Source organism: Rattus norvegicus, chromosome 7 (assembly GCF_021556685.1).
Source record: "Rattus norvegicus strain SHRSP/BbbUtx chromosome 7, alternate assembly SHRSP_T2T, whole genome shotgun sequence".
Taxonomy (NCBI): Eukaryota; Metazoa; Chordata; class Mammalia; order Rodentia; family Muridae; genus Rattus; species Rattus norvegicus.
Window position 1 is genome coordinate 56,028,028 of NC_141540.1, and position 144,179 is coordinate 56,172,206.

Genomic DNA, 144,179 nt, shown 5'->3' on the forward strand with positions numbered 1-144,179 from the left:
TTATAAATAAGGCTGCAATGAACATAGTGGAGCACGTGTCTTTTTTATATGTTGGGGCATCTTGTGGGTATATGCCCAAGAGAGGTATAGCTGGATCCTCAGGTAGTTCAATGTCCAATTTTCTGAGGAACCTCCAGACTGATTTCCAGAATGGTTGTACCAGTCTGCAATCCCACCAACAATGGAGGAGTGTTCCTCTTTCTCCGCATCCTTGCCAGCATCTGCTGTCACCTGAGTTTTTGATCTTAGCCATTCTCACTGGTGTGAGGTGAAGTCTCAGAGTTGTTTTGATTTGCATTTCCCTTATGACTAAAGATGTTGAACATTTCTTTAGGTGTTTCTCAGCCATTCGGCATTCCTCAGCTGTGAACTCTTTGTTTAGTTCTGAACCCCATTTTTTAATAGGGTTATTTGTCTCCCTGCGGTCTAACTTCTTGAGTTCTTTGTGTATTTTGGATATAAGGCCTCTATCTGTTGTAGGATTGGTAAAGATCTTTTCCCAATCTGTTGGTTGCCGTTTTGTCCTAACCACAGTGCCCTTTGCCTTACAGAAGCTTTGCAGTTTTATGAGATCCCATTTGTCGATTCTTGATCTTAGAGCACAAGCCATTGGTGTTTTGTTCAGGAAATTTTTTCCAGTGCCCATGTGTTCAAGATGCTAGCTGGTGCTTTCATGTTAAGAAGGTTGTCATATTTCAGATAACTGTGGACTGTCTGGGTACCCTGTTTGTGAAGTACACATCTCATCCTGTCCACTTAGTCTTATCAGTAAGGAGGAGGAAGAAGAAGGGAAGGAAGAGGAGGCAGAGAAAAAAAGATAAAAGGGGCCAGATTAAAATTCAGAGGAGTTGTTTACTAAGCTCAGAACACCAGGAATTAACTAAGCACATCCTCCAACAGCACCGTGCTTTAACTGATAAACTCAACCTATGAAGTATGAGCTATCTGTGCAGGGCACTGCTCAATACTGTGAACTTAGCCAATCATTTTGAAAAGAAAGGACCACAGGATGAGACATAGAAGAAATTACAAAATTACAAATTGGCAAAGGTGAGCCGTTTTTGTTCCCTGTTTGCTTTCCCACCCCCACCTCCCAGCCCCCAGGCTTTGCTTTTGACTGAGCTGCCTCCCACTCCCACCCCTGCTCTCTACCTGCCCAGGCTTTGCTTTGTTTTGGCCGAGCTGCTTAGAGAAGAGGGATGCTCTGCCTACTATCAGGAACCCATTCCTCAGGCTGTAAAATCCCACGGTATTTATTCTCCAGATACTGGAAATGTACAGGCTACATTATAATAGGTTGAACACTCACCTTTAAAAAAGAAATCTCTAATGATTTATATTATCAACTTGACACACTCTGGAATCAATTTGAGGTAAGCCTCTTGGCATTGCGCACATTAGGTTAACTGGGGTGAGAGGACCTACCCTAAATGGCAGTACCACTCTATAGGGGCTGGAGACCTAGGCTCTATAAAAAGGAGGAGAAGATGAGCTAAACGCCAGCATCCATGACTTCTTCCTGACTTAGTGTTTCCATTGCTGTCAAGAGACGCGATGACCAAGGCTTACAGTTTCAGAGGTTCAGTCCATTATCATCATGGTGGAAAACATGGCAGTGTCCAGGCAGATGGGGAACCGGAGGAGCTGGGAGGTCTACCTCTTGATCCGAAGGCAGCCAGAAGACACTGACTCTTCCACAATGGGCGGAGCCTGAGCTAACCTCAGTGACACACTTCCTCCAACAAGGCCACACCTCCTAACAGTACCACTCCCTATGGGCCAAGCATATTCAAACCACCACATTGATTGTGAACACAATGTGACCGACCAATCCTCTCAAGCTCTGACAGCCATGACTTTCCTACCATAATGGACTGTATTCTCAAACTGCGAGTCTTCAGGCTAGGAAAACGGCAGCCTTCCAGGATCATACACGCTTAGGAATCCATTCCTGAGATATCATCTGCTTTTTCCCTAGGTCTTTTAGGGATATTTTCTTCTCAGAGAAATCCAGAGACTTGGAGAAGGCACAGCCTGATGCCTTTATTTAACAGATTAGGATGCATTTAATGAAATGTATAAGTGGTGGGGGATATAGTAGAGAACACAAAAAGGTACACTTCTTGTCCTCATGACATATGACTAATTATTGTGAGGACATGTCATTATCATAGGTGACAGAAATGTAAGGCAAATGTCATTAGACTGGCTCAAATCCCCCTCACACTGCTCACACTTACTGTTGGGGGGTGGGGGATGGTGGCAGTTGACTCATCTAGTTTAAAAGCCAAGGATCAGCAGCAGCCTAAGGCGGTATAGTATCAAGTCATGAGAGACCTGGCTTCTCAGAATTTTTCCCTGCTTACCTTCCTTTGTGTTTATTATCATGGACAGATTCTAAAATCAGAATTACTTCCTCAACTGCTTTGAATATACCTCATTAGTTCAAAATCTCTCTCTCTCTCTCTCTCTCCCTGCATACACACACACACACACACACACACACACACACACACACACACACACACACACAAACACACACTTCTCAGCTACTCCAAGCCAGCAGAATGTGGTTCTCTGACTGGACAGGCCTAAGTCATATGCTCCTCACTGGTTCTGGGTTAGAGCCAATGTCAGAAAAAGCCATGGCAAGTTGGGTCTGTCTCTAGAAGAGATGGAGATGTTTTATAAAGAGAACAGAAATGGATATCGGCCACCAAACACATTAGTAGTTGTCTGGGCAAAGTACAACCAAAATTCTACTGAGGTCATTTCTGTCCTTCCTGGTGCTTCTCAAAAGACTATCAAAGGGGATTCAGTGGCCTAGAGACACATCCCCTGTCCACATCCCTTTTCCCTTGCTCTAAACATCCTACACATTCTGTAGTTTTCTTACTCCAAGTTGCGTGCACATCCCAACCCTGGCTCTCCTCCCTGCAGTCTCTGCCCCCTACTTATGGTGCCTCAGCTCCCATTGGTTCCATTTCTCTCTCAGCCTTGAACTTTGCTCTCTGGTTTCTAAGCTTTCCTGTATCTCAAGTTTCCCTTCATTGGTTTACCCAATCTACATAATGAAGTCCACCAATTTTGCCCTAGGAGCAACTTGGAGGCAGAAGACTGTTTTAATCCGTGTGGGCAGTAAACACTCAGAAATGTCTTTGCCTTGACCTCTGCCATCCAATCATGTTACACACTCTGGTAGTTTCAGAGTGTGATAAAAATCTGGGATCACCATGAAGCTATGCGCTGGACAGTGGCAGGATTTGAATTACAAGGCTGTCGAGGGGGCTGGGATCCAGCCTGTTAGTGGTCGAGCCTGCCTAGCCTGTGCAGTGCAAGGCCTTATTTGACCTCTTGACATCACAAAGGCGATGCAAAGAGCAAACAGGAATGGAGTAAATGAGAAAGATAGGGAAAGATAAAACTTGCGTGAAGCAGACGGCACATTAGATAAGACCCTGCGACTGAAGGAAGCCAAGAACTAAAGAGAAATGGATGGATTCAGAATCCCACGTGGCGCTGCACAGTGAAGGCTCCTTAGGGATAATCCCCAAGTGGTAGACTGCCAAAGAGCAGGCATTACCGTACAGAGCAACGAGGAGGCCAGAAGGTCTACAGAGTCTCGGAACCTCAAGAGGACAGAGGGAAAGTCTTTCCCTTTTGAAGCCCGCCTGGGTGGCTATGCTATAGCAACCAGAATTAAGTACAAGCTCTGTGCGCATGTCTCTTGGCTGAACCTGCTTAGCATCTCTCCGTGAAATGCTTACATCAGAAAAGGAGTCATTGCCAGGGGCGGTTTGCTGTTGCAACCATGGTTAATGCAAGTTTCTAATCCTCTGCTCTTCATCTTTGGGAGAGAAATTTGATGCAGAGGGGAGATCAAAGCCAACTTGTTGACTTTCGTAAGAGTTCAGGCTGCTGCCCAAGCGACCCGATTTACACAACCTCATCTCCCCTATCTGTTTTTGGTGTGACTCATCTCTTCTTTGATCCCTTTCCCTTATTTTCTGCCTTCTTAGGGGTTACATGGGTATTTCTATGATTCTCTTTACTCCTTTTGATGGCCTATTAGCTAAGACTGTTTGTATTGTTTGGCGTTGGTGATTGCTTTTGGGTTTTATCCTAAACTTACTACAATCTACCTTAAATGACAATGTATCACTCTATAAGTAGCCCAACAGTCTTCTAACAGACCCTTTCTTCTCCCACTTTGGGGCTTTTCTGAATTGATTGTCATACTCTCACTTTATATTTACATTTTACATTATATTATAAATGCTCTAGACAATACATTACATACATTTTCAGAGCTGTCTTGTGAAACTACCTAAATACCTTTGAAACCATTTATTTTATTTTACTTTATTTTATTTGTATTAATCATTTTAGTCATTTACGTTTCAAATTATATCTCCCTTCCAGATTACCCTCCCACAATCCCCCCATCCCATCCTCCCTCTCCCTCCTCCCCTTTGCCTCTATGAGGTTTCTCCCCCACCCACTCACCCATTCCCTCCTCACCACTCCAGCATCCCCCTATGCTGGGGCATCAAACCTCCAGAGGATCAAGGGCCATCTTCTGCTACACGTGTATCTGGATAGTTTACACAAGAAACCAATCTTTTTACATTTATCTGCCTTTTCCCCCTATAAACAAGACCCGACTCCTTTTGTTAGCACAGGTTTCTCCTGGATCATTTTCATCTGGTGAGAAGGAATTGTTTCTGTGCATTGCTTGTACTTCAGGTCTTCTGTGAAGGATTTTTTTTTTCCCCAGCTTTCATGTAAGTGAGACTTCACCTTCAATTTAGAAGTCGTTTCTGCTGGGTTTTGAAATCTATGTTGACACTTTTTTTCTTTTAGTAATTATGAACTATTATGAACTTTATTAAATTGTTTCATCTTTTGTTTCTTTCTCTGTTTCTCTCTCTCTCTCTCTCTCTCTCTCTCTCTCTCTCTCTCTCTCTCTCTCTCTCTCTTTTTGGTTTGGTTCTTTTCAATATAGGATTTCTCTGTGTAGACCAGACTGACCTCCAACTCAGAGATCCATATGCCTCGACCTGCTGAGAGCTGGGAATGAAGGCCTGCGCCACCACTGCCCAGCAGCCTGTTTCTAACAAGATGTTTGACACCATTCTTACCCTTTACTGCTCTGTGCGTACTCCAGTGATTTGCTGTTCAACTGCTTTTTCAAAGGATTTATTTATTTTTATGTATGTGTGAGTGATTTTTATGTATGTGTACCATGCGTGTGCCTCCTGCCCAGAGGTCAGAAAGAGCCATCCCATCCCCTGGCACTGGAGTTACGGATGGGTGTAAGCTGTGATGTGGGTGCTAGGAACAAATCCTGGGTCTTCTGCAAGAGCAACAAGTGCTCTAAAGCTCTGAGCCACTGCCCCAGCCCCTCTTCAGCTGCTTCTTAATAATTTTCATTGTTAATAATTCATATTCCCTCGTGTCCTTCCATGGGTTGTGTTCTTAGAACTTGGCGATTTAGTTTTCACGCCTTTTGGGAATTTCCTTCCCGTTGTCTATTAATCCTCTTGCTGACCCTCTTTGCCAGGGACTCTGCATGCACACATTAGGTCATGAAAACTGTCCTGCAGATCGCCAAAGCTCTACCCATCTTTCCTAGCCTTTTCCCATGCATTTTATTTGGATGGTTTCTGCTGCTACATCTTTATTTAATCTTTCATCCTGCAGAACCAAGTAGATTATATTTCATCTCAGACATTAGATTTTTCAACTCTACAAGTTTCCTTCGAGTTACCTCGTATTTCCCATGCATGCTAAAGCCTTCTTCTACCTTTTCTGTCACGTGAGCAAGTGGGAAGTGGCTATTACCGCTAACACCCTTGTTACTGGTTTCTCTTATCTGTCGACCTGTTTCTATTTATTTACTTTTATCTTCTTATCGTTATGGGTTTTACTTTCCTAGTAAATTTTTATTTGATCCCGGTCACTATGAATTTTCTCTCAGTATTCCTGAGCTTTGTCCTGAGATGTGAGCATGCTATTTGGAAATTATTTAATCCTTTCAAGACTGGCTCATTTTAAGTTTATTTGGGGTTAGCAAAGACTTTGAGAGCTAATTTTGTCCCGTTACTAAAGCATTACCTCTGACTATTCCGCTATTGCTCCGTGGATCAGAACAGAGCTCCATCCAGGTATTAGAATTGCGGGTCATAATCCCATGTGAGGTCACATGACTGAACGAGGGCGCTATGAAAAATTGGGTGAGAATAAAGACAGGTCTCAACTCTAAAAACTATGGAATAAGCCCCTAATGATATCAACTATTCATCCCAGATTTAGTTCTTTATACAAAAACAAACAAGCATGTCGTCCATTGCGTTGGTGTGCAAACTTGCTTTCAACATCTTGGTAATAAAATGGTAATAAAAAGTATATGTATACTAAAGAATTGTTTTTAAATAATAGTTTTTTTGTTAATAATAAGTGTTAGGCTTATTTTATGTACCTGTCTGCTTGCGGTTGTGTAAAAATTGACAAAATGTGGTCTCAAGCAGAAAAAGTTTGAGGCCTTCAGTAAAGAGGATGCATCATGCTTGACTGGTGGGGAATGAAACTATTCCCCACCCTCACCCCTCTATCCCTCCCCCCTCTTCCCCCACTTCTCACCCCTCCCCCCCCTCCACCCTCCATAGAAGCTTTATTTGCTCCATTGGAATGCGTCCTTTCCCAGGCTCACCCATTTCCCCTGCACACCGAGACCTTCTGTAGCTCTCTGGATTTTCAGTACAGGCAGCATTTTCAAGTCTAGTATTATGTCCCACTAATGTTGGCCACGTTCATCTTCTTAAATTCTCAATATACCTCTATAGTTCATTGTTGGCCTGGGTCTGTATGGTTTGAATAGGAATAGCTCCCTCTGATTCACATGTTTGAATGCTTAGCCTGTAGGGAGTGCCACTGTTAGGAGGTGTGGCCTTGTGTATTGGAGTAGGTGTGATCTTGTTGAAGGAAATAAGTCCTAGGGGGTGGGCTTTGGTGCCCAGGCTCCATAACTCACTGCTACCTGTGAATCCAGATGTAGAATTCCCAGCTCCTTCCCCAACAACATGTCTGCTTGTACCCACCATGCTTCCTGCCATGATAATAATGGACTAAACCTCTGAAACTGTAAGCCAGCCCCTCTTATGAAGTTTTCCTTCATAAGAGTTGCCTTGGTCATGGGGTCTCTTCACAATAATAGAAAGCCTAACTAAGATAGTCTACCAGTTTCTTCTTCTTGTCTTCTGCTCTCCCAGCAAGTTGGAGTGCCCACAGGGGTGGTTTCTGCTTACCGTTCCCCTGTAGTAACCATTCATGCTGCCTCAAGGCCAGCCTCTAAGAAACTTTGATTCAGATATTTGCTCCAGTGTTTCCCTTGTACCTGCCAAGAGTCACTGACTGGTATTTCTGAACCAGAAAGCCAAAGTCTTGACTTAACATTAGGTAAGGCTCTAGGTTCAATGCCCAGAATTACAAAGCAAACCAACCAAACAAACAAAACAGCAAGCAATGTTACCTTCCAGTTCTACTCAAGCAAGTATGGGGCCCAAGGATTGAAGTTTCTTGGGTGACTTAGAAACTGCATGGCTCAGGGCCATATTTTGAGAATTACTATGTTAAACCACTCATCTAAGAAATACCAATGTTCGTCCGTGAATTAGCAGTAGAGGGTGAGCCACACCAAGAATCAAATTAAGAGAAAGCCTGTCAGACTGGAGACATAGCTCAGTGGTTAAGAGCCCTGACTGCTCTTCCAGAGGTCCTGAGTTCAATTCCCAGCAACCACATGGTGGCTCACAACCATCTGTAAAGAGATCTGATGTCCTCTTCTGGTGTATCTGAAGACAGCTACAGTGTACTTATATATAATAAATGAATAAATCTTGAGAGAGAGAGAGAGAGAGAGAGAGAGAGAGAGAGAGCCTGCCAATAGTCAAACAGTCCTAAATTTATATATATATAGTGCTGCTGGGCTCCAGTGGGCAACCCACAGGGTCATCTCTTCCTACAGGGAAATCCAGGAAATCAACTCCTTAGAAACCATCCAGACCAATGCCTTCTAAATTATGATTTCAATAGAAAAGAACACTAGGGGATGATTCAGGGATCTGTATGCTATCCTTGCACAGGTCCCATGCTAACCATCTCTCTATCCTTCCAGTTGTGGTATAGGAAGCTTGTTTTGTCCTCAGCCTCCCTCTGGTTATACTAGACCATGATGTGATCAGCCTATTTCCAGACCAGAAACCCAAGAGGCTCACATCATTACAGCTCAGGATCTGATCGTGCGCTAGGTAGTGTTACAGGAGTCAAACAATTGGGAGACACACTTTAGAGTTAGTCTCGCAAATTTGGCAGGAAACTGGATCTATAAGCAAATGCATACACCCATCAAGGCATAGAAGATGGTCTATGAGCTGTTTTAATAAGAGATAAAACTTGAAATAAGACATGATGGGTGCAATTGCTTACTGAAACATGAAGATGCAGCCAGAATCCTGGAGAAGTGTCAATGCAAAATTAGGAAAAGTAAATAAGCTCAAGTAAGAAATAACATTTCATCTAGAACTCAAAGGAGAAATTTCACCATAGATTCTGATATTAACTGAAATCGAACTGACCATATCCCATGGAGACACTTGACCCTAAAATCAATCCCTCACAAGGAAAAAAAAATGATCACAGAAATAAACTTCATCTGTCAGGATACATGGACAGTTACGAAGGAAAAGTGATGTCACTCAAAATGACCCTTTATGAGACCTGATCTCAAGTTGTCCCATTCGATCTTTCAAATTCTACTTTATGATTTCTTTCTCATAATTAACAAATGTTACCCAGCAACCTCTATGTGCTGCATGGTGTGATAGCTGTAGTTGTTTCCAATGTGAAGAATAGAAGTCCCGCCTTTCAGGAGCTCCCAGCCGCCTTCTGTTTTACCCGCCTGTTTTGCCAGGAGAGAACTACTAGGAACTTCTGTGGCCTAACAGGCCCAATTCCCTGCTAAAATGTCTCCCCTAGAAGGGTGGATTTGATCAGTCTTATTCACCTTTGTATTTGTGAAACACAGGTCTACTGATTAACTGTAAGTTTGAAAACAACCTAGAGGTTGATATGCAGGAGAAAATCTAAACGAGGAGTGAGCTAACACCATGAACTATTAAGCAGCGATAGAAGAATTAACAGTTAAAAAGGTCTAACAGACTAACTGACTAGCATATCCTGGAGTTGGGCTTCTCTTCGTCTTCATACTAAGCATTCTCTCCAATTGGGATGCACCTTCCTCCCTTCACTAGCGATGTCCCTATCACATTAAAGCTCACTTGCAGCAGTTCATCATCTAAGCAGTGACAAGATGTCTATGTCCTCCTGCAATCGATCTCTTTCAGAAGCGTGCCTGGGAAATTCCCACGCCTAAGCCGCCATCTTTGCTCTCAGGGCTCCCAGGCTGATTGCAAACAGCAGCCATCTGTCCTAGGCTGAAGACATTTTCCCGAAGCTGGGGAGGACCAGGCAGGCAGCAGGCAGGTGTGCTAGCTTTCCCCAGAACAGAGCCAGGCCCAAAGCTGGTAGGGGTTAGTGAATAAACACCAGTTTCTTTACTCCTCGGGCAAAGTAGCTCTCCCACTGCGTCCATATCACTTCCTGCCTTCCTAAGGGATTAAACTCACAGTTACGGAAATGGCTTCTCAATGGCTCTACTGGCCGCCTGCATAGTGCTCACTTTTGGATAATGTTACCTTCCCACACTCTGCAAACCAAACACTTTATCTGGGCAACCTTTCCCCTGCTGTGACAAACCTCAAACTTTACACCATGGTCTTCTGTGACTGTCTTGACTCTCCTGAATAAACTACACACTCCTAAGGAGAGAGAACACTTAACGACTACGTTTCTTATACAACAAGTACTTGGAAAAGACTAGATTTGGGTGGTCAAGGTGGCTGAGGGGGTAAAAGTGCTTGCTATGCAATCCCAGAGAATCAAGTTTGGTCCCAGAACCAAAGTAAAACAGACCACTGACACCACACAGTTGACTTCTGACCACTACATGTGCTTGGTGGTGTGGACACTCCCTCACTAATAATAATAATGAGAATCAATAACGTTTCAAAAGAGAAAAAAAAAAAAAACCCTAGATTCAATCAAATTGAGAATCCTTAAAAGAAAAACAATCTTCATTCCTCACACCCAAATAAACAGCTGTGTTTCCTGTGGCCCTGAGTAAATCAAATTATCGAAGCAAGGTTTTATGAATTGTAATTATATACAAGCTCAGAAAATTCATAAGCTGCTCTCCCAAGTTTAAATTGAGGCTTAAAGTTGAAACAATATGCCAAACACATTTTAGCACTTTCTGGTTGGAAAGATAATTCAACATCTATTTAGGAAACTAAAGGAACTGACGCTGGCTCACATCTCATACCCTTAGCATAGTATCGAGGACTCCCTTTGCAGCTTCATCGTTCACTGTATTTCTTCTTTGCTGTGAACAGGGTAGTGCAATCTTCCTGCAAATCATACGCCATTCAAATTAACCATACTCGTTTAAAACAGAAACACAATGTCACAGATTTTTTTTATTTCATTAGATAAATTGGCATGCTTTAATATGAGCAGTAAGAGAAATATTACAAGTCAGCATTCTACACCTAAACTTCCCTCCCTCTCCAATATTACTCTATTAGCTCAGAATCATCGTTAAGAAAATGTACTCAAACACATAGGACGTGGTGCACACGGCATGAGTTGGAATAACGTCTTAAATGCTCTTCAAATTTGTTTTCAACAACTAATCCTGTGGCTTATGTCTTAAAGACAGTTGTCTACAAAGCTCAAAAGCAGGGTATTGACTTTATGCTACGTAAAATCCTAGGTAGGTGAATCCCAGGCATTACTCATTTATGAAATTATGCAAGTGCTATTTTTCAATATTTTAGATGTGTCTGTGTGAATGAGCATTTTACCTGCATGCATGTATGTGCACCAGGTGTGTGCCTGGTACCCACAGAGAACAGAAGAGAAGGTTCTAGAACTTGAGTTACAGATGCTTGTGAACCAGCATATGGGTGCTGAGGGAACTGTGTCCTCCTCAAGGCAGTCAACTCTCTGAACTCCAGAGCCACCGCTCCAGCACCAAACAGTATTGATTTCTGGTAAAAAAAAAAAAAAAAAAGCAGCCAATGCTGAGAAGCAACAGGAAAACTAAAACACCAAAAGCATTCTAATTAAGGGAAAAACATTACTAAAATTAAAAAAAAAATCAGAGGGGCTGGAGAGATGGCTCAGCGGTTAAGAGCACTGACTGCTCTTCCAGAGGTCCTGAGTTCGATTCCCAGCAACCACATGGTGGTTCACAGCCATCTGTAATAAGATCTGGTGCCTTCATCTGTCATATATATGCAGAACACTGTGTATGTAATAAATAAATAGATCTAAAAAAAATTAAAAAAAAAAAAAAAAAAATCAGACTTTTTTACCTCTTAAATTGCAGGTTTGCAAGTTGAATATAGAACCTTAAACAAGTGATCTACCCAGGCATGCATATGTATGTATGTATGTATATATATATATATATGTATATATATATATATATATATATATACATATATATATATATAAAATCATTGGTCACATAACAATGTTTATTTCTTTCATTCAACGATGCACCACATATACAATGATAAATGGTGCTCTAATTAAATTACCTGATGACATTGTAGCTGTCATACTTTGCTCTTTACCATGTGCATGCAATGAAACTCCCAACTATGTTCTCCTCCAAGTATGACCTAACCATTAAATAAAACATGACTTATCTATCAAATGAGCTACGATATACATGCTTCTTTCTTTTTTGGCATTGCACACATGCTTTCTTAGCATCCATTCCCTCTTTAAACCTTTATACTCCAAGACTAGATGGAAAGGCAAACATTTTTTTTTTTTAAGATTTATTTATTTACTCTATATAAGTACACTGTAGTTGTCTTCAGACGCACCAGAAGATCTCATTACAGATGGTTGTGAGCCACCATGTGGTTGCTGGGATTTGAACTCAGGACCTCTGGAAGAGCAGTCAGTGCTCTTAACCACTGAGCCATCTCTCCAGCTCCGGCAAACATTTTTCAAGACTCCCTTGAAGCCTAAGTTCCGTATGTAACCTGTTCTCATCTAGGCCTACTCTGATATACACTTAGAGGGCAGTGAGAGCATAAAGAGTTGATTATGATCAGAGACAGAAGATCACCAGTAGCTAAAGTGGAAGACCCATTGTCTAGATCTGGCAGAATAGATAATGACAGTCTGGCATGCACAGCAGTATCATCCTGGGGCTGGGCACTGATGGCTTTCTTCATCTCCCAGTGTAGCCCTGACTGGTCTAGAACTTGCTATGTAGACCAGGCTGACCTAGAACTCACACAGATCTGCATGCTTCTGCTTCTCAAGTACTGGGGTTAAGGGTGTGTGCCACCCTGCCCGAACCACCATTTGCTTTCTTATTTACAGTAATTCCATGATTTACAACCTTGGTAGATTCATGTGAGTATATGTCCTTATCAAAAACACATGAACATTATATATATATATATATATATATATATATATATATATATATATATATATATATTTGGTACTAGTAGTTGAACTATAGAATTTAAAAGCCAAGTAGAACTTTAGCAATAAACTATTTAAATTAATCTCAAACCAAGTTGATAAATTTCCGAAACTTCCATAAATAGAGGCAGAGGCCAAACAACATATGGTCCTCTTATTCTGGCTCTACATAAAGAATTTATAGCATCCTTATGCCCAAAGAGGAGGCGAGACAAATATGGCCAGCCGGCTATGCTCCCAATTACACTTGGGCATTTTTTGTGTTAGCCTAATGCGTTCATCTGTTGCCTTGCTGGCTTAGTCAGAATCTGATTCTTTTATAATGAGTTTACATCCACGGTATCCTCTGCCCCCACAGTAGAGGCCCTATTTCCCTGACTGATGCCTACCTAGCCTGCTGCCTGGTTCCTCTACTCTTAGTCTTCATTGCTAAATAGCACAATATACAGAGGTGTCTGAAGGATGTAGGTCTAATGCTCCAGTTTCTAGAAGATAGGTTTGCAAGAAGGCAGAGCTCTACAATAAGTTCTCTGAGCTAAGAGGAACCTAGCTTTTTTCTTTTTTTAAAGTTCTTCCCATTTGACATTAAAGAACCATTGTTGAAAGGATTTAATAGTGGAAAGAATGTGGTACTGGATCCAAACTGGACTTAAATCCCTGCCCTGCCCTTTATTTACTATGTGAGCTCAGAGAACTTATTCAATATCTCACCCTTTTACATAAAATTATAAACTTGCAAGACCATGCAAAGGACCATGAAAAATATTCCTACAATGCTGGACATGCAAAACAACATTTAAAGAATCGTTATGGGGTTGGGGATTTAGCTCAGTGGTAGAGTGCTTGCCTAGCAAGCGCAAGGCCCTGGGTTCGGTCCCCAGCTCCAAAAAAAAGAAAAGAAAAGAAAAAAAAAAAGAATCGTTATGGCAATTTTGTTGAAATATTGTTGACTTGAGGCACAGCCAATGGTGAGTTTCTCATTATGACTTTACAGCTGATAGAGTAGGTCATAAAAAGGTTCCAAGATAGCCAACACTCTCTCACAGAAGACCCAACAGGCTTGGGATGTGTTGGATGTTGTAAGGAGGGTTCCAGGGACCCAGGGAGTTATAAAAGAGATAATTACTGAAGGTTTGTTTTTGTCATTCATGTTACTCTCTTGGGAGTGTGTTAGTTATTAGAAGATTAGGTTCCTGATTTTTTTTTTTTTTAAATGAGCCCAGGTTTGGACACTCTCCTCCCAACTTCTCTCTCACCTTCTCTTGCCCTCAGCCCTCTGCAGAAGGGCCCTTTACCTTGGAATCCCAGCCTCCAGACCTATGAGAAATTCATCTCTGTCTTGTTTGTTGTTGTTTATAAATTGCTATGCCTTGGACATCCTGCTACAAAATCAGAGAATGAACAAAGCCAATTCCACCCTTGGAATCCAGTGTGTTGGTCTCCCTAAAGGGCTTCAAACTATGTAAATGAAGTGAAAGTATGGACAAGAAATAAAAAACCCAAGTATGTCAACAGATAACATTAAGAATTGGCAATAGTGCCCCGGTGGTGGTGGCATCACCAATCCCAGCACTCGGGAGCCAAAGGCAGGGGAATCTATGAGTTCGAGGTCAGCCTGGTCTACAGAGCGAGTTCTAGGACAGCCAGGGGTACACAGAGAATTCCTATCTCAAAAAAACAAAAACAACAGCAACAGAACTAACAAAAAAAAAAAAAATCCCCATAAAAAGAATTGGGAATGGGACTGACATCAACTTACACCAGCAGTTCTCAGTCTGAAGGTAGCAACCCCAGGGAGGGGAGTGTCACACATCAGATATTTACATTACAATTCATAACAGTAGCAGAATTACAGTTATAAATGAGCAATGGAATAATTTTATGGTTAGGGGTCAGTCAGCAAAACAGGAAGAATCGTATTAAAAGGTCCCAGCATTAGGAAAGTTGAGAACTACTGTCCCACCCTTTGTCTAGTAACATTTGAAGTAAACTCTAAGTCTGTAGTTTTTTTGATCACATAATTACACAATTTATAGGAGGCCATTTTTTTTAAGCATTAAATTTTCCTTATGATGTGAGGGCTGTGGAGATATGACAGATTTTATGTTCTTTTACCAGGAAAGGTTCGTTTTACAAATGACTTTTAATCCCATGCGTGAAAATTGTACAAAAATCCCTGAGGGCATATGCCCTAGACAATACAGTATCTATTAATTACATAATTCATTATTGTTTCTAAAATTGAGTCAGCTTTCCCTATCTCTTTTCCCACAGAAACCACACACACACACACACACACACACACACACACACACACACACACACTTTTCAGTGACCCCAGATATATGGAAAAATCTCATTACTTACATTTAAAATGAAACATATACCTATAAGTTGATTTTAAAATTCGGAGTTACAATGATTCTTCTAGTATTTTCCTGAGTGGGGGAAAAATACTTTTTGTGATAAGACCTACTGCATAGTCTAAAAGATTTTTTTTCTTAAAAATTAGTATAAATGAATGCTTTTATTTAATCTTAGCATAAACAAAAAATATAGTATAAAAGGAAATAAAGAGATTTTCTTTTCCTCTGGCTATTTGGGGCTGGACAGATGACTAAGAGAAAATCACTGGCTACTGTTCTAGAGGACCTGCCTCTGATTTCTAGAAGCCACATGGTGACTTTCAAACATCTGTAACTCCAGTTCCAGAGGACCCATCGCTCTCCTCTTGGCCTCTGGAGGTATCAGGTATGCATGTGATACAAAGATATTCATGCAGCCCAAACACCCATAAAATAAATAAAATAAAATAGTTAAAATACTCCTGGTGTTTCTAGTAATAAGTAAGATAATAATTATTTGCTATGGTTTCTAATGTCCTCGATCCTTCACAGCACAAATCTTTTAGGGGAAGGCATATATTTCCCAGTGGTTGGAATTTATTCCCATGTCTCATTAGAACAATATTTAAAGACAGATGTTAAGACGTGTGTGAAACTTCGGAAGAGTGTGTACATTCAATCATATTTACTCATTGTTGTTAAAGAGCAAGAGAGTCGAGTAGAGGGAAGATTGAAAAACCACAACTAGTTTGGTAGCTAGGAACTCTGATGGCCACAACAAAGGGCCCAAGGTCTCCCCCAAGGTCACTGAAGCATTAACCAGGGATTAAATCATTTTGTTTATCAGGACTGTCGGATCGTCCAAGCTCAGTCTTCTTTGGTGACTAAGGACTTTCACTTCTCAGTCCCCATTAGTCAGGGGTCTCTGTTCCTCACTATGTGAACCCTCCTTAAGGTACCTGAGTGTCTTCCTAACATGGACAGTCATCTCCATGACATGTAAGTACATGTAAGAAGCATGGTCAATCACTAAGCAAGGCAAGGCATGATGAACCACCAAGTTCTGTGTTCACCCATTAGTACCCCTTCCTTCTTTTTAATTGAAACATTTCTGGGGGGACAACTGGCCATGCCCAAAGGTATTTCTGTCTACCATGATGGTATGAAAATCGAGTGTGTTCAGATGTGTTTCTGTCAGCCATCTTTATGATGCAGGCTGACCATGCCCAAGAGTCTTCTTGTCTGACATTTAACCTTCTAAATATGTGTTCCATGCCAGTCGGCTAAGCATACCCCAAAATGTGTCTTTCCTGTTTAAACTTCCTTAAACTGAGCAAGCTCAGGAGTGTGCCTACCCTATGGCATGTTTCCATGTGAGTGTATAAAGGTTATCTGAATAAAATCCCCACCCTTCCTCTATTGAGAAGTGGTGTTTGGAATGAGATGATTCCCTCATAGGTTCATATATTTGCACGTCTAGACCTTAGTTGATGAGCTTTTAAGGGAAGGATTAAGATGTATGGCCTTGTTGGAGAGGGTGTGGTCTTTTGGGGGGAGGTGTGTGATAATGAGTTTGAGGTTTGACTCCAGGCCCCTCCCCTCTCTCCCTGCTGCCTGCAGACCATAATGCAAAGCTCTGAGCTACCACTCCAGCACCATGCCTTCATGCCTTTGAGCATGCTCTACACCATGATGACAATGGACTAAGCCTCTGGAACTATAAGCAAGCCCCAAGGAAATGCTTTCTTTTACAAGAGCTGTCATTACCGTGGTGTCTCTTCACAGCAATAGAACACTATGACAGAGACAGGGAGATTGTTCTGCAACTAACTTGCATGCTCTGCTCTATTGGCTTATTATAGGCGTTAAATCTTTTTCTTCCCTTTTGTTCACCAAGATACAAACCCAATGGATTCAGTTACACAATAGGGAGAAGAACTCTTTTGCTTCTTGTTTATCTTGAGGTCGCATCTCGCACATCCAAGCTGCCTTGAAATGCATGTATCTGAAGATGACTTTGAACTGATCCTCCTGCCTCTACTTCCCAGGCTTGTCCACCATGTCTAGCTATGAAGTACATTATTTATTTATTTATCTCAGAACTACATACTTTATTTTCTAGAAGCAAGTTATAAGAGAATGGGAATATTAAGTCTTACTTTTTAAAGGTAATGGTGTTGATGATGGATGTGGTTTCCAGCCACCACCATAAGTTAGTAAGGAACCTTTGCTTGAAGTCTCAGAAAACCCATGACGAAATGGACTAACTGACAGGAACTCATTGGCTGCCCTGATGAAGAGATACTGAAAGTAGGTAAACTTTTCGAGGAGTTGTTCTGAGCTCCATTCCTCTGTCTTCTGTGTAGACTCATTCTTGGGCTGGGTTTCTAGAGTTACGGCTCCCTAGCAAGCCATAAAAGCTCTAGATTCCTTTACACAACCAATACTTTTCAGGGAGCTTGGAGAGATTCCCTTTGCTCTCCATCCTCATCTAAACCAATGGCCAGGATGCACTGGTTGGTGGCACTGCTCCACCCTAAATGAGGTCTGTGGAATCATTTCCCTGAAACCATTCAGACCCTCAGTGGGTTGAGGGGAGTGGATATAGAGAAGAGACCCCAAATACCTAACATTTAGACTATAAGATAGACAGCGTTTTTGCTGTCCTGAAAAGAAACCCCAGACACACAGAAGTTGACAAGAAAGGGGACAGGGTTAAAGAATGCAAAATAAGCCAGGCCTGGTGGGAGATACCTGTTGTCCCGGCATTTGGTGAAATTGAGGCAGGAGGATCACTTAAGCCCAGAAATTTGCTACCACTCTGTATACTACAACAAGACATGTCTCAAAACCAAACCAAATCAGACAATAGCAGACGACAAACCCTCAAACAATCCAAGGAGCATTTATGAAGTGGCAAAGCCACCCATCCTCCCAAGCCCAAGGATGGTAAACATCAATTCTCAAGAAAACATAGGCAGACATTTTGAGATGAAGTGGATGAAGACTGAGGTAATGTTGTCAGGTGACTATGAATGTCAATGAGGAAGCCAATGCTGCCAATTGAAAAGACGAGAAAGTGACTCAAAATTCGAGGGCCTGAAACACAGGTGAAATGCGTTGCCTTCTCACATGTGTGGAGTTAGAAGAACTTAATTACAACAGCAACAATAACAAACTATGCACAGAGATGGGAAAGCCAGGGAACTCTTGTCTAATAGAAGGCATTAAAAAACCTGGTAAGAGACGATAATGACAAGAAAGGAGATTTGTACCACTGAGGAAGGCAAGTTAGAAAAGAAATCACGGATGAGGAAACAGGAGTCTGTGGCAGATTTAAAAACACAGGACCATGACGAGTAACAAGAATGAGATTCTTGGGGCTGGAGAGATGGCTCAGTGGTTAAGAGCACTGACTGCTCTTCCAGAGGTCCTGAGTTCAAATCCCAGCAACCACATGGTGGCTCACAACCATCTGTAATGAGATCTGATGCCCTCTTCTGGTGTGTCTGAAAACAACTACAAGTGTACTTATAGAATAAATAAATCTTTAAAAAAAAAAAAGAATGAGATTCTCTGCTCTCAGAATTTAAACATGGGGAGTGTGTTTTCTGTCAGAAAAACGCCTCAGTGAGCATCATGGCTTGCGAGAACCAGTTCAAACCTCCACCATTGCTACTTGCCTTAAGCCAAAGAGAGGCTGTGCTTGTTCGTTTGTTTGTTTGCTTGCTTGTTTGTTTTCTGTGCTGTCCATTAGCAAAGTAAGAACTTCCTGCTTTGTTTAGTATGGATAAAAAAAACCAAAACAACAACAACAACAAAAACCCTCCTTTCCATCTACTCTAACTGGAAAGAAGGCTTAGCCTTAAAATAAAGACGCTTTGAGTTTCTGTTCACAGCCATTTGATTGACAGCTTTTGAGGAAAGGTGCTAAGAAATGGAAACAATGCGACTATTTGAAAACTCTAAGCTTCAAGCACAAGGTTATAAAGAAACTCAGCCTTGGTTCAAGTTGCCTCAGGACACTGACCTTGACAGAGAATTTTGACTGAAAATTGGTTCCAGATATTGAAGAATCTGTTACAAAGGCACTGTGTGTTTTGAGTGGGAAACTCCTGAATGAAAACTCCTTCTAGACATTTTTTAACTTTCCATTTTGCCTTCAAGGTTGAAGGGGTCAAACAGACAAGGACTATGTGGCAGTAAGGAGGACTCATTCTTGGTCCACAAAGGCAAATTTTTCCAACTAGCCCTTCTCCAGGCACATAAATCTCTTTCTATTAAATTCTCCTAGTTGTTTTAGAGAACATTGAATACATTTCTGCTTCAAAACCTTTAAGAAGACATCATGACTGGTTAGCAGAAAACAACTTCTGTTTCTTCCTTAAACATCAAAAAAAAAAAAAAAGGATTTTATGATAACCCTTCCTAATATAGCAATTATTTAGCGAGTATTTACCTTGGGGCAGGAGCTTTGCTTGGTATTTTACATACAGCAAATCATTTGTTCTCCTGCAAGCTGCATAGTATTGTCTTACAGATGTGATGATTTGAATAAGACCGGCCTCCATAAACTCATATGTTCTAGTGTTTGGTCATGAGGAAGAGGCATGAGAAGGATTAGGAGGTATGGCCTTGGTGGAAGAAGTATGTCACTGGGGCTGATTTTATGGTTAGGAATCATCATAATATGAGGAACTGTATTAAAGGGTTGCAGTATTAGGAATGTTGAGAATCACTGCCTGTGAGGCTGTTTCAGAACCAAGCTGGCACACTTCAGAGCTGAAGGTTGAAACCACATGTTCTACTCAAAAACCACGCCTTTCCTTACCACCATTTCTATTTTAAATCTAAAAGAATGTACTCATGTTCACAACTGAAACTCAAGTTTAAACATTTAAGTAAGTAAACGACATTTTAAAATACTGATAGTTAAATACAAATACATTTTATAAAAAAACAAAATCAGTGTACACCAGTCCCAGATTTACTGAAATATATACAGAGACAACGGCACTACTTTTGTCCTAGGGTTTCTATTTCGGTGAAAAGACATCCTAACTCTCTTTTTTTTTTTTTTTTCCTGGTTCTTTTTTTTTTTTTTTTTTTGGTTCTTTTTTTCGGAGCTGGGGACCGAACCCAGGGCCTTGCGCTTCCTAGGCAAGCGCTCTACCACTGAGCTAAATCCCCAACCCCAACATCCTAACTCTTGTAAAGAAAAATATTTCATTGGAGCTGGCTTACAGTTTAGAGGTTTAGTCCATCATCATCATGGCAGAAAGCATGGCAGCATGCAGGCAGATGTAAGGCTGGAGAGGCAGCTGAGAGTTTTACATCTAAGCGGGCAGGCAACCAGAAGAAAGAGACACCACTGGACTTGTAGCTTCTGAAACCTCAAAACCCACCCAGAAAGACACACTTCCTCTAACGAGGCCACGCCTACTCCAACAAGGCCACACCTGTTGGTATTCTAACTTCCACCCCAACAGCTACCCCGCAACAGGCAGGTGTGCTCCGCCCCACAGTTGCCTGGCAACAGCCAGCTGTGCCTGACTATTTAAGGAGCTGTTTGCCTCCTCCCTTCTCTTGCTCTTTGCTCTCCTTTCTTCCCTGCTCTTACCCCCTTCCCCTTTGCTCCTTCTCCCCCCATTCCTCTCCCCTTCCCTCCGCGTGCTCATGGTCCGCCTCTACTTCTCCCCTCTTCTACTCTTCTTCTCTCATTAAACCTCTCCACGTGGCACCATGTTGGTTTGGTGTGTTCTGTCTGTACGCGAGCCGAGTTTTAAACCCCAACAAAGCCTACTAATAGTGCCACTCCCTGAGCCTATGGGGGCCATTTTCCTTCCAACCCACCACAACATTCCTAAATAGCTTTGCTTCACTTGAAAGGTTTGATTTTACAATATAGGGACAGAGAGTTTAGCAGAAAGGCAACAGGTCGGGTCCTGAGGCCCCTTCCACAAAGAGACTCTAGTTGACCTCAGGAGTTGCAGAAAAAGGACAATCGTTTGCTGGAAAACGTACCGGGAAGTACCCACTTCCTTCTGTGAAAACAAACCAGAGGCTCCTCTGGAAAGCACAGCAAGTTGCGGAGGTAAAGCCAACAGATTGGAATGGTGGAAGTAAGAATTGCTGGTATTTAGAAAAGCTCACAGCAATCTGGGGAGATGTCAATCACTACTTGCCGTGTTTTCACACAGTACTTGGTGGACAGAGAATCTGGCTGCAATTACGAGCTTATTCTGGATTAAGCCCAGCATACAACATAAAACAGTATCATAAGCTAGGCCTGTACTTTGTCACCAAACATACACCCCAGAAGAGCATTCCTTAACTCTGCCTACCCGCACCCACCCCAACAGGGCCTTTGACAACATAAGCGGGACATTTTCTTTTATTGTAGCAACGTGAGGGTACTGGCATCTAGCAGGTAAAGTCCTCTTAACCCCCACCAAAGAATCAACAAGCCTGTTAATAGCATGATGTTGCACCAGGATAAAAGGGATGATTGATTTGTGACAGAGGGGAGTAGTTTTAGTCGCTGCCTATTGGTGGTGGTGGTGGTGGGGAAGCATTCTTCAATACTAAATCTTAGGCCAACCCACTACTGATGACAGAGAAGTGGATCACCAGATGTCCTGGAATACAAACCAGATAGAGATGACATTAGTTTTCTTTTTGTCTAGAACAATATGTCACCTCGAGCCCCGATTTTAGGTCCTTTCTGCTGTCATCGCAGGCGAGGCCTCGCTAGGCTTTTCTGACAACTGAAAACAATTGCAAACTGAAACCCGAAGCCTTTTGGCGCCAGGGTTTCTGAGTGGGCTGTGGGTTTCTTCCCCCTCAGCAATGAGTGGTGGGGAAAGTAAAACACTTCGGGAATGAGGTGTTTTCATAACGTCATTTGTTTAGTCTAGATGTGGAATGTGGCTCTTTCACGACAGGAAAGCTGTGGATTCCAGAAGCTGGGATTCTAACCAGAGACTATCCTGCATCGGGGAATCCTGCACCCCCGGAGGCTAATAGATGACGTTTGCGCCACAGAGAGTGGCGGGAACCCCGTGGGGCGACACCCGGCCGGCCCTGAGTGCTCGGGAAGCTCCGGGGCCGGAGAGTGGGAGCAGCCGGGGATGGTAGGAGACTCCGACGCGCGGGAAGCCGCAGGAAGAGGCGGGATTCCGGTCTTTTGTCTCGGGGCCAGAGCTCAGAACCCGCAGCAGGAGCCTAGCTCAGCGCGCCGAGCGGAGACCTTCCGACAACCCGAGGGGCGTGCCAAGAGATAGGCGTGGCTAACGAGGCCACGCCCAACACAGGTCTTTAAAACCGGGCGCGCGCGGTCCCGCCAGTCTCCGGATCCGCCCGCGGCTTTCCTCTGTCTAGACCTCCCTAGCTCCGCCCGCCGCGTGCTCCCGCCTCCCACTCGGGTGAGTCCTAGGAAGCCTGCCGCCCCACGGTCCCTGTCATCTCCACCCCTGCTCCTGACTGTGCTCCCACCCATCCTCCCACTTCTGCCCCATTGCGGGGTCCACTAGCACACCAGCTGACGCCCCCAGGTCATCCCTGCCCTGGGACCTGGTGTCCTTGGGGCAGGTAAATCATCCCCTGTGACCTTTATTTTCCGATCATGTTCTCTGGGGGAGAGGCGAGCTGGGAGTTTCTCGTGGCCACCAGTCCCTCTTTTTGAAGCCCCAGGCTCCCTCCCAGGGCTGATTCTCGCCTTCGGGTAGGAGGGGGTTAGAGGCTTCGGGGCTCCTCTACCCCAAGGGTGTGCATGCTCAGCCCTGCCGACCTTCTCGGGAATTGGGTGGGTGCTCTGTGGTGGGCGTCTCCGTAACCCGCCGAGCTCCAATTCTTCTCCTGTGGCGAAACGGAGCTCCTGGCCAACGCCTTTGTTCGGTGGTCTCTACCCACCCCGCACAGACTCTTAAACACAGAAGAAACCGTAGTGAAATTCCAGTTGAACATTCCTAGCTTTTCCTGCTACTTTCTATCTTTAAGGTACAAATAAGGATGAAACATGGCTTGGTTCTGAAATTCTGCAACAGGTCTAAAAGTCACAGTCTGGGTTCAGAGCTGGATTCTGGTATAGGCATGGGGGGTTGTAGGGGAAGTGCTCTCGAAACTTCTGCCCCCTTGGAAGCCAGGACTTTGAACTTTATTTGTTTACATGATTACTCAAAAGTTTGACCTGTTTTGTTTGGGCTGCATACATTTTTACTTTATAAGTGCGTTTCGGTACAGAGGCGGGGGAGGGGCATACTGGATGTAGTCATTTTTTAACTTGGGCAGCAAAAATAGTTAAATTATTGACTTTCCAATGTGTGTTAATCTCTACTTAGATTAAAAAGGAAAAAAAAAGAAATTAAAAAGGACAAGAGTCTTGTACCTAGATTCTTCAAGAACGAGTTAAATGGTAGATTTCAAAAGAAAGACTCATACAGTCTCAACACTTCATTTGCACACAAGTGATATTTGGGACCCTGTTCTCTGACGTTCCCTTGTAATTATTGCTGATAATTCTTTCTCTACTTCTCAAGGCTTTTTGATCCAGGTATTCTTTGTATAGCCCGGTGGCCATAGGCGTATACATCCCATGAGTCTCTGGAACATTGTTTGCTTAGTTTTATCTTGAATATGTTTGGAGCACACCTCAGTACTTGTTAACTGAATAAAGAAGGAGGGAACAGACGAGGTGCAATTGCTGGAAGCCGTAGATTAATTACCAATTAACAGATTTTAGCCAACACGGTTTTTTTTTTTAACACCATAAATTGCTAACAGATTCCTCCCAATTTTGTTTTGAAAATTTTGGCTGATATGGAATATGTCAAGACCATGCTCAAGTCAGTACTGATTGGAGGACCATCCTAGTGAAGTTACACAGTCCTGGACTTGGGAGGAACTGTTATCTTTATTAAAAGATAGCATAAATGTTCGTATCAAGTAGGGGGACAGGATACTAGGTCCAGGCATAACCCTGTCAATACATAGCTATGGAGAGCCCAAGCCCTTTCCTTTCCTTTCTGTCACAAATGAGATGGATGAATGAAATGGAGAGAGGGAGCCCTCTAAGGGAAAGGAGGCATAGTGTGGAGAGGGCAGAAATTGAAGTGTGACTCCCAAGTCAGTACCTGTTGGTTCGGTGCCCCTAACAAGTTAATACTATCTGGTCTCAGGTACTTCCTCTTATGAAATAGGTCTAACAGCATCTTTGCTGGGGGTTGGGGGAAGGGAAAGGGTGTGTGTGTGTGTGTGTGTGTGTGTAATGTGTAAGTACAAGGTTCAGCCTTAGGGATATGTATGTGGATAACTTGTGATTTTAGACCACCTTCTGCACTTTCTGAAACTTGAAGGGAAATAGTTCTTGGTGGAAGTCTCCTCAGAGAGAGATGACTTCCACTTGAACACCATCTCCCAGTTCCTCCCTCCATCTTCAGACGTTCAGAGGTTTCTTCAGGACTCCCTCACTGCCCACACTGGCAATTTGCTTGCTACCTCCTGGGTTCTGTTGGGTGGGAAAAACCTGCGCTTTTTGTTGTGTGTTGTTTGTAGTACTTGGGGGCTGAACCCAGGACCGTGTAAACACGAAACAAGGACTTGGAATGGAGCCACAATCAGCCCTTTTCATTTCGAGACAAAGTTTTGCAGTTTCCGAGGCTGGCCTTGGATTTTACTTAGATCGTCCTGTCAGAGTCTTCCCAACATGCTGGGATTACAGATCCAAGCCTGGTCCAAAACGTTTTTCAATTTATAAGATACAGCACGTGTGACTGAGTTTACCAGTCCCCAGATTTAAAGGAGTTGAATTCCTTCCATTGAAAATCATGATCTAGGGGAGCGCTCCTCATTCCTCAGTCTAGGGAAGCAAGGCACAATCTCTGGCTGTTACACTGTACTGTTGTAAGCTGTCCAGGAGGAACCATAGCGTATTGTGTGTGAGTCATTTGCAGAGACTGCTGGGTCCTTGCACTTTTGGGAGCTCCTTGTGTCAACAGAACTAATTGCTTTTGACTAGCAATAAATGTTAAGTCAGATTACGATCCGTCAGGGTAAAGGGCCTTGACAGTTAACTGTAGGAGAGATTTCCTGGTGGCTTCACAAAAGAAAGATGGAGAGACTTGATCCCAGTGTAGCAAGTACCAAATCTTTGGCAATGACCACAGATGGTAGTGCCACTGTCTCTGTGGCTGGCGGTGAGCTATTGGTGTTCTAAGTCAGATTGGCCATCCTGTTGTCATAGTTAATATTTACCAGCTTTTCTAGCCATAAAAATGGGAATCATGGTAATGCCTACTGCAGCTGTGAAGACTGAATAAATGACTTAACGCAAATGAGTATGGCAAACATCACAGGAGTACTGGTGGTTATGACTACCTGCTATGTAACAGGCACTATGGTAGGAGTGTTTTGCAAATATTGTTTAATCTCAGAACAGCTTTATGATATAAATAAGCGTTATTTTCATTTTTAAAATAAGAGAACCAGCAGGTAAAATGCTACCAATCTTTATCATTTGCCAAAGAAGCAGGAATCTTGGCATCTTAATCTAGGTTCGCACTCCATGTAAAGAGGGTGAAGATGTTGAATTGTTTGAGTAGTCAGGTATCTCTGGTCATAATCACAGATTCAGGATTGCTCTGGGGTATGTCGGGTCCAGAGATTACCAAACTTACAGCATAGCTGCGTTTAATTACAGAATGTGACTGGGCAGGTACCGCCCACGTCTCTGTCAAGAATTTTGCTGTCCTCCCGTTGAAGGCGTTGTGGTGAGGACATGCATATTAGTTAACACAAAGAGGCCAAGGTCACTGGGTTGAAGGGAGGTTTCTTTCCATGGTGAAATTAGACTTTGGTGAGCAGAGAGGACAAGAAGGAACTTCTTGTTGAAAAGTCACACTTTCAGGGCATTGATTGCCCTCAGTGGATGGAGGAGACCTGGATGGGCAGGAATCATTTATTCCTGTGCATAGAATATGGGAACTCAGAGATGGAGAACTCTTGGTGACTTGAATGGTCTCGACCTTTAAAGTCCTTGTTAGGGGGAAAAAATCAGAGGAGTTTTAGGGATGGCTTCGGAACATCAGTCTGAATTGCTACTTTGGAGGTCAGTGACCTCAGCAGGCATGCACGGTTGAACGTGGTGCCATATCCAGGCCAAGTGGTGTTCCTGAAGAGGTGGCTTTAGTGGAGTCACTGGCCCTTTCCCAGGTACTGTCGCAGCTTAGAGGTTATGGACTTTGCTAGGTTCGCAGGAGTGGGAACTGGCTTTTCAGACCTAAGTACTTCAAGTTCTAAGTTCCACACTCATTGTGTCAGACTGGGAGTGTTAATAGTCTCATGGTAGTGTGTACTTCAGCGTTCACGGCAGACATTGTCACAGTGATCTTTCGTGTACAACTGGCACTGAGGTTAGGTTTCCTCAAGGGATGTGCTGTCGTTTATGTAAGATAAAGACATGTCAGTAAAACTAAAATCGTGATACAATTGTTTACGTAGTTTATGTGTGTGTGTGCGTGCGTGCATGTGTGATGTAAACACTTTTGTATGGGTGTGGCATATTCAGGTGGAGGTCAGGTCAGTGTTGGTGTCTTCCTTGATCCCTGTGTATTTTATTTATTGTTTGCTTGCTTGTTTACCTATTCATTTTGGTTTTTCCAAGGAAGGGTTTCTCTGTAGCTCTGGCTGTCTATCCTGGAACTCAGAGATCAGTAGACCAGGCTGACCTGAACTCAGGGATCCGCCTGCCTGTGCCTCCCAAGTGCTGGTGGGCCACCACTGTCAGGTTTATTTATTTTGGATAAACTATGGCCTGACCCTGCGGCTCTGATGGCTAGTCAAACGAATTAGAGAGATCTGCCTGTATGTTCGGACTGTATGCACACGCTGCTATGGCCAAGTTTTGTGTCTGTACGGGGATCAGAAGTCAGATCCTCATGAGCTAGTGCTTCCAGGCACCGTACAGACTGAGCTGCCTCAGCCCTGTCTGCATACTTTTAAAAGTCACTTCATGTGTATGAATGAATGATATGATATGTATGATATGTACCACAGGAGTGCTTGGTTCCTGAGGAGTCCAGGAGGTGGTGCAGGCTCCCTGGAAGTGGAATTACAGAAGGTTGGGAGTGGCTGTTTGGGTGCTAGGAACTGAACCCAGGTCCTCTGGAAGAGCAGCAAGTGCTTTTAGCCACGGAGTCACTTCTCCAGCCTGTTTACATATCCTTACCACCAAAGATCAAGTCCCTAAGAAACTGACACTCTTCCTTATAACTCTGTGTGTCTGTGTGTCTGTATGTGAGTCTGTATGTGAGTGTCTGTGAGTGTCTGTGTGTGAGTGTCTGTGTGTGTATATGTGTTGGAGGGTGTGTTTGCTCATGGCTGACAATGTCTTTAAGCTGTCCATTTTATAATTTTTGAGACAAGGTCTCACCTGGCATGGAGCTCAGTGCTCTTTGGTTGGTTGGTTTGGGTTTTGGCTGGTCTGGTTGGCTAGAGAGCCCCTGGGATGCTCCTGTTTCCTACCATCCCTAGCTCTGGAACTACAGTGCACGCCATCCCTCTTCTGTGGACGCTGGAGATGTGAACTCAGGGCCTTCCTCATGCTTGTGCAGAAACTCTGGCTAATTGAAGCATCTCTCTAACCCCTAACTCCTTATCTTCGGCTCCCAAGCCAGAGTTTGGTATTCGGCTTATAATGCGGTTTGGTGCTTCGGTTGGAGTCCAGATCATCAGTCCCGACTGTGTGAGACATGTGCTCACCGAGGTTCGCCTTCAGCCCCTAGGATACAGTGTGGAATTATGTTTATATTGAGTTCTTCATAAACTGCAGTTATACAGTGTTTATAATCCACCTCTCCCCCGGAGGAACCGAGGAGCAAAAATGAATTTAGAAGTTAGACACGGGATGAAGGAGGGAGTGAAGTCAGATGTCATCATAGGCAAGGGCTAGGAGTATAAAGAGAGAGAGGAATATTTATAATGAAGTTTATGGATTCCTCTGGGCTTCTTGGCATATGGCCTGTAATCCCAGCTACTTGAGAGACTATTAGGATCTCAGTTCATGGCCTCACAGAGCTAAGAGCAGGTTCATGGCTAAAAGAAGCAACAGCTTAGCGTCTCAACATTTTTAAAAGTAAAAACTAGGCCGGGGGCTGTCACAATGGTTGAGCACTTGCCTCGAGTGTGTAAGGCCTGGAGTTCAGTTCTCAATAGCACACACAGCAGCTGAATATTGTGAAACATGGAGAGCCGCTGTCATGGGAGTGTCTGCTATCCCAAGCCTGTCCCAGCAGATTCTGGGAGCTCTGTAAAGAAGATACTGCTGTCTCCATTTCCAGCTGACACTGTGTAACACTTTGTTACAACTGTGTTACACTGTGTTCGCTACATGGTTACTCAGGGCCAGGGTGAAGATCCGGCTTTCTTAGAAGGGCGGTGATAGAAGCAGTAACAGTTTACCAAGACAGGATGGCTCCTTTCTTGGCACCACTGTGTTTACTAGCTGAGAATTAGACTGCATAAGTAGCTGGAGCAACAGAAGGAAAATCCCCAGGCTAGCAGAGCTGCAACCTACTTTCCAGGAGCCATTGTATTAGGGACAGTGTCGCTAATGAGCATCCTTTAACAAGCCACTCTTCCCCAAGTGTGGCTCAGATGAGGCTAGTGTATACAAATTCCCCCCTTTTGAGAGAGTAGACAAGTTTCTCGGGTAACAGTGAAGCCTTTGATGTGGAAGTGTCGAAGCTGGAAGCGTTTAGATTTTAAATCTGGATGTGTTCACAGAGACACCCGAACTCTTAGTATGAGACCAGGTGACTTAAACTCCTAAACGGGGGCGTGTACACTTAAACACAGGGTTCATTCCTTTTAGGTGCCAAAAACAGAACCAGCAGGACAAGAATGACTTGGCCTATGGCGCTGGAGAGATGGCTCAGTGGTTAAGAGCACTTGCTAATCTTGCAGAGGGCTGCGATTTAGTTTCCAGGACCCACATGATGGCTCAAAACCAGCTGAAATACCAGTTCCACAAGTCTGTTGACCTCTCTGGCCTCTATAGGCACTGTACCCAATACATAGATATGTGCCCAAAAAAACCCAAATATCGAAAATAAAAGATCTAAATGTGCACGCATGCACACACAGACAGACAGACAGACAGACAGACAGACACACACACACACACACACACACACACACACACAGAGGGAGGGAGATGGCTTGACCCTTGTGATCACTTTGCAGGTCTTAACGTCACACCAGGTGAGTCAGATTTAGCCTCCAGTCATGTCGTCTCAGAAGGGTGGGTCTCTTGGATTTGGGTTGGTGTTTTAGCCTGAGGAGAAGCAGGACGGGAAGGAAAGGTTCCACCTATGTATTGACATGTACACCAAGCAGTTTAGTCCAGTGCAGTGGGTAAATTCTAGTTCTGGAAGTTACATTGAAAACCCAAGAACAAGATTAAAAGCAGAAAAAGTCCACGTTTGGCCTATGCCACAAGATGTGTGGAAAGTGGGAATTTATCTGCTCTCTTAACATTCTGTGAGGGCATGGGTTTGGGGAAAGGCACGCAGCGCAGATTGCTCCGTGCAGATCGGTCTGTTCTGATTAAGGGCAGCTGTTGTAGAGGAGCCGAGCCAAAGACTTGGAGGAAAACGAAGCCTTGCATTTCTTAAAAATATGCACGGCAATGCCAAGAGTGACAGAAGTGGAAGGTTATCGTGTGTTCTCCTGCCAAATTCAGGTCTCGTCCATAGGGGTTCAGGCTAAATGTGTGAAGTTGAACTTCATTTCTTTAGACAGCCAGTGCTGTAAGTGGGACCATTGTTGTACGTTTTAATGTTCAGGAAAGATGATTATGAGTGACTAATCAGCTAAGCCTTTTATTTATTTTAAACACTGGGGCTCTGCAGCTATGCTGTTTGAAGGTTGTTCTCTGGGTTTTCTTAGGGACGGACGCAGGATTTTATCTTATCTTTACAGCACCCCTGTCCTGGTACCCTGCTAGGATTATAAGATGAGCGCAACACTGGAAAAAAAAAAAAAAAGCCCAAGCCAGTCAGTCTCTTTGCCTCTCCCCCGCCCCCGTCATGGAATGCAAAACATATAGCAATTGACTATAACTACCCATCAGAACATAAGTCTGACTGAGGCTTTCTGAAGGATGTGGGGGGGGTGTTGTTTGTTTGTTTGTTTTCCTTGCCTATAGCAAAGAAGAGGTTCTTCAAAAATCCTACAAAAGCCCTTAAGATGGATGGGACCTTAATGTCTATGTCTAGATCCAGGCAACAGGGACTGGTAGCAAGTGAGAGAAAACCGAGATGCAGTAGAAGCAGAAAAGCTAAGAACATAGTAAGCAAGATGCTATAGAAGGCCAGGGCATTTCCTGAAAGTAGGCATGCTCACACCCGGCCTCAGTGACATGCACACCTGCGTAAGAGCAGACTTACGAGTGAATGTCTGGTAACTGCTACCACATACAGAAAGGGGGGACATACTAACCCCTTAGACGAGATCCAGACTGTTTTCCACTGGAAAGAGCAACCTAAATAAATGGTCTGTTAACTATGTCTGAGCGTCATTCAAGGACAAGTTGCTCTAACCTTGGTCTTGATGGAGCTCTGTTTCCTCGTTGAGATTGCTCCAAAGACAGGTACCAGGGTCAAAAAAAGCTGGCTACCAGGATGATATCAAATTGCCCAGTCTTAATATGATGGGGCACAGCTCAATAAGAGTAGTGCCTCAATAGCCAACTGATTACTTACAAGCCTGGTCTTATATGACCTCTGGTCTCATGAGGGACCCTCTAGCAGATGTCACTTACCTCCATGAACACTGCAGAGCACAGCTAGGTAACCATAGAGGCCAGCACAGTCGCTAGCAATCACTAATTGTACTGCAAACTCAAGCTCATGCAGGCTGTTGGAGCTAGGATTCTGTGTCTTGGGTTTATGGTCAGGCTTAAGTTTCAATCAGAGTTTAAACAATAAAGCACCTGTTTTCACAGAAGGGCATAAAGGACAGACACAACATCAAAAGGGGAAGCGGGAGCGGACGGCTTCATGGCAAGCCTTGTAACACTTGTAGATCCTTGGATTCCTTTTATGCCTGTCTAGGCAGAAGTGGTTTCTTTTTGCAAATTGATACCAGGACTTGGTGCTAGTTAGTGATATCAGTCAGGTCTTTGTGTGGAAAATCGTTAATACTGTTTATTTCAAGGAGCAGGCTCTGATCTCACATAGTTGGAAGCTCAGATTCAGTGGCTTATGTAACTAAGGGGTTCGGAAGAAGCTGAGTATCGCCAAATCAGGAGCTCCAAGATTCAGCACTTCTCTCTTCCTAGCTCTGGCACTGTGGGGCCTTGGGTCTTTGTTTACAGTAGCCAGGGCTACTCTTTAATCACCCCATTCTAAAGCACTGCTCTGGGTTTACCTTTCACTGAGCTGGACTGGCCTCCTGAGGTCTTGTGTTCATACCTGGTTGAGGGTTGCCATGGTGTGAGTGGTCGGTTTGGTCCAGAATGCCTGCTGAAACCCAGTCCCCGGGGAGGTAGGGCAAAGCAAGATGAGGACTAAATGGATTGATGCCACTCTAAAAAGGCTTGTGGGAGTGGGTTTCCTTTCTTGCTCTTCTGCCTTGTGTCTCTGTGTTGAAGACAGTTCTTTGAAGCAGGGACCAGGGTTCCTCAGACAGACGCCAAGCCTTGGTCTTGCATGTTACTGCCTTGATAACTCCGAGAAATACATTTCTGTCCTTTACAGACCATCCAGCCTGAATCTGTTAGAGCAGCACAAAACAGGCTAAGACCGGCAGAGTCAGTGCCCCGGAAATCAGTGCTCTCAAGCTGTACGCGGTGGAGCTCTATGCAGGGATCCTGCTGATATGACCTGTTTTGCTCACCAAATGACCTGGCACGAGCCCAAACTCCCACAGCAGAAACAAGACACTGGTGCCTGGATTGTTTCTTAGCAGGCATTGCAGATATCTGGGCTCTTGAGAAACTCCAGATAGTCTCTGGTTGGTCAGAGCCTGTGTTTGTCTAGCTCATCATGTAAGCCCCTTCCTCCTGCCTCGGGGGATGTGGGGTTCATCCTTTCTTGCTAAGTTGCCAAAACCAGGCTTCTGTCCATACACCTGCATCGTACAATGCTGGGTCTGTCTGCCTGGCCTGTCTCCTGGCCCCTATGCTGACATGTTATTGTGTATCAGGATTAGGGTTTCCTGAAGCAGATGGTGACTACGCACACTCATTGTCATCGTGGCGTAGCATTAAATCTTTGGTGTCTTTGCTTTTGCTATAGCATACCTGAAGCTGGGTTCCATTATAAGGGAGTTTGTTTCGGCTAATAGTTCTGCTGTCCCGCGTGTGGTAGTAAACTGGAAGGGTACATTGGTGCCTTTATACGATGAGGATGGAGAAGTGCCTTCAAACAGGTCTCTACTGTGAGAATTCACCCCCTCTGTATGTGTAGTCATGGAACCCCCAGGAGACAGATGCTACCACTAGGCCCCCACCCCAAGTGCTGCCACATAGAGAAAGTAAATTCCGGCAGTTGTCCTGAACACTAATGACAGACACTCGAACTCAAGTTTCTAATCCCTTGCCTGAATTTTGACTTGAACTGATCATTTCAAACCTATGTGAACTAAGAGAGATGCTCCCTCCACACTATGCTGGATAAAAGTCTAGGGGCGGTAACCAGAAGAGGGACAAAACACCTTGTATTAACCGTATAAATATTTAATAAAGGTCTCGTCAGGAAACCTAATAGAGGTCTGGACCCACTTAAATGATTGTGTGGGAAATCGCCCTCAAAGATGGGAGCTTTCCCCAGCACCTCCGTGTGTTTTAATTTTTTGCATTTGTAAATGAAATGTCAGCTTTTATAACCAGCCACTTTTCTAAAGAGGCAAGGGCCACATCCAGAAACTTAGCAGGCAAAGACTGCAGGTAGCCCTCACAGAAATGTTGCCCTACATCACAGACGGTCTGGGATTCCACATCACACCAGACCACATTTGGAGGCTGTCCCCACATACTTGGACAGTCACTGCCGAGGAGGGTCTGGATAGCCTTTTCTGTAGATCTGACAAACCTGCCAGAGTGGGAAAACCAACTGTTGGCTGGACTAAGGGCTTTCGGGGTTAGTGAAGCGCACAGCACCTTACTTGGCAGCCATCTGGACATGTTTGTTGTGGTGACCGTAGGGCTTCCATTGCTACTGTTGTAGCCACAGAAAGCTATGTGAGCTCTAATTGGACTGAACACCACCGGGTCCACATAAGTATGTTCATTGCTTGTGTACAGCAAATGTCTTTGCAGTGAATTAAACATGTAGCAAAGGACCATACCTAAATGTAAGCCGAGTTTTTAAAAGGTTCGTTAAGAACTGGGTGTGGGGGAGGACAGACAGACAGTGTCTGCCTCTCCATGCCCGTATTAATTCCTGTGGATTTTAGGGGCTTATTCTGCATTGTACTTTGGTGACCTGTCTCTTCCACTGGATGCAAGGATTCCTTTGTCTTCTAGAAAAAAAGAAAAAAAAAAGCGGCTGTCTGAGCCAGTTTCCTAATGAGAGCTATAATTTGGGAGTGGAGATGAAGCTATTTTTGAGGAACGCAGGCCTCTGAAAGATGTGGTTTGGGTGGTTCACGGAGAAGCTCGAACTGCACCGTCTCCTGGGCTAAAACACCCCGTAGGGAACTCGTAAAACAAGCCTCCTAATGCATCCTTTGTTCCGCAGAATGCCTGTCTGGGGCGGTGGAAATAAGTGCGGGGCCTGCGGGAGAACCGTGTACCACGCTGAAGAGGTGCAGTGTGATGGGCGGAGCTTCCACCGCTGCTGCTTTCTGTGCAGTGAGTACCGCCCCTCCCCCTCGTCTGCGAACAGCTCCAGTTCACCTCTCAAGGAAAAATAACACTAGCTAAGAGTAATAGTTTTAGAGTGACAAGCTTTTATTCTTCTTCTTCTTTTTTTTTTTAACCGCTGAGTCATCTCTCCAGCCCAATAAGTAATTTTTATGTCTTTGATCTTAAGGCACTGAATACTGAGCCTGATCCCTCAGTTCTGGCCATTTGGCCTTTTCTTCTGTCACCTCTGTGTCCCCGGACCCGACAGTCTGGCACCTACCAAAAGTTTCTGGCACACTGTGCGTTTGGCTTGGTTTGGTGGGTCTCAACCTTCCAAATGCTGGGACCTTTAACACATTTCCTCACGTTGTGGTGACCCCCTCCCCCCAGCCATACAGTTATTTAAGTTGCTGCTTCATAACTGTAAGTTTGCTACCATTATCGGTTGTAATGTGAATATCTGACATGGGAAATCTGATGGGGTTGAGACCCACAGGTTGAGAATCTCTGCTCTACAATATTGCTTGTTAGTTGCTCATGGCAACCGGTAATCTTAATTTGGAAGAGTATGGGATACCTAGGTCCCTATGGGCACACTGCGATTATCATAGGTGTGTGGGGTAGAAGGAAGTAGGGCATAAAACAGCATGTATATGTGTGTTCTGAGAATAAACACACCCCATGAGAGAAACAAGAAGAGAAAAAAACCCCTCAGAAGACACATAAGCCATTTCAAAAGCCATGGATAGCTTCATGGCCTGAGAAAGTCATGAGTCAAACGATAGGATTTTCTTTAATTAAGGATCCATGCATGCATAAATCTGCCTTATTTACAGATTATACAGCACAAAGTACTGTAAACAGCTACATTTCAAACCTAAATTTGCTGGGCCTGTGCGTGGTGGTGCATGCCTTTAAACCCAGCACTTGGGAGGCAGAGGCAGGCGGATCTGAACCTGAGGCCAGCCTGGTCTACAGAGGGCGTTCCAAGCCAGTTAGGCAACAGCAAGAAGATACTGAGACCCTGTCTCCAAAAGTTGCCTACACTAAGAATTAAGCTTGAGGGAAGAAACTTTCAAATGTGGCTTGTCTTCTTTCCATAGGAGGCAGCATTCATGTTCTCTGGGCTCATGTACAGCGTGTGTTTCACAGACAGTAGAAACTAACAGAAAGCCGTGGTTATGAAAAGTAAAACTGGGGACTGGAGAGATGGTTCAGTGGTTAAGAGCATTGACTGTTCTTCCAGAGGTCCTGAGTTCAAATCCCAGCAGCCACATGGTGGCTCACAATCATCTGTAGTGGGATTCAATGCCCTCTTCTGGTGTGTCTGAGGACAGCTATAGTATACTCAGATAAATGAATAAATCTTTAAAAAGAAGAAAAGTAAAATTATTACATGTGCTTTTGGGGGTGGGGTAGGGGGTAACTTCATAATGGCTACTATCCCTCAGATTTGGTTGAATTATTTGTTTCCCAAGGTAGCAGATTTTTTTTTCTCTGATGTTTTTTGTTTAAGAGAATGTGGATTTCAGCAGGCATGTAACTGAGCAAAATGTTGGAAATCTTGAAAGGCAAATACTTTAGAAATCGGTCTCAGTTTCTTCTAGGGTAAGCCCCTGGTGGTTGTCCCATAACAAAACCAGTATTTATTTACTGTCAGGTTTTTCACTGTCAGCTCTACTCTTTCCTAACACTTGTCCGCAATGGCAGAAGCCTTAACAAGGTAACTCAGGATAACTCGGAGTCACGCACAGATCCTGAGAACTTGCTGCAGAGGGATGGGGGATGGCTATGCAGCAGGTCGTGGTTTTAAACCTGCCGTGGTAACTCACATCAGTTCTATCAGTGAGCGATATCCCGAGCCCTGTTTTTTAAGAACAGATGTTGTGTATATTTGCTATGTTAAGACTATTCAGCCTTAAGGACAGGCAGTTAATATTTTTTAAGGAACTGCACTTCAGTATCGATCCTCAAGTTGGGTCCACGGTGGCTGCCATTTGTTCTTCTAGAGAACACTTTAGGGTGGTAGAAGCCTGGCATATAAGAGCCAGCTCTTTGTCTGCCTCCCCTCCCTCTTTTCAAGGGGGCAAACCCCTTCTTTCTACTCCACTAAGGTTTGATTTCCTGCTGCCCTATTTGTCACCAGTGAGTTCCCTCACCATGTCTTTTTTTTTTTTTTTTTTTTTTTTTCCCTCAAGCCAGTTTGAAGTTTTAGAAAGTGAAATAATGTCTGGATATAGCATGATGACATTTGGCAGTTTTATGAAGTGGGGTCTGTAGAAATGTCTTGTGGTAAGAAATCCATCAAGAAAGAATGCAGCCTTCTAAGAGACAGGGAACACAAATGCTGGCCCAAACCACTCGATTAGTTTCAGACCCACTTATCACTACCGGGAAAGCCGGTGGGGAGGTGGAAGGATGATTTTTCTGTTCTTCATTCTAGACTAGGGATGAGAGCTAGAATTCTGGATTTAGATTGTTTTTCTTTTTTAAATCCAGAGGATGCTCTTAGGGGTGAGCAGCAGAAGCAACTGCTGGGCATTCACAGCTCTTTGGTTCTTACCAGGCTGTGATGTAATTAAATTTTTTAGTGTGACAAGGCAGGAAGGATGAGTGTTAAAAGCTGAGAGGAAGGGTTTGCAAGCAAGGCATTATTGATTCACTCTTTTAATAGGCACTTCTAAAACTCCCTTCTCTCCCACCAATCAGGAAAGTTTGAATCTCTGATGTTGAAATTTTGACATTCTTATGAAGCAGCTACCATACACACCACTGAATCTTCAGGTGAAGTGGGCTGTGCAGACAGGCTGGCTCAGGGCTGTTGGGAAACCTCAGGATAAACTGTGGAACGAGACAGCTTTTGTCATTTGGAGGCACCACTGTTTTAAGTTACAGATAAATACATATATATACACACACATATTGGAACAATGTTTAAAATCCTTCTTCCCCTGGGCTTAGTGGTTTGCAGGAAAAATTTAGACAGCACAACAGTGGCAATTCATGATGAAGAGATCTACTGCAAATCATGCTACGGAAAGAAGTATGGACCAAAAGGCTATGGTTATGGCCAGGGCGCTGGCACGCTCAACATGGACCGTGGTGAGAGGCTGGGCATCAAGCCAGAGAGGTGAGAGAACGTTTGTTACTCTCGTAAAAGTTGGTAGAGCACTTACTGTCACTCAGGCGCCAGGAGCCTGCATATTCTGCTTAAACTAAGAAAGCAAGATGTAGCGTACCCTCTATTAAACACTAATGTAAACACTGTGACATTCTCCAATGTCAAAATATTGACAGTCTTATATTTAAAATCTCAGTAATTATTGTAGGGACTTCTAGCCCTGGGTTTATAGCATTTTAACTGCTATCACGAAAACATGAGTCTCAAGGAAGGTGAGCTAAAGTAACATTCCACAGCACTTTGGAGATCAAATATCTTAAAAATTAGTGTCTGAACTATGAGATGCTTCTCGTAGGCAATTAAGCCATCCACGGAAAGTCCTTAGTCACTGTTTCCTCAGGAAATTATGATCCTTCAACTTCGAAATTGAAGCAATTTCCTGCTTCTGATGATTTGAGGGCCAGATTTGAAGCATGTCTTCAGTACCAATACCAGAGGACCTGAGCGTTAATCCATTCAGGTTACCTAAAGCTTTGTTCCCATGTTTGGAATTCATTTGGAATGTCCTCTTCCTATTTCCTCCCTTCTTTCCTCTCTCCCTGTTTGTGAAATAGGCTCTCCCTGTAAGGTCCAGACACAGCCAATAAAGCCCCAGTGAACACTGTTGAAATGTACTGTACTTTTGTGTTCGCCCATTAAGTCTGTTCCTGATTCCAAGGGTTCAATTTGACATTTTTCAAAATACACATTACCCTAAATCTTCCCATCAATGAAAACTAAATTCACAAGACCTTCTGTTTGTAACCAGAAGTGGAAAATCTCGATGAGGAAGCTGTTCTTTCCGCCCTGTCTCCACCTTTTCCAATAATAAGCAAGCTCTATGTGCACGCCTACGTGCAGCGGTAGTCCTGTGTTCCTTCTGGCTGGGCCCTGCTCTGTTCTTCCTCTGGGATCAGGTCTAAGGAATTCCTTCTCCCAGAGAGAAGGAATTATGACTCAACACCAAGGCCTGCCTTGGTTTAATACACAGATTAAGAGCTTCACAGGGGCTCCTTGAGTGGTAGCTCTGAGGGGAAGAACACTGTCATTAAGGCTCACAACTTACTAATCTATCCCATAAGCAAGATATTTAACATCTGAGGCCCCATTTCTAAATCTGTCATGAAGACACACACCCTATGAAGTTGTTTAAAAGCCAGGGGGAGATGATCTGTTTAAAGTTCTTAATGACATACCGGGAATTTTTTTCCCTAGGACTCTAATCTTCCAAGTGTTAGATGTCATTTTTAGCAAGTATTTAAAGATCACTTTAAAAATAATAGTATCAGTAGGTTTGGAAATGATTTGAACATATACCAGTGTTAGGCACAACTGAAGAAACACACTGTGAATCCATACTTTGAATCAGCCACACACACACGAGACTCCAAGACAGCGATCTAGCTAACAAACCATGGAGAAAACGCCTGCATGATTCAAACACGGAGTAGTGAGAGGTGAGGGGGCAGCGAAGTCTTTGAAAAAATTATTTAACTAAAAAACCCAGCACTGCTGTATTAAGATTTTGACATGACTTCTAGGATCTGTGTACTTCAACGGTGCCGTGCAGCCAGCGTACCTCTTGACTCCATGCTCTAGTGTGACTGCTTATTAGTGGGGGAATCAATCCTGTTAAATATGATTCACCCGCATAGCCGTGAAGAGCGATAAAAATACCACCCTGACACAAGGAGCCATAAATCAGACAGCAGACTAACAAGCAAAAGTGTTTTTCAAAAGTGATTTCCAAAAGTGTCCCCACGAAGAAACAGCCAGCCGAGTCACACTTCACCTGCTAAAGATCAAATACAGCAAACAATCAGGGAAACATACCTACCTTCCCCGGCTGTGAATGAAGTCTGCCCATGTGTCTACAGGTCTGCAGGTCTTTTAATGCCAGAATTGTTAACGTCTGAGCCTGCAGTGTCCTGTGACTCACAAAGCTAAGATCAGGTTATATTGCTATGCCTATGGGGGAGAGGTAACCGTGTAGGTAAGGCCAATGCTAGGGACACAATACACTGTTCACACTCAGAGGGGAAGATGCATATGCAAGTTTCAGGTTCCGCTTGACTTTCCCTAGTACTAATGATTCCAGACCCAGGTAAAGTTAGTCCAGCCGTGAGTACTTGGGGCCTTTATTTTCTGAAAATTCTGGCACCGTCCCTGGATGGCAGTGAAGTTCCGAAGTTCCTGTTAGCTTATATTTGGAGAAATATTGACTCATTTGTTTTCTCCTTTCCTTTAGTGCTCAACCTCACAGGCCTACAACAAATCCAAACACTTCTAAATTTGCCCAGAAATATGGAGGTGCTGAGAAGTGCTCCAGATGTGGGGACTCTGTGTATGCTGCTGAGAAGATCATTGGAGCTGGAAAGGTAGAGTGCTGTCGCTAACGGGTAACTGTAAGACACACACACGTATGCATACAAACACATACACATACACAGAAAGACATACGCATGCGTGCAGACACACACAGACACATGCATACACACACGAACACACACAAAGACAGACACACATACGTGCAGACACACACATACACACTTCCATTTCCCACTTAGGCAATGTGTTCTGGTTTAAGATTAAACATTTCCAGCAAAATTTCCATTAGAATCATTAATTTCTGGAAGTGGAAGCCTTACTTAACCATCATATTTAAAGGAACCTGTTTTCTCTTAGACAATCTGCTGTGTACAGGTTCTATAGTTTAATCAGGGCCAGGGCCAGGATACCAGAGGATTGTTAGATACCAAAATTTACCGCTTAATTCTTTCGAGCTGCTAAATTTTAAGCCAGGAAGGTGGCAACTTCGAGAAGCAGAGCCTGCTCCCAGGCAAACAGCCCTTTGTGGGTGGCTAGGATGTGGGCAGAAAGGAGGGCCAGCTTTCCAGCTGAGCCAGCCGTAGCATGAGGAGGTTGCTTGAGCAATGGTTTTCCCAGACCACTTGCAGCATCTAAATCATACCTCTTAGACAGGCCTCTTAAAAGTCCTAATACAGCTGTCTCTTCCAGCCCTGGCACAAAAACTGTTTCCGATGTGCCAAGTGTGGGAAGAGTCTGGAGTCTACAACTCTGACTGAGAAGGAAGGTGAAATCTACTGTAAAGGTAGGAACTCATCTCTGCTGTCCTTTAGTAGTGAACTACCCGGTTCATGAGGCACCTAGTATAAAGCCCGCTGGAAACAGAAAAGGAGTAGACTTTACTGATGTACTAATACCTTTTTGAAAATCAGACCCAGATATGTTAGGACGGTGATTAGCTATGTTAGGACGGTGATTACGCCCTTCCATTCCTATGTGTGCGTAACTCACACGGGGCTGGGAATCTGGCCGAACGGTATGCTTCTGTGGCATTCACAAGGCTGAGCCCCATGCTCGGCACTGCGTCCACTTTTGGCTTCCTGCTGTAAGCCAAGCATCTGAGCATATGAAGGTAACACACACAAGATAGCTGGAACTCACGCAGCTCAGCAGGATCGTCACGAAACTGCAGTGGGAATTCCTGGACCTGATTCAAACAGGGATGCTCAGAGCAAAGCACATTTTATATCCTAAACTGACCTCTGGCAGAGCCTCCAGTTTGCTTTTAAATTCATGGGCATTTGTTAATGAACTCTAACTCTCCCTTTCCTTTATAGGGTGCTACGCAAAGAACTTTGGGCCCAAGGGATTCGGCTATGGTCAAGGAGCAGGGGCCCTTGTTCATGCTCAGTAGTGGTGTAAACCCAGTAAGCATGGCAAAGAACCTCCATTAATGTGGATGGCCTTACCGCACTCAGGCTGTGCATCGGCCAGCACTCAGCACTGTGTAGCACACACGCTATGTGCACAATCGGGCTGGACAGGAAGCACTACACTCTCCTGCCCATCCGCTAACGTTTAAGAACGTTCTTTTACATTTGGAATAAAATTTTGGTTTGATTTGGATAGCGTCTCTTAATTAACCTTTCAGAGGAGCTGTTGCGATTTTAGATGGTGGGAAGTTATCTGGTCCCCTCCTCCAGTGAAAAGCAGTCTCCTGATTTAAAACAAAAAACAACAAACCATCAAATTGTTAAAAAAGACAGTTCCTTTATGCAGTAGGCGAACATTTGCACTTTGCAAGTTGGACATGGTTTTTAAAAAAAAAACATTTTTACTTTTTAAATTTTCATGCATATACATACAACACAACAACCTTTTTTGAAGGCACGTTCACTAGCAGTTTCCCAGGCTTCTGCTCCCATGAACAGATAGGCAGAGCTTCAGCTGTCGAGATGCCGTGACTCATGGTTATCGAGCTACAACCACCACTTCAGCTGCCTGGGGCCGGCATTGTCATTCAGCACCGCTTTCCCTTCTGTTCCAGTCAAGCCTGCTGTGGTGACTCTTCATTGTCAGGACAGCTCCTCAGAGTGTAGATGGAAACTACCTACGTCTGTGACACCTGGGTGTGAGTGGTGGGCTGGGGAGGTGGCTTGGAGAACGTTGGGGAGGACCCTACCTCAAAGGTGATCAAGTGAAACACCTGACGTCAGCCTCTGCTACTCACATGGGGGTAGCGAGGTCCCCAGTCCCCACAGGCAGAGCATTACTGGGGCTTGGGCTAGTGCACTTTACACGGAGGGTTTTATTACTAAACTGAGCACGATCTAGCCTTGCCTAACAGATTTTTAAATCTAAACCAAAAAGATAAAGTCTGTCTAAGAATTATGGAACTAAGTTCAAAATGTTTACAAAAATATCTAGGAGTGATAAAAACAAATGTCTAGGTATGAAAAGAAGAGGGAAACCCATTAAGAGCATTCCATCTACAATGCTGGGAACTATCAACAGCCACTGAAACTGACAAAGTATGGGGGAAAAATAGGGCAGGGAGTTATGGAAACACTTACCCTGCAGGGAAAAGTAGTCAGGAAGTGCTAGAAACCGTTCACACAGAAAGCAACAGTGGAACTCCTACAAACAGGATTGCTACCTTGCTGCCCACGAGTAGCCGGAACAGCCTAACTGAGATTTCTTGGGAGGGGGTGGGGGCAGAAAAATATCTGAAGGATGACTGAGAAATTTCCAAATTTGGTAAATTTGGAAAATCTATAGAACCCTTTTGAGGCTATAAATGCAAATGACTAAGTTCTAAAATAGGCCACCTTTTAAAACTCCATCAAGGCAGGAGTGGGGATACACATTTATAATCACTGCTATAACCCTGGGAGGCAGAGGCAGGCAGACCCGTGGCCAATGTATGGTGACAGCTGACCAATGTCAGTGAAGCTGACTCAGCAAAGCACACGTCCAGGTCAGAGGCAAGGGCTAGAGAGTCAGGGCTAGCCTCCCTGCGTTTGTGACTTAGACCAACGCTGCATGTACTGCTTGCAAATACAGATTTTTCTCCTTTAGAAGCCACATGTATGAAACAAACATATAAGCACTTTGTGAAGCTGAGGGCCGATTTCCTAACAAGCCCTGTCCCCAGATGCACCACTTTTCCCGATATTCCTATAAACCAGAACCCGACATCTGATGGGAAAGACCTACCAATCTGGCAGGGACAGACTCATGAATAATGAAGAGAGAGAGTGCATCGTACAGGCATGGAGTTCAAACCATTGTCACAAGTTCTAGGCAGTTCTGGAGCCTTTCTATCCCATACCACAGTTAATTATGAACTGAATGTTAGTGCAGCCTGACACCCTATTGACATCCCCAGCCTCACAGACCTCGGGAAATGAGACAGGACAGGAGAGTCTCATTGTAATTCTGCCTTAGGACAGGAGAGTCTCCTCGGAATTCTGCCTTTCAAATTTGCAAAAGAAAATGCGTTTGTTTGCCACGCCTGGCATTTGAAGGACCCAGGATCAAAGTTTGGTAGGAGTCATTTTGTAAAAATAATTCTTTAGACATACTTACATTCAAAATTCAGATTTCTATTCTTCCTGAGGTCCAGATTAACTCCATGGTATTCAAACTATACTACGGAAAAAGGTTGTCTTTTTATTGAAAAAGATTTAGACACACTCAGCCAGAAGTTTTAGAATGCCAACAGTCTTGCTTTTGCAAATCCCTATAAATCCTGCAATTGATTTCAATCTGATCAAAACAGAAATATAGAATCTTCATATCACATTTTATCAATTTCTTCTAAGTGAATTGAGCAGACACCACATTTAAGAGTCAATATTTATTTTGATTAATATTTTACAAAATTTTGACAGGTTTAAATTATATAAGGAGGACTGGTTTATTAAACACTTTACAAGTTTTTCTTTCCACAGAGTAACACAGTAAGTAGCAGAATAATACTTGGCACAGTTATAAATAAAGAAAATATAAAACAAAAACATTCATAGCTTAAGTAGGATGCTTCTTTATGCCTAGTATTTAAATAAACTCCTACAAACAACAAAAATATGAATGAAAAAACTCCAAAGAACTTAGTCCCTCCTTCCTAAAGGAATCCAACTGACCAGTAAGAATGCCCCTGAAAGGGAACCCTTCAAACACAGCCTGAGAACTGGATTCAACTGGCCCTACACACAAGCCCTCCAGAGTCTCTTCTATCAACGCGCTGTGTCTGAGACCATGTGACAACCTGTTTCGGATGGCGGTGAGACTGAATACTCAGTCCGGCAAGCATCCCCTCCCAAATACTGTCCATGGAGTCACACATCTACGGGGTTTGTCTGCTGTGCTGAGAAGCAGCTCCTGACTGAAAGAATACTGTACCACAAAGAAAGAACATGGTAACAACATTCTTACTCAAACTGAGGAAACCACCACAGTCTGTAACTGTTGATAAAAATGTATCTGATAAAAACTGCAACTGAGTCTTCATGTGAAGTGACTCGAAATATAAAATTAAAACAAATCCTAGCATTTTATAAACTTTGAATTTAAAAATTACCTAAAATTTCCCCCCATTAATAGCCAAAACTAGCAGACATTTGTACAGTTGACCAATTTTTTACATTCTATGACAAAATGGTACAATGCTATTACCACCCCACACCCATCTCTTCCCTTTTCAAAAATAAAGTACATATGCCAATTCTAATATTAAAACCCTCGAGTACAATAAGGGTATTTTCTGGGGGTGACTTAGGGTCACAGACATTACTATAAAATGGTGGTACCTGGAAATGCTGAGCATCGCTATGTACATGCCCGCTGCTCCTCTTAGAGAGGCAGGCGGCGCGCCACTAGATTGCTGTAATACCTGTGAGCAGCATGGTACAGGTATACTAACTTACCTAGCACTGGACATGCAGTGAACTTGCAGGGTATAGTGCTTATTAACAGCAATATCGAACATCACTAGAAGCTCTTACTATCTCCCTTTTCTTTTGGTTGGACAAAATGAAATGAGCAGCTTTAAAAACACTAACACATATAGACACAAAGAGAAAACTATTTGATAAATTATTTATATACAGATACACAATCTTTACACTGGTCTAGGATGTCAGTCTGACCCCGCCCCTAGCCCCTCCCACAGGTTGTGAACCACAGTTTGCTACAGCATGTATGAGGGCTAACCCGAGTCTCCCTGTAAACAATATTCATGGAAGCAGTGACAAATCAATCCTGAGGGTGTGGAAACGCTGCAACAGAACTTGATCAGTGCGTCACACTTAACAGTAAGGTCTGAGAAGGCTTCAGAAAGTGTTACCAACTTCAAAACATATTCAAAAATTAAAACAACCCTGGGGTTTAAATTTCACCTTCTGATAGGTCATTTAAAGAAAAAGAATATCCCTAGCTTTTCATTTATTCGCATGTGCTATGTACAGAGATCATGCTCCATTTTTAGCCTAGACTCCATTATTTTGTCTACAACTTATTTTTCAGCTCAGAATTTAAAAAGCATATCCACTTATCTCTATTAATAAAAAATTTTGCATTAGCTTATTTGTTTTGCTTCTTGTTGAAAATCCACCTTAACTCTTTAAAAAATTGGGCTGTTTTGCACATGAAATTCAAACCTAATCTATGCTTCTCTGGACAGCATCTGCTAGTATACATTCTATGCGGTGTATCATGCATGCAGTAGGGCTTCAAATTTCAACAAAATATTATGACTTAGTATACTCATGCAAGTGCTTTATTATCAGACTATGGGACCTCAGAGCACAGTCACTAGAAATTATTTCGCTGAACTAGAAATAAGCCAGCATCCCAAGAGCTGGAGGCAACAGAAGAGCAAGCCCGTTTCCATGAACATTATTTTCCCGTGCCTTGGGGACACAGTACAGCAGACCTCTAATAAAACCACATGATTTTCATCACAGTATTTACATGTACATCTAAAATGCACATAATACTAGTCATCGAGTTAAGACAATTTTCTTGGATTAAATGCAATACTTGTAAGTACTGCACAGTACAATTTAGCTGTATAACGTAAATTTAGTTTGAGTTATAACAACATTTATCCTCAGTATTGCCATCTCTAGTAACAGAATAAGTTCAGATTTTCATGAAAAATGTTATGAGAACAAAACCAAAAAGTAGAGTATGATGTGAATTCAAACATTAAGAACTGTGAAAATTCCTCTTATGATCTTTTCTTCCTAGACGTGGCAGTGTGTTCTGTCCATGTTTGCTTTTGTTAATAAAGTACTGAACGAAGGCTGTCAAGTTCACGGTTAGCCCTACATATAGCATGCTATTTGTTCCAAGGATGTGGATCCCAGGGAGAGAGACAGGGACAGACAATCTTCAGGCCCCACTCAGCAGCAATGTTTCCTGGCATACGGATGCTGCTACACCAGCTGGTACCCAGATCCTGATATTTGGTCATACTCTATTGTGTATTGCCTGGTCCAGTCCACGATAACAGGACGAAAGAGGCCACAGCATCGAAATTCAAAGAAGTCTATAATATTCCTTACACATCCATGGCTAAAATCAGACCCCAAAAGAAAGGAGAATTCAGTTAGTATGAATGCCTTAGTGATGTCTATACACTTCTTATGCTAACATTTTTTTCTAAGCTTAAAAACTCAGGCTGCTTGCAAGAAAGAAAGCAGTTTATTACTGCAAAATGAATATCCATATCTGTACCAGCATTTGTTTTATTCTTTTTAAGATAATACACAATAATCCTTTATAGTGACCCAACTGTCCACTTCAGTGCCGTACATATTATCTGTTTCTAAAACACACAACAACAACAACAACAACAACAACAACAACAACAACAACTACCACCATGGTTCAAAGATTACTGGCACTTTGCCAATAAACCAAACTAGGTTCAAAATTGAGAAAACAATTGATTATACAGTCTAAATTTGACAATGGCCTTTAATAAAATTAACAATCTATATAAAGAATGTCAGGTGAGCTCAGGGACTTAAAACACTTGAAAAGCTGCCCACTTTACACCTCCACACTATAGTCATGCTCTACGCCGAGTCTTCCTTTATGTAAAGGTTTGTTTCCCTTCAGAAGTATACAATAACTAATCATACTACAGATGTTTGAGGGACAGTAGTAGTCTTACAAAAACCCTGAACTTTAAATATTTCGTGTAATTAGTGCACAATTACTTGTAAGCATCGGGTAAGAGGTTAACTTTACAGTATATATTAAGAGTAAAACTGTATATTGAGTTAATGTGACAGATTCTACGTCACAGTTATGATGAACTGACTAATGTCACTTCTACGAAACCTTAAACCCAGTAATAATTAAATCAAGTATAAGCACAGCTAAAAGAAACGTCCCTGCCTCAGATGTTGTTGATAAAACACACACACCTATAGAAAATACATCCCTTTGATGAGTTACTAGCCATTTTCAAGTTTGCCTTCTAAGGAAGCATGTAACAAAGGGAAATACTACATTTATAAACATATACATACTTGAATGGGCTCTCTATAGATGTTGTTGTAACTTTAAAGTGCTTGTATCTCCTGGCATTCATTCTTTCATTTGTAGTAATACCTAAACATGTTATCTAAGAAGGAAAGAAGCAGTCCATTAGCATTTATGAACACTTAATAGAAACCAAACTCTAGCACAGAAAACTGCTTTTCCATAGGTCATCAAGCTATTTCCCTCAGTATCACTTAAACTGTGAAAGTAGCCAATTAAATATGGAAGTTCTGTACAACCAGGCTGCTGCACACAGCACACACCAATAGACACTGTGAGCACAGTCGGCCCAGTCTCTGAAAGTAAGTGCCCAATGCCTGTAATCCTAGCATTCAGAGAGCTTAGGCAGGAAGACCGAAGAGTCAGCCTGGTCTACAAAGGGATACTGTCCCAAAAACCAACGAGAAAGAGAAGATCCACAAAAGACCTGAATAAATACTGTTATAAACAAGAACTCAGTGTCATTAAAATAAACACAAAATTAAGTCTCTCAATGTAAGCTCATGTATGTCCCACTGCAAATACCCCCAATAAAGAGTAAAAAATCTTCTGAAACCAGTACAAAAGAGAAAGGAGGCGGGAAGAAAAAGCAAATAAAAAAAAAAAAAAAAATCCTTAACAAGCCAGAGGGGCTGGAAAGAGAAGTTTTGCAAGTTTTACTGTTGACACACTAAGGAAGAAGCCTTGCACACACCTGGTACATCTGACACATGAGTAGCACGGCCACCCACATGAAATGAAACACACTGTTCAGAAACATCCAAAACATCCAAGGAGAGCATGTGGCAATCTGAGTAATATATGTCCAGAAGCCATCCTTCGTGTACGTGGTCTCACAGTGAAGTCCCCAGTCTAAAATCGGAACAAGCGACACATTTACTCTTCCAGTCACCTCGGGTGTTCACTGACAACAGTCTAGACTTAACTCATGATATAAACAGCAATTGTTTCTATAATCTTAGTAATTCTATAATACAACAAAAACATTACAAAACAAAAACTGAGAAAAATGGCTGCTAAACTTAAAAACCATTCCTGCCTGTTAAGAACAAACAGTATGAAACTGCTATTTCATGTTCCCAGTACTGGAGGAAAGGTTGTCTGTAAACAAGGTAAGTGATACGAGGCAACTCGTACGGAGGGATTTTTCTCACAAAGCTGGCAGAAGAAGGATTAATGCCTTGCGGCAGGAAGTGCCCCTTGTTAGGTGTGCTGACTTAGAAATCAGGTAAAGTTCCTGGGCCAGACCTTTTCTCTTCTCTTTGGGGTCTGTATTTATTATTGACCTTTCATTTACTGCTATCCCTATTTTTCCATGTGCAGAATCACAGGAACCAGCATCTTCCTCTACACTCTTAGGGCATTAAGCCCATTGATAAACAGTAACTTCTGAAACCTGCTACCACTGCCCAGCAGGCAGTACATTATACCATATTTGTGAAATATTTTAAATTTATGCAAACTTAAATGTAAGTTTGTTTTATCAACTGTCTGGTGGGAAAGAGGAGCTAGCACAGTCACTAGAGCAAGCATGTGACTGTGAGATATTAGTGTATCTGACCCAGAAACTTTCCAAAGCTTATTAAAACAGCAAAGGGGGCTCACTGACCACTGTACTAGACACCAGATACATCTGATAAACAGGTTACCTTACTGTTTCCTTTACATTTCATTAGATGCTCCAACAATAAATTTTTTTGTTAAAAGATTTTGTTTGTCATTACATTAATTTGTCAACACAATAAATGCTAAGTATATAAACACTTATGTTTTAGGAAGGCAGAAACTAATTGTACTCACAAGAAACACAACCATAAATCATCCAGCAGATCATAAAAAGCAAGAAGAATAGGTAGCCCATAAAGTATCTATGGTTGCCTGCACCTAAAACAACACAGAAGCAAGTGTTTTCAGCTAAGAGAAAAGCAACTGATCACCCCTCACCAGGAATGCACGAGGGGTGTGGTATAACTTGGATGGTAATCACACATATTATTTATTTTGTAGAACAGTTCAAGAAAATTGTTGTAATAACAGTTTTAAAATAAGAATACATTTGTCTTTAAAAAAAAAAAAAAAGATACATTTGTGATGAGAGCTATGATGTTCATTCTGAAGGCAAGGGAGTCCCCAAAAGAACACAAAGCATAACTGTGACTTTCAAGCCTCTCTTTAGCTCTGAGGGTCCCATTAAACCTTTCCATCTTCCTTTTACGACACTTGCAATGGACATTTCCAAGAGCTCCTCTCCTGCAGCCATGCAGTCTTTGTAGGTATCTCCTCTCTAGCAGCTCATCCGCCTGAAGCTATTTCCGGGTATCAGTGTGACCTGTCCGACTGCACACCAGCACTGAGGTGTGGGCCTCACTGCTGCTGTTCTCCCTGCCTCTGCACACATCTTCTCAAGTACTACTACTGCTGTACTCTCTCCAGTCTAATGTTCAAATACACATCATTTGCCTCATCAGGTGAATTTCCTTCTTAGTGGAGAAAGGAGGACAAAGTAAACATCAGAAGAGTGCACAGTAAAACAATTACTCTTCAGAATGACTTCCACACACACCCCATATACACACATGCACTCAATGAGTTGCTATACAGACAACCAGAAGTCAATTTAGAAAGCTTGTGGGATGTAAGAATGAACTATGTATTTAAATACTGCACTTCCTTAGTTACCTGAGGTAATTTAAACTAACAGCACACTTAAGAAGTTGCTAACGTAACTTACCTACACAGTTACCCACCCATGGGCAATGGTGATCAAATTTCGCTATACAGCGGTTGCACACACCACAGTGTTTGGACCTCACCGGCTTCCGAATCTAATAAGAGACAGTGAAGTATTATGGAAGACACTGTATGTAAGAAAGCAAAAGCTGAACATTTGTATTGCAAAAATACAACTGAAAGACAATACTGTATTTTTTGAGAGTCATATCAACATTTCCAAACCAAGAAAACCCAACAAAATTACTGCTGATTCATTCAAAACAAAAACTATAGCAACAAAGAAGGTAAGTACTCTGTAATATGAAATCTTAAAACAATTTGTTAACAAGAAAGAAAAGAGAAGAAGAAAAAGAAGAAGAAAAGAATGTTAAGAGGAGAACTGAGCGCTGAGCACTTGTTTCTTCAGACCGAATAGTATTATGTTGTAGAAGTGTTCTATAGCCATACAAACTCCCCCATAAAAGAATTAAAGATACATTTGTTGCAATAAATGATTACAGACTTAATTCTTATGTCATACAGTATCCTGAGGTAGCCAGGAAAAGTAGACTGTAGCTCTTAAACCAACAAGAATTATCTGGGAACTAAAGAAAAGATGAGTTCTTCTTTCTCGTAGATGTGACTATTAGGAAGGTGCAGGACTCATCAAAACCTACCCCCACTTCTAGCATGTCTAGCACTGTATTTTCCTTTAGGTAACAAACACCACTTAAAAATAAAATCTGAGCAACTTGTCGAAAAAAGAAAGAAAAAAAAAAGCCTAGTTTAAGAAGAACATGGACGCTGTCTTCTGTCAGGTGGGAATGCCCTTTTCTGACAGGAAATGAAAAGGTCAGGCACAAACATATTCCAATCATAAATGGTAAGCTGAGCTGTCTAAATGTTCCCACAATCCTAAGTTACAATTATTTTATTTATTTACTATTATGTACCAATAACAAGACATTAGTTTGCCTGCAGTATATAATTTAAATGTCTTCAATTTAATGTATGATTTGGGGAATTTTAACATTGTGGCAATGCTTATAGTATTTTCACAAATATCTAAAAATTAAGGTTAAAATGTCTGACATAAGGTAACTAGTCATTTTAATAAACACTACTTTCAAGTTTTAATGTATGACTTGATTGAGAAGAACCACTTTTCGGTTTAATAACGATATAGTACTCCAAGTTGCACGGACACTTCCAGACAAATACTCAAAATACATTTAAGACTATCTGTCTGAAAATAATCTATTGAATTTTTGTACTGTGACTTTTAAACTCAAGAAAAAACTTTAAACTGTTTGTTGTTCAGTAGCTGTGGGTTTTCACTAAGCCACGTTTTGAAGGATAAAGAGGGTTAAGAACAGATATGAACGGGACTCTGAAGTGCAGCCATATCCTAGATGTAGCTTCCCTCCCCTTCATCCGCTATCACAGACTACAGGATGTGTGGAGTGCTCTACCGATACTCCCTCTGGGCTATGATACCGTCAGCAGAAGAGGAGAGAAAGGAGAGAAAATAATGAATTACCAAGCAGGTGCTGCAGAATATACTGAGGTCCAGACTGCCGGTCTCTGCAAGTTCAACTATTGTCTGTGGATTTAAAACCAAAAAAGAGTTTTTACTCAAAGCTGAATAATGCTCACCAATCTTTGGTTTTTACTAGGAAACAATAAACATGCCATTCTTCTCAGCCTTTGTAAGTTCAAGTAAGATCTCCTGGCTGACCCATCTTTGCTATTTCATTCCTGTATAAGAACTGAAGACCATCAGCACAGTGTTCTCTATGCAGTCTACCCACAAAGGGAAGCAGACCGCACAACTGTTGACGTTAGTTAATTGTGGACAGAAATGATTCATTAAGATTTGCTTCCTTTTTAAAAGAGCTTTCTGGTTTTGTTTTCTGATGGTTTCTTGAGACAGGGTCTCCCATAGCCTAGGTCTACTTCCTGGTCCTTCTGCTACTGTCTCCCAAGGGCCAAGATTACATGTGGTTTTTCAGCTAAAACAGTTCTTAAAAAAAAATCTGAAATGCCTTGTCCAGTCCCCTGCTGACAGAAAACGTCACATACATTTAGCCTCAAGCCTGTGTGACAAAGGAAAGTGCTGCCCTTCACCAATCATATATAGTATTTTGGCTACTGGAGTGGGGCATCTGTATGTCAGCTGACTGGGTTTCTAGTTTAAGGGGTAACTTAACAACCAAGTTCTTGGGGTGGGTGTTAAAAAGATGTCTCAGATATAACATCACCTCTGAAAGTCACCAGAGCATCTTTGGTAAAGGAAAGGGAAACTGAATGAAAAGCGTGGCATCACAAGGCACCAGGCTGAACACCACATAACATATAGATGAGCGCACAATTCTGCTTGGACTGTCAGCAATCTAAGAGTGTCTGCCCCTCCATCTGATTCTCTGCTGTAAACATTAGTAAACTGGCAGCTAAGCAGGTACATCACCACCTTCTTCTTTTGTTCTTCTGTAGCTTTAATGATCCCTGGATCTGATTTCCAAGACTTTCCAAAATTGTAGAAAAGAGCAACACTGTTGGCGAGGAAGGGCAGGTGGATGGATAAGAAGCTGAGATGTATCCAAGCTAAGGATCTAAGGCAGCAAGGGTGAGTACGCTTTTAGAGAGCTTTACAGTCCATACGCCCTTACCACACAACCACACAAGAATACCTATCAACCAAAAGGGTAAGTTTTCTAAACCCAATTATACTTTCCCTTAATATTCATACCTAAGAACAAAAGGAAAAAGTACGACTTCCTATTAATTCACAACACCTTATATGATACTTTAAATTTTATATATTATATAAATGTGTACAGATATCAAACTCCTCAGATATATCCTATGATTATCTCTAACTGTCCACTTGACATTACCTAGACTCACCGGGGAGGCGTCTCAATGGGGATATGGTTCGGCCTAGCTCAGTCTGAGAAGCAACCCCCAAGCAGGGCCTCAACAGTGTGCAGAAGTGAGACTTTGAAGTTGAGTACAGGCAAGTTAGCAGGTAAACAAGTTAACTTTAGAAAACACTTTAAACTTTCCTACGATAGCAAGGTTTACAACAAATATACCAGGCATCTACGAATATAAAAGAATGAGAAACTATAAAATGCACTGCTAAACACAGCCCTGAATACAGACTATCTGGCTTATTCAGCAGCATTTTAAGATGTGGCGCAGATGACTAACATACAAGAATGCTAAAGAATGACACGAACTAACATGCTTTTATTTTCCATGAAGGACAGTTATAGAAAATACAACTGAATGAGAGAATACTCCATGTGTTTGAAGCTATCTGAACATGAACAAGCACATCCAACATAAGAGAAGCAAAAGGAGACTCATCATCATCAGACCTGCTGAGCAATGCCAGCACGGCCCCTTAGGGACACACACATGCACGCACACACGCACACACGCGCACACACACACACACACACACACGCACACACGCACACACACGGATGAAAAAAAAACCATAACAGATGGTGAAGTGGTATTAAGACACCAAAACCTACAGGAAAACACAACAATTACTCTAAAGCCGTCAGAGAAACATCAAAGTCTGAGTAAATTCACTTCAGCTAATCACAGAAAAGATCAAAGATGAACAGCAATGGCAGAACAATTACACTAGCACTCGCAAGAAAAATCAAAGGAGAAAAGTTTGCAGAAGCCACAAGGCAAAGAATGTCATGTTGAAGACGACCAAACCTAAGGACAAAAGCAAACGCACTGAAATTGCGTTTAAATAAGAAGGCCAGTGAGATGATGGCTCAGAGGGTAAAGGTAAAAGCCCTGAGTCCAACCCACATAACCTGCACGGAAGAGAACCGACTCCCAGTGTGCTCCTCTGTACCGTGGTAGGAACATACCCACATCACACACAGCAGTAACAATCAAAAGTAAAATGTAAACCCTACCAAGTAAGAATTTAAGGCTAAGGCAGTAAGACAGAAAAAATGGTGCTTCTAGAAATAAGAAAACAAACTGAGACCAAGAAACCAGTACCTAATAATAAACTAAGGAAAATTAAACAGACAGAGCCTGAAAAGGCTAATATCTGAGGCTGTGCTTGAACTCTTGGCCTCCCAAGTGCTGTGATGACAGCCGTGTGCCACACTTCCAGAAGACTTTCCATGTTAGTGCCTTCTTTCCTTGTCTGTTTATTTGTCTTCTGAGAGCACTTCTGAGCTCAGCAGAACCAGAGAGCTCACTCACAAGTGCTGAGTCCAAGGCTGGAGGTGAACCACTCCCTAAGCTGGCGTCTTTCCCTTGAGCGTGCACTTGCACCTGCATGATCACAAGATTCCTTTCTAAAGGTCAAGCTTACCAAGGGTAGAAGAAAATGACCTTAAAAAAAAAATGGAAAATAAAAATACTGATGTAAAAAAAAAGTATTATTGCTTTTGACTTACAGTCATTACACTGATGCTAAGGTTCAATGGATTCAAAAGAAACCCATACCAAAGTACACACAGCAATGCCTGTAGACTGTCAAGGGATGACTGACTACATACAAGAACACACTGGGGACCTAACACAATGCTCCCCATTTGCGTTTCCATAATGACAGAATGACCTGAAGAACCAGAACACTTGGTCTTACGCACTGAAATGTGCTGAAAAGGAGTATTTATTACTTTTTAACTTGTTGCTATTACAAAGAGTAAAGGAACCAAAGAACGAATTAAGTTAAAAAAGAACACAGTAGTACTGGCCTTTAGCCTAAGGAACTTGGAAGCTGAGGCAGAACTCTGCTGATGACAGAATTCCACAACAGACTAGACTACAAGATAAAAACCCTCTCAAAGCCAAACGAGTCAGAAGATGTGGTGAACAGGGTTGTGTGGGTTTGTAACAAGTATTTTATGCTGGGTGTGGTGGCACACACCTTTAAGCCCAGCATTTGGCACGCACAGACAGGTAAATTTCTATGGGTTTGAGGCCAACTGGGTCCTCACAGTGCGTTCCAGGACAGTCAAGGTTATTTTGAGAGACCCTGTTTCAAAAACCCAAGAGAAAAATAGGATTTCGTGTTGATAATTTGGTAATGTATGAAGGGTAAGCTTGATACATTAATTGTACTTGTTTTTAATGAAGCAAACATATTCAGTAAAGACTAAGTAAAAAAAAAATTAATAAAGTCCCTAACACTTGGGAAGCTGAGGCAGGAGGATTATTGTGAATTCAAGGTAAGTTTGTAATACACACACACACACACACACACACACACACACACACACACACACACACACATATATATATAAAACAAGACCCCATTGCAAATGAGAGAGTGAGGAACAGGGTGGAGATACAGGCCTTTAGAAGAGTTGGATACTAAAAACATGATCATCATTTTCTGATAATGTCAGAACACTTCAACAGCTTTTAATCCTACCTTTACCAAAGACCAGCTATATTATATAGCCTAAGGCCTAAATTTTCCAATCAATAAAATGAAATAACCACTAGCTTATAAGATACAGGTGAATTTTTAAAATTGAGTTAATATTGGCTGAATTAGTTTGTGACTGTTACGGTTTTTAAAAACTACACTAAGTATAATACAAACATCTCTATTAGCTCACATGTTCCTAGGAGCACAAGCTCACTCCTAACATCACATCACCAGACATTTGAGTCAGACTGCACTAAACACATTTTCACAACAAAGGATATCATTCCAAAACCAGAAGAACCATGTCACATACATCCAGAATTTGGTTGCCAAATATATCCCAAGGGGCAATGCGCTGTGCATTGAATGATCAAAAAAGGACCTGTAAAACACAGATTTTATAAAATGTAAGTGGTGTATTTCATTATAAAATGAATATTGAGGTTAGAATCACAAAAGTCGAAGGTATTTAAATACCAAAGTTCTTTTCACAGTACTGAGTTCATCAAGGTTCTGTTAGCCTACCAAGAACATAACTATATCCTACATACTTTACAACTTTAGAGTTTCAGTGTATTCCAACTTGTTGAAATCAGTAATTCACTTTCACACACCACACCTCATCAGCTAACACTAAGGACATTACAGTTCTGGTAAGTGAGAACAAGGCCATGTGCATCTCTCCTAACCTGCCCAGTCCAGGTAAGGCACAGGCGGGCACATATTTTCAAGTGAAGTGAACTAGCTGACTCAGCGCAGCTAAAGGCTTGTGTGTGTAACAGTCAACTGAGGAAGAAACACCAATGCATACCCTGATACAAACAGGACCCTTTATCCATGGAGACCACGTAGTCTTGATGATTTCCTGTTTAATATTTAATAACCTCCAGAGCTCCTAGAAATACTACAGAGATGAATTAACCAGCAGTCACACCTTCTCAGAACTAGCATTGGCATATGACTAGTTATTCTTGTGTGAACTATTTCCAAAGTCTTTCTAAATTTCCAGTGAAAATAAGATGCTTAAAGAAGGCAAGTTAAGTAGGAAAATTTGGGTCATAGATACCTTCCTAGGATTGCTAAACCAAGCAACATATAGGGCAAAAAAGACTCAACCAGAAGGAAATGGTGAGTTTGAAGCAATGGAAAAGACTGCTTTGTGAGCGCGGAGCACAGGCCTCTGCTGATAGCCAGGCTGTTAGCCTCTAATGCCAACCACCGAAAGAAACACCACAGAAAGGTAAGCACAATAACATACCACATCTACAGGTCAACAAACTCAGATTCACCTCTGAAGAAATATCTAGGGGGCTGGAGAGATGGCTCAGTAGTTAAAAACACTGCTCTTCCAAAGGTTCCGAGTTCAATTCCAAGCACCCACATGGTGGCTCACAACCATCTGTAATGGGATCTGATGCCCTCATCTGGTGTCTGAAGACAGCACCAGTGAACTCACATTCATTAAATAAGTAAGTCTTAAAAAATTGTTTGTTAACTATTTTTAAGAATGTACTTTAGCTTCAAAAATCACATGCTAGACTTTTGTCATTAAGAAACTTTTTGAATAATTTTAATAATGTTTAAAAAACAATAATTTCACAAATTATCAAAACATAATATTCTAAACACATAAAACATTAATTTGACACAGCAGGGTACAAATTATGTTCTTTCATAAAATTAAAGTTAAAAAGAACACACTTACTTGGAAAGAAATTGTACTGTAGCCCAAACACCACCATACATTAACCCTTTAATGAGCCAAGAATCAATGTTCAGGTCTGCTATAAACCCAACTAGCCAAATCACTAGGAATGGAGTTCCTAGCATTACTTTCTGCCGAAATTCCTGTTTAAGAAAAAAAAGAAAAACGAAAATAAAACCCGAATGTTACAAAATGTTTGCATGTTTCAAATGATCACAATCTTAACCAGTGCTGTCTTTATGAAAACATGTAACCAAAAGTAAAACCCATTCATCCAAATCTGCCTGTGGTCTTCAGTCTACACAAAAACCAACATTTAAAAGGAGTTTGTTAAGGCAACGAAAAGTGAGAAGTTGAAATTATGAAGTGAGTTCTACACAGCCAGCCATTAAAACAGCAAACAGTAGAACAGGTTACCATGGGCTAGCTAGAGTGGTTCAGAGCTCAACATCCCATACTGATAGAGGAGCTGCTAATAAGGACGATCATGACTCTATCACACAGTGGACATGGAGAAGACATGTATACAACAGTCTATTACAACTATACAACACAATAAAGAATAAAAACCAAGGCCAATGAAGTGACTCAATGTGCCCAGAGCTTACCACTCAAAGCTACCCTTGAGTCTGACCCCTGAAACACGGGGAAGGACTCACTCCCCAAACTTGTCCTCTAACCTCTACATGTATACCGTATCTGTAAAGATGTATGCAAATACATGTATGTACAACACACATGCAACAGAACAGACTCTGAACACATATCAAGCCAGTGCTGGGAACTCGAGACGCTCTGTACAGGTGGTGTACTGAGCTGCTTGTCAGACGTCCACACTTGTAAGAGACAAACCCACACGCCTCTCTGTAGCACCTACCACACCTGTACCTACACAGCAGCAATAAGCAGTACCCATGGTCTTGTTCACAGACCTAATATCTTCCGCGAATCAGCTTAGGTGACAAAACTACATAAACGTCCTTAGCTGTGGTTTTCTTTTCGTTTCCCTCTTTATGTTTTGTTTTGTTTAGGCAATCTCATGGTACAGCCCAGGCTGGCCTCAACTTCACAGAGATATGTGTGCCTCTACCTCCTGGGTACGGGGATTAAATGTATGCCACCACACACGGCTTCCACTTGATCTAACTTTCATGGTACGGCTACATTGCAGTCTGTTAACCATTTACCTATTAAGGAACATCCAAGTGTTTACAGTTTGGGATTATGAACAAAGATGCAGTAAACAGTGGCATAGAGCTCTCTATGAGCTCAGGTTATCATGCCTCTGAGATAAATGCAGTTCTGCACTGTACAGACCACAAGCTGTTTCCTGTAGTAGTGTGTTATTCTATAATCCTGCCAGCAACGTTGGAGCAATGCAGTCTCTGCACCATTAGGTGTGTCTTCAGACTTCTCCTTCTCTGTGTGCATACTTGAGATAGCCTCTCGCCATACAGCCGATGATGGCCTCGAAGTCGAGATGCTTCTGCTTAAGTCTCCCAAGTCCTAGACTGCAGCCATATACCACCTAATTCATTTATCTCACTTTAAAATTAGGTTTTTTGACAAACTTTCATTGATGGGTTTTACTAAAAGTTCTTTCTACAATCTTTTGCTTTACATATGACTTGTTAGCATTATCTTCCAGTTTGTAGCTTGTCTATAATTTTTTTTTCCTAACAGGTTTTTAATACAGTTCTTATAAACAATCCCAATAAACTCATTGGGTCACCAAACTAGCCTGGAATCTTTTCTGTGGCCTCCTGGGTTATCTGGGTTGAATCCAAATGTGTTCATATTCCCCCATAAAATGTTATATAGCATTTCAAAATGAGCAGAATATATTATTCTACCTTCATAGATATGAATTTTTAAAGGACTACTAAAGATTGTCCTCCAATTGATCATCATACAATTCACTTACTGCCTGCTTGAAATCCTCTATCTTCAGGGCCTGGGAAATAGCTCAGTTGGTAAAATGCCTGCTGGACAAGCCTGAGCACCTGAGTTCAATCATTAAGAAAAGCCAAGTGTGGTCAGATGAGTCTGTGCTGCTAGCCCCAGGGGAGTGAAAACAAGAGAGTCTGTGGGGCTGGTCGTCCACTACCCAGACCATCCAAATCAGTGAGCTCCAAGTTCAAGGACAGACACTGGCTCAAAAGAATGATGATGATGATAATGATGATGATGATTGATGATGATTGATGATGCAACTGAAGAAGGCGTTTGCTATCAATCTGGCATCTCCATGCTGCATATGCCTTGCTTATGTCTCTTAATGCATGTATATGCATGAGCACACACACGCTGACAATTTTCTAACTTTCAAAATCTCAGTAGTTTTAAGATTGTTTCCAAGATCCTGGGACTCTGTCTACTCACACTATGCAACTGTATCCTCCCTTGAGGTGACTTTCTAAAGTACAATGCTAGTGAAGCCTGTGTTGTGTGTCAGCATTGTCTTGTTTAGTTTTTCTCTCCACCTCAAAGACAGGCTAGCAAACAAAATCATGCTCATAATTTAAAAGTTGCTAATGTGCGGTGGAAAAAGAGTTCATTCATATAATTGTGGTGATTAATGTCACAAAGTGCTCGATTCTCCTGTCTTTCCCTCCAGTAGCCTTTTTCAAAAAACAGGTAGACATCTGCCCTTAATCCTACCGTTTGGAAGGCAGGTGTCTGTGAGTTCAAATGCCTGACATACATAAACAGTTACACACTACAAAGAAACAAACCCTAACACGTTTAAAGCTACTGAAGGAAACCCAGAAACTCAGTCTCTAGGCTGAAGTCTCTGTAACAGCACACTACACAGTGAAGCTCTTATTCGCATGCGTGTATGTGTGCATGGATATGTGCAGCATGGGGCTGACATCAGCTGTCCTCCCCTGTCCCTTTACCTCCTGTGCTGAGTCGGGGTCTCTCTGCTGCTCTGACCAGCTAGCTCCACAGCTTCCCTCTCTCGGGTGCACTGGGACTGTGGGGTGGTGGAACATCACCCACTCACCCAGCTTGCATGTGGATTCCAGAGAGCCAACCTCCAGTCCTCATGATGGTGAGACAAATACTCTCTCTACTTGCTGTGCCATCTCTGCAGCCCCCAAAGCTCTTTCTCTCAGTTTTAGGATTTACTTTTAATTTTTAATTATTTGTACTGTTGGAGAAGAAGCAAATGACTGTGTTGTCTCTGGGGCTAGAGGGGGCAAAAATTACAGGGTTCTGAGTTGCTCTACATGGCTACTCAGGTACTCTGCAAGGACACCGTGTGTTCTTAACCACTGAGCCATCTCTCTAGTCCCTGAAGCTCTCTCTTTACATAGAAACAATATCCAAATATATAACCTCAAATATATTAATAAAGAATTTATACATTAATATATTATCTTAAATTAAGAAACACTTCATCTGACTATAGGAGAAGGTTTGAATATTTACATTCAGCAAAGTCAAACTGTGGAACCTTGCAGAGAAAGTCAAATGTCCTTATCATAGATAAGTTAGTCACTTTTCCGTGTGTGGAGCAGGCTGTTCTAACGTGTGGCAACAGTGAAATCAAAATAAGTAAGTTTCTAGATCACAGCTATGAAATGACTGAAAGTATTAACATGGCACACAAGACAACTCATTGCCCTTATCTGTGAACTTTCAGAACTCCTGTCTAAGCCAACAAACTCCGAATACAGCTGCTCTGGCATCACTGTGATGGGCCAGGGGCTCTCCGTCTGCAAGGAAGTCTGAATCCTTACAGTAGTGAGCTGCTGCTCTCAAGTATAACGCACTATTTATCTCTATATTAATGGATTAATATTAACTTGTATAACGCACTATTTATCTCTATATTAATGGATTAATATTAACTTCCGTGATTTTAGTATTGCCATTAGTAAAGCTTAAGTACTCAATTTCTCTATAAAAAGTTGATAAGAAAGAACAACTTACTGTCATTCAAGTTGTGATTACTTTAAAGCTAAAATATATACTATTATTGTTTATTTAAACATATGCATTTTTAATGCCAGCTAAGTAATATCTTCATTTTTAGTGAAAATAATATTTTCTAAAGAACATAGCCTCTGCATTTGTGAAATAGTTTTAAAATCCTATTATAAGTAGACAGTTAGGCTAACAGCCATAAACTATAAAACTGAAGGTTCATGGGAGAAAATGGACTTTCTACGAAAGTCAAAAATGGAAACTTTCTCTCTGAAAGTCATAATACATCACAAAGAATAAAAAGCTCGATTAATTGGAGCTATAGTACTCCGTTTAGAAAAATTCACAATAAGACTAAGATGGTTCACAGTTCATTATTACATCTACAAATGCACATGCATGCAGAGTGCTTTTATCTACTGAAGCCCAGTTAGATGGAACTGTTGTTGCTTACCAATGGAGAGCTAAACCCACTTCCTTAAGTATCCCAGTGCAGACCACAAATAATTCTAAGGAACTGTGTTAAATACTCTCATCTTTCTTTGGATGAAAACATACTTTAAACACTCCAATGGAAAATGTAAAACTTAAAGGCATGTGAACATCTCTGCAGAGTGAACTACAGTCTGAAGGCCGCAAGCTCCTAGCCTCGGGTTACCTTGTCAGCCTTCAGCTTTCTGAGGAAGGACGGGTTGTCGTAACCCTTCGCCTGCCTTGCCTCCTGCAAATGGTTGATCATCCACACGTTTTTTCTTTGCTTTGCCAAATCAAGTGCTGATTCGCCCTGAAAATGTAAATATAAGAAATTCACATTAAAAATAAAACTAATATTTTCACAAATAACTTTTAAAGAAATTCCATAAAAATAAACTGACTACATAAACTCATCAACAATCGTTTCTGACATTGGGTAAAATCAATTTAACAACCTAATTATTACATACCTGTTATCATTTCCCATCCAAAACACAAAAGAAAATATATTTTCTCATTTTATACTCTATATTCTATTTTTGCTTGCATTTTTGACAAATTAGAGAGCAAATCAAAAAGTAGGTATTTTAGTCCCTGCTGGATCAGAGGCTATCAATAAGTTTATCAGTTAGCGTACACCCTAACACGGAGTGTGGTAAGTGTAACACTGTACCACGCTGTGGGAACCCGTTTTATCTCAGGGATGGTGAGTGCCTTAACCAGAGCCTAGGGAAGAAAGAAGAAGCCAGTGTCTACCTCTTCCACTACACTGGCATTCACCTTGCCACACACTCATCCACCACAGAAAGTCCCGACGTGACAAGAGATGGCTGAGAGAAGAGAATTTCATTCAGGTTAGAAGCTATGAGGTCCTTTAACTAAACAAGAACGCAGGAATACAGTACACATCAAGCAACAAGAAAAACACAACTCACTCCTAGACGGTCCCTTGTTTGCTTTTTCTAATTTAAGTCTTCTATTACTTTTGTAAATTAGACACCTACATTTCCAATCTATTTAATGTCCTCTATTTATCTGACTCTTTAAATAAAAAAGATAAAGCTGCCAAAATGTGAAGAATGATTCTCAAATTACTTTTTAAAAATAACCACTGAAATTTAACTTCAAAATGCTGGATTAAAAAAAAAATAAACAGAATCCCATTTTGGGGAGAGATAATAATTTATCAAGCATGGAATATACTTTTAAAAGCAAAAAAAAAAATGAGGCATAACACTACTATATAACAACAAAGAATTATAAACAAACAAACAACAATAATAAAAATTTTCAAAAGCCCAAGCACATTGTTAATAGAAAAACCAATGGTATTTAATAAGGAATGGGCTAATCTAGGTGAGCCTTTAACAAATAGGGATATTTTATTTTAGATATTCCTTGCTTATTCCAGAATTCCATCACCTAAGTTTTCAGAATCAGCTAATTAATCCAAACTATAAATATTACCTGAATAATAGCCATCCCTTGGGTAACAACTCCCAGAATATCCTGCAGTTGCCTCGGTCCAGCTGAGCACCCCTTCCACTAGAGGGCCATGTGACACCTAAGGATTGCCTAGACAGAAAGATTGAGGGAGCTTTAAAAAAACCTTTCAACTTCTCTAGTCACCTGACTGTATAGTTCTTTTATTCCGATGGCAAAATAAACAAACAATTCCAGAGTTAGATTAAAACCAGGGTTTGGAATCAAGTCTATATTGCTTACTCCATGTCACAGCCAAAGTAGTAAATATTACTAACGACAGTAACATCAGCAAGGTCCACATGGAGTACTTATAGACTATGTCGCTGGTAGTAAATACAAGAAATTCTTCAGGGGTTTTGGTCAAATAACCATGGCTAAGGTGGAAGGTCCCTTGAAGCTGTGTCTCACTGGGACTGAATCTTACTGTTAAACCAAGTTAGAGACCATCGAGGTCGGGTGTTCAAGACTGATCGACAACTTCGTCGCCAGCAATTCTCATCTCCTTCCAAGAAACTACAGTATTCTTCTGTCTACTGACACCCTTTGACAGTTTTAGAAAGAAAATTTTGGAAAATGCTTGGGTAACACATTAATTGTTCTTCCCAAATTAAATTTCTAACTCTACCTATGTAACTGTAACTACAAAATAAGATCCTTAAAAATTAACAAAACCACCATAGTAAAAAAAAAATGACATAAGCCATAATTTGTTTTTTATTCTTAGTAGAGAATTATTTTTTTACCCTATGGTTGCTATTTAACTATAACCTAGGACTGTAAAATTCTTCTGATATTCATCTTATGAAAAACAATGATCTTCTTCCCCAAATTAAACAAGTCCATGCCATCCCAGATCCATCAGTGACCTAATCTGGAGTATTCAGCTACTTCTTACTCTTCCAAAAACAGACTTTAAATACTTTAAAGTTATTTATTTATTAAAATAGTCTTCAAAGTTGTCTTATTTTGATAAAAAATTTTATTTTATATATTAAAGGAATCTAATTTCTTTTTCAAACAAGCAATTTGCAGCAAAAGCAATTTCTAGTTAACATAAATTAACCATATTTTTGAAGTAATTACTTTAGGCTAGGACCAAATAGCTAGGTAATTACAGCAGAGAATGTCGGTTTTATCTTGTCTGAAGAGTAACTTTTTATAGCTTTGAAATCATACCTAGATTTGCAGCTACATCCTACACTGACAATTTATTTTTACTTAACTTTTAAAGACATATTTATTTTATTCAATGTGTATTAGTGTTTTGCCTGCATGTATGTATGTGCACCACATGCATGCATGGTGCCTGCCAGTTGGATGTTAGATCCCTTGAAACTGGAGTTATAAATGGTTGTGAACCACCCTGTGAGCGCTGGGAAATGAACTCCGGTCCTCTGCAAGACCAACAAGTGCTCCTAATTGCTAAGATATCATCTCCCCAGCCCCTACAATTCATTTTTAGTAAAATGATCTTTCCTAGTACTTAAAGTGAAAAATGAAATAATAAATGTCAAAATTATGGACAAAAAATCATGTTGGAGATTTTAAGATGAAATTTCCTTTTCAAAATCTGCAGTGGCCTAATTAGCTTTAAATGGTACACAGAGAAAAGGCATCATCTTCGTGCTAAATATTAGAATAAATTCCTATCATCTTCCCCTCAAAAGAGCACTTCCTGTCAGCATTCACAGTCTCAACACGTGTGGAAAGACAAGTTAACTGAACAGATAACTGAACTGACAACCCGTGCCGTCAGTGACGCTTTCCTTCGCTCTCAAATCTAACCCATCTGACAATATTTAGATATTATCTCTAAGTCCTCTCAGCCAGCTCCATCTCTACTCCTTGGCGAAACTAACAAGATCATTCAAAAGCAACAACAAACCACCAGGCTGGCCTGACTACTTCCTAGTCTTTCTACTGTCCCCTCTCAACGACTCCATCACTTCTCCAATCAAAATAGCATCTAAATGAAAAAGCACATCCAACGACAGTCTCTGCAAACCTGTCTGGACACTAGACTTCATACACAACTAAGCTTCCTGTCACAGAGCCTTGCTGAGCTGGCACCTGTCTCTCAAGTCACTCCTCACTTGCTGTCCTAAGCCAGCCTCCAATCTGCACCCAAAACTTAGACTTTCACTCCCGAGCCTTGCCAAGAGCAGATTTCTCTACAGGAAAATCTGTCTACCACTTATCTCCTCAGAGCCTCCAAGGAATGCATCACCTCAGAGTAATCTTCACAGCACTGTCACCTTCTCAGGTTCATCATTCAGTTCAGATTGTCCATTGATTTACTACTTTATTTCTTCAAGAAAACGTATGTTCTGAGACCAACACAGACCCTAATCTGTCTTGAACATTCCAATAACCTACCAATGAACCAATATTTACTGAATGAATGAAGAAATGGTTTCTACTGAAAGTGGTGACCACACTTCAAGCATACAAAGAATGCTAGATCCCAAAAGAAACAATATTTCATTCTTACTTTCTACTTTTAATTATATGAAAAGAATATTTAGGAACAATAATCATTCTTAGCAAAGTAGACAGATATTTTCCCCTCAAACTGTGGATGCTGCATAAGCAAATGAATTTTAGACTTAATTTCCTTTAGCTATAATGTTACTCCAGGAAGAGCACTATACCCTAGTCGTTGTTTCACACTAGAGGATATGTCTACTCAGTGGTAGAATGTTTGCCTAGCACACACCGAGTCCTGGATTCAGTCTCTAATAGGGGAATGGAACTTTTTTCTTTTTAACAGTCAACTTTGAATCTGTGTCAGATAAAATAAAGTTATCAACAAAACCCCTGTGAGTAGTTTTAGAAGGGTGTGAATTTAAATAAAATGTCTACAGGCACATTAGTAAGCTCAGTATCCGGCCCTGCAGATCTTCGGGGTGTTCTGAGCTTGGTACCACATCATAATATGCCTGAACCCAGAACAGATGAGGGGAAACTAATGTGAATACTCTCAAGCACCCCCACTCTTGCCATTACTTTTCTGCTGAAATTTGTTTTGGACTTTTATATCTTATCAACATTAAAGGTATAGCAATGGTTAGAGAAGACCACAAATTTTGATTATTTGAAAAGATGTTAAGATTTTCAAACACACAGCAAATACTTAAAGATCATGACTAAGGAAAACTGTCCTAAGGTTTATATGAATACAGCACTGGTTTCAAACTACAGAACTGTGCCATCTTGCTTGCATGACTGTTTGGTACATTGTAGTTCAAATATATTAATATAGCAATTAAGAAAAAGCAAATTGAAACTAATTCCTTGCTGTACTTTTTCTTTCGGTGATATAAGAAATATCTTGAAACATATTTCTACTACATGACCCTTATGACTGGCACTCTGAAAGTCAAAAGAGAGTAAGATGGGAAGGAATGTAGGTGATAAAACTGAGGTCTCTTCTGTTACCTTTTCCTATAAAACCTCTGGTCAGTTTAGTTAAGCATCATCCGTATCCTTTTGTCCTGAGCAGCAGTTTACTAAAGCCAGTGTTAAGAATTTTCAGAGCATTCCCTTTAAATACTCTGCAAAGGCAAACATTACTCTATCATTTCTCAAGTAGCAGAATGGTACCCTGCCTATCATAAATGCCAGCTGGGGTAAAACTAAAGACTGCACACCTTCTTCTTTTAGCCTGTAGGTAACTGTTAAACGCTCAACACATGCCAGTCACTACAGTGGACAACTTTCCTTTTTCCAAGTGGTTAGTGGACGTTTCTGACCACCCTGCATAGGAACATGACTTAAAAGTTAAAAAACTAAAAAAAAACCACACAATTTCTTAAATCAATTTTATAGTTTAAAATATTTAAACTAAACTCAAAATTTGTAATTAGGCTAGTTTCTAAAAATTCACTAAGCTATGAAATAAAAGTTCAAAACCAAACAAAACACAGCACAACCCATTTTTAAGTCTAACCTTCTCTTCTAAAAGTAACCAAAAAAGGGAAAATTTGTCATTAGAACATAAAGAGATGCCTTGATCCAGCAAGAGATACCTACTTTTTGATTGGCTATTTCAGGTTAGTATATAGCTTAAACTCCCTTTATATGTAATTAGCATATATGCTCTAGGCATTTATAAAACATGGCTCAGAAAATACTATAAATTACAGCTAATCCTTAAAAACGTTTGTCCCAAGACAGTGACTCCTGACAGTATCTGCAGTTGTTCAGCTCACTGCTAAAGGGCCCTAAGCCTTTAAAAATGCAAAAGATTAATCAGAAACTTGAGATTACCAACAGAACCATTTTTTGGCCACTTATGGTTGTGTTTATGTGAGTGCACCAGTACCATGGGACCCATGCGGCAGTCAGAGGACAACTTGAAAGGGTCAGTTCTCTCCTTCCACCATGGGAGTCCTGGGGTAGAACTCAGGTTGTCAGGCTTGGCAACCAGCGCCTTCTGTCCACTGAGTCACCCTGGCAGGTCCCCAGCACAGTCTTGTGTTTGTACATGTTTCATGATGTGTGCAAATTCTTAAAACTCAAAGTACACATATTAAATTGTACTTGGCACTTAGATTAATTCTGTATCCTTATCCGGGGTTAATTCACTGTTATTCTATAAATATCATAAAGTGTTTTATCAAAATTTAAAAGTCTTGTTCTTTAAAGATAAGCTACTAAAATGACCAAGTCAAAGCATGACTCCAATTTACTATGAATGTGTCTTCACTACTGCTGTCACTACCCTGTGAGAAGATATGAGGCACATGTGCGCTGCGCCATGGCACACACATGGTCAGAGGACACACAGAGAGCTGGCTCTCTCCCTCCATATCTTTACACGGATGGGTTCAAAAGTCACCAGCCTTTATACACAGTGGTTTTACCAGCTGTGCTATTTTACTGATTGGATAGTGTATTTTGTAACTATAAACTTATACATAATGGTATTAAGAACCAGAAAGCTACTGTCCTTCATTTGTGTAAGTTAGAAGCATGTAATTTCTAAAGTCTAGTTCAAATTCACTAATAAAAAGGCCATCTACAAACTATAAAAACTAACTTAATATCATAAGATGACATTAAATTACCTGTTTTAAAAACAAATTATTCTGAAGAAGCAAGGGACTAAACTAAATAATAAGTTTCTTCCAATTATCAGTCTTAAAAAAACAAAACAAAACAAAAAAAAAAACATGTTTTCCAGAAAAATTCATGTTAGTGCCTTCCTTCTCCATCCACAGCAGGACATATTTACCTTGACATTCTGGGCATCCACGTTCCCTCCAGCTTCCAGAAGAAGACTAATGACTGTGGTGTTCCCTGCTAGGACTGCCCAGTGCAGAGCAGTGTTTTTGTGATACTTGTCACCAAGGTTAACTGAAACATTGAATGTTAAAAGCAATCTAGTTGGATCCACACTGAAAAGGAAAAAAACAAACAAACAACAACAACAACCCTAATTTCAATTATCGAAATCATTACAGAGACTACACTGACTGTGGCTGCATTCCCATTCATCTCACAACATCTACTCTAGCCTTGATACTGTTACAGTCAGTAATTAAGCCACATTCCAACATGAGCTGCCATGTACGCACAACCCTGGATAAGTGGATATGGTGCTGAGAGACAGCACACTTGGACCTGACTTTCCTATTTTTAATCTGAGAATTTGTGATATTAACACCTATATATTTGAAGAATAAAAAAATATTGTATTTCAGTTTAGACTGATCCAAAAATGATTTCAGACAACTTACAAATGAATACATGAATAAATGAAAACTTAAACAGAATCACATGAAAAGATAATTACTTTAAAAAAAATAACCTCTTCTTCCATTTTCAGATTTAAGAAGATTACTGAGCCAAAGTACAGAGAGCAAAGCAGGCCAAGAGTAACTGGTGCTGTGCACTAGCTGTGCACGGGCTTCCACAGCACTGGTGTAGCATCTGCTAATCCCACTCTCCACACTGTATTATGCCGAATGATCTGAGTAGTCCATAACGATTACATACCTATGTGTTCTATAAGCTGCCCACATTAAAGGTGTCATTCCGTTCTGATCCATCATATCTACATCCTGATAATAAACCAGACAGCAGAATTTTAAGGTCCTAACCAAAATTAGTTGGAAACATCTAATTTATACATTATACAATCTAATACATTACTACTCAGGTGGGAACGCTTTATGCAAGTCTGTCTCATAACTTTTAACTAAAGCTAAGTACTGCCATTAACTAGCTAAGTGGTTTATAAATTAAGCCTTACCCTTCCCTTGTCACAGTTTACATTTAATGACCTTTGCAATTTTAGAATTGTCAGTAGTCTTCAACCACTATTATGACATAATCTTAATCTAGAACAAACAACAACTTTTACTAGTCTGTCCCAGAATGAAACTCGATGTATGACATTGTTTTGCAATATTCACTTTCTAAAACACAACATATTCTGATTTTATACAATCAGTAAAAAAGAAGCAGAAGAGAATCTAGATGGTATTTCTGTTAATAAAATATTTATTATAAAAGTGCGATATGTTGAATAGGTATATAATTAGTGAATAGGTATATAATTAATGTGATTTTATGCTCACTGATGCACACTCAAAAGAAAAATAATCAACATCAAGAACTTAAATTCCATGTTTCCTGACAGAAACTGCATAATTTGATGCAGCAGAAAGATAAGACATGTTTTGTTACTTTTAAAATCATTCCCCTTAAAAGGTTATTAAAATAGAAAATTATCAGTAGATAAAATCAATTCAGATGGCAAGTTTCATTATTTGCACTGCCTAGTTTTAGGGCAACATGACACAAATTAGGATCATTTCAGAACTGGGAACCTCAACTGAGATAATGTCCCCAGACTTGCCTGTGGTACATTTTCTTGAGGGTTGGTTTGAGAGGGCTCAGATCACTGTGGGTGGTGCCATGCTGAGCTGGTGGCCTTGGGTGCTATAAGGAAGCAGTATGATTAAGCCATGAGGAGCAAGGCAATAAGCAATGCTCCTCCATGGCCTTTGTGTCAATCGGCTCCTGCCTCCGGGTTCCCCCCAGGTCCCTGCCCTGACTCCCTTTGACCAGAGCTTGCTGCCTGGACGTGTGTGTAAGCAAGGTAAAGGCCTCCTCCCCAAGCTGCTTGTGGTCTTGATGTTGTATCATAGCAGTAGGAACACTAACTAAAGCAGAAGTTGTACCAGGTCATGGGTACTTGTGACAGACTTGACCATGTGTGTCGGGAAGACTGTGTGTGGTGATACTGTACTTGGTGCTGGAATAGTTGTTGACTGCTCGAGAGCTCAGTGGGCTGTTCTGAGGGAGCTCGGAAAGTAAGAATGTTGAAAGAAAGCACATGATGGAGGCCTGGCCCATGAAGTTTCAGAGAGAAATTCTCCGAGCCTCTTAAAGAACACACAGGACTGACTGTCCGAAGCCCTGTAGGAGCGGTTAAGGCTATCTACCGTCCTGGAGGTGGCCCCAGCTTTGGCATGGTCTGCAATGGGTGAGTCTATGAAGCAAGGTCCCAAAGAGACTGCATCTCAGGGATGCTTCTTGCAGCTCACATGCCTTCCTGTCATTATTAAATTAATATAGTAATCTCTGGGCATTAGCCTAACCTACTGATTAGATTTCATACAGAATAACATAACTTTTATGAATTGATGCTGTTGGAGCGAATTGATGATTTTATAGAACTCCTGATTTGCTTCAAATAATCTTAGGAAGAAAATTTTAACAGATTGTTTTAGTTGTTTGCTAGAAAGATATAATAAAGTTAGAATCAAGAATAGAATCTGCCCACTCCTCAGAATAGTAAGAACACAATGAGCTTTCATAATTACACTAGAGAGAGAGGCCTGGAACAAACTCATGTTCAAGAAAAGGCATTCAGGTCCCAGGATGAAGCACAGGTGTGCACATGATAAGACAACTGCTGTTTGAACTTATAATGAGCAGAGACTGAAATACTACTCTGAACTGAGTATCAGCATCCTTCTGTAACTCCTACTTTGTGTCACATTTTATCTGTGAAGTAATTTTCTAAGAACTTTTGTCTTTAAAAAGGCCAGAGAAAAGAAATAAAGGTGGTGTTGTGTGGTATGCTGTGGTGACTTGGGGAGCTCTGGCCCATCTGTCTATCCATCCAAATGTATATGCTTGCTTGTTTGTATAAATGATGTAGGTATATGTGTATGCCCGTAAGCATGCATGAATCCATGTGGAGTTGACTGAGACAGAGAGTCCAGTCTGGCCAGAGAGAGACGTATGAATGTATATGTGTCTGTGCATATTTGCCTGTATAAAGTATCTTAATTCTTTGCCTTGCCTTCCTCTCTGGTTCACAAAGCTGGGCAGTGAAGGGTTTCTGGTTGCCTGGCCAGAAAAGAGAGTGCTAACAATAAATCCTTTACCTAATTCCCTGTTGTTAAGCAAAAGGAGAAGCCATCAGCTTTTGGCCCCAATATAACCAAGAATCAAAGAGAGTATTATTAATACTAAGCAACGCTTACTTTTGCAAGACCAAGTCTTGCCCACACCAACACTCTGCTCAATCACCTCCTTCCAGAGAGGACCCAGCCCAGGGCTTTCAGAAGCTGCAGTACTGGTCAACTGGAGCTAAAGAGTTGGCTGTGGTTAACAAGAGACCAGCACCACTGAAGTAAAATATTTCCTTTTCTAGACTGATTTACATTGGTTAGCTAGTTAGAGATTAGCAGATTAAAGATTAAAGAGACTAGCATCACTGCAAATACAAAGTGTAGGAGTATTTCCTCAGGGTCAGCACACAGAAGCTGTGGTCCAGAGGGGGCTGCGGTACATTCAATGCTGACAGCTGAACTTGGAGTCATCCAGCTGCTACTGATTTTGATGGCATGAAGAGGTCATAGAGACCAACTGAGCCTTGGCACTGTGTGGTGGGACTGGAGTCTGGAAGTGAGGCCAGAAGAGGTATAGGCGCATCCCAACTGCATCGGAGACTGTAGTATTTAGAGACGCCAGAACCATGGAACCAAGTCAGCACCAGGCTGAGGTGAAGCCAGCCTGAACCTAGAAGACAAGCTGCCATGTGTTGGGATGGCTGTGAAAAGCGTCTGAAGGAGCCCACAAGTTTGTCAGGGAATCCCAGATGTGTGACACTGAGCTCTTCACACTGGCTTCCAGTTTGATTTTAAAAATAGATTATACATTTTCCCTTAGTTTCCATTACTTATTTCTATCAGTCTTATACTTTAAAACCAACTTAACAAAGAATTATCTTAATTTGTTCAGGCTGTGACTTTATCCTGGTTCTTCCTTCTTGGACTTACAAAGATTTTAGTTTGACTTTTTTTCAATTTTGCAGAAGCCTATAGCTATGAGACCTATTATATTTTAGATAGACTCTGGTGTAGGCATAATGTTTTTATCAATGTTTTTGAGACATAAAACTTTGTCTCTCTGTGCAGTTATTGGGGAGTCTGCTGGCTAAGGAATAAACTGCTGCTGTACTAATTTTATGAAATCTATATTAATATAATAATTATTTTACACTCTACATATCTTAAAGACACCCAACTTTTAAAGTGTGAATTTTTTAAAGACTATGCGACTTTGTTTTATATTGTGATAAGATTAGCATACCACCTTGGGGACAAATGGGAAAGGAAAGGTTCTGGTGGAACTGTAATGATTCTATGTCAAGTTGGCATGAGGTCAATTGTACAGGTCAGTTTCACGTGACACAGATTACAGCCAGTTTAGAAGAGGGAACCTCAACTGAAAAACATGTACCCACAGACTGTGGCCCATGGGCAAGCTTGTGGTACATTTTCTTGATCAATGATTGATGTGGGAGGGCCTATCTCACTGTGGGTGGTGCCATACCAGGTTCTCTCATAGTCCTAGGTGCTATAAAAAAAAGCAGGCTGAACAAAACATACAGAGTGAGGCAGTCAGCAGTGCTCCCTCCCTCTGCGTCAGCTCCTGTCCTGACAGCAGGACTATGTGTGGTGTAATATAAGTAAACAAAACGTCTCCTCTGTAAGCTGCTTTTACTCGTGGTGCTTTATCACAGCAATAGAAATCCTAATTGAGACAATATCTAAGGGAAATATTTAAAGGAAAAATAGATTACATATCTTTCCCTTACTTTCCACTACTTATTTCTATCACACTTAAAATTTAAAAACCAATTTAACAGAGAATTATCTTAACTTGTGACTGTATTTGTTCTTATTTTAAGTACACTAAAACTCAGTATAAAAATAACTATATTTTTTACTCTCTTCATCATCAAAGACTACCACTTAAGTATTTTAAGGTATAAAAAATGTAATGCTACAAATATCAGGCATTTAAGCCATAAATAACATATGATTAGAACACACACTATTAAGACTTCTTTACCTGTCCTTTTGCTATAAGGTAAGCAACAATTGAGGTATGTCCAAACTGAGCAGCCAAGTGGATACAGCTGCACCCTTCACCATCGATCAATGAGGGATCTGCACCATATTTCATTAGTTGTACAACCATGGATAAATGGCCTTGTCTAAAATATGGAAAGACAAACATTTAGACATTAAGTCATTTCAAAGACAGTCATCTGAAGAAGAGGATACTTGAGAAACAGTAATGCTGACAAGTCAAACCACATGCTTTATCAAGTTGCTTTAAAACAAGACACAGGAGTCTTAATTGGAACAACAGCTTTGAAAATGAAAACATAGTAATTACTAAGCGAGTCCATTCCAATATGATCCTAAAACCCCCAAGAACTATCTAATCTGTTAGACTGTAAATGCATGCACGCTTCCAAAGTATCACATTTACAACTGGACTAGCCTGTTTCCCTAGGAACAGTGTGTAACTTTGTTCCCAGTGAAGACAACACTGGGCAGCAAGCAGTAAACCAATTTTGTAAAAAGTAAAGGAGCCTAAGGGGAAGAGTGACATAGAAGTAAATGTACACCTTGTGGCCCAGTGCAATGGAGTTGAATTCAGGTCTCCTCCAAGTTGATCCACAATAGCACCTTTCGAAATATAGTATCTGTAAAATAAAATTTGTAGTAATTTAGTTTTCATCATCAGTATAAGAAATTATGCGAAAAATAAAACACCTTCCACTTGAGCTATCAACCTACTTTGTGCCTTTGAAGATAAACAGCGCTTTTGAAGTTTAAAAAGCATCTTTAGTACAATTTCATATTAAACACATAACTTTTTTGTTCTAGAAGAAAAAGGAAATGATTTTTAAAGCTGGGGGGCGCTAAGTAACACAAAGAGGGCTCATGGGCATGGAGGGAACACATGGATCTCACTGGGAAGGAGAAATAGAAAGAATTTTGCAAGTGGACTTGGGAGGATGAAAATGGGAGCAGGAGGGTTGTGGGGAGAGATGGATGGGACTGGGGAGGATGTAGGGGGCAAAGCAGAATTCCCGTGCAGTGGAAACTCCATATATCTATAAGAGTCTCCTACTAATGGGGAATAAAGAGCCCCAAATGGCCATCTTCTATAACCAAAGTTCCCAACAGTGGGACTGGGACATCAACGCAGCCACAAAATCTTCAACCTACAATCTGTTCTGCCTGCAGGATGTGCTGGGGTAATGGTGGCACAGAACCTGTGAGAGTGGCCAACCAATGACTGGTACAGCTTGAGGCCTACACCACAAGGGGGAGCCCACACCTAACACTGTGTGGATGGCTAAGAACCAGAAGCTAGTAAGCCTAGAGACCTAGAATATGACCAAATATGACTGGCAAAAAAAAAAAAAAAAAAGTCAAAGAAATAATTTCTACTGGTATTGTTCTCTACTCATAGATCAGTGCCTAGCTCATCTATCATCAAAGACGAGTGAGCCAGCAAGCGATAGGAACAGCTGCGGAGAATCACAGCCAAACACTGGGAATGCAGGGGAACCCCAAAAAAGAAGGAAGGATTCTAGGAGCCAGAGGGGTTGAGGACATCACAGCCTGCAGTGTCAACTAAGCAGGCTCATAGGGGCTCACAGAAACTGAAATGACAACCACAAACCCTGAATGGGTCTGAGCTAGGGCCTCTACATATAACTTATAGTTTCATAATCGTTCTCGTGGGACCCCCTAATAGTGGGAGGGGGAGGGGGTACCTGTAACTCTTATGCCTACACTTGGGATCCTTCTCCTAATGAGTTGCCTCATGCAGCCTTGATGTGAGTGTTTGTGGCTAATCTTAGTGTAATTTGTTATGACATGTTCAATTAATATCCCTGGGAGGCCTTTTTTAAAAGGGAAACAGAAGAGTAGTAGATCTAGGGTAAGAGGGGAAGTGGGGGGAAGACTAGGAGGAGAGGAAGTTCGGGAAACTGTGGTTAGGATGCAACGCATGTAAAGAATGAAAACTAAAATATAAAAGGAAGAGTAAAAAAGCCAAATCATATAAAAAGATATTTAGGCAACCTCAAAGATCTGAACAACATACAAATTCTGGAGTCAATTAGTTGAGCATAGAACAGCCAAGGCACAGTTTACTTTGAGTAAAGCAATGTTTTAAGCTCTACTTTCCTCAGAGGAGAGGTAAAGATTAAATCAAGCAGCAGACGCAAAAGAATGCTACCATGCATTCAGAACACCACTTATAAATGAGAGGTAAAGATCCTTTACTATGCCCTATTTGCTGTAAAAGACATTGTTTAAAAAGAAAAAGGCAACTTTGTTACCTAACACATTATTGTCACAGCATTTTTATAGATTCCAAAATGAACAAGACTAGCTGCTTTGCTTGTTGGATGCTTAATTATGGACTAATCATCCCAATGAATTTTAAATATAAATGCCTTTAAGGCATGAGGTATATAAGTCATATATAGATACATATGATTGGGACATAAAAGCCATTCTAAGCAATTTTTTAAATAATAAATGCATTCACTCTTAAGGCACACAGTTCTAAATTCTTAATATAGCCATACTTACATGTTTAATTCAGAAAACACTCTTCATATAAATATGCATTCAACTGACCTTGTAAAACATTATATAATATAAAGACCAAGTTCTCCATCGTGCAACACAGTTAAAGAAACCCAAGGAAACAGTTCTGGGATATGGGATTCTTTTCCTTTGGACACAAGGTATCACTTTGTAGCACAGTCTAACCTGGAGGAGGAGCTGGAATGGAAGGTGCGTCATCACCATGCCTGGGTTCTATTAGGAACACAAATGTAGGGGGCCACAGAGATGGCTCAGAGGTTCCCAGAACCTCATGGTGGCTCGTAGCCTCCTATGAGATCTGGTGGGATCCCCTCTTCTGGCCTGCAGGCATATATGCAGGCAGAACACTACATGATAAATAAATCTTAAAACACACACACACACACACACACACACACACACACAAATGTTTAAGTAGGTCTGAATTGGTCCTTTACATGTCTGATTGAAAATATTTTGAAAAGACTAAATCTAAAGCCAAAAAACTTCAAAACCTCAATTGGGATTTCTTTTTAAATAATTTAATTCTTTCCTTTAGAGATAGTTTATATCTTGTGACTCATTTTTACTTGGTGGATTTAATATGATTCAAGTCAGTGTCGGGTAATTATTACATGATTGTCAAGAAGAGTGACTGACTTTTTATTACGTTTTTTACTATGAACTCCTGGAAGAGAATACTATGTTTTTATAATATGGTATTTTTTACCTCAGATGTAACATTTGAACTCAAAATGACAAACACTTAAACTCTTATTTTGCACAGATTTTATTTATATTTTTAATTTTGTATATGTGTGTGGTTTTATACATGAGTCAAGTGCCCAGGAGGCTATAAGAAGATGTGAGCTCCCGTGAAACCAGAGATGCAGGCAGTAGGGAGCTACCACGCTGAGGTTCTAGGACCCCCACAAGGGGATATGCTCTTAACGGAACCTTCTAACTCACTCTTACTTTTATATTTATCTTTATATTCAAGCTCCTGTTCAATACTACAAAAAAAAAAAAAAAAAAAAAAAAGGCTACTGCAGGGTACTGCTATATATTCAAATGCTAAATACTGACTCCCAAGGTCTGGTTGCCCCCTGACAAAGAGATCCTCAATAAACTAAATGATGGTAGGTTATCCTGTTCCCAAAGTTCATTGGTCAATAAAGGGCTATATCTTGGGCAGTAGATAGAGGAAGGCAGGTTTTCAGATACCTGGCTGGAGGTCACAGGTAGAGAAAGGAGAGGAAAAGAAGACCACAGAGGAGGAGGAGGTCACCATGAGAGATGGGCCATGAGCATGTAGCCATGAGAAACATCAAGTAACAAGGAACGCAGAGCTGGGATACAAGTTTGAATAGCTCCAAACCGGCCCAGTCTAGGCTTACAGCTTGTAAATAAAATACCTGGATGATGTCTCTTTTATACAAACTATCATTTTATAGGGCATCACCAAACAATGTTCTTGCAGGCACTAATATTCTCAGGTTTTGCAGAGGGACCACCAATGAACAAGAACATTAACAAGTATTTAAAAGACAAAAGTCAATAGCTACAAGACACATTTCTCCAGAAGAGACACCTACTAGAATCAATCCAGAACATATTTAAAACTCTAGAAAGGCTAAGAAATTGACGGTAACTTTTGCCACCAAAGCAATTATCAAATATTAGCTTGTAACAAAAATAATGGTTGATGGGCCACATAAATGTCACTTAAAAATTTGTGTTTTCTAACACAAAGTATAGTTAGCATCAAGTAAATACAAGCAGGTATTTCAGTAATGAGGAAGCAATTTTGCTCCTGGAAGTGCTAGTAAAGAAGGGTCTTCATGCTCTGCAACTGTGAACCTTAGAACATGAGTACAAACTGTAGCTGCAGTAATAATCCAAACTCTTCTTTTAATGTGGAGGGGCTTGTGTGTCCCTGGTCATCACTGTATAGTGTGATTCCAGACTCCACCTTTGTGACTTTACCATGTAACCATTCAGAATCTGCAGAATGTTTTCAGTGCACCTTTTCCAGAGAAGTTGGTACTTGGGGAACTAACGTCAAGAACAGCATGAGGACTGTACTAGAAATATAATTATTAAAACTTCACACATTAAACAAGATCCTCAACCTCTTTTGTAACCTAAGTGAGCAGACTCAGCTCTCCCCCAAAAAGGGACCAGAAGAATCTTTCTTAAGAGAATACTAAGAGCTCCAAAGAAAAAGCACAGAAACTAAAAAGCTTCTTCAGGGCAGCTAAACAAATAATCAAATGAACAGGAAGCCCCCAAGATGAACAGAATCTTTGCCAGATATATATCTGACACATGACAAATACCCTACATATATTAACAACTCAAAATACAAAGTTTAACAAAATCCATATAACTGATTTAAGAAACTGGCTTGAGATCTAAAGTTTTCAAAAGAAGAAATAAAACTGGCTAAGGCAAAGAAAAATGTAATTTAAAAAAAAAAATCCTTAAGGGGTTGGGGATTTAGCTCAGTGATAGAGCACTTGCCTAGCAAGCGCAAGGCCCTGGGTTCGGTCCCCAGCTCCTAAAAAAAGAAAAAAAAAAAATCCTTAGCTAAAAAGATTTTTTCCAGAACTAATAAAAATCCTAACCTACTGTCTTAGCTAGGGTTTCCAATTCTGTGAACAGACACCATGACCAAGGCAACTCTTATAAGGGTCAATATTTAATTGGAGCTGGCTTACAGGTTCAGAGGTCAGTTCACTATCATCAACGCAAGAAGCATGACAGCATCCAAGCAGGCATGGTGCTGGAGGAGCTGAGAGTTCTCTATCTTGATTTGACTGCAGTCGGGAGAAAACTGGCTCCCACGTGGCTAAGAGGAGGGCTACGCCCACAGTGAAACACTTCCAACAAGACCACACCTACTCCAACGAGGCCATACCTAATAGTGCCACTCCCTAGTCCACGCATATTCAAACAACCAAACCTAAAAAAAAAAACCAAAATTATTTGAATTCAAATTCAAGATAAAAAAAATCCATACTTTACAGATATATGTCAAACTGCAGAAAGAAGAAATGGAAAACCTTAAAAGGAACCAAACAAAACCAAACTTCAAATGCACAATGCTCACATCGATTCCTCAACAGCTACAAAGGCCAGAAAGATGCACTGGCCTGTGGGATGGGCGGCACAGAAAAGCAGGCGTACACTGGACATCCCCTTCAAGAGGAAATGAAGTGGCTCCCAACCAACTGAATCACACCTGAGAGTGGACCCAGGAGAGTCAAGAAACTGAGGGAGGGTGAAGGAACAGACAGCATGTTCTACAGGACGCCACCTCTCGGGGACAACTCTAGGACTTCCTTCCCCTGGCCTCCGTGTCTGCTGCTCTTCCCTCTCCTCTCCGTGCTGCACTTACCTGTCCACGTAAAGCAGGGTGTTTTAGATGCATATCCTTGCTGAATTATCTTTGGACCAAAGACTCAAAGATTACTGCGACCCCTGTCACTCGGCTCCTAGCTCTTTCTTATTAATGATAAAGATTTACGCCCTGCCTGGTGGGAATGTAAGAATGTCACCTGTTACTGTTTTCCTTGCTGCCTTTCCCTCCTAGAATCCATACTAAGAATAAGTTCCAGTCTCATTCTACCTTCCTTTACCCTTCCCTTTATTAGCTATGTGACAATGGGAAGTACAGTCAAGCTTCCTACTTGAGTTCCTCCCTTAATTGCTCCACCTCAAATGGGGTTATCTCAACAATTATGGCAAAAGGAAATATGTATGGAAAAGTACTCTATAGGACTCAATTCATGTAAATCTTCAATAAGTGAAACATGAGTTTTTGGGTTTTTTGTTTTTCTTTTAAATATACAGAATATACACCATGAAAGCTATTGATTTTGGAAATTGTTAGTCCTTATGATAAGTCACTTCAGTAATGTTAAAGCAATCGAAAACCCAAAAGCCTATTACAGCAGCCCAGAACACGTACTTGACTAAATCTATTCTGTTATTGATGGCAGCCCAGTGAAGAAGTGTAACGTTCTCTTTGTCCGGTTGCCGTACGTCATAACCTGCTTCCACCAATTCTCGGCAGCGTTCATATATTCCGTATCTGGAAAAGAGAACAAGAGTAGTCTCAGTACTTACAGAATATTTAAAGACAAGCACAGTACTTTCAGAAGTACTGCTCTGGCAGTGGGACAGAACAGTCCAGGGTGGCCTCAGGTCCCGAGCGACCTCTTGCCTCAGTTCCCACGTTGCTAGAATTACACTTGTGTGGCATCGCACTTGACTTAGGGCTTCACTGTCATACTTAAATAATTAAAACCATTTTCAAACATACATTACTTAAAAAATAACAGCATTTCAACAGTTTTTACTCACCCTTTTTTACAACTCTAAAATATCTCATTTGTAACAATTTAAAACTTCATGAGGTACAAGATCTCAGAAAAAAACATAAATCATCCAGTTTCTTTATAACTTAGTTCACAAAACTATGCAGATTTAAAAATTACACAGAAGCTAAAAAAATGTTAAATTTTAAGAAGTATCAGGGAATACATATAAGACATTAGAGAACGTCATGAACAAATGCTGTTTTATTTGTAACAAACACTGTTTAATATGAACCGTGGGATTCTCCATTTATAAATTTAGCTGATATTCCTGAAGGCAAACAAAACTTTTGTGTTGGGGCAGATAGGGCGGTAGAAAGCTCTGTGATTTGGGCCAATCCATGAGAAGCTAGGAAAGATCCCTAGAGAGCTGCAAAGGAGGGCCACAGCTAACAAAAGGGAGGCTTTGGACCCCTGGAACTGGAGCTAGACTTCTAACTATGAGCTGTCATATGGGTCCCGGAAACTGAGCCTGGTTCCTCTGAAGGAACAAGAACATTTCCCCAAGAAGATTTTTATGCATTAGTATTTTCTAGATATAAAGTTGATTTATTTAACTATTAGAAAAAGGTTTTGTGAAAAAAGAAAACCAAAAGTCATAATAAAAAATGTAAGCCAGGGTTGGGGATTTAGCTCAGTGGTAGAGCGCTTGCCTAGCAAGCGCAAGGCCCTGGGTTCGGTCCCCAGCTCCAAAAAAAAGAAAAAAAAAATTAAGCCAAGCCAATAATCCATGAAAATGGAGTTACTAATTTTAATCTAACAGGAAAGGGTAGAAAATTATATTAATTTTAATTGCATAAAGAAAATATTTAAATTTTAATAACAGTGTTTTAGTTTTCTTCCTGTTACTGGGATTACATACTGACCAAAAGCGAGCTGAGAAGAGTGTACTTCAGCTTACGGCTACACCACATCCATCACTACAAAGGAAGGAACTCAGGCAAGAGCCTGTAGGCAGCGACTGAAGCACAGGCCATGGAGAACTGCTGCCCACTAGCTTGCTGAAGAACAAGAGAGTTTAACCAGCAAGCCACTTCTCCAGCCCCCAAAGTTAACAACTCTTAATTCATTTTTAAAGCATATTGCATTCATCGTGTACATGTCTAAGTGTGCCACAGTGCAAGTCAGCACACAACTCACAGGAGTCACTTCTCTCCTTACACTCTGAGTACCAGAGAGACCATCTAGCCAGCCCTGTAATGTCTTCTTTCATTAAAGACCTGGTGTTACTAACTTTGACTATGTATGTGTGTGGTGGGTACTGCAGAGGTCAGGGAAATCAGACCCCCCTGGACCTGTAGTGCAAGCTATCCTAGAGATGGGTGCTAAGAACCAAAGTCTGGGTTCTCTGAAAGAGCAGCCATCTTGACCACCAAGTCCTCTCTCCTGCCATCAACCAACTCCCGCTGCCACTTAATTTAATTATGGAGAATTTCAAGTATAAACAAAATATATGAAAAAAAAAACCAGAAAATAAGTCACCAAAACTCTTGTCAAGAAGCTACATACCATATTCTTAGTCAAAATCTTAGATCTCTGAAATTATATAACACAAAAACAAACTTAAATAAATTTGATAAACTTTGTACTTGGATAATTTTTGTTTCTTTGGGGTTTTTTGTTTGCTTGTTTGTTTGTTTGATTGATTGATTGATTGATTGACCGATTGACCGATTTTACTTTTTTCAGACTGGCTCTGACCTCAGAAAATCTTCCAGTGTCTCCCTCTGCAAAGAGCACTAGTGTGAGCAGTAAAGGTGCGTGAGCGTTAAAAGTGTGTGAGCAAAGGGCTTGAGCATTAAAGGTAAGCGCCACAACCCAGATAGTTCCTTATTCTTCGCTTCATATCCTGCTCATGGCCCCTCCAGTAACCCATCCCCCAATCCTTCCCCCAGCGAGTTGGAAATAGGGAAGATCTTCCATAGGGAAGGTTACAGAAGGAATGAGCAACAAGGAGTCACTAACAGCCAACAATAGAGCTTCTGCTTGTATGTATAATGTACCCAATAGAGAAGTAAGCTGTATACACAGTCACAGAGGCCTCATATTGCTGCCATCCCTGGTTCTATCATGCCTGCCCACAGGCTCGTGGGCACGGGCACATGCACACACACCATTATGTATAATTAGTATATATTAGTATAAAAGGTATAGTCTAATAAAAACACTCAATTGGAAGAGAAGGATCAAGAGTAATCATGTTCATCTGATATTTTCTGTTTGTCTCTAACTTGAATTAGTCAATATGCAAGAAGAGCAGATTTTTTAAGTACCATGATCTTAATGTTTTATTTCCCACATAGGAAACTGCTCTGGAAGTTCGATACATTAAAATATGACTTTTCAGGTAGTGTATGGTGTACACGCCTTTAATTTCAGTACTCAGGAGGCAAAGGCATGCAGTTCTCTGAGTTGGAGACCAGCTTGGTCTCCACAGTGACTCCAGGCCAGCCAAGGATATATATATATATATATGAGTCCCTGTCTCAAAAATAAAACAAACACCTTTTTCACAATATCATCACATTCACAATATCTAGACTTTTAAAAAAGAAAATAGAAGGGAAACACACCAGGAAGAAGACCAGAGGGAGGAAGAAGGATAATAAGGGAGCCACTATAGGGTTAAAGTACATTATATGGATGCATGGATATATCATAATGAAATCTATTATCTTATAAAATTAATATATGCTACCATGTTCTATTTTGAACATAGATATATGAATGATCAAAGTATACTGTGACATTAACTGTGATATACACATCTAACTTCAACAATTCTAAAATATTGAAGGACTCAATTCACGTTTCTCTTGTCTGCAGACAAAAATGTCGTTGTATTTCAACTTCCAAATGATTTGAATTATAACATTCTTAGATTCATCCATCATTTCCTTGTCCAATCTCAAAGATCAACATAATCTGACATTTTGAAGACCATATTTTGAACATTTTTGTTATATTCCTTAGTATAGTAAAATATATGTAAATATAACATTAACTATGTTATATTTGTGTACTGGTTGAGGGATAGGGAATATGGAATATAATCCCATGTTTTTAACTCAAAGGTACTTTTAAAGTTGGAAATGTTTTCTAGTTGTTAATTCTGTATTCATAAAGCAAAATAATAAATTTCCACAAAATGGCAATTCCATAAATTACCAAAAACTAAGAGCTGGTGGGAGTTACAATAATTTAATGGAGATACTGACATTTCCCCTGAGGTATTCAAGTATGTAACTCAGATTTAGAAAAAGAACAACCAAGAAAGAAAGCACGGTAAGAGAAGCTTACTGTGTAGCCTTGACAATGTCCCATGTGCTGTAGTCATCAACATGGGTTTTCCGCCCAAGAGGCTCACCATACCCATGGTTATAATGGCTCTGTGGTTTGATCTCCTGTTAAAGAGAGAAGGCACATAAACAAGAAATGAAAAGGTACAGAAAATATTTTAGCACTTTAATTTTTGTACTATTTGACAAATACTCATTATTAAAGTAATTATACTTAGAATCCACATTCTAAAGAAAAAGCATGTTGAAATGATAAATCTACCCCTTGTATACAAGTCCCAAACTATAAAGCTCTATGATTAGAAATTAATGAGAAATTAGAAACTGTCCCTCATACCATTCAACTCTAGGTTTTGTGAAAGTCTCACTCTTTAGTGCCAACTCTTCGCTCTTCTAAACTCTAGAACAGCCTGAGCTCCAACACTGTGTCCCAGACCAACCCTAAGACACTAATAGAGGAAAGAACCCACATGGTCTCTCAGAGGAAAACAACATGCAAGAACATCCCTCTTTAAGCATGGTGTAACACACCTTTAATCCCAGGCGGTCGGATCTTCATGAGCTCAAGGCCAGATGGCCTACAGAGTAAGTTCTAAAACAGCCAGACCTAGCTGAGTGAGCTTGAGCTTGAGCTCTCTTCTATTCTCAGGCACTAGCTTTTCCTAACTGTTCTAAGTACACAAGCAACGCTAACAGAAGATCTAACTGCCTGAATCCAGTCATGCATCCCATAACACCAGTCAACAACAGACCACCACACAGGATAGTAGCTGCACTAAACTATCCTGATAATTTCTTTTTTTTTTTCTTTTCTTTTCTTTTTTTTCGGAGCTGGGGACCGAACCCAGGGCCTTGCGCTTGCTAGGCAAGCGCTCTACCATTGAGCTAAATCCCCAACCCCTCCTGATAATTTCTTATCATCTGGTATTTGCACGATAGCTTCTAGGTACTCCATACACTGACGTATTGCAGCACACTGCAGCATCCCCTCCCTGATGGCTGAATTCTCAGCCTAGTCCTGCCAATCTCTTATGTCCTGTGTGAGCTCCTTTTCCACACGCCCTCTAAAGTTCTCCTCAGCACTAGACTGAAAATACAATAGGGTAGATACAGGTGCCATCGCATATCTATAGCACAGCAGAGCCTTGCAGGATACTAGTGCCCTCTTTTTAAGACAAGAGTCTCACTGGGTACCCCAGACTGACCTCAAACTCACAATGCTCCTGCCTCAACCTCCCAAGTACTATCACTGAACATGCACCATCAATAAATAAATAAATAAATAAATAAATGAATGGATGTGATTTTTTTTTCATATTGAAAAACATTTTAATCCCAATACTAGGGAGGCAAAGGCCATGGATCTCTGTGAGTGTGAGACCAGCCTGGTTTTATATAACAAGTTCCAGGACAACCGGAGTTACACACTAGAGAGACCTTGTCTCAAAAAACAAAAAACAAAACAAAACAAAACAAAAAAAAAAAACAAAAAACAGAACAAAACAAAAAAAAACAACAAAAAACAAAACAACAACAAAACAAAAAACCCTTTAACTTGGTTAACATTTCTTCATTTCTTGAAAAGGATGTTGAATAGTATTGTCTAGCTACAAGACAATATTTGTAATATATTAACTATTTTCCCATGGCAATGGACATTATTTTAAAATTCTCCCTTTTTAAAATAACATTTCTGATGGTTGCAGTAGCACACACATTTAATCCCAGCCCTCTAAGGCAGAGGCAGGTGGATCTCTGTGAGTCTGAGGGGAGTCTGGTTTACACAGTCAGTTTTAGAACAGCAAGGACTATATAATAATTAATTAAAAGTAAGTATTCTCATTATTTTTTAAAATTTCCTGTTCATAAATTTTGGAACAGAAGTTCACTTGGAGTCCTGAGATTCATTTAACATGCTGGAATCAGACTTGTATATGCAAGATTAGATATTACCCATTTTCTTACTTAAAGATATATGTCCCTTTTCTAATATTACTGATTTATGACTTCAGTGTATTTCTGACATTCTACAACTAATAGTCACATACAGTAATCTTTTCCTTTGGGCTGGAGAGATGGCTTAGCAGTTAAGAACACTGACTGCTCTTCCAGAGGTCCTGAGTTCAATTCCCAGCAACCATAAGGTCTCTCACAACCATCTGTAATGAGATCTGATACCCTCTTCTGGTGTATTTGAAGACAGCTACAGTGTACTCACATACGATAAATAAATCTTTAAAAAAAATTCTTTTCCTTGGGCTTCTCTGGTTTTGGTTTTTATATTTAAATACAACTACAATCATTAGAGCTATTGACCAAATCTTCCCACTTGGCAAGCATATAGAAAGATGCTACAACCCTGGCCGTCTGAAGTGGTACGTACAGGTGATAAGTTGTTATTTTTAACTATAAATATATGCCTCACTCTCACCTTCTTTGGGTCACAGACACTGGCAATCCTTCTAAAGAGTAAAACAGTAATTCTGGGTCCAAAAGTAGCCCCTGCTTACCCTAAACCATATATGTAGTTACACTGAAGCTGCTAACATTTCAGGGTTGAGACCTCAGCAGAACCTGTTTATCCTAAGTAATATAATCATGAGAGTTACACAAATAGATCTCTAGAAATCATCTTTATTTTAAAAATCACCTTTATTTAAAAAGATGGTTATAACTACTATATGGTTTTGCTAATTTATGTTCACAGATTTCTCATGAGCAATTATTTCTTACATGTATGAGTACGCATGGATATAAGAACATCTCTTTGAATAGTCTAAAAACAATCTAATTTCCTAAAAACAGGTGGGACTATTTTCTCATTTTCACGCCCAAGCATTAGCAAAAAGTATCAAATACCTATACTAAACATTTTACAAGACTGGTTCTAATCAATGATTATGTTAAATTGCTTGCTGCAGGTCCTGAGACAGATTATTGTAGGCTTGCTTAGCTCCCTAAATGGCTCCTTACAGCCTTCCTTTCTACCTGTGCCAACACCTTGTAACTTTTTTTTTAATTACCTTTTAACTTTTCATTAGGTAAATCCTTTTGGAATGTATGACTAGAGCCCTGGTTTCTCTCATCAAGCCCAAACTAAGACTGACATTAGATAGTACCTGAGGCCTATGGGAAAGATATCCCTGCTGTGCTGAACCCATTCACAAGTTAATTAAAAGGTGTCTTGATTTTTGATTCTCTTCATTCTATTCCTATAAAAGCTTGGTGAGGTTTGTTATGACCTTAGAAAATGGTACGTAGGGTGATCTCAATCTCTGTTTCCAGGCCATACTCATATTAAAAATTAAATTAGGTCTTAAATTTGGTGAAAACTATGTTTTTGGCTTTTGACAATAATTATCAGTTTTTTCATCCAACTCAAGATTCTAAACAAGCATCCTTTTAATACATCTACTAAATGAACTGAAATCACCTTGGAAGTCTCTTTTCCTTCTTCTTGACCAACAGCACTTACCAGCATCCCAAACTCAAGTCCTCAACACATTTCCAATAGGTCCCAAAACACTGAGTCAGATACAAAATGGTTCTGAGAGATTCTGAAAAAATATCTTTTAAACATTTTAATCCCAGCATTCCTAGGCAAAGGCAGGTAGATCTCTGAGTTCAAGGCCAGCCTGATCTACAGAGTTCCAGGACAGCCAGGGCTATACAGAGAAACTGTGTATCAAAAAACAAGACAGACAAACGAAATGAAACAAGAAATAGCTAGAAAACTCATTCAGCCTCCGCACTCAAGAACGCTTTTCTCTAGAGAGTCCCTACTGGCCTTGCTTTCTACCCTTACAAACACCTCTCAGCCCATCCATGCCTCTGTCTCTATTGACCGCTTCCAATGTCTATCATCAGGTTTAGCAAGTAAATGAGCACATTCAGCACTCTGACAGAATCTTCCATGGACCTGCCCCAGTGTACTTTTTTTCTTCAGCTGTATTATCACCATTCTCCTCTATCCGCCCTACATATCTTCAAGCTGTGTACTCTAAAAATCGTGCTATCTTATACCTTAGCTCGTCTCAGTCATCCTACTTAGAAGATGTACTCGGCCTTAGGCCAACTTTTAAATCCTTCAGCTCCCTCAAACACCGAGCTAGCTACCCTATTACCTGAGCTCCCATTACTATGCAAACAAATCATTAGGCATTGTGTGAAGGAATTGTGTTTACTATCTCTCTTGTAACAAACCTAGTGGCTTAAAGCAACACAAATTTACTATCTCAGGCTTCTGGATCAGAAATCCAAAACCACTGTTCCTGTTTGCAAGAACAACTTCCTATCACATGGCCTTAGTCATCTCTGCAGACTTCCCTTCATGGTCTAAGCTGCAGAGTTGGCACTGTGTGTAGTTTTCTCTCAGTTATTAGCACCTATGAAGATATTCAAATGCTTGCTTTCTCAACCGGGGCATTTTGAGACAAGGTCTCACTATCTAGCCCAACCTGGCTTCAAACCTGTGAACCCAGAGCTGCTTCCCACACGCTGGTGGTATTAGAGGCATGAGCCACCATGTTCAACTGAGCCCTTTTTTGACCTTGACTCCTGTCCTTGTTTGGTTGCACAGCCTAATTTTAGCAAGAATACTATTAGGTCAGTTGAGATAGAATTGCCTTAAGCTCTTCAAAGAATCTTCTCCCGTTAAACGATCTCTGCGTTGCACAGGGTAGAGTTGTGGGGCAGATTATAGCTACTTCCGGGAAAAGGCTGAGAGGACGAGCAAAGCTGTACCAAATACCCTCCTGTACGCACGTGTGTCAGCGCTTATCTCACACGCCACAAGTAAGCACTGTTCTCAGATTAATCAGCACTGCTCTCCTTCACTCAATGCTAAATGGTATTTCACTGCACCAACAAATCACACAAAAATACTGCCCCTGACTATTCTTTTTGATGCTCTGCTGGTTAGACCTTGTCAACTTAGGTAAGCTGCTCCTCACAGATAAAATGGCTGTGTCCTGGCCTTCATCGTTACACTGCCTCCAGGTGGCAGTACCACTTTATCCCCTCACTAACAATATAGCCTGCTTCCTCTCACTGCTTAGATTCATCAGACTTCTCTCTTCCCAGAGACCAGAGAAACACCAAACCTTTCCACTTCAAACAAAGAAAGCTAGTCAAACTGGCCTGGGGACTTAGCAGCGTGAGGTCAGACTATTTTGACAAGGTGAGGGCATGTGCTTAACTGGAGATGGTTTAAGAAAGGATGGACAGAACTCCGACTACCTACAACTCTTTTAGGGAAGTTTTGTTACCAATAAAAGCGAAAGTCAGAACAGAAATGAGACCTAAGGAAAATAACAGTGTTTGGTTTTGTTTCGAAAATGGAAAATTTTTTCTTCACTGGTAGAAATGATGTGGTGGAGCCATGAGTTGGTGGTGCATAAGAGAAAAGAAATGTCATCAAATAAGGGGCACAAGTCAGCATAGCCATCATCTGCAGCATCATATGTCAAATACTAATGAAAGAAATCAAAATCTGAGTAAGCTGACATGTATACTATACTTATGAAAGAATATTCATCATAAGGATGCCATTCTCCTCAAACTTACATAGGTTTAATGCAATTTCTATCAAAATCTCTTAAGATTCTTTGTAGCTACAGACAAGGTTATCCTAAATTTATATAGGAAGACACCTGCTATTTTCTCAAAGTCAATTTTAAGAACTATTAAAAGCAAAAGTTACCAACATCACACAGGGCTGCCTTAGTTTTAGACACAAAAAGACTTGATAAACAGAAAAACAAAAACAAACAAAACCTAGAATTTAAAACCCATGTATTTGCTCAACTATTTTTTAAATAATATAAAAGCATTTCAGAAAAGTTTTCAGAAACAAATAGGAATCCATAGGCAAAAGTAAGATTAAAAAAAAAATCAACCAAAAATTTAAAACTCAAATTATATAGAAATTAACTCAAAACTTACTACAAAACTAAATGTTAAAAAGTGTAGCTTTAAAAAAGGCAGTGAGACCACAGACATCTAAACACTAAAGCACATGTCAACAACTTAATCTGGACCTTTGTTTTCTAGCCTCCGAAACTGGGGAGGGGGCTCTCCAAGTGTAAACCATTTGGTCTGTGTTATTCTGTAACAGCAGCCCCAGTAAACTGGTATGGACAAGAGATTCTTTATCAAAGATACAAGAAAGAAAATATACAGGAGAAAGGATATTAAATATCATCAGCCATTCGGGAAGTGGCTAACAGGCAATGGTGCTACATCACAAACATTAGAGTGGGTTAACCATTTCCAAGGGTGTGGCTGCCCTTAGGACACTGGGGGAGGAGCATTACAAGTTCCTGGCTAGCATGGGCTGGCTACTCAGGAAGATGTTATCTAAGAAAGAAAGGGGGTGCGCAACAGGCTGAGAAGATGGTTCCTTAGATAAAGTGATTACTTAAAGCCACATGGGTATGGTAAATTTGTCTTTATTCCCCAACCCTTGAGAAACAAGGGGCAGGTTCTCCAGCAAGCTAGCTAGACTAAGCTAGCTGAAGAGTGAGCTCCCGGTTCAGCAAGAGACTACCTCAGACTGTAAGGTGGAAAGCAAGCAAAAAACCAGTATACACACATACCACACACACACACACACATACACACACACACACACACACACACACATACCACACATACACACACACACACATACCACACACACACACATACCACACACACACACCCCACATACACACACACCCCACACACACATACCACACACACACCCCACATACACACACACCCCACACACACACACATAACACAAACACACACACACACACACAAGGGGGGTGGAGGGAGGGACAGACAGACAGAGTGAGCGGGTCAGTCATAATTTAATAGAATTGTTGTCTCCACATCTATATTTAGGCTTGACATAAAATATCTGAAACCAAATACCTTGTCATCTTTGGCCTAGTTAAAACTTCCCTACTTGTGTGACTGCAATATAGCTAGTTTGTTCCTTATTTCCTAATCCCAAATCAAACAGCTGTTAACCATGATAAAACCTAATGGTCCGGGGCTGGGGATTTAGCTCAGTGGTAGAGCGCTTACCTAGGAAGCACAAGGCCCTGGGTTCGGTCCCCAGCTCCGAAAAAAAGAACCAAAAAAAAAAAAAAAAAAAAACCTAATGGTCCGTTATCAGTGCCCTTGTAAATAAGCTCTTCGTGCATGTGTGTTTTGGGGACTAATTAATAGTCAGCTTGGCAGATAAAGGTGCTTGCTGGGTAAGCCTGGGAACTTCAGTTCAATCCCTGGAACCTACACAAGGTTGGGGAGACTCAACTCCATTAAACTATCCTCTGAACACATGTGCTATGACACATGCAAATCATGTGACACACACATCCACACATCGTGCATGTGCATTCAATAATTTTAAAATTTTTGGCTAGCAAATCTACAACCCTTCCCTTCCCCAGCAAGAAGGTCAACACTATCATACTCATGATCCTTAACAGAGGCCCATCAAAAGTTGTCTCCTCTCTTTCCCTACTTCTCCAGTTCACTTAACTCCTCACACTTAATACAAAGTTCTTGTTTCATGCACACATGTCTCACCTTTTAACACAAACACCCGATCCTCATTCCATACTCCTGTCTGTACCCCTGCCAGCGCTCTCCTACAGAGTGGCAACTTAACTGAATCACAAAAGCAATTTGAAAATCAGATTGGAGAGAAGCCAGAACAATGAAATAATAAAGCAACGTCATCAAATACCAATGAGGATGCGGAAATTATATCATACATACTCAGCTGGTGGGAATGCAAAATGCATAGCCACTCTGGAAAACATTAATATACAGCCATATGATCCAGTAAACTGCATTTCCTCTGAGAATTAAATTTTTGCTTACATAAATATCTGCACACAAATACTTGTAACTAAATATAACAAGTATGTTCTGTATATTGTAACAAATATAATAACTAGAAGCTGGGAACCCAGGTAATTTACAGTGTATGTATAAGATGGTCTACTCATACTATGGAACAGTAGTCAGCAACAAGAGGGAAAGAACCACTACGAGCACCTGACCAATCTCCAAGAATGACACTGAATGGGCAATCAATCCTGTATGGCTACACTGTAAATGATTCCACTCATGTACTACGCGTTTGTGTATATGTATACCTGTGTCTGTGCATGGAGATGTGTGCATGGGTTTTGAAGCCTAAAGTTGACATGGGCTGCCTGCCTCAAGGCTTTCCATCTTTTCTTCTTTTTTCATAAACTTATTATCTTTATGTGTGGCATTCTTAAAAGCCAAAAGAGGGTGTCAAATCCGCTGGAACTAGAGTTACATGCACTTGTGAGCTGCCCAATGCAGGTGGTGGGGAGTGAACTCTGGCCTTCTGGAAGAGTAGTAAATGACCTTAACCACACTGCTTTTTCACACAATCTCTCACTGAACCTGGAGCTCGACATTTGGATAGGCAGGCTGGCTGGCAAGCTCTGAGAACCCTTTAGTTTCTGCTTCTCCAGCTCCAGGATTACACTTGCATACTGTTCAGCCCAACTTTTACATGGGTTCTAGGGGTCAAACCCAGGTCTTCATCCTTGCACACACAAGCTTTTACCAACTAAGAAATTTCTCCAAAAGACGTCTGTGGAAGATGTAGAAAACCTACACAAATGGATGCTGTCCAATAGAGCTCGTGTAATATGAAGAGTCTTATTTTATGTATGTGAGTATACATAACACTAATACACACTCAAGATTTCAGTTTTATGACTGAAATGTGAATTTTTATTTTTATCAATTTTACTTATTTCAAACAGCCTCATATCATGGGGGGATACTGCATAGGAAAATACAGTTTAAACACCATAAAGGTAAGATTATTACTCTCTGAAATAGAATTATATACCCAAACAAGGTTCAGGAAAACATGACAATTTCTAAAACATATTATACCGCTTACGTGTTGATAAGGAAATCATTTTATGTAAGTGTGTACTTGAAATATTTCTATCTGGCCAAAAACCTTCTCAGCAAATGCCCCAGTAGTAGGGGCACCACGTCCAGAGCAGAGGTCTTCTGGGGACGTGGCGCTGCAGGACTCTCCACACACCCTTCTGTAGTTGTTAAAATGTGACAATAATTATGTCACTAATTCTTAAGACTTAAAAAATTCTGTGGCTTAAATTTCTCATATTTAAACTTTTTTTAATTTTAAGAATTATTTCTTTTATGTATGTGAGTATGCCATAGCTGTCTTCAGACAAATCAGAAGAGGGCATCAGATCCTATTACAGATGGTTGTGAGCCACCATGTGGTTGCTGGGAATTGAACTCAGGACCTCTGGAAGAGCAATCAGTGCTCTTAACTGCTGAGCCAGCCATCTCTCCAGCCCTAAATTTCTCATACCTTCAAAATTCATATGCCATCCAATTAAAAAAATAAAAAAGAACACACACTAGAGTGATAGATCATTCAGAAAGTGTTAAGTTTTTATTTAGTCTGCTATGTTATAATGCTAGGTGCAAGCCTATTTCATTTTTCTCCAAACTATGTTCCTTTTCTTGTACTAGACTACATTCAATCACACACACACACACACACACACACACACACACACACACACACACACACACGATGCACTGGGCTGTAGCTCAGTTAGTAAGAGTGTTTGCCTGACATAAGCACGAAGCCTTGGGTTCAATCCCCAATAAATCATGGGTGGTTGGCCACCTATAATCTGAGCACTTTAAGACAAAAGGCTCAAAAGTTCAGGGTCACAAATTCAAAACCTAAAATAAACTAAATGGGGCTTTGTCTCACATGCACACAAACAGAGAGAAAAGCAAGATTAACAAAGCAGCCTTGTGCAGTCATCTTGAAATGCACAGGAAAAACAACCTCAGGGGACAAAAGGGGTTCAGCAGGTAAGAGCAGCATAGCTCTTTCAGAGAACGTCTATCCCCAGTGTCTCACTAAGACAACTCACAAGTCCAGGAGCTCTGGCTCCAGGGGTCTGACACAGCTATGATCATCTGACACAACCCCCATCCCAACACACAATATACACACATAATTTTAAAAATAAGTAAGGTTTTTAAAAATTAAAAAATAAAATTAGTAAGAATCACTAATTTTACTTCCTAGGTACTGTTCTGAACTTATCTGGAGACTATAAACTGACAAGACTGCTCCAAGGTATGGCTGAGGGAAGGTTTCTATTATAGACATAGAAGATGGGGGTTGGAGGGAGGACAGCCAGAGGCATCTGGAAGAGCCCAGAACAGAGAGACAAAGTAGTACACTAAACGTGACCAGCAGACTAGACTAGGTCATGGGGAACAAGAAGAAGGCCAAGAACGAGGACCAAGAAAGCCATCGGAAGAGGACAGTCAATACAGCTGGGTTACAAGCAAAGTACACAGCTGGGCGAGTGAGCTCTTGAGCTGAAGGAGGGTCTGGTATAGGAGGAGGTGATGTGGACAAAGCCAGGAGGCCAACAGGCACCATGGACAGCCATCTATCCATTCGATCAGTAAGAAGGAAACTGACTGCCTTTTAAGAGGAGGACTGGCATCAGGTTCCTGAGGAATGCTGGCTTTTGTCTAACTACCAGAACTTTGAGGAGTGAAGTTTCCTTTAGAGCTGACATTGACAAAGTTTCAAACAAAGATGTGACTGGAAACCACACCATTACTAATATCATGTATCACAGAGAGAACTGCCAGTGGAACCACTTACAACCTTTTCATCATTTGAATTGGAGGGTTATAGTACTTACAAGATCTTCTACAGTGTTGGAGATAAGATTTTCATGGTCAGAGCTGGTCTCCCCTCCATCATGTCTAACCTACACACACACACACTACCACCTAGAAACTCCACAACAATGGAGTCTCCTTCCAAGCTACATGTCATGCGTTCCAGTGCTGTAAGCCTGCAAGTGTACAGTTACTCCTTGAGGAACAATCAAAGATAGCCGTTTACTACTACCACCACCACCACCACCTCCACCACCATTACCACCACCTCCACCACCATTACCACCATTACCACCACCACCACCACCTCCACCACCATTACCACCACCTCCACCACCATTACCACCACCACCACCACCACCACCACCTCCACCACCATTACCACCACCACCACCACCACCACCACCTCCACCACCATTACCACCACCTCCATCACCACCTCCACCTCCTCCTCCTCCACCACCACCTCCTCCACCTCCTCGACCACCTCCATCACCACCTCCACCTCCATCACCACCTCCACCTCCATCACCACCTCCACCTCCTCCACCACCTCCACCTCCACCACCACCTCCACCTCCTCCACCTCCTTCACCTCCTCCACCTCCACCTCCTCCACCACCACCACCACTTGCCCAAAGCAAAAGGCACCATTCACAGCAAAACACAAACCTCAATCTCAGAGCTTGAAAATGTTAATCTTACAGCACTTAGTACATTAACTCTCTCAATTCTATAAAGAATCCTTAAAACAAAGATTTTCTATTACTCTAGTGTTTTCAGGAAAGAAAATGGAGACACCCAAGGTAAAAAGTAATGTGCCCAAGGACAGAATTACTAGCAATGGACGTCGACAGTTAGAACACATCAATTCTTGAACTCCACACTTTCTTATGTACAAGAATGTAATCAGGCAAATCTTTACATCAGATGTGCACGAGGACACTGGGATTTTCTTTATATGAGATAGGCACATGAGGACACTGGGATTTTAAAGCAGTACCAATTCTCCTTCCCTGATTAGCCTCTGGTAACCATGGGCTCATTCTCCATTCCTATAGTTTCGTTATTTTAACTGTGTATACAGGGGCTGGAAGATGGCTTGGGTGGTCAAGTATCGCTGCTTATACAAGCAAGAATACCTAAATTTGGACCAGCAACATTCTTTTTTTTTTTAAAGATTTATTTTATTTATTATATATAAGTACACTGTAGCTGTCTTCAGATACACTAGAAGAGGGCATCGGATCTCTTTACAGATGGTTGTGAGCCACCATGTGGTTGCTGGGAATTGAACTCATGACCTCTGGAAGAGCAGTCGGGTGCTCTTAACCGCTGAGCCATCTCTCCAGCCCGCAACATTCTTTAAAAAAAAAAAACAAAAAAAAAACAAAAAAACTCAACAACATCAAAATTTTAAAATGCAGGTAGGGCTGGGAAATGCTCAGTCAATAAATTCATGCCATGTAGTCTTGACGACCTGATTTCAGATCCTCAGACCCACATAACAAAGAAGCGTGAGTGCATTTATAAGCCTAGCACTGGGGAGACACGATCAGCGAAATCCTGGGGTATTGCTCTGACCAGCCTAGCCTAACCACTGAGCTTCATGCCAATGAAACCCTTTCAAAACACAAGGACAGTTCCTGACACCACTTGCTGTTCCTCTGGTCTCCACATACAACACACACATACACACATACACATCTGTATATATACATACACATACTAACACATACACACACACACACACACACACACACACACACACACATACACACACACACCACACTCTTTATCAATCTGACCAAACTGGTTGCCTTTTTTTTTTTTTTTTTTTTGGTTCTTTTTTTCGGAGCTGGGGGCCAAACCCAGGGCCTTGCACTTCCTAAGCAAGCGCTCTACCACTGAGCTAAATCCTCAACCCCCTGGTTGCCTTTTAAAGAATTTTATAAAATTTATTTTAAAAAGCTTGGCAAATGCAAAAAACATCACAAGCTAGCTGGGCATAGTAGTGAATGCCTTTAATTAATCCCAGTTCTTGGGAGGCAGAGGCAGGTAGATCTCTGTGAATTCGAGGCTACCCTGGTCTACATAGTAAGTTCCAGGATAGCAGCTACATAGTAAGACCTATCTAAGGAAACAAACATACGCAAACACACACACACATACACACATATCACACACCAAATTAACTAAACTCAGTCTATAAATTTCAATGAACTTCTATACACGTCATTCTATGAAAACTGCACTGTTTACACTGGATTTCATGTTTTTTTTTTTCACTATATTCTCATGCCGTTATCAACCATCAAAAACAAAAGAATCCAGACAGACTTCAAACCAGAGGAAGGATTAGCTGTCCTCTGTCATAACGCATGTCCGTTCCTGCGCTCAGCCCTTCCTAATCCCTAATATTTAGCCCTTCTTGTTCTCATTTCTACATGTTCTACTGTACCCACATGTACCATTTGTTTACATATACACCTACACGGTTGGTTAGATCCTACATATGAGAGAGAACATACGGGTTTTTTCTGAGATAGTATAAACTCTCTTAATATTCTATGTTCGAAGTCTAGCAATTTTCCTACAAATTTTATGACTGGATTTTTTCTTTTGAGCTCAATAGTATTCCATTTTTTAAGAACAGAGACAGGATCTTATATAACCCAAGCTGGCTTGGAACACACTATAACTCGGGCTGGCTTTGAACTTCCAATAACCACTTGCCATAACCTCCCAAGTTCTGTACTCATAGCACATGTGAGCGTCATCATGACCAGCCTGAGTCCTGACCATCTGCCCTGATGGCTGCACGGATGACTGGGTTCATAGCTATAAAGAGCATCACAGACTCTGGATACTGCTGCCCAAGAACAAAATGTGCAGCATGGTTTCTAGTTAATGTATGTTCCACAGTAAGCAAAAAAGAAATTTTAGGGAGTCTTCAATAATGGTAAACATACATCAGTTAAGAGCCAAAGGCTGTACAAGCCCAGGAATGAGCCTTAAATATAAAGTACAGATTGAATGGCACTGGCACACTAACAGAAGCTGAACTGTTGTCGGATGTACCTCTCTGTTGCTGTATGCTGATGACAGGGAAAAATTACCAAGTAGAGGAAAGGGGCATGGGAATTCATTGTACTTCCTGTTCAATTTTATAGGATATAACTTAGCCAAACCTAAGATAACTAAGAAAAAAACTGTACATGATTAAAAACAGCATAGATGAAAAAATTTGCAACCACAGGTGTCTGGTGTCAACCAAACAATGATAAACTTTGTAACTCCATCATTTCTATCACAGGGGCAACCTGGGTTTCTATGTAGTTCTTCTGCTCACCAGAAAATCTGACTTTCACATCCATCAATTATCTCATTTGTAAAATAGGCACACAAAGCAGTGAAAATTAAAGAATACGTAGGTAAAAGTGTGTAGAATGCTGAGTTAGTGTTGAGGTTTGGTCTATTGCAATGTATTATAATTATTTTGTACTAGAAGGTCTAGACCTAAGAGTGAATTCTCACATTTACAAGCTTTTGTTTTATAAACCTTGTTCCTCAATTTAAAACTATTGGTTAAGTAAAACTGACTTCAGCCAATTATTGGAAGAATTAAAGGTAGGTGGGTTTGGAGTTTCCTGGTTGGTGTGGGAAAGCAATCCGTGAGAGGAGAGAAGAAGGCTCCAAGAGGAGATGGACCATAAGCACATGGCTAGGAGAAACAAGTATTTTGGGATACCATTAGGGAAGTAGCCAGTCCAGCAGTTAGAAAAGTAGATTAGGGGTTACCCCCAGTAATTGTCAAAGCCAAATAAAATAAGCATAGTCAGAGTCTCATTTATCTGTAATCTATGTGGGAATATGCTTAAATTGGTTGTGCTAATACACTTATCTCAATGTTACAGGTCAGTGTTAACAATTATTGCTATTATGTATCACAGTGAGGCAATAACATTAACTTGGTACAATGCCTCATACATTAAATGTCAAATTAGAACCCTTCCTTCTTCTGTATATAACTTTGCCCAAGTATCAAAACAAGGTCTGAAAGGTGGAGAATGAAACGAAGGGGCACTTGTAAGGATCCCCTTGAAACTCTTAAAACAAATATAACACAAACCCACACAGTAAAGAATTCTGTAGGGAAGCATGTTTATTGTAGGAAAGTTCCCTTTCAGACTTGAGCATACACATGTATTCTTCATCTAACTCATGTCCCCCATGAACACAGTTCTGATGAAGTTGAGATATGAGAGATAAAGAGCTTTCAATGTGTTGAAGTGTTCTTTAACATAAATTTCTTGGAGTTTCTATGCATCTTCTTCTGAATCGGAGGTTGGTATGGTACAGCCCCAGCATCTGAGTTTACAATTAGCTGCTACAGGAACACAGCATGCAGACTGCTTACAGCTGCTTTATACAGCAGCACAGTCCAGCACAGTTATGGTAACTGTACAGCCTGACATTCTGAAAAATATTATAACTATGTGGCATTGCACAAAGGTTTACAAATTTCCAGTCCAGGCTATTCATAACAATGCCACCCAGTAGTTCATTAGAAACTGTATGATGTAGTTAGCCTGACTAAGTTACCCTAACACCTCTCAGAGTATGATTGTAAAAGATAAATGACAGCTGGACATAAATAGATATGGTAAGTCACTTATTTGCCCAGACATTCCTCCCCAGCTCCAGTCACTTCGTCCTGACCAGCAACTGGTGGTCTAAAGCAGGCCCAGAAACTAAATCTGAGCCTCACCTCCCTATTGGGATGGTCTGAGCAGTTTGGCCAAAAAGTAAAAATAACTAAACCTGGCTTCCATGTCTATCTCACATGGACTAAAGAAGGTTGCTCCCCAGCAGGAGAGAACACAGCTGAAAGGAAGAGTGGTGAGAGTCTCAGCCACGCTGTGGCTCTCCTTCAGGGCAACTGTGCCCTGACAGGACCCCATGGTAAAAGACAGCAAAGTAAATCCTCCCTTTACCCAACTAATTTTTAAGTTTTGACACTTGCAATCAGAAGTTTCTAATAAAGTAAGAGCAACTCCATAATCAGTGAAAAACAAGATTTTTCCCCTATGAAAACAGGGATAATCCCATTAGTTTTGTTCATCTCTCGTCAAATCCTTTATAAACTGGAAAGTGACCACAATCAGAAAAATCATTCACTTGTTTTTTTTTTTTCCCCTAGAATGTGACAACAATTAAAAACATAAGCCATTTGGCATTCTGAAGCCTTCAGCTCCACTCAGCCCTCCACATCAACTCCACATCAACACATGAGGGATACTCCAAGTCCGCTGGGAGTACTCTGACTAACCAAAGAAACACTCTATTTGGCATGGATCAACTCTAAAGAAAGCAGAATTCATTTGGTAAGGTGGTTTTTTTTTCTCTTAATTTTTACTTTTGGGTGGTACTAATTTTGGCAATTAGTGCACCAATTTTTCTGCACAGAAAAACATATGGTTTAACCCTTTGCAATTCAAGGCATTGCCTTCCTTGCAGTTACTTCCTTTCTCAGAAGGCTACAGGTTCACTGACCTTCCTTCCAGCTCACTCACTAATAACTCTTTTAACAGAACCCTCAAAGAAGATATTGTCCCAGAACTGGATAAATAAGCCACTGAGTGAGATTCTTAATCATATGTTTATAAATATCATCCTCAAAACTCAAAATTAAGATACGTGATTTATTTACCCTTAAACTTTGTACCTGCAACATTTAAATTAGTAATACATCTCACTAGTAATACAATGGCAAGATGCCTTTAACAATAACTTATGCATCTTAACAGTAAAACACCTTTGTGACTGACACTGAGATCGTTTGGAGGTCTGTGTAATGCACATTACATTTAAAATACCTTTAAATTTTTTTGCTACATTCATTCAGTTATTTTGGAAGGGGGTGCCGCAGCCCTCATGTGGGGGACAATTTCAGGGGTTAGCTCTTTCCTCCACCATGTGGGCCCTGGGATTGAACCCAGATTGTCTGCGTGCCTTTACTCGTTCAGCCTTCTTATATTTCTAACACACCTTAGCTGTCCCCACCACAGCATCCGCAACAAACCCTAACAGCCTACAATCCATTCCTTTAATTTAACGCACGCACGCACGCACGCACGCACGCACGCACGCAAGCACGCACGCGCGCGCACACACACACACACACACACACACACACACACACACACACACACATCTCACTCATCCTCATCTTTGTCCATCCAGAAATATCTGAAAATCTACAGTCTTCTGTTTCACAATGTGTTACTTCATACACTTCATCACCCTGTGGCTTCAAATCTGTGACAAAGTCATACCCAGATGTTCTACAAACACTGTTTGAGACCACAGAGTAAAACAAAAGGGTTTATCATAAAAGCCCTCCACCTATCTTTGAGACTATTACTTACTGTAGTAATTCAGTCAGTTACCTCTAGGCTAGTGCCTGCATGCGCACGTGCACGTGCGTGCACACACACGTGCACACAAACAAACACACACACACACACAATTGCTCAATTTGAGATGCTGTCTATTATTACACTAATGGCTAAGATCTACTCTGTTTATCAATGGCAAAACACAGAACTCTGCATAAATTAGAGCTCATTTAGTTATTACAATAATCTCAAAATATTGTAACTTGGTGTTGGTGTAGACAGCTGGAACACAAGAGTTCAGGAGTTTGCCCAGGTCACTGGGATTTGGATACAAGCATCCTAAAATCATTCATTGCTCACACTTACAGTTTTCTATCTATGTACTCCAGAGTTCACTCATAATACTTTTAAAATAATCCCCACGAGTCATTAAGATGAAAATTTGGGTATTCTAGTTTCGTTTCTGGTGCTTTGATAAAATGCCCTAACAAGAAGACAACTTAGGGGAGAAAAAGGGTTTACAGTAGCTTGTGATTCAAGGCTACAATCAGCTGTAAGAGGGAAGTCAAGAAATCCGAACTTGAAGCCACTAGTGGCATGCACATCAGAGCCAAGAGAATGGACGCACACCTGCCTGCCTAGTGCTCAGCTTATTTTTAGGTCAAGGACCCAAACTCTTAGGTACACTGCCGCCCACTTTCAGGCTGGGTCTTCCTACATCAATTAACTTAGTCAAGACAATCCAGCAAAGCCAGCCTAATCTGGACAGTTCCTCAGTAAGACTCTCTTTTCGGGGAACTCTCTACATTGTGTCAAATTGACAATTTCAATAAACCACACCTTGAGCCTGGGGCCCATACCTGTAACCCAGGTACTTCAGGAGAGGCAGAAGAATCTACAACTCAAGGTCATCCAACAGGACACAGTGAGAGACCAGCCTGGACGACGTGAGACCCTATCTTAACAACAAAGATTGAAAAAAAAAATACAGGATAGAAAAATGACATTTTCCCCCGCAAAGTAAAAAATTCAGTTCTGCTAATTTTTAACTTTGGATTTATTACACTCCATAAGGTCAATAATCCTATTTTTCATTTTATATAGACTCAGTCATTATTATGTCTTTAAAATCTAAAAAGTACAATTATGATTTAGAGCATTTCTGTTTCAATTTTAAAAAAGGAGCTTGGAAAACTAGCTCAGTTGAGAATACTTGCTGGTCTGCCAGAGGCCCCATGATCAGTTCTGAGCACTGACGTGTGACAGCTCACAACCGCCCAGCAAGAGGGAGCTCTGTTCCCTTCCTCTGACCTCCACAAGCATGTTCACACACATACAAAAAAAATAAAAATAAAGCTTTTTTTGGTTTGTTTTTTGAACCAGTGTCTCTCTGTGTAGCTCTGGCTGTTCTGGAACTCTATAGACCAGGCTGGCCTCAAACTCAAGAGATCCATCTGCCTATACTTCCAAGTGCTGGATTTAAAGGTGGGTTCTACCACACCCAAATAAAAAAAAAATCCTAAAAAGAAAAAAGGCACCCTAAGGCATACTATCTAATGTCTGCAAAAAAGAGTGTGATGACAGAGTTGCCAGCCAGTAACATAACAGGAAAAAATCCTGTCTGCAGACATTAGTTTATACACATAAACAAATCTACCTCTAAATACTTAATAGGATGAAAAGTACAAATGAAAAAAAGATATCACTACTGGAGCCTGAAAAAGGAGACTAGGAAGCAAGCCTGTGAGATGGCAGGTACACTGTAGCATTCAACAGATCAAATCATGAGAAAAGAAAAGGGATAAAGACAATGTAAAATAAAGTGGCACCAATTAAAAGACATGTGCGCGCGCGCGCACACACACACACACACACACACACACACACACACAGTGGTAGCTAGTGGTTGGTTGAGGGTGGGGGAAGTGGGAAGATGCTGTACCAGTTTTGAAACCAAAGGAGGAAGTGGAGAGAAAAGTGAGAGCCCAGGTAATTCAGGCATTCCAATCCAGTGCTGTCAGATTCCTGACACATGGCGCCCCACCAATAGGCTGGCAGAAGGGGGTTTGTGATTTCCTTCTATTGAAGTACTGAGCTGATCTGCTGAAGTCCAGCTACTATAAAACAAGCAGCTGCTGCACTGCAAACCAACATATGGTCTGTATCCCTCCTCCCAGCCTCCTAACTGGTTATTCTGAGTGACTAGAACCTGACACTGCTAGCAGGCTACTGCTCCGTTCTGCACTAACTTGGATTTCGTCCAGTTACTCAGTCTTAAATATTTTGTGTATAGCGGTTAGATGTTCAAGTTGATTATCCTACTGCTTCCCAAAACAAAAACCAAATCACAACTTCAATCAGAACATCAGAGTTCAAAGAAATCTTGGAGATCATCTAATCTGGCCTCTTTATCTAAAAAGCAAAGAAACTAAGAATAGCTAAGCATCTGCTAACTCGGGGTTACAGAGCCAGAAGCAGCATCCTGATACCCTCCTGGCCAGTTTATCTATTTCCAAATAGCCTTAATTCTTTCTCCATGATAAAATGAATTAGCACCTATTTCAACAGAGCAACAGTAATATCAGTTTCCCTTTCAGTATTCACTACGATAGGCCATGGCCTATCAGTCCCACAGTGATAGCTGATTTTCAAACAGTAGCTTGTAGCTTATCTAACACTAACATTAACAATGACTACAAGGTTAGTAAATAGCAACCCAACTTTACAGTGAGGAAAGTATAATTCTACCTCAATGACAGTAAACAGCAAAGCACATTTAAAAGTATCCTATAGTGTTTCTCCCTGACCCTACACACACACATACACACACACACACACACACACACAACACTCACTTCTGAGTTCAGTACCACACATGGTCCAAATCTGATAAACACGTATTTATGAGATTCACTAAATGAATGGCATTTCATTTAGAAAGTAAGCTTTTTCTTACCAAAAATGCCTCTAAAAATGTTCCACTGTCCATGCAACTGCATATCTGTCTTAAAAGGGTTTTAGTAGTGGACTCTTTGCATACAAATTGGTGATTTTGCAATAGCGGATTCTAACCTCCTGTCTAGACTCTGTCTAACCTGAGGGATGCAGTCTGGCTGTGTAGCTTTCCTCTGGCTGGGAGCTTGGAATCCTCTTGTTTCCGTTCCTCACCTATGTGTATTATAGCTGTGTTCTGCCATGTTTGCTCACCTACTCTCTATCCCACAAATAATTTATCCATTTAACAAATACTTAGAAACTTTTGTGATAGCATTAAATCCAAAGAAAAAAGTAAAATGAAACATTTCTACAAAATGTAAATCCTATAAATTAAAAACACGTAAATTGGGTGGTGGTGGCATTTGCCTTTAATCCCAGCCCTTGGGAGGAAAAGGCAGGCAGATCTCTGTGAGTTCAAGGCCAGCCTGGTCTACAAAGTGAGTTCCCTGACAGCTAAGGCTACACAGAGAAACCCTGTCTCACCACACCCCACCCCCAAAAAAACCTCAACACACATAAATTTCTATATCACTCAAAAAGAAACCATCATGTCTAGTAGTGAAAGTGGAAAGATGACCTTACCAGAGTGCCTAAAATGTGTTCATTCGTGAATTCTGACTTACATTCCCATATGGTTAAACACAGTCTGGAAATATCGATATTGTCTGAAGAACAAACAGAAACTTTAAGACGTTTTTTCTTCCTTTAATTACTGAGGATTCCAAATTAGAATCCAGCACTAGGGATGAGGTGCTAGCAACACGGTTTGCCTAGTATGCACGAAGCTTTGGGTTCACTCCCCAGCACTGCATAGACAGGAAGTTACGGCACATAGCTGATCCACCGTATGAGAATTAGAAAGTCAAGGTCATTTTTGGATACAAAGGGAGTTGAAGGCTACAAGACACCATTCCTGGAAGAGGAAAAAGGAAAAAAGCAGGAAGAGATTGAGATCAAACAGAAGTAGCATCAGAATGGTAATCCCCATCAGTCGGACACAAAAGCCTATGTGCTCCATTAGCTCCTTAATGGACCATTAGTTAAGTATCACCACCACCACCACCACTACCACCACCATCACCACCCCAATTTCACAAAACTCTAGACAAACAGCCTGTCCTGTTCTGCTCCTAACACACTGTAAGGAATGAAGCACTACTAGATCTACAGCAGGTGCAAGAAACTAACCACAGAAAATAATAACAATTGCAGTCAGTCCCCAAAGTTACAGAACTTAAAACTTACTAGACCTAGTGCTTACTTGGTAAAAGAAATCTATATCTTATCAATTTCATCTGAGAACAATGGGGAAGCTGATTTTCTAATAACATACCATCTGTTAAACAACAAACTCATGGTACCTAAACTTCAAGCTCTCTATTACACCAAGCAATCTCTAGATTATTATTAGGTTAAAAAAGTGTTTTGAGACACAGTGTCACTATGCAGTCCTGGCTGGCCTGGAACTTGCTAAGTGGATTAGTCTGACTTCGAACTTAGGGACATTCCTGACTCCCAAATACTGGATGTGAATTACCACACCCTGCAAAATTATGTTTAGGGTAACGACATACACTTTTACAAAGAGGAAAGGAAAGTTTTGTTTTTTTTTTTTTTGGTTTTGTGTGTGTGTGTGTGTGTGTGTGTGTGTGTGTGTGTGTGTATAGTTTGGTCTCATTGAGCCCCAAGCTGGCCTCCAATTCATACTATCAAAGAGCTTTGAACTCCTAATCCGACTGCCACTGAATGTCACAGTACATTAAAATACATAAAACACTTTAAGTGCTTGAAATATACCCACAGAACAGATGAACAGAAATATTCCTTAACCACAAATACAACATAACATCAGAAAAGTTCCTGGACCTATTTCTAGGGACTAGGTGTAAACCAAAAGAAATCTCTAATGCCAATTCTACGTTTGTTAACACTTTAATTTTTCAAAAAGTTTCGTCTTACTACATAGCTGTGTCAGAAACCCAAAATATCCTTTTCTAACGAGACTTGTCCTGGCATATATTTCTAAGAAACTGTCTCATTTTGTGTAAGTATAGATAATGTGTATATGTGTATATATTTATGTGTGTAGTATATTTGTATGCATCTATGTGTGTATGTATATATGTATGTGTGTATATATATGATCAAGTTATGAAATAACGGAGTATTAATACGAAAGTGGTCCTTGTTATTCACAATATATAAAAAGAAAAATAAAGGAAGATGCAAAAGCCATAAAGAAATAAAACCAATCTAACGAAAAGTAACCACGTTTGTTCACCCTGTAGTGAACACCACGGGTATGTACACAACTCTCAATCTCAAAACAAGACCAGAGTTCTGCAGGAAACTGCGCTACTCTTTCCTGCCCTCCCCGCACCTCACATAGAACCGTACGGTTAAAAAACCTGGATGCACAAAGAATTGCTTCCAGGCCTTAACTAAACACAAACTCAAAGCTGGGAGGTAAACAACTGCAGAACGTGACTGATCCCGCACAGAAAACTGCTCACTTTCATGAGAAGATACAAAAGAAACGGTGGGAAACGTGTTGCGCTGTCTACCCTTCCCAATAGTCCCAAAACAGCGTTACTTTGTGACACGCTAATGTGTGCGTGGGTTTATTCCCGAAAGTTCTGACCCACTCTCTTTTCTTATGGCTTAAAGGCAAACACTCATACATCAAAATTCGCCGTCACCAGCGGCGAGCTGGTTGCTATGCCATATCCTGGAAGGACATCACTTTGCCCAAGAAACTACTATCCCCCAGGTACGGGTGAACTAATGGGAAGGGTAGTGTCATTCACCACCAAGAAAGAGGGGAAGAGGGGAAGAAAATCAAAAGCAGATAGGCTTCTTCTTCTCCCTGAAGAGGCTTGGAGCGAGACCAGGGACTTCAGCCGAGGTTCCAAAGTGTCAGGAGGCCTCCGTCGCCTCTGCACCCGCAGGCAACGCAGCAACAAAACAGAACCATCGCCATCCCCACCTCTGTCCTCCAGGCACCGCCAGGGACGGCGTCCCAGAGCCCGCCCCGGCCGGGCCCGCCCCGCTATCTCCTCCCCCGTTATCCGCTCGCCGCCGCGCTCGGGCCTGGACTCGCTTCTTCAGCCTCCCCGGGTCCCGCACAGGTCACCGCGCGGACGCATCAGCCACCGCCCCGGGCGAGGCTGGGGAAGCGAAGCCGCTGGGCCGCAGGGCCGGGAAGGCGCTCGGCGCGGTCCCTCACCTCCGGGTGGAGAAGGGGCACACAGCCCGTATCGGTATCGTACTCATCCGGGCCGTCCGCCATCTTGGTGTTAAATCCCTCCTCCCGCTGCATGCTGGGAGAAAGCGTTTCAGCCTCGCGGGGCTCGGCAAGGCGGAGGGCGAGCGCTAGGGCGAGCGCGAGCCCGGATGAGGGCGACGCGGCCCGCCGCCTCCTCCTCCTCCTCCTCCCCCGAACCCCCGGACGCCCCCTCAGCCCCTCCCGCCGCGGAGGGCGCGGGTCTCGATGCGCGTGCGCCGAGCGGGAGTGTGCTCTCTGCTGCACTGCGCCGGGGCAGCGGACCGCGCTGGGCGTGGGCGCCGCGGCCCGGGGGCGGGTCCCGGTCGGAAGCAGATGCTGCTCTGCTCCGGCTACCAGGGCAAGGCTGCGCTCGGGTCAGCACCGAGATCCCGCGCCGCATAGGGCAGGGTCGGGACCCGGCCGAGGGCTTAGGGTGTGACCCCGGAGACCAAGGATGCGTTCTCGCCTCGGTGCCTGTGCCTTGGGGATACCCGGAGAAGCAAGGACAAAAAGTGGCTTCCTGGAAAAGCTTTTGTTATGTGATGCCCTCTTGCAGTTGAGCTAGGACATTTTTAAATCATCGTTTTGACAAGGTCAAAGCCCCACACGGTTCCATCTGCTGCATTTTAATAGAACTCTGGAATTCTAAAGTGAAACCTTTTAAAATGAAAGCTCTAGAGTGTGACCTAGATAAAAATGATTAAAGCCGTCTTTAAGAGGATTTTAGGGTTGGGAGGGGACTGATAGAACAATTGTAGAAAGGATTTTCTGGTTTTGGCTACTAGGGATTGTAAATCTCGACGGAGCCTGTGCACATTTAGCAGAGAGCGATTGTCACACAGGACTGATTAGAGATTCTGCTAGTAACCCTCTCAAAACCAAATCAGCTAAAGATCACCGGGGTGGGGGTGGGGGGACGGGGGTAACCTGCAGTCGGACGAAACCAGATTTGATAGTAAATCGGAAGACATAACAAGGGAAAAAAGAATAGGGGGATGGAAGAGGAAACCCTTTTGTAAGGTTTGTGTTCCCGCCAAAAGAATCTGAGGAGGGTCTAGGGAAAGCCGAGATCCGTTCTGGATTGGACATCATCGATTCTAAAGAGGTGAGGAAAAGCCGGGAGTAACAAGGCATTGGACAAGATCCTGAAGCTAGGACAATTCAGTACTGGGCTCTCCCAGTAACGAATGAAAATGGCAAAGTAGACCTAGTAATCGTCGGTAAAAAGGCAGTATTCACTCGGAAAAGGATGAATATGCTATTTTATAGCTGCTTCCTTCTGGTGGGGGGGAAAAGAAGTGATCTCTGTTCTCTTTGGAGCTGGCTGTATCTGTGTGTATCCTCTCAGCACAGCTTTTCCTTCCGGCACGGACCGATTTTCTTCTCTTTTTCTTTCTTTTTCTTTTTTCGTCCTGGCAGAAACCAGAAACCATGCAAACCTAAACAGAATTTCTAGTTCTCCGTTTACAGCACCAAAACTGTTTTCAGTCACGTGTCAGCATGAACAGAATCCTTTTTACTGAATCGCCTAACCTTTAGTCTTTTTACTTAAATCTAGAAAAAAGGGGGAAATAAACAGTTGAGAAGTTGTGGCATTAAAACAAACAGGAAGTGAACGACAAAACTAGGCATGGGGAACAAAAACAAACAAAAATTTTATGAGTGCCCATGGATTAGAAGTATTCGTGCAGGTATATGGTGGGAATATTCATAAAATATCATAAAATATTCCAGTTCAACCTGGAAACTCTGGGTTCACAGAGGGCTTTCTTTGGTAGAAAGGTCCAAGTCAATTGAATCAACATAATCTACCCTTTAGCTCACATGGTAGGTTGATAATTTAAAAGATGCAGTTTAACTAGATAACAAAATTAGGTAAATCAAGAGATTTCAATTTTCAATATATATTATATATTAAAATATGAGAAAAAGCTCATATTATTATATATACAGGCTCCTTCTTTCTGTCCACTATGAGTCAACCGGCATTCTCCATAATGCTCCCACTATCTGCTTGGCTTCACTAAGGCCAAGAATCGATGAAACAAAGATGACTGACCGAAACCTCCAAAATCATAGATAAAAATTAATCCTTCCTCATCTGGAAAAAAAAAAAAAGTCTAGGTCTCTATGTGGAAAACCTGGGACACCTGAGCCTGCTTGCTCAGCCACTGCCAGACATAGACTTCTTACTGATTGTCATTATCCGACTGGCTGTTGGAGACATTTGTGTTTGTAACTTCCGAGAAACCTACAGCTTCTAAAGGAAAAAACATTACTATTAAAAGTGGCTGCAGGGAAAGCAACACAGAGAATGAAAAACCCACGTCGTCCTTCCTCACTGCAGCACAGCTGAAATAAATAATTACTGAAGGAACAACCCCGCAATCCGAGAGCAAACGCATCCATTTTCATTTTCATGAACAGAGGCGCGCTCAAGAGGTGGCATTTACAAGCCAGCCTGGACCTTGTCCCCTGACTGTCTCAAAACAATTAAAAGAACGAAAAAGGACAGCAGGTCTTGGGAAAGCGCATCAAACTGAACTAGGTTTAGTTGGACCAAAACGAAGCAGTTGACTCTCTTCAGACTCTGCCTCATGAATCACTGGGTTCTTATCTACACAGCCTGAATCTGATAATGTTTTCAAGAGTCGGTAGCTACAGCAGGTAATATACCAACTGCGGGGTTGACGAAAGAAAGGCCTTCGTAGATAAAAAAGGTACAAAGTTCAAAGAAAGCCATCCATGTGTTAAGAACAGGGAAGTGGATTTAGATTGAGGAATTGGAAGGCTCCGGGTGGTATAGATGTGGCTTCATAGAGAACCTGAGAGACAACTCAAGCTAACGCAACTTTACCCACCGTCTAGTACATCTCCAGTTTTACCACCCCACAGGGGGCAAATGATGGAGAATTTGGAAACCCGCTGAAAGTCACAGAACCAGGCTGTAACAGAAACACATCAGGGAGCCGCCTGAACTTCCTGGTCGGTGCCTTCACCGCCACCCCTTATGTCTTCTGTTATAATTATCTGCAATGAAATATTTGATTTGAAAAAAGTGTGTAGGTACATGTGTCTGTGTGTGGATATGTGCATGTGAGTGTAGTTGTCCATGAAGGCCAGAGGCATTGGGACCCCTGGAGCTGGAATTACAGACAGTTCGCCAGACATCAGTTCTAGGAACTAAACTCCAGTCCTCAGCAAGAGCAGCAAATGCTCTTAACCATCGAACTATTTCTCTAGCCCCTATTCAGTGTTTTGTTTTGTTTTTAAGACATGGTAAGAGCATTCAACAGGAGATCTGAACTTTGACTGCATGGCACAGCACTGGTAACTGTAGCACAAAGTTGTGCAAGGGATCAGTTGATACACTTTATACACACTGAGCAGCAGCTCACCTCTGCACCCTGCCCTAGCCCCTGCCAATCTCCTGCTGTGCTTCTAGCAGTTTGACTACCTTTATAAGCAGAAGCAGGCGGCATTCCTTCTATGACTGGCTTATTTTACTTAACACAATGTAAACCCAAGGCTTATCTATGCCACTGTATGTGTTCCTTTTTTATCTATGAATGCCCCTCAAAGAGTGCTTACATGCTCTCCATATCTTGGCTACTGGGAGCCACGTTGGTTGAAATGCAAAACGGTGCATACATATATATAGCGTTTATTAGAATGGCTTGCAGGCTGTGGCCCAGCTGGTCCAATAATGACTGCTTCCCTATGGTGGAAGGTTCAAGAGTCTACTAGTTGTTCAGTCCACACTGGATGTCTCAGCTGGTCTTCAGTGAATGAATGAACGGACTTGCCAGCAAGAGCGAGAGCAAGCAGGCAAAGAGAGCAAGCTTCCTTCTCCCATGTCTCTTAGGCTGCCCACAGAAGGTGTGATCTTCCCATCTCAAAAGGTCCAGATGAAAAGTGGGTCTTCTCACATCAAATGATTTTATTTTTAATCCCTCACAAGTGTTCCCATCAGTTTGAACTTTTGTTAATTCCAGAGGTAATCAAATTGACAACCAAGACCTGCCACCCGCAACGGTTCTCATTTCTCCATATCCTTGCAAACACATTCCCATTTCTCCATATCCTTGCAAACACCTCTTCCTTTTTTCAGTTTCTGGTAGGTTGTTTGGTTTTAAGGGGTTTTAGTGTTTTATTTATTTCTTTATCAGGTTACAAAGTAGCAGGTTTTTTTCTAGCGTTTCCCTCCCACGCTCTTCCTGTCCCCCTTCTCCTCTTTCTCACCTCTCTGATGAACCCTTCCGCTCCTTCCATTTTCATACCATATGCTGCATAGCTTTCTCCACCTCCTTCCCTTAAAGCCTCCTTCACCCCATCTTCTAGTCTCCTGGCCTCCATCCACATTCACTCCCACATGTTCATAGTTAACAATGAGAAGCTGTTACAGGATCCACATATGGTAGAGAACTTCTGTTACTTGTCTTTCTGATCCTAGATTACCTTCATAAAATACTTTCAGGCTCCATCCTTATTCCTGCAAACTTCGCAATTTCCAGTTCCTGAGTGGCTACATTTAAATTTCACTGTGTCTGAACTCGCTGTGTTCATTACCCATTCATCCGTTTTGTAGATCTAAGCTGTCTCCCTTCCCTAGCTGTTGTCAATAGAGCAGCAATAAACGTGGACGTGCAGGTGCCTGTGGTAGGATATGGAGCGTTTTGAGTGCAGGCTCAGGACAGAGTAATGGGGTCACGTGGTAGTTTTATTTTGAGTGTTTTGAGAAGTGTCCACACTGATAGTGACTTCACCTACTTACAGTAGTTTTTCTGCTTTGAGGCAGTCTAATGTAGCCAAGGGTGTCCTCAGACTCCTTGTGAAACTGAGGAAGACTTAAAGCACGATCTACTTCTCAAGTACAGGGATTACAGGAGAATGCTACTGTGCCCAACCACCTCGTGGTGTTCCATAGTGTCCACACTAACTCGTGTGTAGTTTTCATCTGAATAGCCCTAATAATTAGCAACTTGGGGCACCTTTCATAAAGCCGTTGCCATTTGCATATATTTAGAGAAATGTTTATTCCTTGGTCCATTTTTGCTGGATTGTCTGGGGTTTCTCCAGGAGTTGTAGGAATTCACTGTCTGTTTTGGATACCGGCTCCATATTATTTACAATGTTTCTTCCACTTCGGAAAGTAGGTTTTCTGCTTTGTCCATTGACCGCTTCTCTGAGTGGATGGCGTTTAGCGCAGTGCGATCCTGCTCGTCTAGCTTTGCCTTTGTTGCTTGCTGCTGTGCGTTAGATCTGAGGAGTTGTTGCCACGTCCAAGATCGGGAAGATTTCACATGCTTTCTTCTAGAAGTTTGTGCAATTTGAGTTATTGCATGTCCGTCTCATTCTGAATTGATTTTTGTGCAAACTTCTAATCTAATTGCATTCTTTTTGAATGTGGGATACACTTTTCCCAGAATCGTCATTGTTTCTCTCTCTCTCTCTCTCTCTCTCTCTCTCTCTCTCTCTCTCTCTCTGTATCTTTTGACTATGTAGGGATTTTGTGGTCCCATATAAATTATGAGTTTTAGGATTTTTGTGTACCTTCTTTATAAGGAAAGCCGCTTGGGCTTTTAAGGAATGCATTAAAGCTATACATCATTTTCAGTAGTATAGATATTTTTAGCAGCAGTAATTTTTCCGAAATAAACACATGAATGTCTTTCAATTCAATTGTCTTTCTTGATTTCTTGCATCAATTTTTTAGAGTTTTTTTTTTTTTTAGTGTACCAGAATTCCTTTCCTTAGTGTTCCCATTTTCTTCCTTTTTTTTTTTTTTTTGATGGCCGTTGTCATAAATGGTACTGTTTTCTTAAATTTCCTTCTCAGATAGTTTACCGTCATGCACATAAACACACTAATGTTTGTTTGTTTTAGGACAGGGTCTTATTCAGCTGCCAAGGCTGGCCTGGAACTCAGAGCAATTCTGCTGCCTCAGTTTCCGGAGTCTCTAGAGTTACAGGTGAGAGCCACTAAACCCAGCTTGACAAGTGATTTTTCATATGCTGATTTTGTTTGTACCATATGGTTTAATTTTTTAATTCTAACATATGACAAATAAACATTTTTGCACTCATGTTGGAAATAGTAACCATAACAGAGGTACTTTTAATCTTAAAATTCTTGGATTCTAGTCCTCAGATTATTTGGACTGGCTAAGTTCTGTTATGTAATCACAGTACTTTTAATCCTATCAAGTATATTGATGGTAAGATTTCTACATAAATCGTTGTGCACATTTCTGTGTGTCATTGGAACTGCCAGGATTAGAACTAAAAAATACTGCTACTGAGAACCAGGCAGAGGCAAGGACCCACATGGTCCAACACTGTACAACCCTGCTTTAGGTGAAATGTGAACCATTTCTTCCCTTATAGTCAGAGTATGGCTGAAGATAAGCTCCTAAGAAGGCCATTTAAGAAGAAACAAAATATACATTATAACTAAACTTTTAGGAAAAAGCAGCAACATGGTCTCAAGTATTCCCCACTCCCTTCTCTATCTAGTACCCTGCTCTTGCTTTTGCCACGTCGTTAGTCACTGGCGTTCCTCACAATGACTACTGGTTTACAGAACGAATGCCGGTGAACCGTCCCTGAGCCAGAAAGCTCTTACTTTTGGCCACTTTGGAGGAACTGGCCCGAGCTACCTGACATTCATTCTCTTCACTTAGTCACTGTCTTAGTCACTGTGAAGAGACAGCATAATCAAGGCAACTCTTATAGAAATGGGGCATTTAGTTGGGGACTGGCTTATAGTTCCAGTGCCGTAGTCCATGCTCATCATGGTGGGGAGCAGAGAAGTATCTGAGAGCCACATCCGGACCCATAGGCAGGCAGACAGACAGACAGACAGACAGACTCTGGGCTTGGCATGGTCTTTTGAACCCTCAAAGCCCACTCCCTCCAACAAGACCCACACCCCCTAATCCTTCCAATCCTTTCAAATAGTGCCACTCCCCAGTAACTAAGCATTCAAATATATGAACCTATGGGGGTACTTTTTATTCAAACTACCACACCATTCCTAAATCTAGAGCAGGAGGGGCCTGACTACAGGCGTGTGTATTTAATTAGGAGTGGAAGGAGCTAGAGCTGTAGAGCTGCGGTGACTAGATTTGGCCATGCCAGACCTGTGCTAGTGTTCATGTTCAGAGTTTCATTAGGACAGCATGGATATTCCAGAAGTGTTGCAGGTTGTCGGCTGATCTCGGGCCATCGCTAGAAAGTTCTCCAGCACTGCCCCTTCTCCACACTTCTGTTATTAGAGGAGCATATTATATCAGGAACCTCGGGCTCTTCTTAGATTAACCTCTTTACCTGAGGGTAAACTGGAATCAGAAAGCAGGGATTTTTATTTTTATTTTTTAACTATTATTTCAGTCAGTGTCTCAGTGTGTCCTCCTGACTGGCTCGGAGTTTGATTTGTAGGCCAGGCTGCCCGTGGTCTCAGAGTTTGGCCTGCCTCTGCCTCCTGAGTGGTGGGATCAGAGTTTCAGGACGGCTAGAACTATTACATAGAGAAACCCTCTCAGAAAGAAAAAAAAAGAAGAGGAGGAAAGTAGAAAGCCTGCGTTCTGAGGTTATGTGCTCTACCTAGCTGAAGTTTCTATGTCCTTTCCATAGAAAAATATCCCCAGACAGCCACTTGCTCCCCAATTTCAATGAGTATCCCTCCAGCCTCCATTCTTATCAGAGTCAGCACTCCAGTTAGTGTTCCCAAACTCAAGCCTTTCTTGAGATCTTTTCTAATATTATAGAATAAGAGAATGAAACACACAGAAGCATTAGGTGTTTTTTTTCCCCCTCGGAAACTTGAGGGTATTCACGTGAGTTCCAGTAATGAAGCTCAGGTCCTTTACCCTGCTGAGCCATCTCAGCCCCTCCCCCAAGTGACGTCTTAAAATTTTAGTTCTTGACTAGTGCACTTAACCTGGACTCTAGCAAGTCATCTCCCCTGTTGTCTTCAGACAAGTAATCCTCAGCAAATGGGATGAAGAAGACAGACTATCACAAGATGCTGGCTCTGGCTGGGAAGCTAAATAGCGGTACACCCTCCATCATTTGACCTGCCTTCTCAGCCTGTTTTGTCAGCCGTAAAATAAAGGGCTTGAGAAAGATGCTCTCCGGAGTCCCTTCCCAGCCTGGGGGTTTAACGGTTGGAAGAATCGGCCTAGATTGTTCTCTTGCAAACATCCATAACAAAATGCCCATGGTTCCTGCAACTAACTTTTATTCTTCTGTGGGTTTTGTTCTCAGAAAAGTGTCCCCTGCCCTCCCTTTTAAGATTTATTTACTTTTGTGTGTGTTGGTGTTTGGCCTGCATGTGTGTCTGTGTGAAGGTGTCCAATCCCCTGGCACTGGAGTTACAGACAGTTGTGAGCTTCGATGTGGTTACTGAGAATTGAACCCAAGTTCCCTGGAAGAACAGCCAGTGTTTTTAACCGATGAGCCATCTCTCCAGCCCTCTTCTTTCTATCTTAAATTCCTCATTCTGTGTGTCCTTTTTATTTTTAGTCAGTCCTTTTAATATTCTTCTCAAACCTTCCCCCCTTTTTTGAGACAAGATCTTACTAAGGCGCCCAGGTTGTCATTGAACTCATTCTGTAGCCCAGACTATCCTTGAACCTGCAATCCCCTGACTCAGCCTGCCAGGCGTCTGGGATTATAGGCCTTTGCCACCAAGCCCAGTTTTATCTTTTTTACCTAAGTCTTTCTAAAACAGGCTCAGTTTTGATAATAACTACAGGACTGCCATTGGTAAAAATTTGTTTTTCCTCATTTCTAAATAAGCACTCACATGTCACATGAGAAGTATTGATACTAATGCCCAAAGGCTTCCAGTTAGATATTCTGTCTCTGGGGGAGATAAGAGAAGCTTAAGTATTATGGGGTCTATCATCCAGTCTCCCCATTTTCCTGGGCTGGATTATATGCCTCCATGATACATTCACAGAGTAGGTAGAAGGTACCATATTAAGAGAATAAACTGAAACCAAGTGTACTGGCTGGTTTTGTGTGTCAACTTGACCCGAGCTGGAGTTATCACAGAGAAAGGAGCCTCTCTTGAGGAAATGCCTCCGTAGATCCAGCTGTAAGGCATTTTCTCTATTAGTGATCAAGGGTGAGAGGGCCCTGCCCATTATGGGTGGTGCCATCCTTGGGCTTGTGGTCTTGGGTTTTATAAGAGAGCAAGCTGAGCAAGGCAGGGGAAGGAAGCCAGTAAGTAATATCAGCTCCTGCTTCCTGACCTGCTTGAGTTCCAGTCTGGACTTCCTTTGGTGATGAACAGCAATGTGGAGGTGTAAGCAGAATAAACCCTTTCCTCCCCAACTTGCTTCTTGGTCATGGTGTTTGTGCAGGAATAGAAACCCTGACTAAGACACCAGGTATGGTGGTGCATGCCTATAATCCCAGCCCTCAGGAATGGAGGCACAAAGATATTGAAGGCTAGCCTAGGCTGTCTAAGTTAATCGACCAGTGAATCCATTAATCCCTAGATTCCCACAGTATCCAATTCAAACTGGTAGCCCACGTCAACAATTATTCCTCCTAATTTTTGTAAATTGGTTCTTTTTCTATGAATCTTCTTAAAATGTTTTCTGTGTTGTATACGCCATGTGTGTACAGGTGACCAGAGAAAACAGAATAGGGAATGCAAACTAGAGTTACAGGTGGCTGTGAGTCACCTGCTCTGGGTGCTGAGAACCAAACGAGGGCCGCTGGAAGAACAGTAAGTGCTATTTGGCAATAAATAATCTCTCCAGCCCCAGGAAACCAATATTTAAAGTCTAGAATGATTGCATGTACATTAATTTTTTAAATAATAAATGAGAAAACAAATAAACTTTAGTCTCTTTTGCCTCCTTGCCTACTCAACAACAGTTCCCAGAGTTCATTATGGTTAATCACAATCTTCCTAAAACCTTAAGTCTATATAACCTTGCAGCACATAAAGAGGTGTTGGTCAGAGAGGATATATATATATATATATATATATATATATATATTTGTGGTTCCATCAGATCCCAAGGGAGCTGAACATTTTCTCTCCTCTAGTGGCACTGTGGACATTGTATGGTTTCAATGCACTGCATCACCGGTGTGGGTGAGCAGGGATGAACCATGCTGCCAGTTCTATGACAGTACTAACACCATGATGTCCTTAATACTGAATAATAATGAGATTACTATGTTACTGGTTTATTAATGTACCTTACCGTACAAGCTTATTTTATAATGTACCCTTTAAAAACCAGCTTCATCTTTGTTTTTTAAAGTGTGTGTGTAATTCTGTCTCTCTGTGTATCTGTGTGTCTGTGTGTCTATGTATCTGTGTGTCTGTGTATATGAGGGCATAGGACACTGGAAACTCTGGAGCCGAGTTACAGGTGGTTGTTAACTGCCCAACATGGGTGCTGAAAGACAAACTTGAGTGTTGTGGAAGAGAGATGTGGGCTCTTAACCACTGAGCCATCTCTCTAACTCCATAGGATGTACTCATAACACTTTAAGGAGAAGGATTATACTAAAATAGCAGGCCAAGTCACACCAACAGCTGTCTTGTGCATCTCCCATATGCCACACTTGATGGTTTAATTTCTCCTGAGTAGTTTACTCTCCCTTCTTACCCATTGTGACATAGGAGCTATAAGCTATACCATATAGCCTACTTATGTAATAAGCCGTACCATCTAGGTTTGTATAAGTCCCCTTTGATGTTCACACAATGATGAAATTGCTCCACACATTTCCAGCCTGAGAAGTACATATATATCGCTGCATATGTATCCTGAAAATATGGAATCTTAGTCGTGTAAAATATGTCACAGTTTTATCCATCCTAAGATATTCAAATTCAAATTCAGTGTTTATGATGACTCACATAGTATTGCCTTAGGTCTTTGACATCATTTATCAATAGACGAGTATATTGATTATATGCAACTGAAAACGTGATTGGGGTTGCTTATATAGTAGGAACCTTTATTATTTCCGACAAGCAGAGTCAATGTGGTCCAACAGTCGGATGACATTTGAAGATCCAAGTATTTTTCAGGTTAGTTTAACAGCTCAGTACTGTCGTGAAGATTCTACCAGATTCCTCTCTCTGCTTAGTTCTTCTCGGATGGAAGTGAGAAATTTCATGCTCTCAACACGACTCTAGCAGCTGTAGCTAGCTATTACTCCGCACACAGCAGCATAGACAGACAAGAAAAAGACTGCGCCTTCTCACATGCCTCCTTCTTGAGCCAGATCTCGTTCCTCAAGATTTAAATACACGTGTATACTAAACCGCTTTGGCAAAGGAACCAAATCCACACTGAATGAACAGGAGACAGGCTTCTGGGATGTCTATATCTGTCTCTGTTTGTTCACATAGCCCATGCACTATGGGTGTTGTATTTTTATTTTTGACACTTTTTAATTTCTCGTGTGTGTGTACATAAGTATTTTGCCTGCCTATATATGTAAGAGCACTGAATGTATGCCTGCTACCCAGGGAGGCCTGGAGTTTTCGGTGGTTGTAAACAACCATGTGGGAGCCTGGAACTGAAACTAGGTCCTCAGAAAGAGCTGCCAGGGCTTTTTACTGCCGAGTTCTTTCTCCAGCCCCAGATGTTATATGTTAAATGAGGGAGAGAATGAGAAATAGTCTGTTTTACATATGTGCTCTTTTGGTTTTGTTTGTTGAGACAGAGTTTCTCTCTGTTGTTCTAGATGTCCTGAAATTCTCTATGTAGAGTAGGTTGGCCTCAAACTCGAAGGAATCTGCCTGCCTCTACTTCCTGAGCCCTGGGACTTCAGTTGTGTGACCCCCACACAGGTCCTTGTCTTTAGGTTCTACATCTGGGGAATAAACTAACTCAGGACTGGAAATATTTACCAAGGAAAAAAATCATATTTGTGTTAAACTTGTCCACCCTTGTCTTTGCTATTCCTTAAGGAGTGGTGTATAACTACTTCTGTAGAATTTACATTGTATTGTGCATTGTAAGCAACTTAGAGATGACAGAGTTTATTAGAGGATGTCTTCAGTTCTGGGCCATTTTACTTGAGTAAAATGGGTTTTTTAATTTAATTAAAAATTATATCTATCAGACTGTTCAAGGTACCATTGTAATGTGCTGTACCAGGAAAATGATACAAAACGCAAGTTCAGTATCTATGGGTAATGCATGAGTGTTGTCATATTGTAGTATTAGAGCTGAAAAGTTACAACGGGAAACCACAGGGCTCACAATCCTAAATCATTCACTAATCAGGTTACTTACAGGAAACGTGTACTCGGCCCTAGGTCACACAGTATCAACCAGGGATGCAGAGTGTTCCTGTACCAGGCTGTATGGGTCAGTGAGGACAAACAAAATTGAGCTCTTCCCAGCAAGGCTGGAAAGAGGGGACCTAAATGGATCAGATGACAGTCAGCAATGTCTGCATATTTTGCCACACATTTTCTCTAAAACTTTTGATAGGTAGGGAGAGCAAATTCGGCTTAAAATGTCTCCCTGCTGGGAAGAAAGTTAGCTCCCGTTGCTGCAGTCTCAGGACTAGGTGTGCTACAATGACAAAAATATCTATTAACATTAGGATAATGGCACGAGCATGCAAGAGAAAGTCCCTAATGGTGTCGTGTGCCTCATGCTTAGTCTTTTGCACCTGATCCTGGCTTATTTCTTTGCCATCCTCTGACATCTCAGCCAGGCACTCAACAATGCTTCTTCTCCTGTGGAATGTTCTCCTGTGGAATGTTCTCCTGTGGAATGTTCTCCTGTGGAATGTTCACAAATCTCCAATCTCACCAAGACTTTCCCTAACCTCTGTTCATGTTGCTGCATCTACCTGGAACACACTTCCCTATCGCCTATCTGGCGAGCTTCTTAGATGAAACTTTAAGGCCTAACACATGTCGCTGCCTTTGAAGAACTGTATAGAACATCCCTTACTTTGTTATCTTCGCAAGGTTTCCCGGTGGGGGTTGGGGGAGGAAGCCAGAGACAAGAACTTCCTCATATTTATTTGCTTTGTGATATGATTGCAGGGAACAAGAATCAGGGACGAGAGATCAAAAGTTAAAAACCAGTAGAAAGAAAATGAAAACGGGTAGCACGTTACAGAACCCATTTACCGTTACTGGCAAAGAGACTACATCCTACTGGAAAGACTCCAGGCATCCAGAATTCAGACTGGTTTGCTGAAAGAAGAAGGGATACTTTTGCACTCTAAGCGCTCACCCTTTTATGTTTGCATAGAAAAGGAAGCCTTAGGGTTGGCAACAAAATAGACCCACTGCAGTGATCATGTGTCATCTTGGCTCAACGGTAACTATGGATACAAAGTGACTTATGAGGTATCTGGTCCATTCCACAGTGTGTTTTACTCAGTCTGCTTGGAGCCTTCCTGTATCTGTGAAGGCACTTTGGTGGGTGAACACATCCGTGAGAGAGCAAGTCTGGTAGCCCTGGAGGAACAGGCACAACCTTTGACTGTTTTCACTCAAGGCTTGTTTTTTTTTTTTTTTTTTTTTTTAATCCCTTTCACCACTGTCTTGTTAGGTTGCTCTTTGTCTCAGAGGATGTGGAGCAATTAGCCTAATTGGGTGGCGGTTGTTGCCTTTTCCCATTTACAGTTATCATTCAGCCTGGTGGCACTGAGAATCCCGGTTAGCATCGTGTTGTTGTCACAAGGTAATCTACCAAATCTCATGTTGCTCCAAGCCCTGTGAACTATTTATATTGTGCCAGAGAACAGGAGCGCTAGCCTACTTCAGTGGCAATAAAGTGCGTGTAGTCTGCTTTGCCTCCTACATGAAAGGCGGCTTTTGTCCCGCTTTATTGGCAGGACTGAGAAGAATCTATTCCCAAGGGCATTAACCACATGCCAGGCAACTTCTTTTATAGTAAGGAGCACACACCCAGCATAGCAGCAGAGCTTGGAGCTGTGCCTAGATGAAATTTCCAGTAGTCTGCCACGGTTTTCTCGGATGGATCTCGCTTTCTGCAGTGACCAAACAGGCTCAATAACTAGCCAGGGGGGTGCTAGTGCACCCCTTTAATCCCAGCACTCAGGAGGAGAGCCAGGAACATCTCTTGAGTTCGAGGCTAGTCTGGTCTACAGAGCAAATTCCAGGACAGCCAGGGCTACACAGAGAAACTTTGTCTTAAACAAAACAAACTAATATGATGAATACCAATAAATCTACATGCTAGTCTTTTACAGAGATATGAATCTCTATGTTTCCCTCCAGGCTGCTATGTTTCCAGTCATTCTGATTTACTGTTTTGCGCAGAGAAGGTATGCGGTTTCAGGGTTTCCCACTGTTTCTTTTTCTTTTCTTTTCTTTTTTTCCATCATAATAATTCTTTGCTACACAATAGGGAAACCAATACAAAAATTCTGCCAGTTGCTACTTACACATATACATTTCACCTTGGCACTTAGGAGTATAGATGTAGGCTGAATCTCCGACCTCCCTAAGGTGAGCCTGGGCTAGCTGGCCTCCATGAATGCCCTCTCTACCTGCAGCTATGATGGTACTTCTTTGTCTCCAGTGTGATGACAGCTCAGAACTGTATCCCACAGGCCTTGGAATGTCTACGTGCTTTTCTTTTCTCAATGTAGTGTCTCTATAAATAGATACATTTGGAGATTGTCGGGAGAATATGCAGGATACATACTTGTGCTAGAACTGTAAGCTATTTAATCACCTTCCCCTTCCCAAAACGAGCTCTGGGTCTACAGCTTGCTTTGCCGTGTAATAGGTAAGGGGCTGTGATTTTCCACAGAGACAGCTAACACTGGGCCTTCTGCTCACATCACCAGCTGTCCACTTTTTAAGTGACATATGTAGGTCAGATAGCACTCCAGTGGATGCTCATTTAACTTTCCCCAAGGAGCACCGCTCTGGTGGCCATTATCTCAGAAGCCTGTGGGCGAGGTCCTCGGGTTGCTACTCTGGCTTTACAGCTCATTATTGTAATTATGTCGACTTTCTGTCTGTCTGACAAGGGCTGCTGCCATCTGGCCTCTGCTATTTTGGATGCTTATTGATTGACTGAATGAAGAAATCCAGTCCTGTGGCAGAATCTCTCACTGTGTCTTTAGTTAGGTTTTCATTGCTGGGAAGAAATATCATGACCAGGCAACTCTTACAGGGGCAAGCCTTTAATTGGAGCTGGCTTACAGTTTCGGAGACTCAGTCCATTATCATCTTAGTGGGAAGGATTGCTGGAGGAGCGGAGGGAGTTCTACATCTCAATCCAAAGGCAGCCAGGAGGAGACTGGAATTCCACACTGGGTGGAGCTTAAACATAGAGACGTTAAAGCCTGTGACACATTTCCTCCAAGGCCACACCTACTCCAACAAGGTCAAGCCTCCTAATAGTGCCATTCCCTGTGGGCCAAGCATTCAAACACGTGAGTCTGTAGAGGACAAACCTATCCAAATGACCACACACTGTCAAATACATAGATAGCCACCATCAAATAACCCGAAGAAGCCAAAGGCACCCTCATCACAAAATTTCTGTCTTAGGGATTAATATGTCCTCTGGGCTCTTAGGAGAAACACAGTTGGGCAGTGAGTCTTAGACCTTATATTCTGCTTTTCCCCGTCATTCTTATGTCTTCTAGATGCCTTCCTTAAATCGAGGAACTGTCATGTCGCCTTTATTCCCCTCATCTGTGCTTCAGGCACCCTTCCCCACAGTATATTAAAATGGATTCAGGTGGCCTTGCTTCACCATAAAAACCTATGCCATCAGTGGTAATTTTGTCCACTTTTATATCCTGCCCTCCTTGGCTTATTACTATCAAGATCCACCCCCATACCTTTGTTCAGACAAGTAATACTGTTTCTCACTTCATCAGCGGTAAATGCAGAACCCCCAGGCAAGAGGAGGGGCTGCTCTCTCTAGGCCAGTGGTTCTCAACCAGTGGGTTACGAACCCTGTGGGGGTCGAATGACTCCTTCACAGGGGTCACTTAAAACCTTCAGAAAACACAGATATCTATATTCCAATCATAACTAGCAAAACTACAGTTATGAAGTAACAACAAAAACAATTATGGTTGGGGGTCCACCACAACATGAGGAACTGTGTGAAAGGGGTGCAGAGTTAGGAAGATTGAGAACCACTGCTTTAGGTAAAGCAGGGAGAACTGCTTATTCCAACAGAACATGTATGTTGGAATGTGTAAATAGAAATGTCTCAGGCTGAATGCTATCATGCTGGGTCTCTGGCTGCCATTCTTTCTCTGTCATGAACTCTGCCATAATTGCCTTGTCTGGGCTGTCCATTTTGTCTCCTTGGTAGTGCCATTACTGTGTTGTTCAGTCTTGGGTCTGACTGCCAGCATAGTTTGCTCTATAGGAACAGAAAGCAAGCATCTCTTTAAATCCTGCCCAGAGACTGTAATGGGTAGCTTTATTTTTTTCTAAAGATTTATTTATTTATTTATTTATTTATTTATTTATTTATTTATTTATTGTATATGAGTACACTGTAGCTGTCTTCAGACACACCAGAAGAGGGCATTAGACCCCATTACAGATGGTTGTGAGCCACCATGTAGTTACTGGGAACTGAACTCAGGACCTCTGGAAGAACAGTCAGTGCTCCCAACCACTGAGCCATCTCTCCAGCCCCCAGTGGTTAGCTTTAAATGCTAACTTTACATGACTTACAATCTCCCAGGAAGAGAGTCTCAATGACCAATTGTCTACATTGGTTTGGCCTGTGGACATATAGGTTGGGGAATATTTCAAGCTGATTTATCTGAGGAGACCCAGCCCATTGTGGGCAGCACCATTCTCTAGGCAGGGGGCCTCCAAATTGTCTAAGAGTAGGAAATCAAGCTTGCACAAGCAAGCAAGCAGCATGAGTGCATGTATTACTCCCTGCTCTACTATAGAAATGTTATACCCACCTGCTTCAAGTTCCTACCCACGGTGATTTCCCAGTGACGACAGACTATAACCTGGAACTATAAGATGAACAGCAGACTCTTTACTCTCCCAAGGTGCTTTTTAGCAAGATATTTTGTAACAGAAATAAAACTAAAACAGAGGTTTTCTGTGTTTTTTTTTTCATGACCTGCCCAGAACTGAAAATTATTTACTTGAGCCCATTTTTTTTAAATCTAAATGCTCCTTTGTCCAAAGTGAGCCATTCCATAGGTCTCATAATTACCTGTACCTTCAAAAGTTCAAAGACGTCCCTATTTGTCTTAGTCACTGTTCTGTTGCAGTGAAGAGACACCATGACCAAGACCTCTCAAAGAAAGCGTTTAATTAGGGGCTGGCTTACAGTTTCAGAGGTTTAGTCCATTATCATCATGGCAGGGAGCATGGCAGTGTACAGACAGGTGCTAGGACAGTAAGTAAGAGCTGCATCCAGATCATAGGGAGAAAGAGAGGGAGAGGGAGGGAGAGAGAGACACAGAGAGAGAGAGAGTCAGAGAGACAGAGACAGAGAGACAGAGATAGAGACAGAGACTCTGGCCTTGTAATGGGCTTTTGAACCCTTAAGGCCTACCCCCCAGAGACATTGCTCCTTCAACAAGGCCACACCTCCTAATCCTTTTAACCCATTTAAATAGCACCACTCCTGATGACTAGGAATTAAAATATATCAGCCTATGGGGGCCATTCTTATTCAAACTTGGGAATCTATACCATATCCCAATCATTTATCAGTGAAAGTCTTAGTGATGTGACTGAGACAGGGTTACCCACAGATGCTTTCTACCAGTAGTGGAAGGAGTTCTGACCCATGAGACATTACCAGAATCCTTCTTGGGTAGGGTAGATCTGCTTTCAAGTCTACTTTTACTATCAAATGCTTTAGTCCCCCCAAAAGCCAGATTCTGATACATGGGTTTTCATACAATTGGTTCTCTTTGGGAAATGATTGAAAAGAACAATAGGAGAGAGAGGTAAATAGAAAGAACTCCAACAGATGTGTCTCACTGGGCACCTGGTCCTGTTGGGAACCTCTGAACAACTGTATAAATTATACCTCAGAAGTGTCAGAATAAAGCAGGTAGCACAGAAGAGGAGACACTGGATGACCAACTCCATGGTGCAGTTGTGAGAGGTGGTACAGTGGAAACTCCCCCACCCTCTGGATGCCTGCGCTGAAACAAAGTAGACAGATTTATCCAGGCATTTCCTGTTCTGTCAGAGAAGACACAGTGTAACACGCAAAAGATACTCCATACACTGGAGGCAAAACAGTGTCAGAGCATAGTTGCTATGGCATCAAAGGCAGAACAAAGGGCGGGGAGGAGAACACAAAAGATGAGGAAGAAGTCAAAGAAGTGGACATGCGTCTGCCTCCCTTACTGTATTAACAGGCTACACCCTGGTTGTCACCCTCTGTGGCTGCCACCTAGCTTAGATGCTAAATACATTAAAAATAGGAACAGGGGATAGATTGGCGTTGTGAGCCCTGAGATGACAGCACTTCCGTGGTGCTCCTGCCAAAAGCCAGATCCCAAATCTATGCAGGAAGAAATGTCTGGCAAACAAATTAAGGAACAAAATTTATACCTTCTACTCTTGCTCCTCCTCCTCCAAATGTGACTGTTCTGAAAGACAAAATCGGGGAATTAGCTAAATAAAACATCTGTGATATTGAGCCTGCATTTTGTTTTGCTAAAGCAAACATTATTGGGACAATTAGCAACGTCTGTGTATAACCTACAGGTTAAACGATATATTTTGAATTGATGTTTATTTCCTAATTTGTTCTATTATATTGGGGGTAGTTTGAGAAGGTCCTTGTTTTTATGAAAATATATCATGGTCTGTTAGGCCTAAATAGCATCATCTCTGAAATTCCCCAACAGAGAGTGACAGTAAAACTTTTAGAATTTGAGAAAACTACAAAAAATTAAGAAAGATATGGAGGATATATTATAGTTATTTTGTATGGATAGTGTGAAAGTATGTCCAAATGAAACTTAAATCATTAACATATATATTCATGTGGATATGTATACAAATATGAATATATATGTATGCATATATTGCTCTTTGTACATCTATCTTAAGCACCATAATAAAGCTTTTTGTCACATAGAAGACTGTATATGTAGGTCTGAGAGGGGAAGAAAACAAGGGCAGGTTTTGAGCTGTATAGTACTGTCTTTTCCCTTAATGATAATTTAGGATACCCTGCTTAGAAGAGTTCTTTCACCCTGAGGCATGTATTTTCCTAAAGAACATTATACTTTGATCATGGATGCTGGTTGACTTCATAGATATAGGTAGGCATTAGTTTTGTTTGGTTTGGTTTTATTGTTGAAAATCCTACATATCCTGGAATTTACTGTAGTGTTCCCATTTGGAAAGAGGCTGAACAGTCACCAAGAAAGTCATTTAGGTGTAAGTTTCTTGAGCTGAGAGTCTCAACTCCATGTGGGATCTTGTGACTGAATATGGGAGTTGGGAATAATGTGGTAAGAGTCAAAGGTTTCCGAATGCACAGTGACCAAATACTAACTCAAAATCAAGTGTTATGAATCTCAACACACAAGCTGTGCCCTGTTCATTTCTTTAGTACACAGTGTCAATGAGTACTGCTCAGAGCAGCTTAGCCCAGATTCAGGATACCTGTGCTATCGGTTGCCATATGGGTCAAGTAAGTGTCCTGTGCTTATAGACATAGAATGCTCTAGTGATAAAAGCAAAGGAGCTATTCCCCTAACCACCTTCCCCAGCACATGTCAAATGACTGTGCATTTTGGATCATATTCTGTGTGGGATGATGTCACAGGTGAGGTAGGTACAAGATAGAATGAGGCCTGTCATTGTACGAGAAGGAAGGATGGGTGGGAGAGGAGGAGACTGGACCAGAAAGAGGAAGAGACAAGAAGGACAGAAGGCAGTCACAGCGGAGAGAAAATGGAAGCTGACGTTAAGATTCTGCTCTGTGTATTTACAGGTTGTTATTAATGTTCTTAAGGGATGGATGGTACTGGACTCTGTATGTTTAGGTGGGCAATTATATCTTATCAATTGGGTCAAAGGTTATTGTGTTATGTGTTCTTTCATGTGTAGATTTAAGTGTAATGGAGTATGTAGTGGTTGGTCTGGGCCACCACGGAGTTGGGATGTGTGTTTCTGGCATGGAAACCTGCCTTGGGAACTAGATAGGTAGAAGAGAGATTGCTGCCAGGCTCAGAGAGAGGCCTTCAGCAGTGTGATAGGGGATGGAGCAAAGCAGGTGAGAGGCTTTGCTGACTGAGACTTAAGATATCTAGCAGATATCTTGGGGGCACCACGGTGCCAGACCTAGAGGGGATAAAAGACAACCATACATTTTTTTATTTTTTTATTTTTTGGAGCTGAGGACCGAACCCAGGGCCTTGCACTTGCTAGGCAAGTGCTCTGCCACTGAGCTAAATCCCCAACCCCCATTTTTTTATTTTTTATATTTTTACAACAACAATTCTGTTAGACAAACACTGCCATGCCATTAGAATGGAAACTTTCTTTCATCTCTAAGGAATGAGATTACATTGCTTACATACCAAACAACGGAGTTCGTTGTTTCTCAACACAGGGTTTCTCTGTGTAGCCCTGGCTGTCCTGAAACTCATTCTGTAGACCAGGCTAGCCTCAAACTCACATAGATCTGCCTGCCTCTTGCCTCCCAGGTGTTGAGATGAAAGGCATGCATCACCACAGCTGGCAAAGAATTGTTTCAGAGTAAATTCCTTTACTATTTATTACCAACAGTGCTTGACTTGTGTACCTATTGTATGTAACTTTACATCCAGAGTTCTGTTACTATTTCCCAGGTGCACAGCGGGATAACACGTGGCAAAAGTGAAGGAACCCCTGGAATAAGTAAAGGCAACAGAGTTTTAATTCTCTGGAAATAAACTTAATCATAAATTTTTATTAAATAAAGAATACAGACAGTATGTGCTTTTTTTTTTAACTGTACGTTCAAGGTCTTAATGCAGTCGTGTAGTTTCCGCTGAGAGGGAAACAAACTCACAGTCAGAAAGCGGCAGTTGAAGATACAAGCGAGCTCTAAGGAGCCAGCCCCAGTCACTGATGCTGGAACATGGCTAGTCCCCGAACTTCCTTTTACATAATCCCGAGAGAATCCTTTTTTTAGCCACAGCTAGTTTGAGTCAGGCTCCTCTAAGATCCCTACAGAACCTGTCACCACCAACACACACGAAAACTGAAACCGGTGGTTTGTCACACTCACAGACTTCACCACGTCGGAGATGTATTCATCGTGGTTTTAAAGAAGCCTTAAATAGGACCTTCTTTTGATCCTCACGCAGGCGCTGCAGCGTTCAGGCTCCCCCAACCCACCCTCACCCCGACTCCTGGAGATTTTCCTCTTGGCTGTTTCTCTGTTGAGCTCAAGATCTGGACCAACTCCAGCTTTTCAGTTTGACACACGTGGCAACACATTTTGAGTCTTCTTTCTTACATAACCTCTCACGAGCTGTTGTATGTCATTGGAATCCAGCCAACCCATTCGCTATAATTCTCATACTTTCCGAGTCTCAAGGCTACGAAAGATAAACCATATTGTTATATAGTATTTTTGGAGAGGTGGTAAATTTTAAAAGAATGTGAATCTGGAACTGTGGTTCCTGGATATTAAGAACAACAATGAAGAGGCAAGTAGACTACAGCTTTGCATTGTGGGAAAGAGAAGACTCCCTGGGGACCGTTGTGAACTGAGTATATTTTCTTGTCTGAAAAATCCATTATATATGACCTTGCTGCCAATTTAATTCCAAATTCAACTGCATGCTTTAAAAACTCCTGAAGTTGGTATGAAATTCAAAAACATGTATATTATTCCTTGGAAGTGATCTGATATATATATATATATATATATATATATATATATATATATATATATATATATGTGTGTGTGTGTGTGTATGTGTGTGTGTGTGTGTGTGTGTGTATGTATGTATAGTTCAGAGAAAAAGAAATAAGAACAGTTTATACATAAATGATTAAGTACTAAATCTCAACCAGGATTATGGAAATGTGTATTAAAACAACAATAGTATACTAATTATATCTTACTAACATCAGCAAAGGTTAAGAGCAGACCCTCTCAGATATATATTGCTGGTAAAAATTCAAATTAGCATAAACTCTTTGGATGGCATTTTTGTAGTATTTATGTAAATTTCAAATACATCTGTTTCTTTGACCTAGAAATTCCATTTCTAGAAACATACAGATTCATCACACAAGCACAAAGAGTTTATATTACAAAGTTATTTATTATGGCAGCTTGTCACAGTAAAAGTCTAAAATCACTCTAATGGTATTTCAGCAGGGAAACAGTTTAATATAGGAAATTTATGTTGTGAAAGAGGTGCGCAGCAGGGGCAGAGTGTTTGGTGGAGAAAGCTGCTGTGAGATTATGTGCAAGGGGGCAGATTCTGTATAGGATTAAATGTCAACGTGACAGGGAAATGCTGCTGACTTCTGAAAAGTGAGCTTCTTGTCGAGTTTTCTTGCTTGCTCTTTTGTTTGGGATGGGGTTTCTGTGTACCCAGGACTGACCTGGAACTCAATATATGGCCCATGCTGGTCCTCTTAGTGCTAGGGTTACAGGTGTTAGCCACCAAATCTATGTGAGGAATAGAGTTTAAATGAAAAGAAATAAAAGGATAATTTGTCTTCATTACCTTCTATTGCTGTGATAAAACGATATGACCAAAAAAAAAAAATCTTAATTTGGCTATGGTTTCAAGAGGGTTAGAGTTTATCCTGGTGGAGTGAGGGAGCAGAGGCAGTGGCTGGAGCAGTGACTAAGAACTCACATCTTGATCCACAAGCAGGAGGCAGAGAGCTCAGTAAGAATGGCACTAGTCTTTTGAAGTTCAAGCCCACCCCCCTACCCCATGCCCCTCCCATCCATGACACATCTCCTCCAGCAAAGCCACACCTCCTATTCCTTCCCAGTCAATCCACCAACTAAGGAGCAAGTATTCAATCATGTGACCCTTTGGGGATCATTCTCATTCAATCCACCACATTCTACCCATTTTCCCCAGAGGCTCATGTCTATGTTATAATGCAAAATGCATCTAGACCTACTTCAAAAGTCCACATAGTCTTTTTTCCTCAATATAGTTTAAAAGTCTAAATTCAGCCAGGCATGGTGGTATATGCCTTTAATCTCAGAACTCTGAACTCTGGAGGCAGAGACAAATAGTCCTCTCAGTGCAAGTCCAGCCTGGTCTACAAAGTGAATAGGTTTCTCCACAGAGAAATCTTGACTCATAAAACCAAAAAAAAAAAAAAAAAGAAAGAAAGAAAGAGAAGTCAAGAAGTCAATGTATCTTCTAAGACTCAAGTCACTCTCCTGTAAAATAAAAAAAATTATATACATTCAACGTACATTGGCACAGCATGTACACTACCATTCCAAAGGGAGGAAATATAGAACCAAAGCAAGATCAAAACCTAGCAGGACAAACTCTAAATCCTGTGCTCCATGTCTGATGTCAAAGGGCTGGCTAGGATTTTCTCTTCCAGTTTGGCTACTGGTAGAAATATTTACATAAATATATGCAACTTTTGTAACAAAATATATTTACAATTTGACCTCAATGTTGCAACTGAGGTCAATGATCCAACTCATACTACAATAAGAAACACCATTAATGCTAAGGAGATGTCTTTGCTACCCAAGCCTAAAGCCATGCATTTGGATCCCCAGATCCACATAAAAGTTGGGCACAGCTATGTACAGCTGTAGTCCCAGAACTAGGAAGGCAGAGACAGGTGAATCCTTAGAGATAACTGATCAGTCAACCTAGCCAAATCAGTCAGTCCCAGATTTACTATTTCAGAAAATAACAAGGAAAGTAATTGAAGAAGACATCTTACATTTGCCCCACACACACACACAGCAGAGAGGCATGTGTGTATGCATGCATAAACATATGCACACATATTATACCACATACATTAAAAAAAGAAAAGAAAATACAATTGAAGTTTTTTGTTGTAAGTTAAGCCAGTAATAAAAATCTACAATCTACCCTTATAACAGGTGGTATTTTAGAATGCTAATACATTGGAGTAAAGAGCAATGTGCATAATAGGGTAATTTCAGTGTGAGATGTAAACCAGACTTGATGCCTCATGCCTATATTCCAAAATTCAAGTGACTGAAGCAGGATCACTGTAAATTTGAGGCCATCTCGAACTACATAGGCAATCTAGCCCAACCTGGGCTAAAGAGTGAGACTGTTTCAAGAAAAGAAAAGGTTAATCACTTTTGACTCTATATACACATATTATGAGTATTAAATAAGTAGCATAACCCTATTTTATGTTGGGTGGTCAAGTGAATTGTAAGGAATTATAATTTCAGTAGTCAATAGCAAGGCTACATCTATATCTTGGCTTCAAGTCTTGACTTAACCATATTGTTTTTCTAACGCCATCTTTAGTAGGTCAGTAGAAACTATTTTGTAAGGTATAGGGAATTTTCCAGTTCCTATCCTTACCCTAGAGGAAGTCAGGCCATCGGCGTCTTTATTTTCCCTGGATAAGCTAATATGCTGTATCTGAAGAGGAAAGAACCATACGTTATGGCGGGGGCAAGTGAACGTCCTCTTTCTTTATAGGGAGATAAGGAGGGTATAAGATACTACATTATACTTCTGTGTGGGAGGCTTAATTCTGCCCCCTGTGTACCTGGAGGAGATTGGATGAGGAAGATGGCAGCAAGCACAGAGATACTGAGGTAAAAAGTATAGCCCCCAAATGTCAGTGCTCTGGTCCGAGAAATTGGACTACTAGGGTATTTGCTTTCACATCTGCCTTGGATTCAGCTAGCCCTGTGACAATTGCCACATGGTGGACATTCACTACATATACATGTGAGTAATGAGTGGCTCAAGAATGAACGATAGAAGGAAGAGTTCCTGGAGATTGAAGGAAAACATATCCAGGTCCCAAAAGCACGTCAGGACTGGGAAGGCAAAGATGGAGGAGAGGGGGGGAGGAGGAGGAGGAGGAGGAGGGAGGGAGGGAGGGAGGGAGGGAGGAGGAAGAAGAAGAAGAGAAAGGAGGAGGAAGAGGAAGAAAGAGGAAGTGCGGAAGTGCACTGGCTGGTTTTGTGTGTCAACTTGACGCAAGCTGGAGTTATCACAGAAAAGGAGCCTCAGTTGAGGAAATGCCTCCATTAGTCCCAGCTGTAAGGCATTTTCTCAACTAGTGATCAAGGTGGGCGGAACCAGCCCAATGTGGGTGGTTCCATCCCTGGGCTGGTAGTCTTGGGTTCTATAAGAAAGCAAGCTGAGCAAGCCAGGGAAGCAAGCCAGTAAGAAATATCCCTTCATAGCCTCTGCATCAGCTCCTGCTTCCTGCCCTGCTTGAGTTCCAGTCCTGACTTCCTTTGGTGATGAACAGCAATGTGGAAGTGAATAAACTCTTTCCTCCCCAACTTGCTTCTTGGTCATGATGTTTGTGCAGGAATAGAAACCCTGACTAAGACAGGAGGGAAGATAAAGAGAGAGAAGAAGGAGGAGGAAGAAGGAGGAGGAGGGTGGAGGAGGGAGAAGGAAGAAGAGAGAGAAAAAGGGAAGGAAGGAAAAGAGGGAGGGAAGGGAAAGGAAAGGAAAGAGAAAAGAAAAGAAAAATAGAAAGGAAAAACATGGACTCATGAGCTGTCTCTGTAGCATGGTTCATTCAGGAAGTCCTGTTTCCTTTCATAACCTAAGAAAAGCAGCATACACACTCAATTAAAACCACACAGTCAGAAAGAATCCCATTATTTCTAATAACAGAGTACTTGCCTATATAACATTTTGCCTTGAGTAAGACTCCCTCAAAATTTGCACAAAATAACATATCATTCCTGTTCTCAGAATCTCTCATTGTATATCCACCACAGCATCGAACATCTACTTTCCTGAACCACTGAGCCCATCTTCAACCTCAAAGCCATGAATACCCAAAGAAACTTTCCTTTTCACACCTAGAGGGACGGACATCCAGTCACAGAGGTTACAGCTGATGATTCTATCACAGGAAATCTTATAGAAATACTGATACTCTTGTCACTACTATGACCATTAACTAAAAGCAATGTCATCTGGTAGTAAATTGAGTTGACATCTCTTTCCTCCCTTGGGCAGCAAGAAGAGGATTAGCAGAAGGGACAGAGAAGTTTTGATTTAGTTATTTGCATATCTGTAGTTCCATTTGTATACTATTAGAAGTATAATGGAGAATTGAGGAAAGACTTCTGTGGACCAGAAAGAGCTTGGAGATTCTTTTCTTTTTTTAATTAGGGCTTTATTCTTAATATGTGTGTGTGTGTGTGTGTGTGTGTGTGTGTGTGTGTGTGTGTGTTTTGTCTGCATGTATGTCTGTGTGAAGGTGTTGGATCCCCTGGAACAGGAGTTACAGACAGTTGTAAGTGGCCATGTGCGTGCTGAGAACCTGGGTCCTCTGGAAGAGCATCCAGTGCTCTTAACCACCTAGCCCTCTTTCCAGCCCTCCCTCTGTCTCTGGGCTTCTCTTGGAAATTCTGTCTGGAACTCAGCATCTGCAGAGATGGGTCTTTCATCTTAATTCTCACACTTTTCTAGTTTTGCTTGGCCTCATTATCTCCTGGAACAGACATCCTCTCCCATCTTCCAGCAAGCTTGATCTTCTAGCATTCCAGAAGAGTCTAGCAACTTCTAGAAGATGTCCTATTTCTCACTTTGTTTTAATTTTTTTCCCCCAGGGAATCCTCTGAGTGACTTGTTACCACTTAACCCTAGACCAGTCAAGAGGGTGGTGGTTTACTCTGATTGGCCCAGCCTACACTGTACCTCAATCCTTAGTCTAAGGGATTTGAGTATGATGATTGACGACTCCATACAAACCCATATAGGGTGCAGAATGGAGATGATGCCCTTCCTGAAGGAAAGGGCTCATTTTACCAAAAGATAAGTGCTCTAGTGTCTTCCAAAGAAGGACTGAAGACAGACAGACAGCAGACAGATAGACACAGAGGGGTTCTCTCTGAATTGAGATAAAACCTCCTATTGGAAAAGAGGAGGAAATAAAAGCATGAGCTAAGATCTGGATGGTGTTAATGTGAGAAAAAGAAAAAGACCCATTCACAGAATCCAGGGAGTAAGAATGAGGTGGGGGCAGAGCCCCTCCCATCTGAAAATCAGGATTCCAGACTGGACAGGCCCTGCTAATCTCCCAGCTGAATTCACAATGACCCCATATACTCCTGGATCATTATGTGAAGTACCCTGTGGATTTTTCTTACCCTCAAGAGTTAGACCTTATTTTATATAATATTTATCAACAGTTATACTGATCAGAATATACTCTTTCCTTATACACATCACACACACACACACACACACACACATATACATACATATATATATATATATATATATATATATATATATATATATTCATGTATGGAATATATAGATGCATGTGATATATTGTCCCGCGTGACCTCGCCAGCAAGAATACACGGGGACACACGAATCCTTACTGCAGCTAAAACTTTTATTGAATCTTAAGGAGAGGCCCGGGGCGCCGGCATGGCCCGGCTTATATACACCCTAGCGCGGCGCATCCACACCTGATTGGTTGCTTACCCATGATCTCATTAGGCACGCCCCAGAGTGGGCAAAGACCTGGCATGAAGGCACTCTTGCACATGCGCACACAGTTAACTTCCTGAAAGGAAGTCGGCTGGCACGGCGGAGGCCAGTGCCATCTTGTAATGGCGAAAGCTATCTCGGCTTTCCACGTGGGGCGCAGTGGAAGCCAGCGCCATCTTGTGGTGGCGAATGTTATTGCGGCCCTCTACATCTCCCCCTTATTATTTTATTAATAACAATAAATTATTGTCTAGGCTGGTCTAGGTCCCTGCAGTTACGTCCATCTGCTGTGGCTCCTGTCTTAGGTCGTTCCTCTATGTCACAGCCTTATCGAAGGGTAACCCTATCGCCACCGGGCCCCGTGTACTGTGCATGAGGAAAGTTGCCCGTCTCTAGATACTGCAGCACTGTGTGACAGTAACTGTTAAATGACCTAGGGCGAACTCTAAAAAGAGGCCAGCCAGAAAATGAGTTAGTGGGGAAATCATGATCACCCTATCGCGTGCAATGAGGAAACCTCAGCGATGTAGAAGGGCTGATCAAAGAATCATTGAGTCTCTCTCATCCCAGTGCAATGGATCCACAGATCCAAGGGGTGCAAGAGCAGAGAACTCAGATACCGACTAATTTTTGAAGATAGATAACCAAATTTCAAGGGAGGCCCCTTGTTCAATGGCCACAAGTGCTTGAGTGACAACGACCTTGTCACGTTTCTGTTGAGATCTGAGTTTGCAAACCAACCATAGCATGAACACTAATCCGCAGCATAGGGCTGCACCAAACAGAGCCACTCCTGATAAGTAGTGGGCACCTCATCTGGTTCACCTCAGCTGTTACCACCAAGGGCCATAGTCAAGCCGCTCCTATAATAAAATTTAGAATTCCCAATTGTTAGCAACTACTCCAGAAAGTTCACCCACTGTGCTTGTCTAACCATAGATTGGGGGAGGGTAACTCCAGACACTGTAGACACAATGGCTATAGCAGTAAATGGCTGCTACAATAGCAGCGAAAGTAACAAGGCCTTTCCCAGGACAGTTCAGGATCAGCCATTCTTTTCTGGAACAACCAGCAGGCAATGGAACCATGTCTGAGATCTGTATAACCAGGACAGAATTCCCCAGTCCACAGCAGCTTTACGCAGGTGGCATTCCTGTGAAGCTATAGACTGCAAGATGACAACACCAGTTAAGGCAGCAAGAGTCACCAGGGGAATGAGGGGGGCAGCAACGGCTGGAGTCCAGTCTTCTCCAGCAGCAGCAGTGCACAGAGGGTCAGAGAGCAGGCCACAATGGGAAGGGACACATGCAGCGGTAACACTGACTGCAGCAACGCCAAAATCTCTGTGATGACAAAAGATGAGAGGGAATCTTCCATCTTCCTCTCAGGGCAGAGGAATGACTCTAGGGACCCGAACCAGGAGAGCTGAATCTTTATGCAACCAGGATCAGCAAGTCTCACCAGCCACTCATGCAGCTGGCATACTCTTGTAGCATCCTGTAGAAAAAACACAAACATTTCCTCTTCCCCATATAAAATATCTGGACAGGATCATGTCAATATGTGGATCTCTCTATTTCACCTAGGCAGAAGTATGCCTAGTTGTAGGGTGCCATAAACTTTGGCATCCAAATTTTAAAATTGAAATAAAAGGAGCATTATTTAGCATACAGGGATAACTCCCCCTTTTTATTTATTAAGATATAGTAAAGATATTATATATTAAGGTAAGTCCTCAAGGATTAAATTGAGGACACTGAGCACTTGTATTTATAAATTGACTTGTATACCAAATTATTGTGTCTAGCATTATTGTTTTGGATATATAAAGAACAAGATTTTTTGACTAATTGTTCCTATGTAAGGCCTATAATCTGTCTGGTATCATTGTCCTCCCTTGTTAAAGGAGTCTAGGCAATCTAGTTTGAGTTCTTAAATGGTCTATTAAGGAACAGTACTTAGTGTTCTTAACCACTAAGCCATCTCTCCAGCCCCTCACCAGCTTTATTTACCTAAACATAAGCATTAGTTAGAAATGCCAAATCCTGTAAATATTGTCCAATTTCAGTCTTACTAGAAATCCCTGAGCTGGCAGGGCGAGGCTGAGAATTTAAAGTAAGCAAATGGAGTCTTCCTCTTTTCATATCAACTCTATTACCATTTTCAAAGAGCCCCAGGTCTATGGTTTTGTTTAGTTGTCTAAGCCAGAGCACTGAAAGGACAGTGAGTTGTCAGACAATTCACACTGAAATCACTCATTGATTTCAAGTAGAAAACCTGCCTCTAGTAGAGCATTAAGTAATTGAAATCAATTGTAAACCACAAGCCACATATTGGCTATCAGTATTTGAATTGAAAGCTTGATTTTTTAACATTTTGAAAACAGTGGCTACAGCACGTAATTTAATAGTCTGTGTTGAAGCAACAGAGACTCAAGAGAATAAACAAGTGACCTAATCATATATGTAGCCTTTTCATTAGATGAACCACCTATAAATACAGTAAGCGCATTTCCTATGGGTTGTATGTACAAATTTACAGTAAATACAAAAGCATGTAAAGAGTAAAATTATCAATTTTGCCTAAAAAATTTGTATATGTAATAGGCCGAATATCAGTATTTTGTAATAACCAATTAACTGTTGTTTGGAATAAGGTATGTTTCACCAGGTTTCTTTTTAAAATACTTCCATGACTCTAGCCTACAATTCTGTATTAACACAACTGAAGCTTTATCTCCAATGAGGATAACAAAGGCTTAAGTCCTCTGGTAAGGTGAGGTATTTTGGCAATTAACATATCCTTAGAAGCTTAAAATTAGTTTCAAATATTCTTTTCTGGAGTAGTGCAACAGCTACTCCCCAAATATTAAAGCTCATTTTGAGAGCAAAAGTTTGTAGTAAAAATTTCTATATACACTGAAAGATTCAAAGTTCTAACTTCTTACATTGAAGAAGCAACAAAATTACATAATATAAGGCTATTAGACATCCTTTTGAAAAACTTTTAATGATATCACTTCATGGGCTCTCTAAAATTATAAGCAAGCTCATGAAATGAAAACTCAAAATCAATCCTCTAAATCTATCTTGAAATGGCAATTGGAGTAAACAAACTGGCTGTAATGTTCTCACAAGTTTTAAAACCTCATCAATCCTTTGTAAATCCTGTAACAATCTCTATCTGTTTGATTTTTCTTAATTACAAATAAGTTTGAGTTAGTCAATGTAACACTGGCAATCCTTAATCACAATCTTTAAGTTCTCCTTGTAACACCAGAGCACAACCACAACTTTGGAAAGTCACCTGAGTTCTGAGTATGTGACGAGGCAGCTATTCTTGGGGCAGTGGAATTAGCATCAAAATACAGATAGCTTCAGGGCAAACCACAACTTTGGAAAGCAAAACTCAACCTCCAACAAACTAGTCTCCAAAGTCCAGTCTCTGAGACACCGAGTCTATCCTATATGTTACAAAGTTTGACTGTCAATTCCTATATATGGACCCCCGATGGTGTAGTCTCCAATACCTCAACAAAGAGACATTGTCCTAAATTCTTTTTGAAGCCTGGTTTCTAGAATAAGAGTTCCATAAAAATATTATCTCAATTTAGACCTGTTTCCCTAGGTTGGCTCATGCCACATGTAGTCTAGAATGACTCCATCCAAATTACCAGTTTTATGTCAACTTTCTGTTACCAATATTATACCTTTTTAACCATATCCAATAACTTGAAAGCCAACAATCCATGACCAAGGCAAGTAGAGCATATTTATACATTTAAAACCAATGAGAAACAAAATTGAAGTGCCTACGCATATTTTTGATATTTAGAACAAGCACCATTTTTACCTTTTTAGCTATGATTTTAAGAGAAGCACCTTGTCACCTGTTGAGTCAAATAATAAGTCAGGGATTTTTCTAAGAGAAACAGCTATCAGCTCTTGTACCAAAGAAGCTGAGGAGCTGCTGGCGCCTTTAAGATCAGCTCATGTAGACGCTCACCCCTGGGAAGCTTCTCCAGCTGACCTAGACTCCGGGCTACCAGTGCAGGGCTCCAAGGACTGATTGAAAATGTTTTTTATTCATTTGTTCCTTGTTGAAATGAGTTAAAACCAAATCAAGATATGAACGATTGGCAGATAAAGTTTTTACCATTTTCTCTTTTGAACATGAAACATAAAACATTTAAGCAACAAGAAACAAAAACCACAGACATAAACTGACATACAGGGACAGCTTGGTGCACCAAGGACAGACAATAGACAAAGAGGGAAAAAACCAGATGGTGTCAGCAGAGAGGTAGGATTTTCCCTTTCCCACCACTTCCACGGTGACTATCCACTCGAGTGGAGTTGATATGGACGATGGATTGTCTCAATTCCTGGACTAGTCCATCAACGTGTTGAAACCAAATTCCTGTAAGATACTGGGATATATTACGGGATATCTGAGCAGCACAACTGACATTCACAAATGGTATGGAAGTGAAACACATTCCTGAATATTTTTACTCACAACCCAATTACATTAACTCCATCAAGCTGTGCATAGGCGTTGAGATGTCCTTTTGTTTGATTCTCCTGAATAAATTTTCAGGCGGGCTACCTCTATCAAATCTGATCAGTATGACTCTGTGAAGCTTCCAGAGCCTAATCACACCTTTTACAAGCACAAAGACAAAATTTTTCTCCCAAAATACTGTGTTCCTTTTATCTCCTCCCTTTTTCTCTCCCGGAGCGTTTTTTCCCCAATCTCTCGCCTCCACAGATCTGAAGTCTTTAGAGGGGACTGTCTGCTTATTTTCATCTTTTTTCCTTGAGCTCTTTAATTTTTTACCCCACCCTGTTTCTGACATGCCGTCCTGCACCTCCCCCAGCACTCTCTGCTTTGCTATTACAGCTGGGCGGCTCCCATGCGACCTCTGACGCTGTCTGGCAGCAGCTAAAAACTCAAAGGCCAATAGAGAAAGCATGAGGGCTGCTAAGACGATAACAAAAACTTCCGCCGCATCTAGCAGGGGAGTGAAGTAGAACAAATCAAGACTAAGCATGTCTCTCAGGGCCTTACCCACGTCCTGCAGCTTTTTGGTTCTCTCCGCGGACGGAGGACCTCTTCCCTCGGCGCCTGGCAATGGTGTGGTGTCCCGGGTTCTCGGCACCAAATGTCCGGCGCGACCTCGCCAGCAAAAATACACAGGGACACACGAATCCTTACTGCAGCTAAAACTTTTATTGAATCTTAAGGAAAGGCCCGGGGCGCCGGCATGGCGCGGCTTTTATACACCCTAGCGCGGCGCATCCACACCTGATTGGTCGCTTACCCATGATCTCATTAGGCACGCCCCGGAGTGGGCAAAGACCTGGCACGAAGGCACTCTTGCACATGCGCACACAGTTAACTTCCTGAAAGGAAGTCGGCTGGCGCAGCGGAGGCCAGCGCCATCTTGTAATGGCAAAAGCTATCTCGGCTTTCCACGTGGGGCGCAGTGGAAGCCAGCGCCATCTTGTGGTGGTGAATGTTATTGCGGCCCTCTACAATATATATGTAGGTATGAACTGAGTATTAAAAAGGTGTGTTGGGTCTCTTGGCCCTTTAAATTCCTAAATACGTTTGTCCACCTGTGAAAAAGATCACTTCTTTTCACAATGAAGAATACCTTGGACCATCTCTTCTAGTGCAGTGCAACTGCGAGCAAATTGTCTTACCACTTACCTATCTGAAAACGTCTTTATTTTTGTATTGTTTTGTAAATAATTCTTTTAGAGCATTCAACTGTGGTAAATCATCCACCCCAAACCCCACCCCAACTCCCCATGCTACAGTGTGGCTGTAACAGGCACAAGCACGTGGTTCTTTAATTTTTATCTTGCCTATGGTTGCCCAAGCACCCATTGTCCTTCCTGGGCACCCTTTTGGGCTCTAGTTTCATGTTTTGGAGTATTTATATGGTCCCAAGGTCACTGCTGCTGGCAAGGTCTTTTTTAATTTTAATCTCTTTCTTCTTTGTGTTTCATTTGGTAATGTCTTCAAATTTGATGATCTTTCCTCTGCCCTCTAAGTGATCCTTGGCAAAGCTACTTTTCAAAGCTTATAGTAAATTTTTTTTTTGTCCTTTAAACAACTTTCTAGTATTTTATCAGTTTCTTTCTCTCTGCTTAATTTTTTCACTTCTTGTGTCATTAGTTACTCTTCTTGTTGCCTTGACAACAGGATTTAGTTTGGCTCACAGTTCAAAGGCTCAGTCCATAGCAAAAGCACAGGGCAGATGATCACAAACTGTGGGAATACCACAGTTTGGAAGCTGAGAACAGTGAACGTTGGTGGTGCTCAGCTCAACTTCTTTTCATTCAGTCTAAGACCCCAACCCATGAATTGGTCCAGTCTGTAGTTAGGGTGAGTATTTCCACTTCAATTAACTACATCTAAAAACTCCCTTATAGAGAGGCCTAGAAGTCTCCTGGACGATCTAGATCCTGCCAAGTTGATAATATTAACCAACATACATATTGTCCATTTTCTCCATTTTATAGATAATTATAAAAATATATACACATATATAAATATTCTGTAGTCATATGCATCTGATAGAGATGTCTCTGATTATGTAGCCAAGTTTAGATTTGGGCAAATTGGGGTTGAATCCTTACTTCTGCCACTTAGGATCTCTACAGTCCTGAAGTAAGTTTTATTTTCCTTTGAATTCCAGATTCTTATCTGTAAAGTTTGGATAATAATAAAAAGAAAAATAAAACTCCCCTGCAGGTTTTCTGTGAGGTTGAAATGTGCTCACCCAGCATTGCAGTAATCAGCTCACACTTGCTCTCATCTGTGATTCCCAACCCCCTCTATCCTCTTCCTTCTAGGTCAAAACTCCATGAACACAGAAGCAGTTTTGCTTTGGTCCTTCATACATCCACCCCATCAGAAGAACTTAATAAAGAGTTATTAAAAGAAAAAAAAATGACAAAGTTCATCCCTAAATAAAGTAATCAGAAAGGCCACATGGCTGCATCTAATCTAGCATTTGATGAAAAGTGTTTGGTTGTACGGGACTTGAAATGAAAACAGACCTGACCTGTGAAGATCTCCCACTGTGGGTGAAAATTCCCTGAAAAACTTTCCTGTTGTTCTGAGTCCAGAACCGACTGTGGAAGTCTTGTTTGACCCAGAGTGATCTTTAACTCCTTACATCCAGTAAATAATTCTATATGGGCAGTTTGGATGCTAAGGTCCTGTTCCCTATTGGTTCTTGTTCAGTTAGTAAAGAAGCCATGGGCCAGTTGCTGGGAGGAAGGAATAGGCGGGGCTTCTGGGTCCCCGGAGGAAAAGAAACAGATGGAAGGGAGGAGAGGAGAGTTCACCAGGCTTTGGAGATAAACCAAGCAGCTATGTGAGATCTTGGGAGGAGCGGAGGCCTACAGGCGGAAGGCTGGAAATGTTTATCAGGGACTAGATGTATCTGAGCCACTAAAGTTCAGGGCAGGTGGGAGGTGCAGAGATAAGATTGATAAGGGCACACTTTTCCAGGCGGGAGATAGCAGCGCCCAGCAATTGTGCCAAGAAGGCAAATTGAAAATGAGCGGCTTGTGTGTGTCTTTTATCTGAGGAGTCAAGGGAACCTGGGTCGGGATTGGTAGTGCGGCCCATTCTCTGAGCTTATGCAGGGTAGCGAAAGCTACATACAACAGTAATCTAGGCTATACTCCAGTTGAAGACTCTGGGATCTTCAGGTCTTACCGATCTCTCTCTCTCTCTCTCTCTCTCTCTCTCTCTCTCTCTCTCTCTCTCTCTCTCTCTCCCTCTCTCCTCCCCCCCCTTATACATACACACACCACAATTAGGCCTTTCAATAATCTTGACTTGCCTTGACCAATATTCTCATAGGTCATCCAGAAAAGGGGATATTTTTAATCAAATCTACTAGCCTCCAGAAGTCTCTAAAATAACAGAACTTCATGCTACACACATAGAAAGCACGGAGGTGCAAGGCTCTGATTGGAAAAAGTAGTAAATTTAGTTTTAAGGCTATGGTTGGAACAATGAAATAGGAAGTCCAAATTTTTTTGGGGGGGTTCTTTTTTTCGGAGCTGGGGACTAAACCCAGGGCCTTGCGCTTCCTAGGTAAGCACTCTACCACTGAGCTAAATCCCCAGCCCCTAAGTCCAAATTTTTTTAAACTATGGGGAAGCAGTTCTTCGAACACTTCCTTCAGCAGTGAGAAGGTGAATCACCATGAGGGTGAAAGACCCCCGGAGTGGGGAGACCCTCACTCAAGTCTTGAGATGACGCAACCCCCCAAGAACTCACACAAGACCGTCCTTGTTGTAATTACATGAGGTTTATCGATAGCAACCAGTGCACTGGGGTCGAGACTCATATCCCACGCAGGGGCAGTGGAGTTCGACCCCGAGAGGCTGGGAGAAGAGGTATTTAAAGGGGGAAACCACAACCCAAGGGGGCAGGGATGGCGTCGTGTGTAGAATAACAGTGAAAAATCACAAGGAAGAACTCTGTCCCCCAAGATTGTTTCCTAGGAGAAGCTGTCTCCTACTTCTCAGATTGTTTAACTTCATGGTCCGCTAGTTCCTAGGAGAAGTTGTTTCCTGCTTCTCAAAATTGTTCTCTAAGATTTATGGTCAGCTAGTTTCTGGGAGAAAGCTGTTGAGCTGGCCAATGTAATTATCCATTCTATAGCCCTAGGAGAGGCTTTTTGGAACATACAATTCTGGGGCCTAACCTGTTTTCTTTTTTTTTCTGCTCTAAACTTTGTGTCTAGGGGGGCAACTTTAAAACTTTTATCTTTCAAGGGATGTCTACAGACACTAGAGCAACATTCGCTTGACATTAATAGGAATGAGATGCTTCAAGGTGAAGGAAGTATGCGTTGGTTTATTTTTGTGTGCAGCAAGGCTCTGCTTGTTTGAAATGCCAGCTTGACTCAATGAAATAAAACACTGCTCTTCTCTAAGACCAGCTTTGTGTCCCACAGTCTTCTAGGCAATGCTTGAGGAGATGCAGAGTACATGCTCACTGGGAAGGGGGGAGTTAGTCATTTTACAAAACGCTTAAAAAAGTCACCCTATTTTTAGAATGCTCTCTTTGGTCGTTGACATCTTAATGTACTGTAATTTGAAGTGTTTGCGTGTTGAGTGAGCAGAGCACGGCACTTCGCAGCAGTGATGATATTCTCCTCAGATGCGTTATAAATCTATACACAATGGAGGAACGCGCAAGCTCGGAGCACTACTGCACCTTAGCAATAATAAGAATGGTTTTTAAAAGCCTGGAATGGTCCTAAGCAGAGTAGTCATTTTAAGTAAACTCTATGGTTCTTCATTGATGTCATAATTCAAACAATGAAATCCATGAAAATTAGCAGTGTCCGTATTGGAAGTGAAATGAACATCTCAGGGGAGCTATAATTTAATGTGTGTAAACGTCTTGGTTGGTTTCTGTACTGCTCTGATAAAACCAACTTTGGAAAGGAAGTCTTATGTGCCTTAGAGCCTGTGACTGGGGGACAGGACCTGAAGCAGAGGTCCTAGGACAGTACGAGCGGCCTTGTGCCCTGTGCCTCACCTGCATTCCTTCACAACCCAGGATGACCTGCTCCACAGTGGCAATGGGCATGCTGGGCTGTGCCCCAGCATCAACCATTAATCAAGAAAATGTGTCACAGACATGCCCGTGGGCCAACCCGATGGAGGTGATTTCTTATTTGAGGTTCCCTCTTTTAGGATGATTCTGGTTTCTGTTGTTGACAAAAGCTAAACAGCACACTAGCTATATGGCAGCTTTTGGACATCTAGACACCATAATCACGTTAGATAGTACCTTATTCTTCGTCTACATATATATGCATGTGTATATAGACATATACATTGACACATTGACGTGTGGGTATAGACACATATATAAGAA

General features: G+C 41.5%; 2 protein-coding genes, 1 long non-coding RNA gene and 1 other non-coding gene across 7 annotated transcripts; 2 read left to right on the forward strand and 2 right to left on the reverse strand.

Annotated features, from left to right (window-relative positions):
- Positions 1-8,099: 8,099 nt before the first annotated feature.
- Positions 8,100-8,205, reverse strand: LOC120093928 (U6 spliceosomal RNA). The gene has a single exon (XR_015626296.1). It is a non-coding gene; the product is annotated as a U6 spliceosomal RNA (small nuclear RNA).
- Positions 8,206-22,354: 14,149 nt separating this feature from the next.
- Positions 22,355-40,913, forward strand: Csrp2 (cysteine and glycine-rich protein 2). Its single transcript, NM_177425.3, is given in 6 exon segments — positions 22,355-22,402; positions 33,716-33,828; positions 36,784-36,952; positions 39,231-39,360; positions 40,001-40,094; positions 40,627-40,913. Coding segments are annotated over 5 exon segments (582 nt in total). The 5' UTR covers positions 22,355-22,402; position 33,716; the 3' UTR covers positions 40,704-40,913.
- Positions 40,914-43,133: 2,220 nt separating this feature from the next.
- Positions 43,134-106,869, reverse strand: Zdhhc17 (zDHHC palmitoyltransferase 17). Of its 4 annotated transcripts, none has more exons than XR_015624322.1 (17): positions 106,564-106,869; positions 83,195-83,298; positions 79,486-79,608; positions 73,529-73,606; positions 72,964-73,108; positions 68,584-68,648; positions 67,820-67,982; positions 61,283-61,408; positions 56,692-56,834; positions 55,256-55,368; positions 52,029-52,146; positions 51,099-51,161; positions 49,578-49,671; positions 48,647-48,730; positions 47,541-47,698; positions 46,834-46,928; positions 43,134-45,868 (listed from the first exon to the last, which is right to left on the reverse strand). XR_015624322.1 is itself a non-coding variant. In NM_001039340.2 (17 exon segments), coding segments are annotated over 17 exon segments (1,869 nt in total). In that variant the 5' UTR covers positions 106,627-106,635; the 3' UTR covers positions 43,134-45,729.
- LOC148004672 (uncharacterized) lies at positions 49,736-53,982 on the forward strand. Its single transcript, XR_015624635.1, has 2 exons — positions 49,736-52,184; positions 52,826-53,982. It is a non-coding gene; the product is annotated as an uncharacterized LOC148004672 (long non-coding RNA).
- Positions 106,870-144,179: the final 37,310 nt, after the last annotated feature.

Excerpts from the sequence above, each read along its gene's own strand:
- Zdhhc17 (XM_087558478.1), bottom strand. The coding sequence starts at position 106,656 with ATGCAGCGGGAGGAGGGATTTAACACCAAGATGGCGGACGGCCCGGAT. Across the intron at positions 73,109-73,528 it reads CCATTGCACTGGGCCACAAG|ACAAGGCCATTTATCCATGG; the intron begins GTGTACATTTAC and ends TCCATATTTTAG. Across the intron at positions 47,699-48,646 it reads GATTTATGGTTGTGTTTCTT|ACTGGGGACTTCACTGTGAG; the intron begins GTGAGTACAATT and ends TTCCGATTTTAG.